General features: G+C 47.3%; 7 protein-coding genes, 1 long non-coding RNA gene and 1 pseudogene across 13 annotated transcripts; 4 read left to right on the top strand and 5 right to left on the bottom strand.

Annotated features, from left to right (window-relative positions):
• Positions 1-376: 376 nt before the first annotated feature.
• Pigt (phosphatidylinositol glycan anchor biosynthesis class T) lies at positions 377-11,083 on the bottom strand. Its single transcript, XM_069989850.1, has 12 exons — positions 10,877-11,083; positions 10,571-10,748; positions 7,321-7,448; positions 6,914-7,014; positions 6,671-6,757; positions 6,091-6,178; positions 5,888-5,985; positions 5,630-5,795; positions 4,808-5,008; positions 1,837-2,002; positions 1,648-1,731; positions 377-1,020 (listed from the first exon to the last, which is right to left on the bottom strand). Exons 1-12 carry the CDS (start codon positions 11,061-11,063, stop codon positions 768-770), a joined length of 1,737 nt encoding a protein of 578 aa, XP_069845951.1. The 5' UTR covers positions 11,064-11,083; the 3' UTR covers positions 377-767.
• A 7,186-nt stretch (positions 11,084-18,269) lies between these two features.
• Positions 18,270-22,806, bottom strand: Dbndd2 (dysbindin domain containing 2). Its single transcript, XM_069989845.1, is given in 5 exon segments — positions 18,270-18,935; positions 20,524-20,661; positions 20,854-21,000; positions 22,522-22,693; positions 22,696-22,806. Coding segments are annotated over 5 exon segments (777 nt in total). The 3' UTR covers positions 18,270-18,726.
• On the bottom strand, positions 20,913-47,881 carry Sys1 (SYS1 golgi trafficking protein). 3 transcript variants are annotated; one of them, XM_069989848.1, is made up of 4 exons: positions 47,723-47,880; positions 47,254-47,492; positions 45,563-45,630; positions 20,913-21,000 (listed from the first exon to the last, which is right to left on the bottom strand). In XM_069989848.1, the coding sequence occupies exons 2-4, from the start codon at positions 47,413-47,415 to the stop codon at positions 20,994-20,996; spliced, it is 237 nt and encodes a 78-aa protein (XP_069845949.1). In that variant the 5' UTR covers positions 47,416-47,492; positions 47,723-47,880; the 3' UTR covers positions 20,913-20,993. The 3 variants fall into 3 exon arrangements, with proteins under 3 accessions (XP_069845949.1, XP_069845950.1, XP_069845948.1); XM_069989849.1 differs by lacking the exon at positions 20,913-21,000 and adding an exon at positions 30,533-34,379 and having other exon boundaries at positions 47,723-47,881; XM_069989847.1 differs by lacking the exon at positions 20,913-21,000 and adding an exon at positions 42,915-44,232 and having other exon boundaries at positions 47,723-47,879.
• On the top strand, positions 34,148-37,482 carry Tp53tg5 (TP53 target 5). The gene is made up of 5 exons (XM_069989846.1): positions 34,148-34,291; positions 34,585-34,659; positions 34,868-34,998; positions 36,212-36,713; positions 37,376-37,482. The coding sequence occupies exons 1-5, from the start codon at positions 34,244-34,246 to the stop codon at positions 37,382-37,384; spliced, it is 765 nt and encodes a 254-aa protein (XP_069845947.1). The 5' UTR covers positions 34,148-34,243; the 3' UTR covers positions 37,385-37,482.
• A 6,069-nt stretch (positions 47,882-53,950) lies between the features above and the next one.
• On the top strand, positions 53,951-61,170 carry LOC138805213 (uncharacterized). Its single transcript, XR_011365469.1, has 3 exons — positions 53,951-54,165; positions 58,310-58,535; positions 61,058-61,170. It is a non-coding gene; the product is annotated as an uncharacterized lncRNA (long non-coding RNA).
• Positions 61,171-65,853: 4,683 nt separating this feature from the next.
• On the top strand, positions 65,854-87,266 carry Sdc4 (syndecan 4). Its single transcript, XM_069989844.1, has 5 exons — positions 65,854-65,960; positions 79,322-79,460; positions 81,161-81,207; positions 82,183-82,381; positions 85,130-87,266. The coding sequence occupies exons 1-5, from the start codon at positions 65,880-65,882 to the stop codon at positions 85,279-85,281; spliced, it is 618 nt and encodes a 205-aa protein (XP_069845945.1). The 5' UTR covers positions 65,854-65,879; the 3' UTR covers positions 85,282-87,266.
• Positions 87,267-96,141: 8,875 nt separating this feature from the next.
• Positions 96,142-106,535, bottom strand: Rbpjl (recombination signal binding protein for immunoglobulin kappa J region like). The gene is made up of 12 exons (XM_069989843.1): positions 106,514-106,535; positions 105,039-105,147; positions 103,795-103,920; positions 102,259-102,329; positions 101,961-102,076; positions 101,573-101,747; positions 99,907-100,044; positions 99,417-99,526; positions 98,971-99,123; positions 97,168-97,323; positions 96,957-97,060; positions 96,142-96,807 (listed from the first exon to the last, which is right to left on the bottom strand). The coding sequence occupies exons 1-12, from the start codon at positions 106,533-106,535 to the stop codon at positions 96,534-96,536; spliced, it is 1,554 nt and encodes a 517-aa protein (XP_069845944.1). The 3' UTR covers positions 96,142-96,533.
• On the top strand, positions 104,863-118,608 carry Matn4 (matrilin 4). Of its 4 annotated transcripts, none has more exons than XM_069989842.1 (11): positions 104,863-105,115; positions 108,031-108,144; positions 108,341-108,910; positions 110,877-110,999; positions 112,228-112,350; positions 112,432-112,554; positions 112,658-112,780; positions 115,772-116,185; positions 116,266-116,418; positions 118,049-118,156; positions 118,248-118,608. In XM_069989842.1, the coding sequence occupies exons 2-11, from the start codon at positions 108,066-108,068 to the stop codon at positions 118,304-118,306; spliced, it is 1,875 nt and encodes a 624-aa protein (XP_069845943.1). In that variant the 5' UTR covers positions 104,863-105,115; positions 108,031-108,065; the 3' UTR covers positions 118,307-118,608. The 4 variants fall into 4 exon arrangements, with proteins under 4 accessions (XP_069845943.1, XP_069845940.1, XP_069845942.1 ...); XM_069989839.1 differs by having other exon boundaries at positions 115,757-116,185; XM_069989841.1 differs by having other exon boundaries at positions 108,338-108,910.
• Positions 118,609-135,993: 17,385 nt separating this feature from the next.
• Positions 135,994-137,855, bottom strand: LOC138805159 (small ribosomal subunit protein eS4-like; annotated as a pseudogene).
• Positions 137,856-139,124: the final 1,269 nt, after the last annotated feature.

The raw sequence follows: 139,124 nt of genomic DNA, 5'->3' as shown, positions 1-139,124 counted from the left end.
AACCCAGGGAGTGCTGGGAACTATGATCAGAGCAGGGTGGGGCAAGAAGGCAGCAGGAGATGAGGAGAAGGGATTTCTAACAGGGGTAGGAAGAAATAACAGAGGGGCACCCAGCAAACAGGCCCTCGTCCCTAACTTCCAAGACTTCAATGGAAAGAGGCAAAGAACCAGGAAAACAGCAACTTTTTTTTTTTTTTCTTTTGTTGGTCGTGGGGCCTGAACTCTGGGCCTGGGCGCTGTCCCTCAGCTCTTCAGCTCAAGGCTAGCGCTCTACCACTTGAACCACAGCACCACTTCCGGCTTTTTCTTCTTATGTGGTGCTGAGGAACTGAACCCAGGGCCTCATGCATGTAAGGCAAGCACTCTACCACTGAGCCACCTTCCCAGCCCCAACAGCCACTTTTTATTCCACAAGTAAATCTCACCCACCACAGTGATACAAACTCTTCCACACACCCAGTTACCCAGCTCAGTGCTCCCCAGAGAACTTCGTGCAGCGATGAGAATATCCTTCCGGGCTATCCAAAGCAGCTACTGAGTGCTTCGAGTGTGGCCAGCAGAGGAAATACACTTTTAAGTTAATTTAAATTTAAATACATGTGGCTCATGACTACCAGGCTGGACCACACAACTCTAGGCCTTGTCCGGTCCAGGGGTAGCTGGTTGGAAAGCCAACTCTGGAGAGAACATGGACAGAAGAGCCCTGGGAGTCATCACCGCCCCTCTACAGGGAGGGGTCCAGCTGCAGCTGCTGAAGAGGGAGTGTCTCAGAGAGGGGGGACACCACGGAGACGCCGGATGACGTTGGCTAGCTTCTTGGCCAGGCCACCTGTGCTGGGTTCCTCAATGTGGAAGGTTCGGGTGAGGAGGTTGTAGAAGGAGCCGTAGCACACGGCCACCACAGTGCATGTGAGGCAGATCACGTTGTAGGGCATGCTGAAGTCTGGTGTGGGCAGGTTCACCAGCAGCGGCTCTGTGTAGAGTCGCACAAAGTAGCTGGAACCATCGGAGACTGGGAACCTGGTGAGTGGAGAGGCTGTGGTGAGGCATGGGGGCTGCCTCACCCCATCACCCCAACCTCGCTGTACAGCTGCACTGAACCCACGCTGCACTCAAAGGGCTCCAAAGGGCTCCCAGAGTTCTCCCAGCCTCGAAGCCTTTCAAGGAAGGCATCTCACAGGAAAGCTCAATACACACATACGCCAGACCACAGAATGGGCTGTGGCCAACTGAAGCCTTCACTTGGCTGCCTATTTCTCAGTCCTCAAAGAAGCCTTCCTAAATAATCTACTGGTTCAATCCCCAACTACTCACAACCTTCCCTCCACAAGAGTTTGATATCTGGACAGTTAGCACAGAGAGATCAGGGACACACTATGTCTGGTGTTCTCTGCAGTCCCCACAATGTACTAAGTACTCCGTGATGATTTGTTAAGAGGATCCATGAGTAAATTTAGACCATCAATACTGTGATTCTCACCTACTTATTCTAGAAGCACTTCAGAATCATTTTAGCAAATCACCACAAATTTCATAGGTCACCAGGAGCTCTATTAGGACTGGAAGAGGTAACACCTCCATCAACCTACCCTGCAGAGGCCCAATCATCTGCGTAATGCCCAGCAGGTGGGGTGTGCTCACACTTACAGGGTGTTGAAGAGAGGGCTCTCTTCCCAGTCTACAGGCTTGGCTGCCACCACGCTGGGCACAAGGGCGCTGAGGACCGAAGGGCTGCAGAGAAGCAAACAAAGCTCTTCACTGGCTTCCTAGCCAAAGGGCAAGAAGCACAGATTTGAGTGGGTCACGAGGGTGAGGGCATCTGGGGGTGGATCCCACCTGACATAGAAGCCGTGGTTGGGGTCTGGAGTGTACTCGGTCCACTTGAGCAGAGCTCGCTCAAACTGGATAGAGACCTTGGTAACTGAGTTGGCTGGCAGCTGAATCAGCATCTCCAGGAGGTGGGGCTGTTGCCGATCCTGAGCGGGCTGGTAGTGGATGTAACCTGGAAGCAGGTAAGGGCCACCCAGACTTTGTTGCTGTGGCTAGACAACCAATATTTCCTACCACTTTCCTTGGAGGCCACAACCTGGGTGTCTACCAGGGGAGACTTTGGACAATAGGAGGCAGGGCTGGCTAGGGAAAGAAGCAGGGTCTCAGAAAAGGGAGAATGTTTCCAGGGCAGCAATCCCAGGACCAGCAATCCCAGGTAAAGAAAGACTTGTGAAGAATACAACAGACGCTGGGGATTTGTGGCTCACACTGGTAATCCTAGCTACTCGGCAGGATGTGATCATTGGGATCAGAATTCAAGAGCAGCCTGGGTAGAAAAACATTTGTAAGACCCCTTCTCAATGATGAGCTTGACATGACAGTGCATACCTGTCATCCTAGCTATAAGGAAGCCTAACACAGGTGGATCAAACTCATGTGCAGGCCCTGGCAAGAAGTGAGACTCTATTTAGAAAATGAACAAAAATCAGGACTGGAGGCATGGTTTGGCAGAAAGAGTGCCTGCTTGGCATTACAAAGCCCTGAGTTCAAAACCCCAGAACAGAAAACAAAACAAAACAAAACACCACTGCAGGCTACTTAATCGATCTTCACATTGCTGAAACTGGGGCACCAGTCACCAAGTGTTTGATGTGACACAAGATGAAGTTCACAGAATCACTTGGGAATTCTTGCCAAAAATAAAGAACATAAATCTAATCAAGTTTCTAAATCTAGCCACTAATACACAAGAAATACAAGGGAATGAGGGACATATTAAACACTAGCACAAAGACAAATCTAGAAAGTAGAACATTCTGTGCAATAAATGACCCATTTTCTTCAACAAATAAAATAGCACATTAAAAAAAAAAAGCATGTGAACTGAACTGTTATAGATTAAAAGAGACTTCTGACTGAGGATATAGTTCTGGAATAGCAAACGTACCTAGCAAAGGCCTTGGGTTCAATCCCCTGTATAAGAACAGGGGAGAAAAGAGAAAAGAAGGGATGGGGAGGAAGGGACAGGAGAAGACAGATGGAAGGGGAAGATACAGGAAAGAGAAAGAGGAGGGATAGAGAAAGAGAAGGGAAATACGGAGAGCAGAAAGGAGGAGGGTAGAGAGAGAAAAATGAAAGAGGCCATGAATAAAAGTGACAGGAGTCGCCCGGCACCAGTGGCAGGGGTTGAACTGAAACCCCTTTGCGCAACTACTTAAAGATAATGTAAAAAATAAATTTAAAAGTTGCTGAGTGCCAGTGGCTCAGGCTTGTAATCCTAACTACTCGAGGCTGAGATTTCAGGATCATCCCAGTCAGAAAAGTCTCTAGACTCTTATTTTCCAATGAACTACCAAAAACTTGGAATAGAGCTGTGGCTCAAGTAATAGAGTTCTAGCCTTGAGCAAACGAAGTTCAGAGACAGTGCCCAGGTCCTAAGTTCAAGCTCCAGAACTGGTAAAAACAATTTTTTAACTAAATAAAAAGTTAAAAAAAAATAGCCAGGCACTGAGCTGGGTGCCGGTAGCTCACACCTGTAATCCTAGCTACTGAGGAGGCTGAGATCTGAGGATCATGGTTCAAAGCCAGCCTCGGCAGAAAAGTCCATGAGACTCTTATCTCCAATTAACCACCAGAAAACCAGAAGTGGCACCGTGGCTCAAGTGGTAGAGCATTCATCTTAAGCTGAAGAGATCAGGGATAGTGCCCAGACCAAGTTCAAGCCATATGACCGACAAAAATAAATAAACAAATAAACAAACCAAAGTTAAAAAATAAAGGTGACAAGAGACTAGAGACTACCGAAGGTATCTTCACTTACTCTGTTTGTATAGATGTTCAAAATTCTCCAAAATAAAAGGTAAAACACTGAACAAACATAAAAATATAAAGTACCTAAGTAGGATGTTTGAAATACAGATTTTGAAGATGGTACAAATAATAGGACTGAAAATATGTAAAACCATTAACTAGAGGTTTGAAAGTATGGGAAAACAATAGATGTAAGGAATTTTCAGTTTAGCCCCTGGGATATGGTGGTACAGCCTTTTTAAGAAGTCCTTCCTTATCAGCATCCACACACCAAAGAAAAACAAGTTTAGTGTTATGCTGGGCACCTAATAGGAAGCTCTCAGCAAATCTTCATATGAAGAAAAATCACAGAAAATAAAAATCTCCCAAAAGGGGCTGGGAAGGTGGCTCAGTGGTAGAGCGCTTGCCTTGCATACATGAGGGCCTGGGTTCGATTCTTCAGCACCACATAAGCAAAAAGAAAAAAGCCGGAAGTGGCACTGTGGCTTAAGTGGTAGAGGGCTAGCCTTGAGCTGAAGAGCTGAGGGACAGCGCCCAGGCCCAGAGTTCAGGCCCCACGACTGGACCCAAAACAAACAAACAAACAAACAAAATCTCCCAAATGGCACCTCTTTACCCACCCAAGAAAATGAAAAAGCACCATCTCATCCCTGCCACCTTTTTAGTTCCCATGACCTGTTTCTCTTGGCGAAGTTTTTCTCTATCTTAGCATCATAAAACACAGGATACGCCCACGGGTCCAGGGAGAAGGAGACAGTGAACATAATACCGAGCTGCTCTCCTGACACTGTCCTCCTGAGAAGCGTCAGTAGCATGTGTCCTAACTGTTCTTACTTCAGTCAATTACTTCTCAATCTGGCCCCTGTCCCACTTTTCAAATGACTCATGCCTGTGGAAGCTTTTAGACATAGTTCAGGAATGACTCTTAAGAAGTGAAAGCCTATGGACACTGGAGAGAAGGAACGGGAGAGGGCTAAGGAGTCTGGGGTGGGACTCAGCTCCTTACTTGGTTTGTTCTCCTTGCCCTTGGAGGTGATGGTGAGGGTGTGCACGTACAGCCGCAGGTACCAGGGCACTGCATCCAGGAGCAGCACGGGAAAGGCCCGGTAAGGGTGAGTGTTGTACAGCAGTGTGCTCAGCTCTCCCTTCTGCAGCCCATAGCCACTCACGTATCGCTGAGCATGCAGGAAGGGAACTGGCGGGACCTCTGCATAGAGAGAAGTCAACCCTTAGTTGTTCTTAAAGAAGCCCCTGAACCATGTTCGGGGTGCCAAGCCAGAGAGTAGCTGGGAGAAAGCTTTCACATTAGACCTGAGCAAACTGGGCGACAAACCATCCCTGTTTTCCATAGCCACAAGCAATGATAAGGGGATTACTTCTATTAAGAGCTTATGGGCCCAGCACTGACCCGCCTCCCAAGCCAAATGAGGTGCTCCACCACTTCCCCTGGCAATACTAAATACAAGCAACTAACTGATGCTTCCCCTTGTCACGCCGTTTCTTGTCACACTGTGTCTTCTGGCTTTTTCACCACCCTATGACTGGTGCATAGTAGGAATTCAAACATATCTCATTAATTCAATGAATACATAAATAAACTTCATATCTTACATGAAATACCTCCTTCAGTCCACTGTGCTGCAGTTCTGGACACTTAAGGCTCAATGGGCTTAGGACTTTAGTCACAGAGCTTGGAAAAGGCAGGGTTAGAACCTAGATCCCATGACTACAGAGATCTGGGTGTTAAGTACACCCTGGGACCTTATAACAAAGACATAGGTAAGTCTATGTCTGAAGCCAGCTGCCTAGGGCCCACCCCTTCACTTACCAGTCTCGGAAGGTCGCTTCCACTTGAACTGGAGGTTGAGGTTTCGGGAATTATTGACCATGGTTGGGTCAAACAGGTCATAGACAGCATAGGTCTTGCGGGTTCCTAGGATGACGTCCTGGTATGTGGTAGTGGGGGGTGGGTTCACCTCCAAAGTCTCATTGTTCTGAGAATACAAGGGCAGGCTTAAGCAGCAAGCAGGGGAGCAAGGTGGCTTTGGGAAAGAGGGTGTGTGCATGGGGCTGGACACATTGGTACCTGGTTGAAGCCAGTGATATCCACATAAACTCGGCTCTCCGAAGCCAGGGGACAGGGCTCTGTGAGAGTTCGGGAGAACATTCGGAAAAGGGACCAGTCTGAGAAGCAAAGAACAGGGTTGAGCAAGGGCTGGGGATGGACCTGGACATGGGTCGGGCAGGCCTGGGACAGGTAGATAGAGATGAGCTGTCAAAGGAGTTTACCTTTCATCCCCTGCCCCGTGATAAAAGTGTCAAATACAACTGAAAGGGTCTGCCTCAGCTCCCAGGAGATGCTGGTACAGCGTGCATCCTACAAGAGTCAGAAGGCATCCATGAAGGGCATCAAGGACTCAGCCTGGATACAGTCCCTCATCTTCACATCTTTGGATGCATTTGCTCTGGACATTACTGAGGATTTGACTCTGGACCAGACCCTGGGCTGGCAGCTTTATGTGCATCAGTTTGATGAACTATGCCAACAACCTCAGGAGCTGATTCTCCAATTATTCTCCTGGGACAGATGAGGGGAGGAGGCCCATGGAAATGAAATGATTCACTCAAGGTCATGCCAGCTGGCCAGTGATTGAGCCAGCAGTTTCATTTCCATAGCTGCCATTCCAATTTGTGGTGCTCTGGGACACAGATTTATAGAGTGCTCTCCAGGCAATGGCTCAATTTTCTTGATACACAGGCAACATCCCACAAAATCAGCATCAAAACTGCCACTTACTACTCCACCTGAGCTAATCTTTACCTCCTGCACCTTCTCTCCTACCCCAGATCTCCATTCCCCATGACTTACTCTACAGATAGGGCGGATATGTATGGCCTGGGAGTGGTAGCTGGTGTGGAACAGGCGATCTGCCTTCAGTAACACAGAGAGGCCTGCCTGGAAGAGGCAGGAAGAGATGAAGGGTCAGCACCCTGTGTGGAGCATCTGGCGTGGGATGCAGTCTCTTAAATACATCCTGGTTGCTAGGTTGAAGAGGCTTCTGTTAATTCCATCTCCTCTTTAGGACTCCCACCCTATACTGAGCCCACTCACCTTGGAACTACAAGGTAAGAGCTTCTTCCATGGAGTGAGGTTCTCGGTGCAGACAACTTCCCGTGGCAGCACAGCATAGCGCAGGAAATAGTGATCAGTGTCTGTGGAAAACAGAGGTAAATCTAGGGTGGCCTCAGGGCTCTCCCCCCCAGTAGCTACACTCCAGAAATACTCCTCTGGCTCCCCATACTTTAGCACCACCACCCAAACAGACCCAGTTTGGGGTGGGACTCCCTCCCCTTGGGGAGAAGGCGATGCAGAGTCAGCAGTCTTGGGGAACCTTCCTGAGCCCTGTGGATGTACAGGGCTTAGGACCTAGCCAAGGCATAAGAAGGAACTGTGGAAATAGGAGGCAAAGGTTTGGGCAGGTACCAGGCAGAAGAAAAGGCTGCAGGGGCTTATCTCACCATTGGCCAGCCCCAAGGGTTTGAAGGAGGCAGTGGGAGTGACTGTGTTGGTCGAGTCAATGAAGTTGAGAGAGGCACAGAAGATCCCTGAGAGGACATTACTGAGCTCCTTCCAAGATGTGTCCACACTGGATAGAGACACAAACCCGCTCACTGTTCTGGGGCTACCTCTGTTTCCTCATACAAAGCCCACAGTTAGATATCATGAAGGGGCAGGGGTACTGAAGCCTCCAACTTGCTAGGCAGGTGCTCTAATGCTACATTTGCTCACCCTCCCTCCAGGTGCTTCCCCTTCTACCTCCTCACCAAAGCATGTTTCCACTTTGGTATTTATTTTGAAAAAAGTAATTAGTTGTTTAGAGGAGTTACACCTTTGGATTCCCCCTTAAAGATACCATCCTTAAAAAAAAAAAAAAAAGATACCATCCTTTAGTCAGTTGGTGTGTAAATGCACAGAGCCCTGTATATGTTATCATACATGTTTGTATTTTAACTTTAGCTTCCACATATGAGAGAAAACGTGCATCATTTGTCTCAGAGTTACTTCGCTTTTTCTTCTTCTTCCTCCTTCTCCTCCTCTTTTTGCTGGTCCAGGGCTTGAACTCAGGGCCTAGACACTGTTCCTGAGCCTCTTTGTGCTCAAGGCTAGCACTCTATCACTTGAACCACAGCACCACTTCTGGCTTTTTCTGTTTATGTAGTACTGAGGAATCGAAACCAGGGCTTCATGCATGTTAGGCAAGCAATCTATCACTAAGCCACATTCCTAGCCCCCACTTTTTTTTTTTTTTTTTTTTTTTGCCAGTCATGGGGACTGAGCTCTGGGCCTGGGCGCTGTCCCTCAGCTCTTCAGCTCAAGGCTAGCACTCTACCACTTGAGCCACAGCGCCACTTCTGGCTTTTTCTGCTTATGTGATGCTGAGGAATCGAACCCAGGGCCTCATGCATGCAAGGCAAGTGCTCCACCACTGAGCCACCTTCCCAGCCCAAACAGTTTTGATTTTGTTTTTGATTTTTGGTCAGTTGTGGGGCTTGAACTCTGGGCCTGGGCAATGTCCCTCAGCTCTTCACTTCAAGGCGAGCACTCTACCACTTAAGCCATAGCGCCACTTCCAGCCCCCACTTTTTTAAGCCCATCCATTTCCCTGCAAATGACATAACATTATTCTTTCTAATGGATGAGTAAAATTCCATTGTGTATATGTACCATATTTTATTGATCCACTCATCCACTGGATGAGCAAGTATCTTTACTGTATCCTGACTTATAAGGCTCTGGGTGGATGCCCAAGAGTCGTATTGCTGGATCGTAAGGTAGTTCTACAGTTTTTTGAGGAATCGCCAAACTGCCTTCCAGAATGGTTATCCTAGTTTATATTCCTACCAAAAGTATAATAGGGTTCTTTTTCCCAGCATCCCTGCCAGCAACTATTATTGTTCGAATTCTTGATGCTAGCCAATCTTACTAGAATGTGATGGAATCTGGATATTGTTTTGATTTGCGTTTCACTTGTGGCCAGGGATTTAGATGAGGAGATGCATTCTTAACAATTAGGCTGGATGATGGAGTTAGAACACCATTGCCCTTGCTCAGTCCACTTTCTGGTTTCATGCTGCTCAGCCCCTTCTTCCTTGATTGCCTGCTAAAGTTCCTGTGTCCTCATGGATCATTGTTCTGATGGTTCTTCTTGTTCACTCTTCTTGGCCCACCTTAAACCTTCAGCTCTAGTCTTAGGCTCCTCCTCCAGGAAACCTTTCCTCCTCTCCTCGAACATACCCTCTCCTGCACTGCCACGGTTCTGAATATCCAAGCCTCTCACCAGGTCCCTGAAGGAAGATCGCTAGGTAGCAGCAGCATCTTGTCCTAGGTACCTTTTCTCTTCAACTAGGTTGTGAGTAATGTGAGTAATTTGACAAAGACTAGTCAGGGCTACCTATGTACTTCCCATACCAGGAAAAATGTCCCACATTTTGGAGCTGATATCAGCTCACTGATTTTTCCCTGAGTGTACTGGCAAAAAACCAGATTGGGCCCTCTGAATATGCTGGGCACGAGGGTTACTCCTGGTTCTACCTTCAGAAACCCTCTACCTAAAAATCTCACTGAACAAAGGAAAAACAGCCATTCTATGACCCTATGCAAATGTCAAATTAAAATGAGGTGTTTCTGGGATGGAGATGTAGCTCATTGGCAGAGCTCCTGCCTGATACGTTGTGAGGCCCTACATTCAACCCTCAGCACTGCAAGTAAATAAATTAGGTGTTGTTTTCTCAAATATCAAGAGACTTTTTCTCTATAATAATAAAACCCATAAAACTTAAAAAGCACTAGAACTTAAAATAACAGCTCTATAGCATGGGCAACTGTGAGCTAAGGGAGACAATACTAGCAAAACAGATAACAACAACAACAACAAAAAAAGGCAGGAGGTTAAGTGGGAGAATTCCAACAAGTTTAAGGCCAGCAGCCTGAGCTACATAATGCAACCCTGCCTGGAAAAGAAAACAACCGGACACAGTGGCACTCAGGAGATTGAGGAAGAGGGTCACTGAGTTTGAGACCAGCCTGGGTAATATAGTGAAATTCTGTCTCAAGCCCCTCTTACTGCAGGCCAATTCTAGTCCACACATCATATTGGTAATGGATTTTTTTTTTTTTTTTTTTTTTTTTTTTGCAGTCGTGGGCCTGAACTCTGGGCCTGGGCCCCGTCCCTGAGCTCTTCAGCTCAAGGCAAGAGTTCTACCGCTTGCGCTACAGCACCACTCCTAGTTTTCTGTTGGTTAATTGGAGATAAGAGTCTCATGGACTTTCCTGTCCAGGCTGACTTTGAAGAGTGATCCTCAGATCTCAGCCTCCTTAGTAGCTAGGATTACAGGCGTGAACCACTGGCACTTAGCTGATACTTACTTTTTAATGAAGGACTTATCTGTTTAAAAGTTACCCATTTTGCCTATTATGTCTTTACATCCAAAACAAGAACTAATCATTGCTTATCTGTCACTGATGGGAAATACACGTGTATTTCAGACTCAGATCTGAAAGTACTAGGGGAGGGAAGTCCCCTTTACAAAGTAAAGAAAGCTACTCTGTGGTAATAGCATGTCTTACTTCCAAAGCCAGCAGTAGACCCATAGCATCCCTGCCCACCGGAAGCACTACCCCTCAAGGGCAGTGGCAGAATGGCAACCCCTGCCCCGCCACACATCCCCACCCCTATGACCCCCAACAGGACCGACGGTGGGCACTCACTCAGTGACAGTGTCTTGGAACCAGACCCAGAGCTCTGCACCAGAAGGGGCCTGCAGAAAGGGTGGCCCCCAGTACCGGGTCCTCCAAAAGCCTTGCGTGAATGACAGGTGCAGCTCCCTCAGAGAGTATTTGGAGATCAGCTGCCCCAGGGCCTTGGGGAAGAGCCTGTAATGAGACACTGGAGAGAGCGAGCAGCTGAGTGGCGACGCCCACTGGACGGGACCCCACTGGGCGACCGCGCCCCGCCTCTCGGACCGGCCCTCCCCCACGCCCCAGCAGGTGCCATGGAAGTTTTTCGGGTCAGACCTCCTTCCCGCTGCAGCTCCGAATCCCAGCGTGTACGGAACTGGAACGTAGCGGCGACGTCCCCGGAGGGCAGCGGGGTGATGACAAGCTCCTCCCGCAGGCTGTCGCGAGGGAGCTGCGCGCGACCCCAGGTGCCCGGTCCCAGGAGCAGTACTACCAGTAGCCGGAGCGGCATGGCGGCCGCCATGGCCGCAGCTGCTTCCGCCTCCCGGCACTGCCCACTGCCACTGAAAGCCCTCATCCAATAGGAAGAGTGGGTGTGGGAGGGACTTCCGATATTGTGCCGGAAGTAGGGCTTGCGTTACCACAGTTACCGCCGGGCGGGACCGCGGGGGTCTTTCCAGGGCAGCTCTGGGAACCTGAAGGACAGTGGGTGCGCGGCGGTGGTGGGCGCACCAGAAGGCGCTTAGTAAACGGAACACGGCCAATGTCATTTGCTAGTTGAGGAGACAGTGAAAAGGTCAGTTACTTTCATCAGGTCACACTGCCGGGCTAGCGCCGCCCTCAGCCTCTCGAGACTGGGAGTGGGGGTGGGGTGCCCGGGCTTTCCTATCAGCCCCAAATCGTCCTTGTGTCAGGAAAACTTACAGCACCTGGACAGTGAACGTGCTTTCCCATCACTTAGATTTCACCATTAGCATTTTACCGTACCTGCTGTTTATCACATCCATCTTTAAACCCTTTGATTCCTTTAGTCTGCCTTATTATTAGTAGTATTTGGTGGTACTGAGATTTGAACTCAGAACCTGGAGGTTGTTAGGCGGGAGCTGAACCACCTGAGCCACACCTGTTTTGATGCATCTAAATCACACATGTTAGTACACTTCTTCCTAAATAGCTCGAAATGCGTATTAACTCACATATTCATGACTTTCTCTTTTTCTTTCTCTCTCTCTTTTTTTTTGTTGCAAATCCTGGGGCTGAATTTGGCATGGATGCTGGCTCCTGAGCTCTTGTGCTCCAGGTTAGTGCTCTACACTTGAGCCATAGCTCCACTTCCAGCTTTAAGTGGTTAATTGGAAATAAGTCTTAAGGATTTTCCTGCCCCAGCAAGCTTTGAACCATGATGCTCAGATCTCAGCCTCCTGACTCATCTAGGATTACAAGTGTGAGCCACCAGTACTTGGTTTTAATGTTTTTCTTTGGTGTAAAATTAATATACAGTAAAATGCACAAATTTGAAATGTACTTTCACAGTTGGTCAAACAATTAATTTTAAAAAACCACATACATTAATGTACCTCAAGCAAGTGGATTACTCCAAAACCTGGAGCTGGGGATGTAACACAGTGATAGTTTGTCTACCTTTATGCCTAAGACTTTGGGTTCGTACAAACACACACACCAGAAACTTAAAACTCCAGGAAGATGGATAGTGTTTCTTCTCAGTCAAACCCTACCCCCGTACCACCTTCAGAGGCACCCAATATGTTCTGATATTTTCCCATAATAGACTTGATCTAGAGCTAAATAAAAATGAAATCACCATATCGTTTGCAACTTTATGTAAGACTTCTAATGGGGGGAGTAGAGTCTTTGAGAATCATTCATGTCCTTGGATATATCAGCAGTTTTTTTCTTTTTATTGCTGTGCAGTATTAACAATGTGGATGTCATAGTTTGTCCATTTTTCTATTAATGGACATCTGAGTTTTTGTTTTGCTTATTGTGAACAAGGCTGTTAGTAATCTGTACAAATGTCTTTGTAGACCTATATTTATTATATATCCTTCAGGCAGATATTTAGAATTGCTGTACCAAAGAGGTGTGTTGGGTTTTATAGTAACTATCAGATCTTTCTCAAAATGTGACATTTATTCTTGTACCGATAATATGTGAGAGTTCAGGTGGCTCCACATCATTGACCATGCTTGGTGTTTGTTTGGTGGTGTTTTTTTGTTTTTGTTTTTTTGGCCAGTCCTGGGGCTTGAACTCGGGGCCCAGGCCCTGTCTCTGAGCTTCTTTTGCTCAAGGCTAGCATTCTACCACTTGAACCACAGTGCTACTTCTGGCTTTTACTGTTTATGTGGTACTGAGGAATTGGACCCAGGGCTTCATGCTTGCTAGGCAAGCACTCTACCACTAAGCCACCTTCCCAACCTGTTTGGGATTTTTTTTTTTTTTTTCCAGTCATGGTGCCTGAACTCTGGGTCTGGTCACTGCCCCTCAGATCTTCAGCTTAAGGCTAGTGCTCTACCACTTGAGCCACAGCACCACTTCCAGCTTTTTTTGCTTATGTGGTGCTGAGGAATCGAACCCAGGGCCTCATGCATGCAAGGCAAGCACTCTACCACTGAGCTACCTTCCCAGCCCCTGGGTTTTGTTTTTTTTTTAACAGATTTTTTTTTTTTTAATTTGGTCTCAGCTACTCGGATGTATATGTAGTAGTATCTCATTATGGTTTTAATTTGGAATTTTCTAGTAACTAATGATGTTGAGTTTTTTGTTGTTGTTTTTTGTTTTGGTCAGTCATGGGGCTTGAACTCTGGCCCTGGGTGCTGTCCCTGAGTTCTTCAACTCAAGGCTAGTGCTCTACCACCTGAGCCACAGCGCCACTTCGGTTTTCTGAGTAATTTATTGGAGACAAGAGTCTTATGAACTTTCCTTCCCTGGCTGGCTTTGAACCAAAATCCTTAGATCTCAGCCTCCTGAGAAGCTAGGATTACAGGTGTGAGTCACCAGCACCCTATTAAGTATCTTTTTTTTTTTTTTTTTTGGTTGGTCATGGGGCTTGAACTTAGGGCCTGGGCACTATTCCTGAGCCATTTTGTGCTCTAGAGCTCTACCACTTTGAGCCATAGTGCCACTTCCAGTGTTTTGGTGGTTAATTGGAGATAATTTCACAGACTTTCCTGCCCCAGCTGGCTTTGAACTTCCATCTTCAGATCTCCGCCTCCTGAGATTATAGGCATGAGCCATTGGCACTCTGCTTGGTTATGTTCTTATCCATTGTGTATCTTCTCTTGTGAAAAGGCCTGTTAAAATCTTTTGTGTCTCCTTGTTTCTTACTTTGTTGCTTCTACTTTTCTTACTTTGTCTTACTTGCTCTTTATTTGCCTTATTATTGAGTTATAGAAATTTCAGTATTAAATTCTTTTCAGTTTTTCCACCTATCCTATGGAAAACACATTAATGAAAGATTTTGTAAACAGTGTCTTGATAAATCTCAAATCTATGAACCAAATAAGGTATCTCTTGATAGACTTCCAACCAGAAGTGTCCGAAAGATGTCTTTTACTTCATGCCCTCATTCTCCCTACATCCAATGTTCCATCCTCCATTAGACATAAAGAGGAATGCCATAAAGTTAGACTGATGTGGGTTCAAATCCCATCAGCTATGCTGATCATTTTGTACTTGTAGGCTTTTCTTTTGAAATTGCCTGCCCTCATCATTCAAGACCCAGCCACTCCCAGTGAAGACTTGCCTTCCTCCTCATTCTCTAGTGAACTACAGCCCTCATCCTCATCATCTTTCTAATATTTATGGCCAGGTCTGTTCCTGGAAGAGATCATTGTCTTTCTGATGTCTATGCTGTGCAAGTAGTCATACTCAATGTTTAATGAGCAGAATAATAAAACATCATAGCAGAGATGTTTGTGTTCCTACGTGTCATGCTGCTTAAATTCTGTGTAGTCCTGGGAATTTCTGTAACATGAGCTTTTTAGGGAATCATCTGAGCTGTGACCCCTCCTATTTCCCCGCAAAGCATAGGGTTCTACAAGGATGAGTTTGTTTGCCCTTCTCTCTAGAGCCTGTCATAATGTCTACTGGTAACAAGTCTATACAACAGAAAGAAACCACATTGTGGCTTGGAGATTAAAAGCTAGTCTCTATAACTCAAGAGTTGGCAACATACCATCCTCCCATCTCCAAGGGTACTATGTGCCCTTAGAAAATAGTCAGCTGGAGATGGTGACTCTGAAGGCCAGCCAACCCCCTGTGGTTTGGCAAGCAGAGAGGTCATTGTCTCCACCAGGAAGTGGTCCTGTGGTCTCAGCTGACCCTAGGCTTTTTCATACAGGGCTGGGGCTCAAAGCAAGTGAATTGAAGGTTTCCCAGAGACACACAAACAATTCTTCTCAAGAGGACTATAGATCTCTCTCTCCACACAGGCTCCCTCTCCCAAATCCCACAATCTTAGCATTGTGTGCCTGGGGTACTAAAAGACTTGTTGGCATGTTGATGGCAACCAAACTCATACAGCTTCCCATCATTTACTCTAGAGGAAAGCGGGGAGGGGGGGGGGATGACCTGAGAACTGAGAAGCCCTGCATAGCAGAACAGTTGTGTCACAGGCCATAGCAGGCTGAGCCAGTCAAGACAGGAACTAAAGTCCTGCTACTCTGAAGGAAGAAAGGGGGAAGGCACAAGAGGACGGGGACTATGCCATCTACATACAGCAAAGTCATAAACAACAGAAAAACCCTAGAGGCTAATGTAAGACCAGGCCCTGGCTCAGCTTAATAAATGATCTCAACTTGGACCCAAAGGCTTTTGGACAAAAGGTATAAAGCCCACAAGCTTCCTGGAGACTGGGAAAGGCTGAAGGACCCTCCAGCTTCCTTGGAGATCCCACATTGCTGTTTTTAAGAAGGGCATTTAAGAATGGTTTCTTACAATGGCCTCCTATAGGGTGACAATAGGCTCATACTGTAGGAAGACAGAAGTCCTGTCACTCAGCCTGTGTGACAGAGAGCTGTAAAATTTAGGCTGAAGCTCACTTATCCCATTGGTAGTATTCAGACATAGAAGGATGAGCAAAATGGAATGACTTTTTAATGCGAAAAACTGGTTATGTCACTTAAGTCTATAACCTCTCTTTTATACAACAATGGATGAGTTAATTCACATGCATGGCTCTACTTACCACTCAAATTGATAACTCATCTTTATTTTTCCAGCTCAATCCTCTTGACCGAATTCCACATTCATAGGTTAAGATGCACCTAGTCAACATGCCCTTCCCTTGGATGTCTCCAAAGCACTGCAAACTCAATATATCTCAAAACCAAATTTACACCTTTCCCAAACCTGGTTCATTTCTAAACTCCCCATCTGGGTGAGATGCCTCCAAACCATCCTGTTGCAGGAGAGAGAAACAATGGCAGCACACTTAACCCCTTCCTCTCACTCACCCATCAAAAATCTTTTGGAGGGCTGGGAAGGTGGCTCCGTGGTAGAGCGCTTGCCTTGCATGCCTGAGGCCCTGGGTTCGATTCCTCAGCACCACGTAAGCAAAAAAAAAAAAAAAAAAAAGCCGTAAGTGGCGCTGTGACTCAAGTGATAGAGTGCTAGCCTTGAGCTGAAGAGCTGAGGGAGAGCGCCCAGGCCCAGAGTTCAGGCCCCATGACTGGACCCAAAAAAAAGGAGCTGGTGGCTCCTATAATACTAGCTACTCAAGAGGCTGAGATCTGAGGATTGCAGTTCAGAGTCACCCCAGACAGAAAAGACTGTGAGACTATTCAGTAAACCAGCAAAAGGCCGGAAGTGGACATATGACTCAAGTGGTAGCTGAACAGCTTTGAGTGAAAAAAGGCCAAGAAGCAGTGCAAGGCCATGAGTTCATGCTCCCCCCACCAAAAAATAAATGAATCTTTTGGAATTGGTCTCCTAAGACTCTTTATTATGTCCACTTTTTACCCTTCCCTTTAGCCTATTTTTTTGCTGTTTTGAAATCTAACTGGCTAGTTTCTAAGCATCCATTCTGGTCTTATCCAATCAACAGGCTTCAGGGATCTTCTAGACATTCTTCTAGTTTATTCCTACTCATTGTCCAGGTTTTAGCTGAAATGGCACTTCCTCAAGGGCACCACCCTGGTGTCCACTCTGAATAGGTGAGCTGTTCCCTAGCACTAGTCAAAGATGCAATTTTACATTTGGGCCCCCCACAACACTATAAACTCCATGACAGTAGGGACTGAACCTTTCTTTTTTTTCCACAAGTATGCTTTACATATAATAGGTCTCAACATTTAATATTTACTGAATGACATTATTTATACCCTGCTTCAATCTAAGCAAGCTAACACCTGTCCTCTGGGCCACCATTATCTCTTGCACAAATTACTGTTATTTATCTGTCTTAAGCCTGCTTCCCTCCAGCATATTCTCTACATTTCAGCCAGAATTAGCCTTTAAACAAGCAAGTCCAACTACTTGTAATCCTTCATTACTCCCAATAAAGTTCAAACTCTTTTAACATGGCCTCTAACATGACAACTGCTAATTACCCAATGAATACTGTCCTCTTCGTCCTTAGTAACAAAACTCTGGTTTTGTCAAGACATCAGAGTGCCCTACCAAAAGGGCCATCCTAGCCTTCCCAGTAGCCAGGGTGCTTCTTGGAGATCTGTTGGGTAGTACAGATATCACATAGATGCACTGGCACTTCTTCAGTGACTTGAAAGGGTTGTCTTTCCAAAAGTGAGAATTTCCTTCTATCTAAAAAAAAAAAAAAAGAAGCCATGTCCCTGTCTATAAATAATGTCTGCAAATGAAACATTTCCCATGTTACCAAGTTCTGGCCAATGAGATAAAAGTGAGTGCTCTTGCTTAGAACTTCCAAAAATGCTTCATAAGGTAGAAATACATCTCAGGCTGTGCCTACTTTGCCCATCCCCCATTTTTTCTCCTGCTTCCTGCCTGTTTCAAAGTCGTGATGGTGACTGAGGTTTAGGCAGCCATGTTAAGACATGAGTAATCAATAAGCATGCAAGTTATGTGCTTGGTATGCCTGAGCAGAACAAGCCAAAAAGAAGCCTGGAGCTCAAGTAACTACAGAGCCTTATATTTTGGATAAGGAAATGTATTTTTATCTTTTAAGTCATGATCTCTTACTAGTAGTCAAATGGAAAGCTAATACAGGCTTCAAAATATTTTACACTGTGATCTTTATCAATCTTACCTCTTTAGGTTCTCAAATTCAACAACTTAACCAAATAGAATGCTCTTCAGTTCTTATTCTTTCCATCCAGTCTTCACAAACTGCTCCTGCCTGGATGGTGCCCCTTTCCCTGCTGCTTGGCCTGGAAACCCATAATCATCCTTTAGATCTCTGCTTAGAAATCAGCTCTTCAATTACCATGTAAGTTAGCAAAAGATGCCCCTAGTTCCTGGTGCCAAAGTAATACCTCATTATAGTACTTATTATACTGGGAACTGTGGTATTTACTTGCTTTTCTCTCATAGATAGTAAAATCCATGAGCTCAGGGACACTGCTTGCCCTTGCTCAGAACTATATTCCAACCTAGTGCCCAGCACTAGTATTCAATAAATATTCCTTACCAATAAATATTTCTTACCAAAACAAATGAGCAATTAGGGATACCGTACTGGTTAGAAAGCTAAGGACATATACAGGGTTTGATAACTATTGAAATGTGAAGGAGATGGAATGGTTGGTATATTATTATTTATTATTTATACCGTGCCCTGTCAAAAAAAACAAGGAGGCAGGAGAGCTGGAGTAGCACACACCTCATTTAGAGTGCTAAGTTCCTGTCCACTGAGAGACACTGGTTGAGGAAACGCTACTGGAAGACTACAAGACAGTTTGGAGGAGGGAGGAGTGCTAAGAAGAGAAGTGCATCTTGTCCTATCTCATCTTCCATCTACTCAGTTGCAAGTCCTACCTCAGGAATAAACCAAAACTGGTGGGAGGGTTGCTGCAAGAAAAGGTTAGCAATAAAGCAGAAGGAGGTTAATTCCCAGAAAGATACAATATCCCCCCATTCTCCTTTCCCAGTGCCAACTGCTAGTGTGTGGTCTTCTCTCAGAGTGCTCTGGCTGGCCTCGGGTCTCACATGGAGAACAGCCAGCTGTGTCCGTCTGCAGGAGGGACCCACTGCTAGCTGCGGGTTCTGGTCTCTGCCCCTCCATCACTTCTGTCCTCTTCCTCCTCATCGGACTGTGCCAAGGGTGTATCTGCTCCACCGTCACTAGGATTTGGACTGCGCAGGTTGGTGGAGGAGTCAGAGGACAAGGAGGAGGTCCGGGATGCGGTCCTGTCTGGCGTGGGCACTGGTAGGCTCAGCTCCTCTGCATGGTCACCCGCTCCTGCACAGAGAGAAAAGTGAGTCAAGGGTACAATATAAGGCTTTGTAGGACTCTTTAAAGAGATTATCTGGCAGAGAAACTGAAAGGAAGAGGAAGGCAGGTACTTGTCCAGAATTGCTTTGTTGACTCCCAGCTCCTCCTGAACACGTGCTTCAGCTTTGGAGTCAGGTCATCCAGGTAAGAGTTTGAGTTCTATCTACATCACCTGCTCAGAAGCTCTAGGCAAGTCATTTTCCCTCTCAAGAACTCTGCTCTTCCTGTTAAGGAAGGGATAAAATATAAGAATGTGTATGTAATGGCCAGCATAGTAGGCCATCAATAAACAGTAATTTTGCCAGTAATCTTAGCTTCTGAGGAGCCTGAGACCTGGAAGATCACGGTTCAATGTCAGCTCAGGCAGAAAAATCATGTGAGTCCCATCTCAAAGTAGCCAGCAAAATGCTGAACTACAGGTATGGCTCAAGTGGCAGAGATGTGGCTCAAGTGGTGCCAGCTGTTAAGCAATAAGCTGACTAAGAGTACAAGGCCTGAGTTTAAACCCCAATGTAGTTTCAGCTGGACTTTGCCCAGTATTGTTTTTCTGAAACAGGGTCTTTCTTCTTGCTCTGTAGTTCAGGATGGCTTCAAATTCAAGGTTCTCCAGAGTCCCCAGTCTAGGCATCATGGTTACGTGCCACCACACCTGGTTCAGTAGCACTTGTAAATAAAAGATTAGCTGCCTTAGAAGTTAAGCATATGGACTTTGTAGTCAGATAACTTTTCCAGTTTCTGGCTCTGTAGTTGAACTCTGAGATGAATTTCCTTCGTGTGTGTGTGTGTGTGTGTTTTACAGTACTGTGACCAAACTCAGCCTTATGTGTGCTAAGCAAGCATGCACACTGAGCTACATCCCCTAACTTCCTTCTTTATAAAATTAAAGGAAAGGAGCCTTGCACTGGTGGCTCATGCCTGAAATACTAGCTACTCAGTAGACTGAAATCTGAGGATCATGGTTTGAAGACAGCTCAGGCAAGAAAGTCCATGAGATTATCTCCAATTAGCTACCAAAAAAGCTGGAAGTGGAGGTATAGCTCAAGTGGTAAACACTAGCCTTGAGCACAAGAGCTCAGGGACAGCACCCATGCCCTTAGTTCAAGCTCCAGAATGTGTGTGCATACATACACATTGTGTGTGTGTGTATAAATAAATGGAAAAGACATTGTTAAGTCCACTAAAAAAAATAGATGTAAATTACCTTAGTACAGTACTAGGAACATAATAAATATTGATCAGTAAATATTATGGTAACTAAAAGTACTCAAGTTGTCTAATGGAAACACTGTATTTTACATTACTTTCACAAATATAAAATTTAAAATGATAAGGAGTTTAGTCATTCCTAGAGTTTTGGATTGGGGATTTGTAATCCAGTTCCCCTTAGAATTAACTTCCCTAAAACCAGAACAGGCAGCTCTTTTGCTGACAGAAATACCCACTTCCAGTTCCTCTGTGTATTTATTCTTCCCCAGCCCAGCCTGTTGGCCTCATTTCAGAACTCCAGTGAGCTCTGGCTCACTGGTGCCCCTGTCCCCAAAGCAGAGGGACATACCTGATGTCTGGGGGGTTGGTGGAGGATCTTCACAGGGCAAGAACACATCTGCTCCATCCTGATCCCCAAGATCAATAAGTTCTACTTGCTCCAATGTGTCCACGTTCACTTCCATGGATGAGATACTACCTATGGGGGCTGTGGATGAAGAAGGAGGTAAGTCAGGAGCACCCAGGCTGGGCTGATGGGATAATCAGTTACTTGTCAGATCCCAAGTTAGAAGCCGACTAGGCCAAGAAAACAAGGGGAGGGGCGGTCTGCGAGATTCAAGACCCACAAAGCATCCTCTCTATCCTAACCTGATTTCACTCTTAAGGACTTGAAACTTACGTCTTTGTGACTCAAGATGCAGGTGGGACAGTGGGAAGACAAATTCTGTCTCTGGCTGTAAAATGTCCTCGAAGAATTTCTGCCGTTCTCGAAGGCGGAGCTGCTGGCGCTCCAGGGCTGCCCGAGGATTTGGATCCATATCAGCCCCTGGAGGGTAAAGGAGCAAGGCAAGTACAATTGTGAAGAGGAGAGAGACCAGGGAGGCCTGGGCTTCGGGAGCCCCACTGCAGCCAGCATCCCAATGTTGAAACCTCTGCTTCCAGCCTGGACACCTCTGGCCTTAGCTGTTTTTTTTCTCTTCTCTAAAACAAAGCCCTAAAACAATGCTCTAAAACAAATTTCAAGTGTCATGCAGAGGCAGGGCCTGCCCTAGCTCCACAAAGGGGATGCTGGTTCCAGGCACAGGGAAAAAATCCTCTGTGTTCAGCGATGGCAGCCAATGGCTGTCAGTACCATGCCCTTCCGAGAGGGTCAGAGGAGCTGGTCCTGTTTTACTTAATGGACTCAGCTTCTCTCAGGAGGCCAGGGAAGAATACAGAGATGGTGGGGTAGAGTCTCCTGTTCCTCTCCGTGCTGCAACTGTTTCCTTCACATCCTTTGCCCTCTTTTTCTGTATACATGTACCCCATCACCACTATTCCCATCACCCCCAAACCCTTGCTCTGAAGTCACAGACCTGACTTCCAGACTTGGCTAGCACTAAGGAAATCATGTTTCTGGCCTCAGTCTCCCATTTGAAATGGCATAATTTTCCTATCTGCCTGAAATGCAAGATAGAACTCATCAAGGTGAGCTGTTCAGGGAAGGATCGTTCATCCCTTCTCAACACCTATTTGTCCTTTCCTCTGACACATCTGTCTTAGTTCCCTGCTCGTCAGTGAGGAGCACTTGGAGGGATGGGCCCTGGTTCTAATCCAGTCCAAGCCTCTTGAGCCCCTAGAAAGCTGAGAGCTTTCTAGAACACCAGAATTCTGGGCCAGCCTAGGCCCTGTGCATATACTGCCATCCACTGGTTCGCTCCTGGCACTCGGCTCGGAGCCCATCACTGGGGGTAAGGACCAGATTATCATCCTCAGCCACCTGATACACAGCAACCCTGACCTGCTTCACAGGCGCTGGGTCAGCTTCTGGGGGACCCAACTCGAGGGCCCAGCAGGGCCGAGGAAGTGTGGGGAGTCTGGCAGGGCTGGCCCCGGAGATGGGAGGCGCTGACGCTGACTCCAGGGAAAGGTTTAGAGCTGCCGCCCAGGTCACGCTAAAAATACCCAGGGCCCTGGGGCCGTCTGCGTCTAGGAGCAGGGAGGGGGGGAGCTCCAGAGCTTGGGGGGAGGGGGGAAGGGCTCCGGGACCCCCCTCGCTTCTCCCCTCCCCGGCAGCCCACCGGTCGCACGAGATGGAAGGGGCTGCGCCGGGGGTGGGGGTGGGGGCGCGGGGCCAAAGGCAGGAGCCCAGGATTGTTTACGCGACCATAGGTGCTGGGGCGACACAGAGATTTAGGGGCCGGAGCTGGAGAAATGGGGAACTCCCTCGCCCAGCCCCACCCGCCCCGAGTAGCGAGAGGCACGAATTCCCAAAAAAGGGACGCGCCGCGCCGGCGAGAGTGAGGGGGACCCCCCACCCCGTTCCACCGGCCCCTCCGCGGCACCTGCGCCCGCCGCCGGGCCCTACCTGCAGCTCGGCCCCGCTGACTCAGTCTGTCCGCTCCGGCGGGGCGGCGGGGGCGTGGGAGCGGGCGCGCCGGCCGGGGTGGGGCTGCGCCTCCGGGTCCCCCGGGGACCCGCGGCCCTGGGAGCCGGGAGCGCGGAGGAGGCGGGCGGCGGAAGTGGGGGAGGGGCCCTCGCCCGGCGGCGGGCACCGGCGCCCGGCCCTCGCTCAGCGGCGGCGGCGGCAGGCGGCCCCCGGGAGCGCGACTACTTGGACTTGCAGGGCAGGCAAAAAGTTGCCCGCCCGCATCCTTCCGCGCTGCGCCCCGCCGCCCCCTGCCTCGGCGCCCGCGGCGGTGCCTTGGCGGCGCCCCCGCCCCGCTCGGCCCCCGCACACTTGCTGCGCCCCGACGCCGGAGCGCCGCGCCCCGCCCGCCACCTCGCCGCACTTGCCCCGCTCTCGCGCGCTCGGCTCCACCAGGCGAAGGCGCCGGGGAACCTGCCGGAGCCGGGGCCGACCCGCTGCCACCCGGCCAGGCAGGGCGCTGACCCTGGAACTCACCCGCCAGACCCCGACTCCCGGCTCCGGGACTCGACACAGCCGCCGCCCAACCGAGCGAGCAATGGGTGGGGGGCCGGGCGGGCCCGGGCTGGCGGGGGCGAGCCGCCGCGCCGCGCCCCCGGACGCCGGCGAGGAGCCAGCGCCTCCCTCCCGCTAAGAGGGATGCTGGACGTCCAGCCCGGCGGGGTGCAGGGGCGCGGCGGAAACTGCCCCCTTCGCACCACCGCCCAGCCCAGTGCCAGAAGTGCTCAGTGTGCCAGTCTCTTCTCCCCCCCGGCCCCTCCCGTGTCTCCTGAGCTCCGTGGGCCTTGGGACCGGCCAGCGGGAGTGGGGGGAGGGAGGACAGGGATGTCCGTGCAGAATGCAGAAGCGCTCGATCACTGAATGATTTGTTCAACAAACATCCTCTGAACCAGACGGGAACTCGCTAGCGAGGAGTCATCCCTGGTACCTCCCTCTCCCTTGCCGCCCACATTAAAATACACCTCTTCCTGTGGATTCTTTCCTAAGCGTCTTTCCGACCCCACTATTCCTCTCCCTTTCACCATCCTCTCTGGCTTAGGGTCCCATTGTCTGGTTTTCCTGTACTCGCTCAGGCCCACCTACAAGCTTGGCCCGTTTAGAGCACCAGTCTGTTGTAATCCCCTCCACTGTCAAGAACAAAATCCAGGTGCTCGTGTTTGAACAGCTGGAATCTTGAAGAAATTAGTTCAACGGGGGAGGGAGGGGCGCACATGTGCAAAAAGATGGCTAGAAGAGTGAAAAGTCCTGTCACGCCCAGGTTTTCTTCTCAGAACAGCACAAATAAGTAAGTCATTAACTCTTGTATTACTGGGATTCAAAGCAAGCCTATGAGATAAAAAGAACAAGTAGCTTTCCCACTGGTTTACAACTGTGGAAACTGGTTTGTGTGAACCAGTGCATGAAGGGTTAAGAACAGGCATTGTCCAGACCTCTTAGGGCTGTAAATTTGACTGCAGCCTCTAGCCAGGAGCTCAAACATTCTCTGACCTTTTATTTCCTTACATATAAACTAGGAATGATTAATCCCTATAGTTTATGAGATAATATAAAATGCTTAAGTTTAGAACTTGGGCACTTGGAATATGTTCTGTAAACCTTCACTGTTTTGACTGTGATGAGTCTTGAGAAAGGGAAGGAACTGCTCTCTACCCCACATTTCTGAAATTATAGGAAGGGATCCCTCATGGTTAATGCTTTTAGGGAGATTATAATGTGTTAGTCACTATTATAAGTGTTTTACATATATTAATTCTTACACTTCACTCAAAAATCTGGTGAGGTAAGTGCTATTATTATGTCCAGTTTTCAGACAAAGAGAGATAGAGGACTGGGTGCTGGTGGCTCACACCTGTAATCCTAGCTACTCAGGAGGCTGAGATCTGAGAACTGTGGTTCAAAGCCATCAAGGGCAGGAAATTCCATGAGACTATTATCTCCAATTAACCACCAGAAAACTGGAAGTTACGCTGAGGTTCAAAGTGGTAGAGCACTAGCCTTGAGCAGAAGAGCTAGGGACAGTACCCAGGCTCTGAATTCAAGCCCCACTGCCAACAAAAGAAAATAAAAAAGAAAGTCATATTTTTCTCATTTTTAATCATTCTAAAAAAATATGGGGACTTCTATAAGGTTAGTAGAGGAGCTGGTATTTGAACCCAGGGGTAGGCTGCTTCAGAGACTGCTTGTAACCACTACTCACAGGCTTTTGCCTTGGTTAAGTTTCATCTTCCAAGTAATATTTTAGTAAGTTTGATTCCTCTTTCTCATTAATGGATGGGATAAATCTGTGTTCCCATTTTTTGGCACAGAAGACTGAAGCCCAGTCAGGAGTACAGTGGATGAAGATCTGCTCCCAAATTCATCTCCCTTGTCTATTTGACCTACATTCTCAGTCCCATTTTTCTCATGTTTAATCACTCTAAAGGATAATTGCTTGGTTGAAGAAGTGGTCCAAGTTGTAGAGTGCTAGTCTAGCAAGCACAAGGCCCAGAGTTCAAATCCTAGAACTGAAAATAAATAACACTATTGTTTACGTAATAAAAATTAGCAGCAAAGTATTGTGGGTTTATAGCATATTATATATTGTAAAAGAAAATGTGCAACAACAAATATAAAGGTGATAGGATGGAAGAACTAGACATGTGCTATTGTATGCTATACAAGAAGGAATACAGTATTACCTGGAGATAAACTGAGGTTAATAAAGATACATATTGTAAATGCAAGAGCAATCACTAAAACTTTTTTTTTTTTTGGTCGGTCGTGGGGCTTGAACTCTGGGCTTGGGCGCTGTCCCTGCACTCTTCAGCTCAAGGCTGAAGTGCTCTACCACTTCAGCCATAGTGCCTCTTCTGGTTTTCCAGTGGTTTATTGGAGATAAGAGTCTCATGGAGGTCTGGGAAGGTGGCTCAGTGGTAGAGTGCTTGCCTTGCATGCATGATGCCCTGGGTTCGATTCCTTAGCACCACATAAGCAAAAAAAAAAAAAAAACTCAGAAGTGGCAAGTGTGGCTCAAGTGGTAGAGCGCTAGCCTTGAGCTGAAGAGCTGAGGGACAGTGCCCAGGCCCAGAGTTCAGGCCCTACCACCGGACCCCCCCCCAAAAAAAAGAGTCTCACGGACTTTCCTGCCAAGGTTGGCTTTGAACCGTGATCCTCAGATCTCAGCCTCCTGAGTAGCTAGGATTACAGGTGTGAGCCACCAGTGCCCGGCTCACTAAAACTTTTTTATAAGAAATATAAGCTAGCACTTGCCTAGCATGCATTAAAGCACTCAGTTCAATCCCCAGCAATGAAAATAAAAGATACAATCAACAAGCTAATACAGGAGGTAATATAGAAGCCTAAGAGTATTGGAGTAGAGGCCAAGCCTAGTGGTACGCATCCGTATTCCCAGGAGGCCATTGGAAAGACTATGGTTTGAGGCTGGGGCCTCTAGCAGAAACATAAGACCCTATCTGAAAAAAAATAAGAAAGTATTGGCTACCTGCTTTCACTGTATTTGATGTCGGTATAATTTGTGGAGGGGAAGGGGAAAAACAAGTCGTTTAAATAAGGATACAGGTAGACCTGTTGCAACAATGAGAAGTACAAGTTGTCATGTGGAAAACGAACTTTACAACTTGGGGGGGGGGATTGGGTGGGGGATGAGGGAGGATGGGAAGGGTAAACAAAGGAGGAGGCTACAATGCTTGATAAGAAATGTACTTACTATCTTGCCCATGTAATTGTAACCCCTCTGTACAGTATCTTCACAAAAAAAAAAAAAAAAGAAAGTATTGGCTAGCAAGAAAAAGACCCTGAATTCAAACCGTAGTATTACCTAAATAAATAAATAAATGAATAAAAGTTCCTTTAACTATGAAGAAAGATATGGACTAAAAGTGAGTGGTGAGCTGGGTGCCAATGGCTCATGCCTGTAATCCTAGCTATACAAGAGGCTGAGATGTGAGAATCACAATTCGAAGCCAGCCCAGGCAGCAAAATCTGTCAAACTGTTATCTCCAATTAACTACCAAAAAAGTTGGAAGTAGAGCTGTGGCTCAAGTGGTAGAGTATGAGCCTTGGACAAAAAAAAGCTCAAGTGAAGAGCCTCTGAGGGACAGTGCACAGGTCCAGAGTTCAAGTCCCATGACCGACAAAAAAAAAAGAAAAAGCTCAAGGACAGCACCCCCTACCCTGAGATTAAGCCCAGGATGGGCACAAAAAATGTGAATGTGGAATAATATGTAATAAACTGCAGAGGCAATGTTAACATGAGTAAGGCACATATCAACAAGACAATTACCTGGGATACAGAGGGACAGCACAAAACGATAAAAGGTACAATTCACCAAGAAGACGTTAAGTGCTCTATAACTAGTACCAAAGTTTCAGAAACAGTGAAAACCAACAGACTTGAAAGAAGAAATAAAATCTGTACTATATTACACTTCTCTCTTGGTGATCAATAAAACCAAGCAGACCAAAAAAATGAGTAAAGAAAATCTTCCTATTAGGCTTACCATCTGAATGAACATTTTTATAACATTTTACCCAGCAGCAGAACAATCTTTTGAACTACATATACAATATTCAATGAAGTAGCATATTGTGTACATAGGAAATGGGCAGTGTGGGCTTAGAGAAGCATATAGTAAAAACCTAGATTGTATTAACAGAAGCCCTAGGCCTTTGATAATGCTGTGGTGGGGATAGGCAGAAAAAGTGAGGAAAATGCTATTGGAAAATAGGTTATGCCACAAAGCTTAGCCATCTGTTTCCTGCAGTGAAATGGGAAACAGAAAAAAGTATCAACAAGTTGGGTGATGTAGCTAAGAATGTTTCCTAACAGTACTGAAGGTGGCACCTGTTGTCTTTTTGCTGCTTATAGTAAAATACAGTAACAGTCCTGGATTGAGAGGGATAGTGCCTCCCAGAGGATGCTCAGCAATGTCTGGAGCCATTTCAGTTGTCAGAGCTGGGGAGGTTGCTACTGTCACCTAGCTAGTAGAGGCCATGTGCCAGGAGAGCCCCTCGAAAGCTGCCCCCCCACCCTGCACCAACATCAAAGAATTATCCTGCCCCCAAATGTTAACGTGTAAGAAAGAGCCAAGGCTTCATGGTTTGGGAAGTGCTCAGCCTTCTCCAAATGGCAAATGATGGTAACACTAAGAAATGGCTTCCTGGCAAAGCTCAAATCCAGAGTACTGCCAAGAAATCCTATTCCAAATATGCAACTGAGACTCTTGACTGTGAAATCTTATGTTAACATCTCAGGGAGTGTTTCAGAGTACTATTCAGAAAGATAAGAGAGATCCACACAAATTATAATCGTGTCCTGCAGACCCTCTGATTCAAACAACAGGGATTCTGGAAGCTTGTCTGTTGGCCATCCTGGCAGAAGGCTATAGGAGAGAGAGGACACATGTAGGCATGTCTTGTGTTTAACAGACTGGATATAAGTAATACTCAAAGCAATCTACAAGTTTTTATAAAGGATTATATCCAGAAACATCTCTACCTTGAACTTAGAGAGATAGAGTTAAAAAAAAAATTTAAGGGTTTCAGGTTCTGATCTGGAAATTTTATTTAAAAAAAAAAAAAAAAAGCGTGAGCAGGTGGCTCACGCTTGTAATCCTAGCTACTCAGGAGGCATGGTTCAAAGCCAGCCTGGGCAGGAAAGTCCATGAAACAACTTATCTCCAACTAACCATCAGAAAACCAGAAGTGGCACTGTGGCTCAAGTGGTAGAATGCTGGCCTTGAGCTGAAGAGCTAAGGGACAGAGCCCAGGACCAGAGTTCAAGCCCCACAAGCGACCAAAAAAAAAAAAAAAAGATTGACAAAGAATATGTAGAAAAGACACAAACTATCAATCAGGAATGCAACAAAAAATGAAAGATGGCAAAGGGCTACCAGGGACAAGTGCTACACAGATGAAGTTGACAATTTTGTGGAGGACCAACTAATTCTTTGAAAAGTACAACTGGCCAAAATGCACCCAAAATGAAACAGATAAGTACAAATGAAATCTATAGTTTATTTATTTGTTTTGGTCAGTCATGGGGCTTGAATTCAGGGCCTAGATGCTGTCTGAGACTTTTTTGCTCAAGGCTAGTGTTTTACCACTTTGAGCCACAGAGCTATTTCAGTTTTCTGGTGGTTATTTGGAGATAGGAGTCTCACAGACTTTTCTGCCTGGGCCTGGCTTTGAACCACAATCTTCAGATCTCAACCTCCTGAGTAGTTAGAATTATAGGTGTGAGCCACCAGTGCCTAGCTTAGAATCTGTAGTTTAAACTATGCGAAACAATCTTTTTTGTTTGTTCTTTCTTTCTTTGCAACAGGCTTTTGCTAAGTAGCCAGGTTATCTTCCAACTTACTTTCCTTCTGCCTCAGCCTTCCCAAATCTGGGATTATAAGAACAAATCACCATATCTGACATAAGGAACTCCTGAAAGAGAAATCATTAGGCTGAGATGATTTTAATAGAGGATTCTACCCAACTTAGTGTGTACCCCAGGCTGGTCTCAAACTCATGATTCTCCTGCCCGCACTGCCCAAGTGCTGGTATTACAAGTATGTACCACCAGGTCCAGCTACCTCAATGTATTTTATGAGACCAGTATTACATTGGTATCAGTGGAGCTGCATGAAGTAAGACATAACAAAACACATACAATTTCACTAAAGTTATCAAATTTGAGGGTATAATTGGCAATAGCATTTATTATTTTTTTGATTGTTCATAGGATAAGTAGTGTTGAACTTTCTTATTTTGTCATTGTTGTCTGAGACAGAATCTAACTATGCAGCCCAGTCTGTCCTGGAACTTTCTATATAGCCTAGGTAGGCTTTGAACTCATGATCCTCCTGCCTCAGCCTTCTCATCACTGGGTTTATCCACACTGGCCCCACTTTCACTTCTAATACTGGTAATTTGTGTCTTTCATTCTTTTCTTTCCTAAATTTGTCTTTTTTCTGTGCTTCCTTTTTCTTCTTTCTCTGCCTTCCTTTCTCTTTTTAATCTTTTCTGCCTGCCCTTTCCTTCCTTCCTTTCCTTCTTTCCTTCCTTCCTTTCTTTCTTTCTTCTTTCTTTCTTTCTTTCTTTCTTTCTTTCTTTCTTTCTTTCTTTCTTTCTTTCTTTCTTTCTTTCTTTCTTTCTTTCTTTCCTTTCTTTCTTTCTTTTAAGGTCTGATAGTTTCTTTCAAAGAATCAGCTTTGGGTTGCACTAATTTTTTTCTGTTTTCCTATTTTTAATTTCACTTATTTCTGTTCTCACATTTTATCCTTTCCTGATTGTTTTAGACTTAAATTGCTTTCTTTTCTCATTTCACAAGGTGAAAGCCAAGATTGATTTTAGATCTTCCTCTTTTCTAATACAATATATGCATTTAATGCCATACAATTTCCTGTGAGCACAATTTTGCTGCATCCTACAAATTTGGTAAGCTGCATTTTCATTTAATTCAAAAATAATTTAACATTTCTGTTGTGAATTCTTCTGTGATTCATGTGTTAATGAAATAGTGTTTAATTTTCCAATATTTTGAGATTCTTTCACACGTCTGTCATTGGTTTCTAGTTTAATTCTACTGTGACCAGAGTTTTTGTTTATGGCTCTGTTTTACATTTGTTCAGGTATATTTTATGGCACAGAGTGTGTTTTATCTTTACTGTTGCTAGGTGAAGTGTTTTATAAATGCCTATTAGATCAAGTTGGTCGATGACAGACTTGGGCCAACTATAACTTTTACTGATTTTCTGCCTGCTTGATTTGTCAGTTACAAAAAAAAAATGGTTGTAAATCTAACTATAGTAGGATTTATCTATTGCTTCTAGGAGAAAGATAATGTCTTCTTGGAGCATGGACTCCTTTATTATTTAATGCCTGCCTTTATCCCTAATAACACTATACTACGTCAACAGTACCATATAACAGGGAACAATATCTCTCATAAAATTAGACATGACAATTTTCAACAGATCATAGTAATCCCTTTATATGTGGGGATATTTTCAGAGACACCTCCAGTGAATGCCATACAGAATCCTGTGTGTATGGCTCCTTCCTGTACATACATATCTTCATAAAGTTTAACTTACAAAGTTGGCACAGAAAGAGATTGGTAAAAACTAATACAAATGTAACAATCTGTAACAACATACTGCAGTACAGGTTATATGGATGTGATGGTATTTTACTGCACTTTCACTTCTCACTTAGCACTTGACAGCCTCCCTTTGGCATATCCAAATCGCCAGCCTCATTCCTCTTGGGCACTGGCACAAGTATTAAGTGAAATATGGGTTACCTGAACACAAGTGCTACAGTGACAGATGTTCTGATAACTGACATGGCTACCGAGTGATTAAAGTAGGGGCAGTGATACAGCCACCCAACTTGGCAGGATGATTCACCTCCTGGGCAGGATGAAGCCAGATATCACCAGATTTCCATGCAACCCAGAATGGTGGGCACTGTTTATATTAGAGAGATTTCATTTAATACTTTTGGATCACAGTTGACTGCAACTAACTGAAGTCATGGAAGATGAAACCAAGGGTGGTGGGGGCCTACTATGTCAGCAAGCCCAGAAATATAAACCAACAAAAATGAAGTTGCTCAGGGATACAAGTCATTTAGTATTCAAAAAATCAAATTTACAATCCTCTTGCCTCAGGTCTAGGATTACAGGTGTACACCACCATGCCCAGCTCACTGTTTACATAATCCTTTTGAAATGGTAAAAGGTTCTATTGTTCCTTAGGCATACACTTTAGTTCCTTGTCATAAAGATTTTTTTTTAAAATCCTGGTCATGAAGTTTGAACTCAGGGCCTGGATGCTGTACCTGAGGTCTTTTGCTCAAAGCTAGCACTCTACCACTTGGATCTACAGCTCTACTTCCTGTTTTCCGGGTGGTAAACTGGAAATAAGAGTCTCAGAGACTTTCTTGGGCTGGCTTTGAACTGATCTTCAGATCTCAGGCTCCTGAGTAGGTAGGATTACAGGAGTTAGTCCCAGCACCCTGCTATAAAGGTGTTCTTGAGCCAGGCGCCGGTGGCTCATGCCTGTAATCCTAGCTACTCAGGAGGCTGAGATCTGAGGATCGCAGTTCAAAGCCAGCCTGGGCAGGAAAGTCCGTGAGACTCTTGTCTCCAATAAACCACTAGGAAACTGGAAGTGGCACTGTAGCTCAACTAGTAGAGTGCTTGCCTTGAGCGCCCAAGCCTAGAGTTCAAGCCCCACGACTGACAAAAAAAAAGATGTTCTTGATTAGTCCAGTTCTTCCCAGAACCCAAGTTGATTGTAAAGTGACTAACAGAGAATGGCTTAGAGCAGAGACACAGACAACAAGGAGACAGGGACACCACGCTTTTCTACTGCCTTTAATCTGTAGGGCCAGCAGAAATAGCTTTTCAGCACCTCTTAAAATTGTGAGGGCACATGTGCGCGCACATACACAATGAGTACATGCAAATACTGGCTGCCTGTGAGTAAAATCTTTCCATGATTGTACTTATGTCAGTTTCCTATCTTGACACCATAGCTTTGAATGGTGTCACCACTAATAAACCAGTATAGGAGACCTTTCTGTACTATTTTTGTAATTTCCTCTGACTATAATCATTTCAAAATCTTAAGAATAATAGTTTTTAACTGTGAGAAAAGACCTCTGAACTCCAAAATTCTTCTGGTAGGCTGCAGGTGCACAAAAACTGAACCATTTAACTGCAAATGTAGATGCCAAAATAAAATAAAATAAAAAGGTGACTCAGAATAAAGTCAAAGGCAGAGTCAAAACTCCTTAGCTGGAAAAAAAGGGGAACAGTGGGGATGAAAATGTGAATAATGAAATCCATTGTTTTGCACTATATATATGAATATGAATATACGTATATATGTGTTTATATTGTGTGCATTTATGTATGTATTTGTATGTGCTAGTCTAAGGGTTTAAACTCAGGGCCAGGGCGCTGTCCTGAGTTTTTTTGCTCAAGGCTAGCACTCTACCATGTGAGCCATAGCTTCACTTCTGGCCTTTTGGATGCTTAATTGGAGATAAGAGTCTTATGAACTTTTCTGCCCAAGCTGACTTTGAGCTGCAATCTTCAGATCTCCCAAGTAGCTATGATTACAGGCATGAGTCATCAGTACCTGCAATATATAAGTTTTTAAAGAGAAAGAAAAAAAACTAAGATGATTTTGTATACAAATCCACAAGTTGATTTTAAAATGTACAAGAGGGGCTGGGAAGGTGGGTCAGTGGTGGAGTGCTTGCCTTGCATGCATGAGGCCCTGGTTTGATTCATCAGCACCTCATAAGCAGAAAAAGCCAGATTTGGCTCAAGCAGTAGAGCACTAGCCTTGAGCTGAAGATCTGAGGGACAGCACCCAGGCCCAAAGTTCAGGCCCCACAACCAACAAAAAAATAAATTAAAAACAAATCAAATGTACAAGAAAGGTAAATGAAATACAATACCCAAAATATGATTGCGTGTGTGTGTGTGTGTGTGTGTGTGTGTGTGTGTGTGTCTTAGGACTTGAACTAAGCGCCTGGACACTATTCCTGAGCTTTCTTGATCAAGACAAGTACACTATAATTTGACCCACAGCACCACTTATGGCTTTTTTGGGTGGATCATTGAAGATAAGTATCTCAGAGACTTTCCTGACTAGGCTGGGTTTGAACCACGATCCTTAGATCTCAGCCTCCTGGATAGCTAGGGTTACTGGAGTAAGTCACCAACACCTGGCCCAAAAGATTCTTTTAAAGGAACAGAAAAGTTGCAGAACTTACTAATTTCAAGTATTACCATAAAGTTACAGTAACCAAGGTAGATTATAAGATTTACTTTAAAAGAATCAAAAGGAAAAGTCATGCTGTATAGACTAAAAGATCAGAGCAGAATCAATTGACTTTTTTTTTTTCAGTTGTGGGACTTGAACTTTGGATTTTCTAGTGGTTAATTGGAGATAAGAATCTCATAGACTTTCCTGAGCAAGCTGGCTTTGAACCATGATCCTCAGATCTCAGCCTCCTGAGTAGCTAGTATTACAGTGTGAGCCACCAGCATGGGGCCTTCAATTGACTTTTTTTTAAGACGTGATCTCCCTGAGTAGCCCAAATTAGCTCTGAACTCAAAATCCTCCTGCCTCTGCCACCCAAGCATTAGAATCATAGGTATGTGCTACCACACTCTTATTGTATGTTAGTTTTTTTGTCAAGTTGAATATATAATTACTATATGATCCAGTAATTATATTCCTAGATAGGCATTCCAATGAAATAATCTGTATCCCAGCCAACCTCTAGTGCTCACTCCTTTAATCCTCATTATACTCAGAAGGCTGAGATCTGAGTTTCATGATTTGGAGCTAGCCAGGCAGGAAAGTCGGCGAGACAACAACAACAACAACAAAAAGAGGGATAAATGCCTTACTGCAGGGTTAGGTTGTAACACTGTTGCCTGTGTGCTTCTCCCCTGCCCCACCATACTTCCTGGAGACCCAACCCTGCTGCTGTCACACATTTCAGTGATGTCACAGCTCCCCTGCCCGGCAGCCTCAGCAGCACCCATGAGATGCCCAGGCCGAGTGCTGGCTGAACTGAGAGAGGCAGGGCGCAGGCAGTGCCCAGGCCAGTCTTGCTTTTTCAGGAGTTGAGGCCTCACAGCCACAGCATGAGTCCATCCGAAAAGAAGAGGTCCAAGAATATAGTGATTTTCAAGGTCAGACTTTTGACTGGAGTCTGGGTGATTTCCTTAGAAAGGGCCTTAACAGAGAATCCAGCCTTAACCAGGATGGGGGCTTTCCAGTCTAGGGAAGAGAGAAAGATAAAGGGTGAAAAGAGATCTGGAACGCTCAAATGAGTTCTGCCTCCAAACTAAGATGATTAAAACTCCCATCTGGGGTCGGTCAGGTTATCTCAACCAAATGGGGTGGCTTAATAGAGGTGTTGGGGAAATGAGGATTCCTCCTGACTCACTCCGTCTCTGTCTCTGTCTGTCTGTCTCTCTCTCAGATCCAAGAAAACAAACTGCAGGACAAGACAAAGCAACCTGCCAGCAAACTAATTGAACGCGACCGACTTAAAATGGTGAGAGGCCCCATTCTGGCCCCAGGTTGGGGGAAGCTGGGTCCCCTACTCCATGCTGCCCCTGGTTACCTAGCAGGTTGCCAAGTGGAATAACCCAGAGGAGTCAGCAAACCCAGCCCTGCACCAATCTGAATCAGGGGGGCAGGGGAGTGGGAGGCTATCCCAGGACAAGTAGAGCTTCTATTTTCTCATTTCTCACCCCTCCTAGGTGTTAAGAAATTTGTCGTTCTTGAAGCTACTCAAGAGCTCGAACCATCGGATCCAAGAGCTGCATAGCTTGGCTAGAAGGTGCTGGAATTCAATAATCAGAGTTCCCAAGATGCTCCAAATCTCCTCTGGGTGAGCTTAGCCTACCTGTGACCTACACAATGGTCCCACTAGCTGTCTTTACTGGGATGAGGCACTGTGCTAGGGAATTTAGAGTATAATGTTCACTAAGGTTCCACATCACAGGCATTTTTATACCTATTTTACTGATAGAGGGACTGAGGCTCAAGAGGTAAGTGATTGTGCTTAGTTAAACTGAACTGGTAAGTGGCAGAGCAAGGATCTGAAGTCACTCCTGTCTGAAATCAGAGCTGTCACCATAACAGGGGTCATCCTCCTCCTCCTCCTCCAATTATGGGAATAACCACAATCTCGGTGCTGTGTATGGGGGAGAGGTCACTCTCATCAACCGAACTCTAGCCTTCAGACTGGCCACTGAAGTCTGAGGATCGGTACATCTTGCTGAGGCTCAGTTTCCTCTTAAGTCACATCAGAATGTTAGGAAATTTTGAGCTAGTATCTGCTAAGGACAGCTGTAGTGCCAAATGCTTTATAAGTATGTGCTCATTTATTCTTTGCAACAGTACTAGGTAGAATTTCCCAGTTTCCCTAGAAGCCTGTGCCCCACAAGCCACTGCCTCCTCCTTAGCAGAACCATCATGAGGACACGGTGGTCCTCATCATCTTCACACAGCTGGGGGGAAGTCTTCCAGCACGTATTACCTGTTATCTCCTTCCTCCTGGGCTCTTCCCTTTGATTTGGCTCCCTCCCTAGGTATAGGCATTCAGGAAACAGAACTGGAAAGAGTAGGACCACAGCTCCATACTTTTGCAAGCTTATTGTTTTTGTCAAAGCAGTGGAACTTTTCAAACATCTGTCCCTAAGTTCCAACTATGTTGTTGCTGGGGGGTTACCTTGCCCTCATCCTGCACTCACCCTAGGGCAGATGGAGGCAGTGGAAACCCCTCCACAGAGTCCTACGGTTTCTTGGAAACCAAGTAGAGGGAAACACTGGACCTTTCCCCTCTAGACTGAAGTGCAGAGGCAGAAAAGCCTAACCTAATGGCATAGATAGGCTATATATTCCTAGTGTCCAAACTACTGGTCATTAGCCTCTGCCATCCCTTCCCTGCAAATGAATCATACCTTCTACCACCAGGCCCCTCTGGGCAGTAGAGAAGCTTCTTTTCAGGCCCATTCCCCTGAGTGGGCCAAATACAACTCTGTCAGGATTAGACTAGAGGACCAGGGCCTCTTTGCTGACAGCCTTTCCTCTCCCTGCAGGGACAGCGTCTGCAAGAAAGTGAAAGAAAAGAAGGAAGAGCTCCAGGAGGCTGGGTCCCTGAAAAAGCAACGGGAGTCCCAGAAAGTGGAGTCCATAGGGGAACCTAAGGAGCTAAGGGCCAAGGATTGGAAGCCCAAGGTGGAGTCAAAGCTGGAGAACAAGGCAAAAGAGTCACCTGTAGCAGTGCCAAGAAAACAGGATCCTGAGGGTGCAAGGACATCAAGGGGTGTTGGGCTGAGAACTGGAGTCCAGAGGAGGCAGATCCGCCCTAAGGGTCCCAGAGTCCTCTTCTTGAAGGCCTATCATCACCGAACTCCCATGGAAGACAAGAAGCAGCTGGGTGTGGGTGACCAGTGGGTCTGGTTTGATGGACTGCCCACTCGAATCCATGTCCCAGGGCCTCGGGTCATGTGCAGACCCTCTAGCTTACGCTGGGCTAAGCGCTGCTGCACCCGTTTGTGCTCTACATCACTTCAGATGCCTATGCGCCGAAGATACAAGGTGGGTGTGGTGACACCACTGCAGGGCTGGGGTGAGATGCAGAGCAAGAGCAGGGCTTGGGATGTGGAGTCTTAAGGACTGTGGTGGGGAGTGCAGAGACTCTGCCTTCAGGCCCAGAGAGGGCAAGCCATCCACCAAGGCTACACAGCAGGGTTAGGAGCTGGGCTGAGGTCTCTCAGGATACAACTAGGGGTTCTGAAGGAGGAGGAAGACCGAAAGTGTGATTCGGAGACGTGGATCATCTGCAGCGTGAGAAGCTCCTGTGGCTCTGAATTTCACAGTCAGAGGTTTAATAAGCAGATTTAGGGAGTTCTAAATGTGGGAAGAAATGTCCAACTTGGGTTTTGCTGTATCCCATCTCCTCTTAGATCAAATCAAGTCTCCTTTAGCAAGGAGAAAACGTTTGGGAGGGCCTGCCCCTTACTTCCTCATGCACCCTAATTATCAGAGGAGCAGGGGGAAAGACTTCAGCCCCCCCTTTGGAATAACTGAGGTCCCAGGGAAGGAAGGGGGTTATTGTCTCGAGTTTAAATGGCGGGTTCCCCTTCAGCAAAACCAGCACGGCCCCGTCCGGTCCCCAGAGGGTCTGTAGGCCCTCTCACCAAAAGGCAGCGCCCGCTGGGGGCGGTCCCAGGACCTAACACGGAGGTCTCCGCACGCAGGTGGTGTGAGCAGGGATGGATAAACATCTACCATCGGCTGAACGCCAGGAATGCGCGGGAAAATTCAACAAATAAAGTCACCCATCCCACACAAAGGGATGCTACCGCTGGCCCTGCCTGCTTGTTTGGGGCTGAAGCAGCGAGAAAAGATGCCCTCTGCAAAGACGGGGCGGGAGCGTGCGCCCTCCGCAGCGCCCAGCGCCCCGCTCACGGCCCCCGACGGGGGCACTCTGTGAAGTCAGAGGGCAGCGCGCGTGCCAGCTGCCTCACAATGGCCCTGCGCCTTGCCTTGCCCAGGCCACGCAGGCAGGAAGTGCCAGGAGCGAAAAGCAAGCTCGGCCTCCCGGCCGCTCCCACCCCGTTCTGCCAAGCCTGGAAGAAGGCGCGCGAGCGGGCGGGAGAGGAGGGGGACGCTGTGGCCAGCCTGGAGCATCCATGCGTCTGGGATCAATAAACGGACCTCCGGTGGCACCCCCTTGGACCGCGGGGAAACACCAGCTCAGGTGGGAGAGGGCACTGCGTCCCCAATGCCTGCCCTCAACCCCAAACCCTGGGCAGCCCCCATCGGTTGGGGTCACCCTCTGCCTTGGAAGCCAGGGCGCCCTGATCACAAGGCTGGGGAGAGCAGAGCTGAGGGAGCCCATGTTTTCTCTGCAGGAAGACTTCCCCAGCAGGCGGCGCAGAGCGCCCCCCCCCCCCATAGCAGCTGCGCCTTGCCCACTCGAACCACTCCCCCCTACTAGTGCTCCCCGTAGTGTCCATCTTGGTTCTCTTGCTAGGCAACCTTGAAAAATACCCTGTACTCCATCCTCCTCCCCAAGTTCCTTTTTAAAAATTTTTGTGCTAGGCCTAGGTTGGAACTATGTGCACCATAACTTCAACCAAACATGCTGGCATGGGCAGCTTGATCTCAATCAAAAACTACAAAAACCAAAAAAATAAAACCTGTTTCCTGCCAAGCCTCCTCTCCCCGCAGGGGACCTGCCAGGGAAGGCTCCTGAGTGGGCACTGAGAGGTATGAGCCTGAGCAAGAGTAGCAGCTTGCATTTCGCCCAGAGGACAGAACTGAACTCCAACTGCCCATGGGTATAGCCACCTACTAAGGCTCGTGGGCTTGAGGTCCAGCTCGTCACTGGAGATACTCCCAAGAGTACCCTCCTTCCAGCCCTCTCCCGGCCTGCCTGGCATTTATGCCTCTGGCAACCTACCTCACACACCATCCCACAATCCTTAGGGTTCTGTTAATTTTGCTTTGAGTCTGTGATGGTACTAGGGTTTGAACTCAGGACTTCTGGTGTGTTTGCTAGACACTCTCCAGTTTAGCCATGTCTCCAGCCCCACAATCCCCAGTTTCACCTTCATTTACCTACTTCAGTTTCTGGACTCAGTAAGGCACTCAGGTACTGATTTAGAGAAGGCCACTCCAGAAATGGCTAACAATTAAGTGGAAGACAACCTGTTTGAAGCTGAGCATAAAATCACAGGACCTACCTCTTTGAGTCTATTTCATCTGGTTTTTAAAAGAGGGTTACTAAAGGACAGCCACCCACTTTGTCATATCATTGCTAAATGACTCCATGACATTGCTAAATGTTCTTAACTATATATATGGTAGATATATGCATGCAATGGAGGGAAGCCAGGAGGAAGAACAGAATAAGTGGGAAGCAGAACAACATACAACAAAGGGGCCCATCAGCTGTACTGGACATAGAAGAAAAGGAACTAAGCAACCTAAAGACAGCAATGGGAAGGGAGGAATGAGAGGGAGAGAACAGCATACACTAAGCAAAAGGAAAGGAATGTAATCACCTGATGTGGAAGAAATAATTGTACTGTCAAAGCTCACAGAATTCACAAACTTTACATACCATGATAATGACAATTTGCCTTGTGAAGGTTAAAATGTTTGTGACTTTAACTAAGTATCACTATTCCACAATACATAGATGACAATGTTGTCAGACACCTTGCACTCATACTGTTTTGTAGAACGGGAACTTCTTTGTACAACTACTTAAAGATATAATTAAAAATAAAAATAGAGGGTTACTAACACCTCTCAAAAGGCTTGAACCAAATTTAGGCTTATGAAGCCAGTTGTGGTGAACTGAATAATGTGTGGCCTCTTCTCAAGCATCCTTCCTGGCCCTACACAGAAAACCCCAAGGCAGGTCCTTACTTAGAAGCAGCACCCTAACTGCTCCGTTTTAGGAACCAACTGCTGGATCCCCAGCAAACCCAACTTTTTAGGGTGAGGATGTAGCTCAATGGTAGAATGTTTGTCTAGCATTTGCAAAGCTCTGGGTTCCAACCCCAACTCTAAGGAGAGCGGGGGTGGGAAGGAGGGGCTGTATTCACATTTAGTCTTTTGATAAAATACTATTTATATTCCTGAGACTGTCCCTATTTCCTGGATCAGGAAATTAAACAATTGGAATGTGAGCAGCTCTTGCTGTAATCCTGGCTGTTCAGGAGGCTGAGAACTGAAGGTCATGGATCAAAGCCAGCCCAGGCAGAAAACTCTGAGACTCTTTTTTTTTTTTTTTTTTTTTTTTGGGGGGGGGTCCGGTAATAGAGCCTAAACTCTGGGCCTGGATGCTGTCCCTCAGCTCTTCAGCTCAAGGCTAGCGCTCTACCACTTGAGCCACAGTGCCACTTCTGGCTTTTTTCTTTTTGCTTATGTGGTGCTGAGGAATCGAACCAGGGCCTCAGGCATGCAAGGCAAGTGCTCTACCACTGAGCCACCTTCCCAGCCCAACTCTGAGACTCTTTATCTCCAATCACCTACCAAAAAGCAGAAAGTAGAGCTATGCCTCAAGTGGTAAAGTACTACCTTGAGCAGAAAAAGCTGAGAGAGAGCACTCACACCCTAGGTTTAAGCGTCAGTACCAGCACAAAAAATAAAATTAGGATGTAAAAACGAGGTTTTTGAGGCAGACAAGCCTAGCCTTTTCTTATTCGATGTTGGGAAAAGGTGTTTCCTTTGCAAAAGGGAGACAGAGGTAGCAGTTCTTACCACACAGAATATTAATGAACCACTCAGTAAGGCCTGGCTACATCACAGCCAAACCTATGTCCTACCTAACATTAGGAAACACAGGGTCAGAAGAAAGCTGTCTCCTGTAAGTGGGAGGAAGCCTAATAACGATAAAAGAATTATGGAGTACTTCCAGAAAGGAAAGCTAAATGCTTTACCCATGACTCATAAAACCCTCATAATAACCCACGGAAGTTAAGTGTAATCTGCCTTTACATACCCTAGACTTCTGCATCCTTGCAATCAACCAAGGACAGATAGAAAATTTGAAATAAAATTTTTGTCCATTCTGAACATGTAGACTTTTCTTCTTGTTAATTCCTAAACATGTGACAGTGAAACAACTACTTACAGAGCATTTATATTGTATTGTCTATTTTCCTACAATCATTTGAAATTTCTAGCAATTTATTATACACTCACTTTGTTAAATAGCTAGTAATGTTTATAAAACACTATTCACCTTCAGTGAATTTTTTAAAAAGTGCTTTGTTTTTAAAATAATACAGTAGGGGAATGGGAAGGTGGCTCAGTGGTAGAGCCCTTGCCTTGCATGCATGAGGCCCTGGGTTCGATTCCTCAGCACCACATAAGAAAAAAGAAAAAAGCTGGAAGTGGTGCTGTGGCTCAAATGGTAGAGCGCTAGCCTTGAGCTGAAAAGCTGAGGGACAGCGCCCAGGCCCAGAGTTCAGGCCCCACGACCAGACCCAAAAAATAAGTAAAAATAAAAATAAATAAAATAAAACAATACAGTAGGGTGGTAGCAGCTCATGCTTGTAATCCTAGCTACTCTCAGGAGGCTGAGATCTAAGGATCATGGCTCAAAGCCAACCCAAGCAAGAGAGTCCATGAGAAAATTAACCACCAAGAATCTGGAAATGGAGTTATGGCTCAAGTCATAGTGTCAACCTTGAGCACAAAAGCCTAGGCCCCAAGTTCAAACCCCAGTACTGGCACCAAAAAATAAAATACAGTAGGGTGAAAACTATGATTATAAAGTGATAGACTATTTAAGCAGTTACAACATACACATCTCTAACTACTGACCTCTGCAGAGTGTACTGATTAATGTCACCACCAAAGTGCCAAAAAAGCCCACCTGGATCTTTAAAAATTAACCATGGGCCAAATGCCGGTGGCTCACGCCTATAGGCCTAGCTACTCAGGAGGCTGAGATCTGAGGATCACAGTTCAAAGGCAGCCCAGGTAGCAAAGTCTGTTGAGACTCTTATCTCCAACAAAACTACTTAGAAAAAGCCAGGAGAGGCACTGTGGTTCAAGTGATAGAGCACTAGCCTTAAGTAAAAGCAGCTCAGGGACAGTGCACAGGCTTAGTTAAGCCCCAGGATGGGGGTGGGGGGGATTTTTTTTTAAGTAACCATGAGTAAATTCTTTGCAGTGTCCTCCTTATCTGTAAGATATAGACAATGGAATTTCCCACTTAGGAAGGAAACAAAGCCTTTACCTTTTAAAAGGTGGATATTAAAATGGCAAGTACTGCTAACAATGCATAGTCCTTTCAACTGCTACTACTTCAGGAATTTTAAGAATCTTGGTTGTGACTGTCACTCAGTTCAGCCACAGAATCATGAAAAACTAAAAACCTCAGTTCCTCTTTGTTGGCAATTTCCTAATATTCAAGGTACACCGACTTGCCATCACAGAAAACTAGCAGAAAAGACATGACACAAGGAAATCCCAGAGTTGTTTCTACCACAGCCCACCAAAGGAGACAGCAGCCACAGGAGCCTTTTAGCACAGGCCCAGGACTGCAGACTGGCTGGGAGAGGGGCACTCACCCAGCTGCTCTTACCACCTGGCCCAACAGCCAGGAGTACTGCATCCCCTTAACTGCTGCTTCCATCTTGGCCACAGCAGAGTTCTGGCACTTTCCCAGCCTCAGCCTAGGTTTTCTCCCACACCTTCATCACACCAGCCTCAACATTCTGCGCCTCAGGGCTGACAGCCAGGTGGTGAGAATGGCTCCTTAGAGAGAGAGCAGAACCCACCACTATCATCCTAACACTGAAAGCTGAAAACCGAGTGCTAACTTGGGCAAGTCCCAGAGAAACAAGAGGAACATGATGACCTCAAAGCACAAATGAGACTAACGCAGTGTGCTCCATTGCACCTGTTTAGAAATAATCATGGGGGTGAGGGGGAGGGTAGCTTACTAAGGGCATAGCAGAGATGGCTGCAGATGTAGGAGGTACGATAGAAGAGTTCTAGGTATTTGTGAGTTTTTTGAGTAAGGGTTTATGTAGCCCAGGATGGCCTGGAACTCACTATGGTCTTGAATCCTCTTGCCTCAGCCTCCTGGGTACTGGGACTATAGGTAAATACCACTATGCCCAGCCTAGTACTTAGTATTTGAACCAAAAAAAGGAGTAACACCAGGACCCAAGAAAGGAAAAGGCAGCCTCATAATTCTTTATAGTTCTCATCTAGCTGTGCTCATCTCTCAGTCCCAACAATAGCATTACAAAGTAAGTACAGGCAGACCTTGGAAAATATTGTATTTATGTACATAGGAAGAACAGCGGTAAGCCTCGCAGAAAAGCTCCATACCACACGAAAATCATAGCTGCAAATTCCTGTCTCTATCAACACCATCGCAGCGGAGCCTGGGCTGGAAAGTTGGGGCTGTTTGATGTCTGAGTATCCATCATACTGTTCCCATAGAAGAATATTTATTTATTTATTTTGTTGGTCATAGGGCTTGAACTCTGGGCCTGAGTGCTGTCCCTCAGCTCTTTAGCTCAAGGCGAGTGTTCTAACACTTGAGCCACAGTGCCACTTCCTAGAAAAAACTTTTAATATGAAAAAGAATATGCAGTGGGATACGGGTGCCCAGTTGTTCCCAGAGACAGGCAGTGGCTTTATTCTGGGGGTGAAATCAGAAGGGATGCTGGAATTCTTCTCTGGGTCCGACGGCCTGCTGCACTGAAGGCTGCTGGCAGCAGGACGGGGACTGGGCAGAGAGAAGTGGAAGTCAGTCATGGGTGCTGGGGTGCGCGCGCGCGCACACACACACACACACACACACACACACACACACACATCTACGCGTTTTCCTTATGCTTGATGCCTCTGTCTGCCATCCTCTGACAGCAGTCTAGCACTTTGCACCTATGTCTCTGTGTCTACGGATCCATAAATCAAGTTTTTCTCAAACACAATCACTGTGGTTCAGCAACACAGCAAAAGTTACAGCTGTCCCGAGGTGGGTGGGGAGAGTGGTTTGCGCCAATCAGATATCCTTGATTTTTTTTTTTTTTGTTAAAACAACAGCTGGTGATAGATATGATGGCTCGGGTGACACAGCTCCAAATCTGTTATGCCTTCAGAGAGGTCTCCTTTCTGACCTCTGAGGCTTCAGCAGACAGAGGCCATTCTTGCAGCTGTGATCCTGGCTGCTACCTGCCTGCTTGGTGGGGCCTCACTAGCTCTCCACCAACAGAAACTTCACATTTCCAGGGCTCCTCTCAGACCTGGGCTGGCCCTCATCTGGAGGCTCTGAGCAGCCCAACGTGGTTGGGGGCTAAGTACCAGAGTGGTTGTCCAAAAGGCCCCATTCTAGACATTGGATTTAGGGGCTGAGTTGAGAGGGATCTCCTTGAGTTCCGTCCGCATGCACAGGTACTCCCCGATGACAGCCATGAGTGCAATGCACACGGCTTGGACCAGCCACCAGGTCAACGCCGAAGGGAAACGGGAGCTGTAGAACCAGCAGCCCAGGAGGTGAAAGAAATGAACAGTGACAGTGAAATCCAGACACTGTTTCCCTCGCCGGATGAAGTACAGCAAGCCCAGGGCACTGTGGGGAAAGGACAGCAGCGTGTTGTCACTGGGTTGTCCTGGCCTTACTTGGGGGTGGGGAGTTAGGACAGCATAGCAGTCAGAAGCGATCTATAAGTGGGCAGGCAAGGGATGTGGTGTTAGATGCCTGGCATCAAGAGCGGACCAGTCAAGTGCTGGTGGCTCATACCTGTAATCCTAGCCACTCAGGAGGCAGAGATCTGAGGAATATGGTTCAAAGCCAGGACAGGCAAGAAACACTATGAGACTCATATCTCCACTTAACTACCAAAAATGCTGGAAATAGAGCTGTGGCTCAAGTAGTAGAGTGCTAGCCTTGAACAAAAGCAGCTCAGGGACAGTGCTCAGGCCAAGCTCAAACTCCAGGACTGGCACCAAAAAAAGTGGATCAGACTGAGAAGAAACAAAGGATGACCCTGAAGATAAATGGCAGCTATCCCTGGGGAGTGCTGGGGATTGGCAGGGTACCTGAAAGCACACTAAGGGACAACACACGCTTGCATCTAGGCAAATCCTTACCATACCAGGGTAGCCTGGAATCACATGATCTTCCCATTATTCAAAAGAAAAACCACAAATCTAAACTCTTCCAAAACATACTTCCAACCCAGTGAAAAAATTGTTTTAAACACCATGTGTGTGCTGACATATATATAAGCCAAACAAAATACACTTGGGAGACAAATTTAGGTCAAAGCCCACCAGTTTTCAAATATTTTTCTGTTCTAAGTACTTCCTATGGATTCACTAATTTAACCTTCACAGCTATGGGATAAGTAATACGGTTAGGGCCATTTTCCTGATGAGGAAACTAGGGCTTAGAAACTAGATGACCTAATCCAAAATCATTAGACTAGAGGTACAGCTAAGACTCAAAGCCAAGTGAGTCTGCATTCCAGCCTCAGATCTCAATGCTAAACTGTTCTTAAGGAGCAATGCTTGTGAGTAACCTTACCTAGCCCAGTCCCTGAGGACACATAAGAAGCCTGAGGCTAAGTAAGGAGAGAAAGGAGTTGGCCTATGTCACGGGACCAGGAATAGAAGCTAGTTGTCCTAACTCCAGTAGGATTCTTCACCTAACACCACATCAGAGAAGTGATTAGAGACAGACGCCCTCAGGCAGGCAACACACAGCAGAAGAGCTTTGCACCTAAGTCAAAACAGCAGGGGAAGGAGTCCCATAGCAGAGCTGTTCCCAGAACTGGCCTCATACACCACTTTATCAGTCTCCAGCCACAAGTGCTAGCGTGTCTCCTGTCCAAATTTAGGAAGTTATTAGTCTCAGTACTAAGACCCAAAAGCTGGATAGCAAAACTAGCGATACTCACCAGGTGAGGGCGTTGAGGATAAAGGACATCATGGAGAGCCGGCCTGGAGGTGTAGAAAAGCCCAGGATCTGAGGAGAGAATCAAAAATGGAAATATGCTGAGCAGTGGCTCCCAGATCCCCAGGCTCCAGAATCCCAGCAGAACCTTGGAGGTGTTCATCTGTATAGCAGTCTATCTCCTATAAGGGCTTTTCACACACATCTTATTACTGCATCTCATTTGATCCTCACAGTATGTAAGAAGGCATCATTCTCATTTTACAATGAATGATATAAAAGCTCAGAGAAGTAGAGTTGCTCAGAATGATGCAGTAAGTAAAACAAACAGTATACAGAAACAAACAGTAAGATATAGAAGGAAGAGTTCAGTAAACGAAGGCCAAGCACCTGCTTTTGTAAATAAAATTTTATTGAAACACTGCCCCACAATTATTTATTTACATACTGTCTATGGCTACCTTATTTATTTTTTGGCCAGTTTTGAATTCAGAGCCTTGCACCTTAGTTTGCCTGCTTAGTTGACATTCTACCACTTGATCCATGCCTCTAGACATGTGGTCTCAGGGACTTTTCTGCCTGGGATGGCTTTGAACTGTCAGCCTCCAGCTCCCATGCTCCTAAGTAGCTAAGATCACAAGCATGAACCACCACACTTGCTATGGCTGCTCAATGGCAGAAATGAGTAAGTATAACCTTTCCTAAGTTTGCTGACCTGTGGCCTAGAACTCAGATCACTCTTTAACAAACCCAGGATTTCTACATGCACTTCCTAAGAGGACCAAGGCTCCTAAGAAGCTACTACCCTTGCCCAAGATGCAGATGAAATCTCCACTAGCCCTGACACAATACTGCTGAATACCAAACATCTGTCTCCCATGTTAAGCTTACAAAGGCCTCTGACACCCCAAATCTCTGATTATCCTTACAAAATCTTTGAGAAGCGTTTCATTACTACTAGTGCTATTATTACCACCTCTTTTGGGGTAATAACTTGCTCAATGGCTATGAAAGAATAAGCAGCAAGTGTGAGGACTAGTCTCAGGTCCGATAGTTAGAAAACCGATATTCATAACCTGTATTACAGCTGCCTCTTGGTCCCATTACACTCTGGAAACGGCTGATTCCCAAGCCCCTTGGGGACTCCTCACTTTTAACTAAGGATGACATGCCCACTTTCCAGGAAAGTTGGAGCTACCTGCCCAAGTTTGCACAGCTGGTATGTCTGGGGCTACATTGAACTGTAATCCTGAGATCTTTGTATTGTAGTTCACCACCTCTAAAATGCCAGTCTCGTCATTTTGCTGACAAGGAAAGGTAACATCAACTACAAATCGCACAGCAAATAAAGAGGCCTGTGTCCAGGCAGCTACCATTGTTACCCCGTGAAAACGTGGCTCAGGAAGTGAAGCTGCTTTCCCCAGAGTCTCAGACAGGAGCTGGATCAGGTTTGCCTAGGGCAAGGATACCTTTGCACCCGACCCTCGGGTCTCACTGTCACTCCGTTTGAAGAATGGCAGCTGAGGCTTAGCAAGGGGTGTGGGAGGGGGCGCGGGAGAAGGGGGGACACTCCCTTTCTCAGAGGCACAAAGCAAGAAGGCAGAGCTCGGAAATGCCAGACGACAAAAGCGTACTCAACTCCGTGATGCCAAGACCTCCCCCCCCCCCCCCCGCGCCAGCCCGGGGACTCTCTACCTCCGCGTCGAACATCTGGTCCAGCGACGGGCTGCTTCGCACCAGCGCGTCCACGAGCGCCAGCCACAGGCCCAGCGAGCCGTAGTAGACGGTCTGCATGAGCACCATCTGCGCCAGGATCAGCAGCGGGTCCCACACGTAGCTGCGGAACTGGCCCGCCATGCCGGCCCCGGGGCCCGGCCGCCGCCCGCCTCGGTCAGCGCCCCCGCGCCATGGGTCTCCTCCGGTCACCCCGCCACCTGCGGGCACACGAGCCGAGCCTCAGCCCGCACGCCGTCGCCTTGGCAACGCCGCTCTGCCGGGGAGGGAGAGCCTGGGACCCGGGGGGGGGGGGGGGGAAGGCCGGGCCCGGAGGTGGCGAAGGCGGGGCGGGCCGACCCATTCCCGGGGAGAGGGGGGAGGCCGGCCCCTCCGACCCACTCGGCCCCACCCCGGCCTGCACGCGAGCTTCTCCAGGGCTTTCACTCACCCGGCGCCGGGCGCGAGGATCGAAGCGTCCGAACGTGTCCCGGCCTCAACCCGTGGTCTCCCGAAACAGCGCAGACGGACGGGACCACGGAGCAGAGGCCCCAGCGGGCCTAGAGAGGCCAAGCTCCGGCTACCCGAGGAGCCACTGAGGCTGCGCGGAAGGCGCTTCCGGGACGGAAGTGGAGGGGCGGGGCTAAGACTCCGCAAATGCAGTAGGGTACGAAACGGAGGGGCGGGCTTAATATTGCACAGGCACACGGACGGCCGCCTACGCCTGCTTCGGAGCACGGGCCGTCGGGAAACGAGCCGTGCACATGCGCAGATGAGGAGCGAAGTTGACTTAAGGTGACACGAAAGCTGTAGAGCTTGCGCGCCCTCTAGAGGGAAATCGGGGGGAGTGGTGGAGAAAGCTACCAAGGGGAGAGAGAAGGAGGCGTCGGGGTAAAAGAAATGCAGTTAGATTATTTTCAGTTTACATTTCCAATGTTTTTGTTTTTCCTCCAATTTAGAGATTAGGAATAACTTGCACTTACAAGCTCTTCTACATTTTGTTACCACTGTTTTCTTTATCACAAGTGATGGAAGACCAGAGAAAGGAAGCAATGTATTTAGTGGCAAAATCAGAATTAGAATTCAGTTGTTTGAAAACACTACTATGCTGTCCTGGTACTCGCCCGTTGCTAGGAAGGTTAGAACATATGAGACAACACAGATCCTGGCATTCCGGGGCAGAGTGGTGGGTGTTTTATAATGTGTTTATCCAATGGGAAGAAAGTACAGGCTCTGAAGTCATGCCCAGGGTCAAATCCTGGCCTTGCCTGCTGTGATTATTTTATCTCTGCCTTCTCTGAGTCTGAATAGTGGACAGTCAGTAAATATTTGCCCGAATGAGTCAAGAACAGAGAAAGGGCAACAGCAAACTGATGACTCACTTAATTCCTGTCCCTGAAGACCAACTCTCCAACTTCATCAATTCAAGTTTAATCTTCCTGGGAGTGGAAAGAAGGGAAGTAGCTGGTTCTAGGAAAAGGAATTTGGGCTTAGAGCCAGTTCTATCACTTACTAGCTGTGCGACCCAAAAGCCACTTCCGTCTTTAAACCTCAGCTTCCCTGTTTATGAAATGAGGAGTTAGACAAGATTAACATTTTCCAGCATTGAATTACACTCTACCACTTATTTTCCCATTAAAAATTTATCAAAGTCCAGTGTAACTGCCAATCTCAATTTCCGAACAGCATATGATAACTATGTTATCACCTTGATGGATACTATTCCAGACAAAAATAAAGAAACAAGATTTTACTCAAGAGTAGTTCCTCTTTTTTAATTTAAATTTTATTGTAAAGATGTACAGAGGAGTTACAATTATATAAGTAATATAATTAGTACATTTCTTTTTAAACAATGTTCCCCCTCCCTCATTTTGTCCCACTCCCCCCCACAAACTCCCCTGTCCCCCAAGTTGTAAAGTTCATTTCCAACATAGTGTCTGGTAAGTATAGCTTAATTTCTCTTATCTTTGGAAACAAGCTAAACAATCACTTGGACTCTAGCTTGAAAATGATTAAGATCCAAAGATTTCCAAGGTGTTTCTAATTCAACCATTCTTTTAGGGACGTCAATTCAATTCAACACACACATATTCAAATTCCTCCAAGCCACCAATCCGTGCATAGGTCATATGATCCACTGTTTGTGAGAAAACATTTTCTGTTTGTCAAGTGCCAACATGACCTAGTTTAATCCTTATAATCCAAGAAGGTAGATGACTACCCTCTGCCCACCCCGTACAGACGAGGAAACCGCTGTGAGACTTAAACTTAGACATATGACTCCAAGCACCAAATTCCATTTCAGAAGACAAAAAAAAAAGGAAGGAGACAGTGAAATGGTTGTGGTAAGTAGAAAATAATCAGTAGAATCTTTTCACTCAGATAGCCCCAGGTAATAGATCAGGGAGATGTGAGGAGAGAGATTTGGCTTAATTACCCCAGGCAGGTCTATCTTCCCTCCAGTACTGGAGACGGCTCCCCCTCAGGTCACTGGTGGGTCCACTCCACCCCATCTTATGCCTCCCACCCCCAGGTAAGGAGGCTCTCATCCATTTTCCTGAAATGGAAAACATAGGTAGCCTGGAGTTACAATTGTCTGGATAATTCATGTATGATGTCATCCCAAGAACCTGCCTCTGAGAAAAACCCCACTGCCAGTTTGCATTTTTCCATTTCCTTTTCCCTTTGGAAGTTCACCTGTTGAGTTCCCACTTTGTCAAGCCCTGGAAATGGGTGCCATCTGTGTCTTAATCTGAATACAACAAGGAAACCAAAAGCTAGGGTAAACCAGGGCAGCTCCCTTGGCCAGCTTCCTTGGCCTATTTGTGAAATCAAGTAGCCTAGTTGAGAGCACAAAACCTGAGCAAGAACATCACAGAATTGCTGTGTGACTTTGGGCAAGTCCCTGTTGGGTTTTAATACCTCAAACTACAAAATGAAGGAGTGGCATTGGATGCCAACTTCCAAATGCAATCCATGGCCCTGTGCCATCTGAATCACCTAAGGAACATATTACACATCCAGTTTCCTTGTTGCAAAAGTCTAAATCTTCAAAAACAGAATGCAGAAATCTGTACACACACACACACACACACACACACACACACAAATACTGAGGCTCAAACACAGAGTTACCTGTATGCTAGGCAAGCATTCTCTTAACCAGCTACATCCCCAGCTAATATCCATATATTCAAGCTAGATATATAGGTACACACCTATAATCCCAGCACTCTGGAGGCTGAGGCAGGAAGCTCATAAATTCCAGTCTAACTTGAGTGTAATAGACACTATCTCCAAAGACATTAAAAGGGGGGAGGGGCAGCGTGGATCTGGGGGAGGGATTGTTCCTCAAAGTGCTTACCCAGCAATCAGGAGCCAGGTCCCCTGGGTGCAATCTCCACTAGTACAAAACAAACAAAAAGGCCCCTGTCCAAGTGTCTTAGAAGCACAGTCAATTTGGTAACCACAGAACAAGATGACCCAAACCAATTCTCCATTTAACGGAAATTAGTTTTTCTCTGTGACCTTGACATGTCCAAAGCTCTCATTGGCCTCCAGGGTTTGTTTTCTCGATCTGTAACTTGAGGGGTAGACTAGAATAGCTGGTCTCTGAGGGCCCTTCCCACAGTGCCAAGTCTGTGGTTACAAACTTATGAATGAAATTTCAACTTTAGGTCAGGCAGAGTGACGAAGAGCCCCAAGTTGGGACAAACTGTCCTCTGGATGGACAGGAAGGCAAATACCTCAGGTCACTTAGTCACTCATGTCATTCCCACACTGGGGCACCGCTGTGAACATGTAAGGACAACTACCGGGGTCAGTTTCTGACCCATGCACAGAAGTTCCGTAGGAAATGTTCTTATATGGGTCTGTGGGCTTTAGAGCCCTGCTTAGATTCAAATCCTGGTGCTACTACAGTCTTGAGGAAGGTTATTTCATCTCTCTCAGTCTTGTTAGTTTTTATAAAAAATGGCATCAAGCTGGGTGCCGGTGGCTCACGCCTGTAATCCTAGCTACTCAGGAGGCTGAGATCTGAGGATCGAGGTTCAAAACCAGCTTGGGCAGGAAAGTCCGTTAGATTCTTATTTCCAATTAATTACCAGAAAACCAGAAGTGGTTCTGTGGCTTAAGTGGTGGAGCTCTAGCTTTGAGGTGAAGAGCTCAGGGACAGCGGTGACAGGCCCAGAGGTCAAGCCCCACGACCAACCAAAAAAAATATATATATATAGCACCCAAATGCATGCTTAGCTCACTACCTGATAAATCCTCTGTGCTTTGTAAATGTTAGCAATATTAATTATTGTGATTATTCCTTCCCTTGGAATGTGGAAGTAGAAATATTTGAGTTTTATGTCAAGGATCTTACTGGGTGTCAGACTGAGCCTGGCAGCTGGAAGAGAGGAGGTCAGTAATTTTGTTTCTTTCTTCCTCATCTCACTCTTACTCCCAAGATTCAGCAGCTCCCTTCTTCCCTCCCGCTCTCCTTCCCTCCCTCCTGTCCTCCTTTTGATTGCTTCATTGCCTTGCTCACATGTTTCTTTTCGGAGAATAGATTATGAAAGTCTTTTTTCCCCCTCTTCAGAGCCATGTCTTGGAACAGGTTATGCAACTCTCTGTGCTCAAATTTTTTGGAAACTCCATGTGGGAGGCTGGCATTTGGCTGCCTGTCGTCCAGATGTGTGACAGTCCTGGACTCAGGCCAGTAAGTTCCGCTCTTAGAGTGGAAACTTGGGGGGGGGGGGGGGAGAGAGAGAGAGAAAAAAAAAAACACCGAACTCATTGGCTGCCTTTCTCCTTCAGACTGGGAACTTTTTGTTACCTGGACTGCTTTAGGCCTGTATTTGAGGAGGAGCATTTGCTGAGCAACTACTTGTTTCTAAAACAAGCCTATAAGTTGTAGACACTATTAATAGTCATGTTTAACAGATAAGGAAGTTGGGGCTCAGAGAAGGGACACTGTTTACCCAAAGCCATATTGCTAGTGAGTGATAGAGGTGAATTCCAACCCAAGGGCAGATTCTACACATCACCTCTTTCCTTCCAGATAAAATGCACAGGAGATTACAGTTTATACACTGTGTGTAAAGCTGTGTGTGTGTGTGTGTGTGTGTGTGTGTGTGTGTGTGTGTGTGTGTGTGCTGGTAGTGGGACTTGAATCAGTGCTTCACTCTCTTGCTTAGCTTTTCGTGCTCAAGGCTGGTGCACTACCATTTGAACCACACCTCCCCTTCTGTTTTTTTTTGTTATGAATTGGAAATAAGAGGTTATTAGATTTATCTGCCTGGACTGGATTCCAGTTGTGACCCTTAGATCTCAGCCTCCTGAGTAACTAGGATTGATTACAAGCAAGAGCCACAGGTCCCTAGCAAGGAATTATTTTAGAAATGGCATCCAGCCATGACCAGTCTGAATAGGTAAGAGTTCAAGCAGAAACATATTTGAAGTGAAAGATGAAACCATTTGTATATCTGGAACATTCTAGGTAGAAAGAAGTCCGGTGCAAAAGCCTGAGACAGGAATGAGATCGGCAGAGTCACTGGGCCTCGAGGAACAGCTCAATGGGGCAGGAACTTCGTGGGCACTGGGAAGCTTGGCGGCCGAGGCCACCAGCCCATACCCAACAATGTCCAGCATACAATTCCATATCAATGTACAGTGCCCCTGGGAGAGGAACAGAGGGAGGAGGGAGAGAGTCACATAGGAGAAAGCAGATTGATCGACTGACTTGTTCATTCACCATGTGTGTGCAGCTGCAACTCTTGAACTTTAGTGCTTGCTTTATGACTGGTATTGCTAGGTTGTGGGGCACACATTACAATGTGACAGAAATGCTCTAAACTACCCAGGAAACTGGTGGCTCACACTTGTAATCCTAGCTACTCAGGAAGCTGAGTTCTGAGGAAGCCAGACAGGGTGGGATTTTTCATGAGACTCTTTTTTTTTTTTTTTTTGCCAGTCATGGGGCCTGAACTCTGGGCCTGGGCGCTGTCCCTCAGCTCTTCTGCTCAAGGGTAGTGCTCTACCACTTGGGCCACAGCACCACTTCCAGCTTTTTCTGCTTATGTGGTGCTGAGGAATTGAACCCAGGGCCTCGTGCATGCAAGGCAAGCACTCTACCACTGAGTCACCTTCCCAGCCCCCTTCATGAGACTCTTATCTACAATTAACCAGCAAAAAGGTAGAAGTAGAGCTATAGCATGTAGTGGTAGCTAGCCTTGAGCAAAAAAGCACAGGGACAGTGCCCAGGCAATGAGTTCAAGCCCTATGACACACACACACACACACACACACACACACACACACACACACACACACACAGACCTGAACTATATAAAATTCAGATGGGAATTCAATGTGGTCTCAGGGGAAGATGTCTCTGAGGAAGGAGCATTTCAACTGAGTCCTGGGCAGGGATATGCTCAGCATAGGAGATGGCCTGATTCTGCCAGGCTGTCATCAAATGCTGGCTTACAATGATTGAAGGAGAGAACAGAGGCCTCAGGCATGGGAGGTGAGTAACCACAGATGCACAGTCCAATGGCAGAGTCCGTCTTCAGTCTTTTTCTGTTGTTGTTTTTCCTACATTGGAGTTTGACCTCAGAGGCTGATAGGCAAGCTCTCTACCTTTGAACAACACTCTAGTTTCTGTTTTGGCTTCACTACTTGGAACCTTTCTACTGTACTGACAACTCTTGCTGTTTATAAACCGCAGATTTCAGTTTCTGCGCCATCTGGAACACAGGCTCGTGCCTCCTCCTTGATGAGGGGCAGGGAACGCAAGGAGGATAAGGAAAGCTCAAAGAATGACTGGTTCCCAGTGTTCCCTAGTTTTCATTCTGCTCTGGGAGCTGTGACATGTGAATCATACAGCACTATGCCTGCCCCCAAGTAAGTACCTACATGATGTCTCTGTCACGCCTCAGAGCCAGTAAGGTGTTGTGAACAAAGTCCAGGACTTGGAACCAATGGATCAAGATTTTAGGAAATGTGTGTGTGTGTGTGTGTGTGTGTGTGTGTGTGTGTGTGTGTGTGTGTGTGTGTGTGTGTGTGTGTGTGTGTGTGTGTCTAGGTGCTGAGACTTGCATTCAGGGCCATGAGTTTGCTAGGTTGGCATTCTACTACTTGAGCCATGCCTCTAGTTCTACTTTTTTTGCTGGAGATAAAGTCTCACAGGCTTTCCTATTTGAACTGGTTTAGAACTTCAGTCCTCCAGATCTTAGCCTGCTGAGTAGCTAGTATTATAGGCATAAACTATCAGCAGGATTTGCTGTTTTGCTTTGTTTTGAGACACAATCTCAGGCTGGCCTCAAATTTGCTGTCCTCCAGCCTTGGACTCCTGGGTGCTGGGAGAGATTGGGGCTTTCATGAAGCTTTTGTCAGCTGGATGATGAACTCCACCTCTTTGAACTTCAGTTTCCTCAACTGTAAGATGGTGTTGGCAGACCAGTCCTGGCTGTTCCTGGGGCTATTTGTGGTGTGTTTAAATGCAATAACATAGACAAACTCTGTTTTAAAAGTGACATAGCAAGTTTTAAATGGTTAGAATTGTTTGTGTCTGTGTCTTTCTCCTATTGCTGGACTAGAGGAAGTGTGAGATTAGTGTGTAGGAAGCTCACAGTGATACATTTCTCTCACTCTCTCTTTCTTTCTCTTCCTCCCTCCCTCCCTTCCTTCTTATTTTCCCTCCCTCCCTTCTTTTTGTGGCAGCTCAAAGCAGGTCTCTCTCCCTGTTTTAAATGAGAAAGAATATAGGTATTGGACACAGGGAATTTGGCAGGAGAATGAAGTGGGGGCCACACCCTGACTTCACCCCACCTGCTCCTTACACTTGCCCTGTCACTGCCACCATGTCTTCAGGAGGGACATTTTTTTTGGGGGGGGGGTCGGTCATGGGGCTTGAACTCTGGGCCTGGGCACTGTCCCTACGCTCTTCAGCTCAAGGAGAGCACTCTACCGCTTGAGCCACAGCGCCACTTCCAGTTTTCTAGTGGTTTATTGGAGATAAGAGTCTCACCGATTTTCCTGCCCAGATTGGCTTTGAACCGAGATCCTCAGATCTCAGCCTCCTGAGTAGCTAGGATTACAGGCGTAGGCCACCAGCGCCCGGCTAGGAGGGACATTTTTTTAACCTTTGTTTTTCTCTCCTCCCTTATCCTTTGGAGGATACCTCAAAAGTGATTTTGTGGGGGAGAACAAGAATCTGGGCTATAAGCTCAGGAGGACAGAATGGGAATATAGACAAAAACTAAACCTGATTGAATCCTGTGTCAGTTAGCTTTTGCTGCATAACAAATGGCCCCTCAGATCTCAATCGCAAGCAGTAATCAAAGGTGTATAAGTCAGCACTGGGGTAGCTTTGTTACAGATGTGTTGCCATTTCTTCTCTCTCAGCCTGTTCTTTCATCTGTAAAATAAGAAGTAATATCATTGACTTCATAGGGCCAGGATGAGAAAGTGTTCAAGTATTCTTTTTTGCTTAAACATACCCTCTGCTCAAGTATGCTGGAAACTACAATATGAGTGCCCTATTTGCCGATTAGAAATGAAGGAAGTAATCTGGCTTACAGTGTTGTAAGATGAATTATCCCAGAAGCCACAATTTGGAAGATGAAACATTGAGTCTTTATTATACAGTTAGCAGGCTATAGGCATCCTGTTGTTAGAAAGGCCTACAGCCCCCAAATATACATAACACAGCTAGGAAACATGCTAGAGAGGAAAGAATGAACAAAAACAAAACCAACAATACCAACAATCCAATTCAGCTCCAATGGAGAGCTGAATTGGGACACCATGATGACTGGAGACGAGCCAGGAGACAGGACAGGATAGGATCATGGAGACACATGTGGCATGGCATCCTGGTGGCTAGGCTGGTCCAGACCAAAATAGGTCAGCATGGGTGGGGGGAGGGAGCTGAGCCACAGGAAATTCCCAGTCTCAGGCACTGGACTGACAGATTCAGTAACCTATCGGCCAAGTGCCCAGCCCTGCCTCCAGGGATCTGGGCATGCCCATCACCTGGGAGACAGGTGATGGGCAAGGGGGCTTTCTTCCCCCAGCATGAAGACAAGATGCCAGATCCTAACATTCACCATGTGGCACCAATATGGCACCAGCCAGACCTGACCTCCTTACTTCAACAGGTGTTCATTTAAAGCTAAATAAATACCACTGGCCAAGCAGATGAGACTGAGAGAACCAGTAAGTCACTAAAGGGAGAAGAATACATCTAGGATAAAGACTAGACACTACCAATAAAGACCATGTGGCATTAAAGGTCTGGAAATAATAGTATTGCATACCTGCATTCCCAGAATTTGGGAGGCTCAGACAAGAAGATTGTGAGTTCAAGACCAATTTGTGTGACAAGTAAGACCTCTCTCTCTCTCTCTCTCTCTCTCTCTCTCTCTCTCTCTCTCTCTCTCTCTCTCTCTCTCTCTCTCTCTCTCACACACACACACACACACACACCATACCAATTCTGCTAGCCTATATAATCTCTCAATTCTTTCTGTTTTCAGTTGTTTTTTTTTCTAGATCCTGGTAACTCCTAAGTTCTTCTTTCCTTTTTTTTTTCTTTTAATTTTTCCTTTTTAAAAACATTGAAGTCTGGGAATGTGGCTTAGTAGTAGATTGCTTGCTTAGCATGCATGAAGCCATGGATTCAATTCCTTAGTACCACATAAATAGAAAAGGCCAAAGCCAGGCTGGAAGGTGGCTCAGTGGTAGAGTGCTTGCCTTGCATGCCTGAGACCCTGGGTTCGATTCCTCAGCACCACATAAGCAAAAAGAATAAAGCCGGAAGTGGTGCTGTGGCTCAAGTGGTAAAGCGCTAGCCTTGAGCTGAAGAGCTGAGGGACAGTGCCCAGGCCCAGAGTTCAGGCCCCACGACCGGACCCCCCACCCCCAAAAAAAGAAAAGGCCAAAGCCATGCGCCAGTGACTCATGCCTATAATCCTAGCTACTCAGGAGGCTGAGATCTGAGGATCATGGTTGAAAGCCAGCCTGGGAAGGAAAAGCCATGAAACTCTTATCTCCAATAAACCACTCAGAAAACCAGAAGTGGTGCTATGGCTCAAGTGGTAGAGCACTAACCTTGAGCTGAAGAGCTCAGGGATAGCCCAGAGTTAAGCCCCATGACCGACAAAAAAAAAAAAAGAAAGAAAGAAAGAAAGAAAGAAAGAAAGAAAAGAAAAGGGAAAAGAAAGGAAGAAAGAAATAAAAGGCCGGAAGTGGTGCTGTGGCTCAAGTAGTAGAGTGCTAGCCTTGAGCAAAAGAGGCTCAGTGGCAGTACCTAGCCCCTGAGTTTAAGCCCCAGTATGGGAACAAAAACAACAACAAAAGATTGAGCAAAAGTATCACTGTGTAGCCTAGGCCAGCCTCAAATTCTCTATCCTCCAGTCCATCCAATGCTGGGATTATAGGCCTGCATTACCATATCTGGCTTCTTGCTCCCTCCCTCCCACCTTTTCTTCATTTCTTCTTCCTTTCCTGTTTTTGGTTGTATTGGGTTTGTGCCTGCTTCACCTCCAACTCTTTCCTTTTTCTTAAGGGAATTTGACTGAGGCATTACCATTTCACTACCATTTCAAGACCTGGGCTGGGTCAGAAGAAGATACACATAAAGTTGTCAGCCTTAAGCAGCCTCAAATAGTAGATTCTTAGCCTAGATAACTGGTAGCTATTGACTAGGAATTCACCAACTGCTTCAGAGCCAGGACATGGTGGTATATGTTTGTAATTCTAACACTGGGAAGATGGAGGCAGGAGGATGAAGTCCCATGCCATCGAAGCAATATACAAGACAACAAACAATAACCATCACCACAAACACTCTGTCTGTTCACCAGTATTAATCCAAAGGTCTTTCACATACAAAATATTCATCAAATGTTTGTTGGATAGGTAAGTAACCAAATGAATGAATTAGTATATTTGAGGCTCTAAGGAAAAACATCCCAATGACATTCATCCAGTTAGACATAAAACAATCTTTTTTTTCCTTTTTCTTTTATTTCTCCTCTTGCAGGTCCTGGAGATCAAACCTAGGACCTGGTCTACACCAGGCAAGCACCCAACCACTGAGTCACGCCCTCATTCCCAAATACAGACAATTTTTTTGTTGAAAGGCAGTCTATGCTAGCAAGGTGCTATGGATATATCCACGAACCAGACATTGTCTCTGTCTCATGAAGCTTTTATCTTGTGGGAGAAACAGATGATAAGCAAGTAAAAGAATAAACTCATGATGACAGGTAAGGGGGAAAAAATGAAGCAAAGCAGGGGCTGGGAAGGTGGCTCAGTGGTAGAGTGCTTGCCTTGCATGCATGAGGCCCTGGGTTCAATTCCTCAGCACCACATAAGCAGAAAAAGCTGGAAGTGGTGCTGTGGCTCAAGTGGTAGAGCGCTAGCCTTGAGCTGAAGAGCTGAGGGACAGCGTCCAGGCCCAGGGTTCAGGCACCATGACTGGCAAAAAAAAAAAAAAAAAAGAAGCAAAGCATACCGAGTAATTGAAAGGGTTATTTTCAGAACTCTTAGAAATACCTCTAGCGGATCCTGACTCACCGTGGTGTGGACTTTGGTTTGCCTGTCTTACAATGGCCATACTGTTAAATTCCATGGATCTGGGAGGATCCTTTGAGCCAGAGCATTTGCAGTTTCTGTGGTTATGCAAGGCAGTAGCTGGACATTCCACAAGCTCTGGAAAGTCTTGGCTGTCATTAGCTGGAACTGGAGAGAGATTTGCATAAAATTTGGAAGAGTGAAACAGTTCAGCATCTCTCAGGGACATGGAGCCCCATGATCCTATCCCTTATCTATTTTGAAAATTGGGTAGCTATTACCTATTTACTGTGTGTTAAAAGCCATTGGAGAAGAGAATAATGCAGGATGTTTACAAATCAACATCTTTTGTTTTTGTTGGTCCTGGGTCTTGAACTCAGGGCCTCAGCGCTGTCCCTGAGCTCTTTTGCTCAAGGTTAGTGCTCTATCACTTAGAGCCACAGTACCACTTCCAGTTTTCTGGTGATTAATTGGAGAGAAGAGTGTCATGAACTTTCCTGCCTGAGCTGGCTTCGAACTGGGATCTTCAGAGCTCAGCCACCTGAGTAGCTAGGATTACAGGTGTGAGCCACCAGTTCCAGGTAGGTGATATATTTGATGTCAAAACTTATAACATTTATGTGCAAGATATTGTGGGAAGCACCACACCATCAGCATTCTTTTTTTTTTTTTTTTTTTTTGTCGGTCGTGGGGCTTGAACTCTGGGCCTGGGCGCTGTCCCTCAGCTCTTCAGCTCAAGGCGAGCGCTCTACCACTTGAGCTACAGCGCCACTTCCGGTTTTCTGGTGGTTTATTGGAGATAGGAGTCTCACGGTCTCTCCTGCCCGGGCTGGCTTTGAACCGCGATCCTCAGATCTCAGCCTCCTGTGTAGCTAGGATTACAGGCGTGAGCCACCAGCGCCCGGCTACCATCAGCATTCTTACAATGTGAAGAACTATAGTCATTCCCAAAGTGCAAATGAGGTAACTGAGGCACAGAGAGGGTAAAATATCCTCAAGTCAAACAGCGAGGATTGCTCTGTGGATTGCAGCCAGGATTGCAGGATTGCAGCCCAGATTGCTCTGTGAAGTCTGAGCTCTTACCACCTAACATGAGAAAGAAAGGGATGCTGTTAGAAATGGCTCAGGATGTTGGAGTGTCGTGTAGGAATAAGGACACCAACCCAAAAGGGACTTGGCAAGGCAAGGTTTACTTCTGCAGAAGGGTGGGCCATCAGCCAGAAATCTGGCACTCAAGCACACCAGAGCAAGCAGGCTGCTCCCTTTTTAATCCCTGACCCAGCAGGCCCCGCCCCTCTGCTCCCATTGGCTGAGCTCAGGTTCACAGTCAGCGAAAGGATATGGCCTAGCTGGGGTGGATCAGGCCTGTAATCCTAGCTTACCCAGGAGGATGAGATCTGAGGATCATGGTCCAAAGCCAGCCCAGGCAGTAAAGGCTGTGAGACTCTTATTTCCAATTAACCACCAGAAAACTGGAAGTGGTAGAGCACTAGACTTGAGCTGAAGAGCTCAGGGAAAGCGCCCAGACCCAGAGTTCAAGCCCCATGACCGAGGGGGGGGAGGGGGAAAAGATGTGGCATGATCAACAAGATTAACTAGGGTTCAAGGAGCTTCTAACAGGATGTCTTTTAAAAGTACAGCAGGCAAAAGATGTTCCTAAAATATAATTAACAAGGGCCAAGCCACCTGGCCAAAGCAGGAACTTTTCAGAAAAAACAATTCTCATCAGATTAACAGAAAAGAAACAAACTACTTTGATAGAAAAAAGGCTTTTCTCACAATGCTTACCCAACAGGGAGAGAAAACAGAACACTAGAAATTTCAGAAGGGGAGATGAAAGCTAGAAGCAGGTGATGGGTTTACGTTTACAGAAGAGCGTATTTAAAGAGAGGTTGCTAGTATCCCCTTGGGCTTGACCTCACTGTGTGTGCCAGGCACACACCCAGCCTGAGAAGTGAGGTAAAGGAAAATACCTTCACCCCTGTCATAAGCTGGGTTTCAACTCCTGTTTGTTCTCCATGAGAGAAGACTGCCTGTTAGTGTTGTGGCTCATTTCCATTTGCTTGGTGAGGAACTAGATGGATGATGTCAAACGTGTGGCTCACTTGGACTCTCTTCAGGCCTAGAAAATAAAGAAAGGCAGGGACATGTGCCCCTTGCCTGCAACTTTATTTCATTCTCTTAATGGCTGAGAAAACATTATCTCTTTTTGCAGACGTCTAGGTTGACTTTCAAGTTTTCTTCACCTGGCAGTTTCTAGAAGGATTGCAATCAAGAACTTCTGGCTCTAAAAATTATAAAAGTTTTGTTCTGTTTACTGTTTCAGCACCATGCAGGAAATAGATTGAGTACTGAAAAATCTTGACTACTGCTTTTTGTGTTCTAAGAATCAAAGGGAAATTCCTCCTCCCCCCCCCCCCCAAAAAATAACCCTCTCAGGGAACTTCAACTTTTAGTCAAGTTTTTAATCTTTTGCAGGATCAGGACTTCTTTACAAAGCTAAAGAATCTGGGGGCTGAGAAGGTGGCTCAGTGGTAGAGTGCTTGTCTTGCATTCATGAGGCCCTGGGTTCAATTCCTCAGCACCACATAAGAAAAAGAGGGGCTGGGAAGATGGCTCAGTGGTAGAGCGCTTGCCTTGCATGCCTGAGGCCCTGGGTTCAATTCCTCAGCACCACATAAGCAAAATGAAAAAAGCCGGAAGTGGCGCTGTGGCTCAAGTGGTAGAGCGCTAGCCTTGAGCTGAAGAGCTGAGGGACAGCGCCCAGGCCCAGAGTTCAGGGCCCACAACCGGACCCAAAAATAAAAAAATAAAATAAAATAAATAAAAAAAAAGAAAAAGAAAAAAGCCAGAAGTGGTGCTGTGGCTCAAGCGGTAGAGCACTAGCCTTGAGCTGAAGAGCTGAGGGACAACGCCCAGGCCCAGAATTCAGGCCCCACGACTGGACCCCCCCCCCAAAAAAAAAAGGAATCTGGGGGCTGAGAAGGTAGCTCAGTGGTAGAGTGCTTGCCTTGCATGCATGAGGCCCTGGGTTCGATTCCTCAGCACCACATAAGTAGAAAAAGCCAGAAGTGGCGCTATGGCTCAAGTGGTAGACTGCTAGCCTTGAACTGAAGAGCTGGGGGACAGCGCTTAGGCCCAGAGTTAAAAAAAAAAAAAAAGAATCTGAAGCTGGGCACTCATACCTGTAATCCTAGCTACTCAGGAAGCTGTGATCTGAAGATCAAGGTTCAAAGCCAGCCCAGGTAGGAAAGTCTATGAGACTCTTATCTCCAATGAGATACCAAAGAAGACCAGAAGTGGAGCTGTGGTTTGAGTAGTAGAGTGCTAGCACTGAGCACAAAAAGCTCAGGGACAGTGCCCAGGCCCTGAGTTCAGTCCTCAGGACTTGTGTGTACATGTGTGCTCACACACACACACACACACACACACACACACACACACACACACTTTGAAGTCTCTTACCATGGAATACTGTACAGGAATAATGGCTATTATGTGTCCTTTGCAAGGAACCAAAGATAAAACCTCATAAATACATGTATACCTATATTCCAACATCTCTTTAGACAGGTTCTCAGAACTTGGGGAGGGAGAAATTAATTTCTTAATTCCAGAAGGTTGAGATAGTTTTATAGAAATCCTATTAACTGTAAACTGAACGTTTTCATTCTTTGCTGGTTGTATTTTCTCTAAATTATTATTTTAAAACCATGTATTCCTTGGCACAGTCTTTAATTGATAGTTAACACTTTTCACCAGATGGTTAAATAATTATAAAGGTTGTAATTTCAACATATTATAAATCTGTGTACTTTGTATATACTTAAAAATAAAATGATTATGGCTAGGGTTGTTGCTCAGTGGTAGATACAGTGTTTGCTTAGCATCCATATGAGCCTGGGTTCTGAGCCAGGCACCAGTGGCTCATGCCTGTGATTCTAGGGATTGAGGAGGCTGAGATCTGAGGATCATGGCTCAAAGCCAGTTTGGGCAGGAAAGTCCATGAGATTCTTACCTCCAAATAACCACCAGAAAACTGGAAGTGGTGCTGTGGCTCAAAGTGTTAGAGCACTAGTCTTGAGAGTTCAAGTCTTATGGCCAACCAAAAACAAACTAAGAGGGGGCTGGGAAGGTAGCTCAGTGGTAGAGTGCTTGCCCTTGCATGCATGAGGCCCTGGGTTCGATTCCTCAGCACCACATAAGCAGAAAAAGCTGGAAGTGGTGCTGTGGCTCAAGTGGTAGAGCACTAGCCTTGAGCTGAAGAGCTGAGGGACAGTGCCCAGGCCCAGAGTTCAGGTACCATGACTGGCAAAAAAAAAAAAAACTAAGAGCCTGGGTTCTAACCCTAGTGCATGTGCACACACATCCGAACGCACATGCATGCCTACGCATACACAGAGAGAAGTTATAAGAGTTACATCATTTAAATGTATTCAGTTGAATTAACTATTCTTGAAATTTGATCCTCAACCATTCATTAAAAATAAATACATGAACCGATTCTTCTCTAAGAGTCAGAAAGTTCTACTCCACATTTTACTACAAAGTTTATTATATGTGTGTCTGTGTAAGTGCACACACACACACACACACACACACAGAGGCAGTTCTGGGGACTGAACTCAGGGCCTCAGGCTTGTGAGACAAACGCGCCATCATTTTAACCAGATATTTTTCAGATAGGGACTCATATTTTTGCCCAGGCTGGACTTGGACATTAGTCATTTTACCTCCACCTCCCAAGTAGCTGGTGCCATAGGTATGCCCCACCGTGCTTGGCTTGTTTTTGTAATGCTAACTTCTGCCCCCATGCTGGCCTTGAGTTTTATTTCCTAATCTCCACCTCCTGCATAGTGCCTATTTTATGTTAAAAAGCTTATTGAAGGGTGTTGTGGTTACAACTCAGTGGTACAATGCTTACGCACACCCTGGATTCAGGTTCTAGCACCACGTAAGTAAATAATTAAAGGCAAAGAAATTAAGTATTCAGAACTCATTACTTCCTAATTGTCTCACTACACTTTATCATCTACTTGAAGATTGTGTGGTACAAACATTGCTGATTGCCTTCCAACTTCATGACCAGTGACATCTCATTAGTAGCTTGAAATCAACCATGGTGGGAATATTTACACCACAGAAATTGGCAAATGGCACAAATTAGCACCCCCACATCTCCCCATCTGTTGTCAAACATTAACCAGCACACGGATAGACTACCTGTACACACTGAGAAATTTTTACCTAAAGAACTTGGCTGGCCTGTAATCCTAGTACTTGAGAGGCTGGGGCGCGAAGGTTGGGAATTCAAGGCCAGCCTTGAGTTGGTGGAAACTGAAGGGGTTTTGTTATAGTAATGTGATGACAGCTAACTAAAGTCATGTAGTGATCTAGCAGCAAAAATTATTTCTAATGATCTGCCTACTCACAATTAGATTAAATCTTTCAGTTTTGTGCGAAGTGAATATTGTAAACCATGGGACTTGCAAAAAAAATGTCTTATTCTAGGGTGATTCATTCATTTTTTTAGTTTCCAAATTTTAGGGAAGTATATTCAGAATAGTTTTGAGTTGCTCATCATTAAGTCTATGGGAAAATATGGTCAGTGTTTGAAACTTGCTTTACTTTTAAGGCTCTTTTAAATCTCCTTCTTTGAAAAGATTTACATTCTTGGATAAAACTCAAGGAGTAGAAGAAGGGATGTTAAGGAGCTGGACCTAATAATGTCTAGGACCTGGAATCCCAAAGACTACTCAGGCTGAGGAAGGAGGATTGTGAGGTGGAAGCCAGCCTGGGGAATGTTGGACAACCCTGTCTCCAAGTGGGAGAAGGAGGCGGGGCAGCCAGAGGGGCAAGAAAGGAGGTGAAAGAGGCAGAGAAAATTATACAAAACTCAAATTTCAGCATCCACAAATGATGCCTTGTCAGGTAAGCCATTCCCTTTGTGTGTGTGTGTGTGTGTCTGTCTGTCTTCAAGGATCGAAATAAGGGCCTAGGTGCTATCCCTGAGCTTTTTTTTTTTTTTTTTTTTTTTTTGGTCCAGTTGTGGGGCCTGAACTCTGGGCCTGGGCGCTGTCCCTCAGCTCTTCAGCTCAAGGCTAGCACTCTACCACTTGAGCCATAGCGCCACTTCCGGCTTTTTTATTTTTTCTTATGTGGTGCTGAGGAATCGAACCCAGGGCCTCAGGCATGCAAGGCAAGCGCTCTACCACTGAGCCACCTTCCCAGCCCCTCCCTGAGCTTTTTTTGTTCAGAGTTGGCTGGAGCTCTATCACTTGAGCTACAGCTCGGCCCCCAGCTTTTTGGTGATTAAGTGGAGATAAGTCTCACAGACTTTCCTACCTGGGCTGGCTTCCAACTGTGCTCCTCAGATCTCAGCCTCCAGAGAAGCTAGGAACACAGGCCTGAGCCACCAGCCCAGCTTCCCTTAACGTTTGCGTGCCTGCTTTTACCCATGGCACTTGGTCTGAATAGTTCAGAGTAGGTTCAAGGCCCAGAAAGCGTGGAATAGTTAGCTGTACGAAAACTTTGCCGATCGCTGTGTAAGTTTGCCCTGACCCATTTAGAAAGTCTTGGGTGGCCTCAGAGGCGAGCGCACCCACTTTGAAAGCCGGTCTAAACGGACCGCCCCGCCCCACCCCCCCGCAGCCCCCGGGCCACCCTCCCCGTTTCTGAGCCTCAGTTCCCCCAACTGTACGTTAAGTGTGGTTGAGTGGGGTTGGGTGTGGGGGGCTCGTAGTGAATCGGATAAACGAAGTCGAGGGGAGCCCCGGGAGGGTCCCCCTTGGAGCGGGCGGGCGCAGGAGCGCGCGCGTGCGCGCACGCACCGGGCAGGTCCCCCGGGGTTTCCAGCTCCGCGTGCGTGCGGGCGCCCCGCGGCCCAGCGTTCTCGGGGGAATTCCGGGCGGGGTGCGCGCGGGGCGGGGCGGGGCGGGCGGGGGCGGGGGGCGGGGCCGCCGCCTATAAGTGGGGCCGCGCACCCGCTCCGGGCCACTCCGCACGCAGCCCGCGCTCCGGCCCCGCTCTGCGGCTCCATGGCGCCCGCCCGCCCGCTCCTGCCCCTGCTGCTGCTGCTGCTGCTCTGCGTGGGCCTCCCCGCAGCCGTCGCCGAGTCGGTAGGTGTTTGGGGGTGGGGGTGACCGGGGCGAGCGCTCCCTTTGTGCCGGAGGACGTGGGATCGCGGTGGCGTGGGGTGCTCGGAGTCCCCCATTGGACTCCGAGGCCGGGCAAACTTTGTTGGGAACTCCGCTCGGGGGTGGCAGGCAGCGGGCAGCGCGCCGGCCTCGGCCCCCACCGCGGGCTCGGAGGTGACCCAGCCGGTGTCAGCGCAGCCCCACACCCTCACCCTTACGCGGGGATTCTTGGGGGGGGGGGCCCGGCTGCGGGCGCGGAGCACCCCTTCCCACCCCCCGCCAGCTCCCCCTGGACGCCCAGGACCCCAGATGGCTTGGAGATGAGGGGTGCAGGGGAGGTGTCCACGTTCGGAGCGGGGGTTGGAGGCTCGTGGGGGCCGTGTTTCACACACCGGGTAAGGACAGCTGAGTCCTGACCTTAGACCCAGCCACGGCCCGGCCAGTGACATCGGGAGGGGTGGAGGCCCTGCCTCTGGGAGTCCCAGGGAAGGGGGAATGAGGCAAGCAGCGACTGCTAGAAAGTTGAGGGCATCTTCCGAGGGCCGACAGGAGGAATGGCTTAGGCGGTGAGCCTGGAGTTTTCTGCAAGGAAGAAATCGTTTCTGTTGAGGAATTGGAACACGTACCCTGCGTGGAGTGGGTAGGGGTGGGAGGTGGAGAAAAGAAGGCCCCAGAGAGACCAGAGAAATCTCTCCCTTTCACTTGTCCATTGGTGCAATCCTGGGCCACCAGAAGCCCCATCCCAGCAACCAGAAAGGGAGTTAGGAGACCATCTCCTCTGGAAAGTTAGGGGTACAGGAATTGCTGGGAGAGTTGATCTGATCCCCAGGAGCTTAGATTTCGCGTTCGATATACCCTCGTGTGTGTGTGGGGGGGGGGGGAGGCATTCCCTGGAGTTTAAATCATTCATGTTCATTCCTTTGAAAGCGTGGATTCCCTTTCCCATCTGCCCTTAGGGGAAAGTTAGTTTTGCCTGCAGGCCCTTGTTGAGAATGGATGAGCCCCTGAGCAATGCCTCTGGCACAATTTAAAATTTTGGGTGAAGGTGGAAATATGTAGCCTGTTTAGTATGCCCCTCTCAGTTCTAATAGCTTTGTAATGGCTCTACAACTTGCTTAATTCTAACAACCCCACTATTTACTGTTCTAAAGCTGGTCCCGAGGCTAGAGAGGTTAAGTAACTTGCTCAAGGTCACACAGCTAATAACTGGCTGAGTCAGATTCCAAGGAGATAGCCAAGCTTCTGTAGGGCCTACTGTTTTCTTAAGTTCTAGTGGGTCCCCATTTCCAGGCAACTCTAGTCTGATGGTGAGATTTGGGCTGGGAAGCCTCAAGGATTCTGAGTGGAAGAAAACAATTCCCAGCTAACACTCCCCGGCTCTCCCTCCCCACCGCCCACCCAAGGACATCTTTGGGGAAACATTAGTGGCAAAGCCGGACCTGCTTCTCTGCTGCTCTAAATGAGATACTGAAGGGTGTTTAGGAGTTGAGCCCTTGGGGAGGGGGGGGGAGGTAATTGAAGGAATGCTGTCTGAGCAGGTGGAGAAAAAGAGGAAAGGACTAGGGCAACTAAGGTTACCACGTGGACAGTCACATGCTAGGCTCAGCTCTGGGGCTGCTGAGCATACAGGTGCTTCTGGAGGAGGAGTGGGCAGCTGGGTCCAGAGGCCAGCCCGAAGGATGTGGTCGGGGGGGGGGGGGGCTGCCAGTCCCCTGTGCTGGGTGACAGGCCCATCCAGCTGGAGGAGAAGTTAGCCCTAAACAGCTGCTTCCTCAGAGTGTCAATCTTTCACCCTGACCTCAGCTTTCCTCTTTCTGGTAATATCACAGACCTCTTGCCTCTCATTGGGGCATATAACTTCCCCTTTTGACCCCCACCCCACCTCTCAGCTTGTGGCTGCAAAAATCAGACCATATCACAGTTGATCTAGACAGGAAAGATGGCCCCGTGGATTCTTTTTACTTTTTGCAGGTAGACAAAATTTTAGGTGTAGGGAGAAGGACTTTGGCTTAACAGCCATTATGATTACAATTTAGGGAGTACTTTCCCTGTGCCAAACCTGGTATATTTTATCTTCACAGAACTCTAGCACATGGTGAGTGTATTATTTCCACCACCCAGATGGAGGTGTATGGAGAAGGATGACTGGATAACCACCTGCATAGCAGAGAGCATTCAGGCCATCAGAATGTCTGATTAGTAGTCCTCTTCTCCAGTAGTGTTCCTTGGTCCCCTCCCCAAATTTTAGGTTTCATGCAAATCTTCCCTCCCTTCGGATGGTGCACCCTCATACCCTTGGGTGCCACAGGCTTTGAGAAGGGAACCCAAAGCTCAGCACCCAGCTGCCCTCTCCTCTGTTTGGCGGGGGTTTGCCATCCTAAACCAGTTCTTCCTGTCCAGCTGGGAGCATTCCCCATCTGCCTTCCTGCCACTCCCTCCCTAGCCAATTAAAGGCATCCTTGTTTTGGGAGTTAGGGTTGAGGGGTGGGCAAAGGTGTTGCTGCCCAGGGGCCCAGGCCTCTGACTTGGCACGAGGCCCAGGGAGTTCTGAGGCACTCACCCCCCCCCCCCACAGGTGTATGTCAATTAAAAATATATCTGGTCGGCCTGAGAAATCGCTCTTTGAAGCACACAGAAGTAGGGGTGGGGCGGAAACTTTAAGTGGCCAGTGAGAACTCTTGGGAGCCAAATTACAAAACACCCCTGGGAAAATAGTTGGGCCATGCTTTGGAGGGCAGCACGAGGCTGAAAGGAGGTCTCTTGTCTTCGTGGGGTTGGCGCTCCCTACGTCTAAAACCAAAGCTTTGAGCTGGATGGTTTCAAGAGCCCTATCCAGAGCTTATACTTGATTAATAATTAAGTACCAACTATTCAAGAATGTGTGTGGAGACCATCAAGACATCTAAGACATTCCCCCTTGGGAATTCATATACTCCACGCGAGGGGGGCGGTGCTCCACCCATCTACCCTTAACCTACTTCAAGAACTCTGCTTTTGTTATAGCACTTGGGGAATGTTTGTATGAATAAATAGCTTCATAAATGAACTTCATTCTAAAAGCTACATTGAGGTTGATTGTCTCCCAGGATACTTTAGATGCATTTTTTTTTAATCTTCATTTTTTTTACAGGAAACTGATGCTCAGAGGAGTGTAGTGGCTTGCTGAGGTCAGAACCAGGTCCGACTGATAGAGCAAGTTGTCTGGTTTGATTGCTGTAAGGGAACATTCCAGATGAGGAGATAGCTTGCAGATAACCTTGAGTCTTACTTCTGCATTGCTGGCTAACTGATCAAACCATTCTATGTCTGTCTCAATCTCTCCATTTCTTTTCTTTTCTTTTTGGGTGCTGGTATTAGAGCTTCAACTACTCCTGGGCAGCTTTTTCATTTAAGGCTAGCTAGCACTCCACTTTTTTTTTTTTTTTTTTTTTTGGTTGGTTGTGAGGCCTGGGCACTGTCCCTGTGCTCTTCAGCTCAAGGCTAGCACTCTACCACTTGAGCCACAGCGCCACTTCTGGCTTTTTCTGCTTATGTGGTGCTGAGGAATCAAACCCAGGGCCTCATGCATGCAAGGCAAGCACTCTACCACTGAGCTACCTTCCCAGCCTCAGCATTCCACTTTTTAAGAGACTCATGGAGTTTCCTGCCTGGGCTGGTTTTGAACTATGATCCTCAGATCTCAGTGTCCTGCGCAGCTAGGATTATAGATGTGAGCCAACAGCACCCGGTTTCAATATCCCCAGTTGTAAAATGTGGAGGTTGGAACCATTGCCTTTTAAGAGTCCTTCCTGCCCTGAGGGCCCAGTGTGGAGGGGAGGAGAGTGTTCTTGGCCTCTTTGATAGAATCTGAAAAAATCCTTGCCTTAGAAGAGAAGTGGGGTGGGCATTGATCTCCTGCCATCCAAAGCGCCTGGAAACAGGGTTTCTCCAAGGACTTGCAGTGCTGGGGTGACCTGAATGAGGGGCTGAGGGAGCCAGGCTGCGCTTCCAGCGCCAGCTCCTGTTGGGAGGAATTGGCTCCTACTTCCTACTTCAGCCTCCTGTCCTGAATGAGTGGATGTGATTTCTGAATGAACCCTTAAAATCAGGAGAAGGGGACAAGCAGGGCTCTGTGAGTCACCGTGGGTTAGCGTGCCTGCCTGAGTCATGAATTTCCTTTCAACTTCTTGGCTAATAGGATAGCTCTGTGGTGGGCATGTTGTAATAGACATGAAGGTTTTACCTTGTCCTTGGGGAGTCAAGTATCTTAGCATCCAGGACTTTGAGAGGCCTGGACAGGAAGTACTTGTACTAGGCTCCAAACCTTCACAGCTTTTTGCTCAGATGTGACCTGACATTGAACAAGAGTTCAGGCGATCCTCAAAATCTATCTTTAGACTTCTACAAAGAAGTTGGCACCTCCTTTTCCCCCTTAAAGCACAACTGAATTTATAAAGCAAAGCTGGTACAGTTCAGATTTGCCTCAGGGAAAATACTACTTTTTCTTGACATTTCTGAGGCTTCTGACTTAGAGTGTTAAAAAATTGGTTTAATGTTGGGAAAAATCTAAATATAAGAGGTGTTAAAGCCAGCTCTTATAAGCAACATAATTTTGGACATACTATTTAACCTGTTGGGTTTTATTTTTATTTTTTGTTGGTCATGGGCTTGAATTCAGGGCCTGGGTACTGTCTCTGAGCTTTTGCACTCCAGGCTAGTGCTCTACCATTTGAGCCAGAACACCACTTCCAGATTTTTCTGAGTAGTTTATTAGGGATAAGAGTCTCACAGACTTTGCTGCCTAGGCTGGCTTTGAATTTTAGTCCTCAGATCTCAGACTCCTGAGTAGCTAGGTGTGAGCTAGGTGTGCTTCCTGGTCTGAAAAGAAATTGGGATCCTCTATTTCTAAAACTTTTCTCTTTTGTTGGTTGTGGAGCTTGAACTTAGGGCCCTGGACACTGTCTTTGAGCTCCCATTTTTTAGCCACAGAGCCATTACCTGTGGTTAATTGGAGATAAAGAGTTTCATGGACTTTCCTGCCTGGGCTGGCTGGCTTTGAACTGGGATCCTTGGATCTCAGCCTCCTGAGATTCTGATCTGGGGATGTAGCTCAGTGAAAGATCACTAGCTTGTAAGAGGCCCTGGCTTCAATTTCCAGCAATGAAGATGAAGAAGAAGAAGAAGAAAAGGATGATAACTTTGTCGAGAGGCTTAATAAATAATAAGGCTGTGCAAATAAAGGGACCTCAGCATTGTGCCTTGTAGAGACGAGGAATTCCAGGAGGAAGCATTCCTTGGTGAAGGTTCCCCTTGCTCAATACCTTTCTTTCCACTCTCATATCTAACCTTGCAGCTGCTGGCTGGGGTGGGAGAGTAGGGTGGGGCTGATCAAGCCCAACTTTTGTATTTGTTTATCTTAGAAAGTGGTCTGTTTGCTAATTATCAGGTGGGTTTATATTTAAACGAGAACCAGTTCCTGGCAGTTCTACCTCTCCTAGGATCTGCAGGTACTCACTCCAGCAACTTGGACTCAGCAGGGGTTGAAGGGTGGATGTAAAGGGGGGTTTATAAAGTACCAAAACCACTCAAGATTCTCCTCAGGATTCAGGCCATCCTCCTGTCTTGGAGGGCCCAGAGTTTCTAATCTTGAAGAAGGCACCTGTGGCTCATGCCTGTAATCTTAGCTACTCAGGAGCCCGAGATCTGAGGATGGCGGTTTGAAACTAGCCTTGGTAAGAAAGTCTGTGAGAGTTATCTCTATAACCACCAAAAAGCAGGAAAGTGAGGCTGTGGCTAACTAAAGTGCTAAAGGAGTAGAAAAGCTCAGCGACTGTGCCCAGGCCTTGAGTTCAAGCCCTAATACTGACATTAAAACATTTAAAAAGGCCCTCATGAGTGCTTACAGATGGCACCATGGGCTTTGGGTGCAGGGGTGTTGGTAGACTGTGTTCTGAGAAGGCAGTTTTCCTGCATTTTCATTGCATGGCAACCTAGAGACCAGGAGAGAGCATATATGTCAACAGTTCTGAGTTAACCCTAGAACAAGAAACCTGATGTCTTGGGCTGGTTTGTCATTAACCCACTGGTGGCCTTTGGGTCCGTTCCTACCCCTCCTACCCTCACCCCCTTTGTTGAGAGGCTGGAGAATGAAAAAGAAAAAAAAAAAAGTCTGCTTTACAGCCAGAAAACCAAAGTCTCCATGCTCTCTTCCAGCCCTGCCACTCGCCCAGAGACAGAGTTAATAAGTCACTTTGTTAATATGAGAGCTCTGGTGTCCTCTATAAAACACCTGTGTCACTTGAGGGCCATAATCGGTGCTTGGCAAACTTGTAAAGTACTGGCTTAAGTTGAGCTTATTATTAGCAGCTATACAAGAACTCCTAACTTGGCCAGAGGCTGGCTTTTGCTGTGCTGTTTGTACACATTGAAAACCTAAGTGGATCGGGCAGTTCTCAGAGTTCCAGGACACCACCAAAAGATCATTCCTCCTACTTCCTACCCACCTCCTGCACCCCCAATCTTCTCACTTCTATCTTGGACCACACCCTCCTATTCTAGCCCCTCACCCTTTACCCCTCATCTACCCCTTCCTTTGTCCCTTAAGCCCTGGGAGTTGAGTCGGCTGCCCCAGTTTTCTCTGGCAGAGGCCAGGCTGCTAGTCAGGTGACACCCGGGGTAATGGAAAGGGAGGCAGGGAGAGGCGTGTGTGTGTGTGTGTGTGTGTGTGTGTGTGTGTGTGTGTGTGTGTGTGTGTGTGTGTGTGTGTGTGTGTGTGTGTGTAAACTGTGACTGGGTGAAGGCAGGCAATGGTGGCTGGCCTGCAGAAACTGGCTGCACCACACAGCCCTCTGGGCAGCAAATGACTGGGGCTGAGGAGTGGGGGACACCTCTTGCCTTGGGGGAAGCCCAGCGGGAAGAAGATTATGGGACAGACTGACCTGGTCCAGAGCAGTGGCTTCCCTCGTGGCAGGAGAAGTTGGCAAGGGGCAGTAAGCCAGCACCCGGGTAGATCTAATCTGCTGAGACAAGGCTGCAGAGTAGGCCCTGGACTTTGCTCTCAGAACACAAGAGGCTTGTTTGCATCCTGAGAGCCTCCTGGCCAGCCACGAACCAGCAGGGAGTTTGGATCTGCTGCCTAGATTACAAGCTCCAGCTTCAATGCACCTCTGTCTCTGAGGCCCTGAGGGAGCCAGCCCCTCCCAGCTGTCTCCAGTGGTAATCGGAGCAATGCCCAGTTTGGTTACCAGGCCTTAGGACAGAGGGAGGCTTGTCTTTTGGAGACCCATCTTTTATAGGTAGGGAAACTGAGGCCAGAGAAGGAATCACCCAAGACCACCTACAGAGTTAGTGACAAGAGAGTCTAATTGGCTCCGAGGCAGGAGTTTGTTCTGAGGCACATCGGGATCACCTTTCCCCTCATTCTTAGCTGTTACCCCAGGATCCTGGAATCCTTGCTGTGGGAATGGTCTGCCCTGGGCTTGGTAAAAAGCTGGCTGCTGGTAGTGCCAGCTAAGCCTGGCTCTCTGCATGGTGATTGTGTTCAGAGTAACCCGACCTTGAAGTGGGCAGAGCGACATTTGAACCCTCACTCCACCCATCCCCACCCCCAGACCTAGCTTAACCCTTCAGGTACCAGACTATACAGATAAGATGTGTGAGTTGTTTTTTGCTTTCTAGATATTTATTCCCCGAGGCAGGTGTGTACCAGAATAAGCAAGTGACACTTCAATTCTAGTAGAATTTCAGATGTCTTTAATCAGTGCCTTCTATTCCTTCTGGAAAAGTGCAAAATTGCCTCTATTTTTATTTGCTTTGGACAAGGTATTCACCACTGTGACCTCAGACCAGGCTCCATCCAGCCTGAGTCTCAGATTCTATACACAGCTGGAAGGGATCTAATTTGTCGTTGAAAGTCTTTGGCCTCAGAACTAGCAGAATGGGAAATGTCCCTCTGTGGCTTGCGAAACACCTCTCCCATCAGGTGACTAGCCTCTTTCCACTTCTGCAAGTTTCCAAAGGTCTCTGAACCTTGAGTACTAATCTCCCTACCCTGAAGGAAAGCAGGTGGGGGTTAATAATAGCTGCTACTCACTGAGTACCTGCTGTGTACCTAGCCACATGCTAAATCCCTTGTGTGCATTAATTCATCTCCTGGAATCCTTTCAGCACTCTGAACGGTGCTACCTACTGGCCCTGGTTACAAAGAGGAAACTGAGGACTTAAGAGTTGGAATAAAGCTGGGGGGGGGGGGAAGAGGGCAGTACGGTGGCTCATACCTGTAATCCTAGTACTCAGACTGAGATCTGAGGATCACGGTTCGAAGCCAGCCCTGGCAGAAAAATCCATGACACTCTGATCTCGAATTAGCCACAAAAAGCTGCAAGTAGAACTGTAGCTCAAGTGATTAGAGTGCTAGCCTTGAGCACAAAAACTCAGGGAGAGCACTCAGGCCTAGAGTTCAAGCCCCATGACCAGCAAAAAATAAAAGAGTTGGAAAACTCCCAGACTGATCGTTGGAAAGGGGTAGACTATGGTTAGTTTGTGTTCTTGCCTACCCTGTCCAGGCCAGTGGTGCTAGGAGAGGAAGGGACTGTGCCATGTACCTTGCTGTCAGAATCAGGTTGGAGAGTCCAGCAGATGGAGGCCAAGGGTATTTACTTAACATCTCCCCCCCTCCAACATTTGACTTGTCCAGTTGGAGAATCAGGGGTGGCCTTGACACTTCCTGGGAAAGAGGTAGGTGTGTGTGTGTGTGTGTGTGGTGTGTGTGTGTGTGTGTGTGTGTGTGTGTGTGTGTGTGTGTATGGGGGGGGGGGCTCTTATTAGTGCTTAGTTAACCAAGCCCTGACCCCGAACTCCTCCCTGGCACTCCAGCCAAGTTTCTGTTCCTTTGTTGAAGCCATATCACTTTCACCTTTGTTTACTCCTGGGCAAAGGAAGGGGCAACCTTGAGCCAGGCTATGAGCTGGGGGGTGGGGTGGGGTGGGGAGAGAGTGAGAAGCAGCAGTCAGAAACGTGGTTGTGGTTAGGGCATGGTCTAGAGGAAGATCTAGGTTTGAATCCCAGCTCTATGGCTTTCTAGCTTTATGACTGGATGGATAACTCAACTATCCTTAGTTTGCTCATCTGTAAAACAGGGAGAGCGCCTTGTAATGCTGTGGAGTCAGTAAACACAGAGAGAGAGGAGCCAGAAAGGTGTTGGGGTACATAGTAGGTATGAGTTACCCCAGGCTCCATGCTTTTCCGGGTGTGACAGAAGCTGTAGAACTTGAGGGATAGGTCTGGCAGCTTTTTCCTAGGTTCACAATAAAGCTTAAGGGCTAGGTGAGGAGTCTCAACTGGAGCCGTAGTCACTGCCTGTGGATTTGCTGAGAATCTCAGAGGTAGTCCAGATCTGAGAGAGGAGAGAGGGTAAATCCTGGGAGCTAAGACACCTACCTAAACCTGGCTCTGTTGTCAGCAGTGTGACCTTGACAAAGCCCCTGAATTCTCATTCTTTTCGAGGGTTATAAAACAAGATGGTTGGACTCTGTGACCTCAGATATTTTCTGTTGGCAGGTGTTAGTCCCTATAAAATGCAAGTGGACCTACTCCTTCTTCATCTCCCTGAATGGCCTGGGAAGGAATCCAACATCCCTAATCCCCCAAGGTAGTTGAAGTGTCCCTCAGCCAGCCGCCAGGCTAACAGAGTCTCAGGCCTCAGTCAGTGATAGCTTCTGTTGTGCATCAGTGTAAAATGAACAAAGGCACATGAAAAGGGTGTCTGAGCATGTACACACATGTGGACACACATGCCTGGACAGGATTGGGGTGAGCTGAGGAGAACAGGCCACATCCCTAGCCGGGAACTGGGCTGGGTCCCTTTTTGGTCAGGGTTGGGTCTGGATGTTGGGTGGCCTGGCTTTTCAAAGCCACCCCAAACTGACTGGCCCTTGTCTGAAAAGAAGGTAGGGGAGGAAAGGCTGTTGGGACCTTCCCAACCTCTAGGTTAAAAAAAAAAAAAAAGAAAAAAAAAAGATGATTACCCATAATTCTATGGAGCTTAATCCTATCTTGCCGGCTTCATCCTAAATGGCTCCTGCTTACTGGGTGTCTCCCTGTTGTGGAGATTGTGGGCAGACAGGATGCTTGAAGAGCTCCTGGAGGCTTCTCAGTGTCCTCCATCAACTACCTCATGGGCCCTTGATTTGCTTTCAGAGTCTGGAAGGGTCTGGGCCTGGCCCTGCCACTGATCCGTGGTATGACCTCAGACTGATTGTGTATCTCCTCTTGGAATCTGTCATGGAAAGGGCTGGGGATGATCAGGTGCCCCAAAGTGGGCTGAACTGGGAATAACTCAGTTTTGCCACTGTCTTAACTGTAAACTTTTCTCTCTCCTCCTCCTCCATAGTCTTGACTTCTCTACTATAGAAGGGAAGTAATTACTGATAGCCAATCTTTATGCTAATCCCTGGGGTTATTTTGAAATACTAGGACACTTTCACATACTAAATGAAGGACGGCTAGCCACAAGCTGGTGGCTCACACCTGTAATCCTAGCTACTTGGAAGGCGGAGATCTGAAGATTCTGGTTCCAAACCAGCCTGGACAGGAATATCCCTGAGTTCTTACCTTCAGCTAGCCAATAAAAAGCTGGAAGTGGGGCTGTGGTAGAGCACCAGCCTTGAGTGATAAAGCTAAGAGACTGTGCCCAGGCACTGTTCAAGCCCCAGGACTCTTCTTCCCCCCACCCCATTAAATAAAATTAAAAAATTAAATGATAGAAGGGCTAGATGTATGAGCAACACTATGGGTCCCAGAAGACAAGGCAGGGTGGAAAAAGACTCTAGGTCTAAAACCTGTATTGGAATCCTAGTACCTGTCTAGCCCCAGCTCCAGCCCCAACCCCATGCTGGAAGTTTGAACTCTGACACTCCACAGCCAGTCTTGGTTTCAGGCTAGGTCAATAAGTGTCCAAGTAGACAAAGTACCCCTTCCTTCCCTCCCTCTCCCCCCACCCCCTGCTTTTTGCTCTCACTGAATCTCTCTCTGCTGGATTTGATGACCCCATGTACACATGTCTTCATGCATGTTCATGTGTATGTGTTTAACATCCCCGCTGACTGACCTGTACCTGGGTTTTGGTCACTTTCTGCTTGTGTAGTTTTAGAAAAGTGACTGACATTGCCTTTTTGAACTCTGGATTCTACCATTGCCAGAGGGTCCATTATTAAGAGAACTGGATAGAGAATGGCATGGTGCACACCTGTAGTCTCAGTACTTGGGAGGTTGAAAGAAGCAAGAGGATCACCAGTTTGGGATCAGCCTGAGCTATACAGTGAAACATAAGAAACGGAAGAAGGAAGGAAGGGATAGATTGATAGAGATGGGCTTACAACTGTTTAAGATCTCACACTGAGCAAGCCACCAAGGTCCTGCTGTTTTAGATTCTGAGCCCCAGGGGAATCTGCAGCTGGAGATGCCAGTAGAAGCCCCTGGTCCTTGCCTAGGTATATATATACTTACCCAACCTTGCAGGATCCTTCCCCCTGCCCTGCCGAGCCAAAGACACAGGCTGTGTGTATGTGGAGGGGGTGGGGGGAGGGGAATTCCAGCACCAGTAGTCCACAGCTCCTGATTCCGGAGTCATGAAGTCATCCCTAACCAGAGCTTAACCCCTGCTGGATCCCACTCCCACGTGTGTGCCAAGTGCTCTGCATTTGTTTCCTCTGCCCTGGGTTAGAGGGATGCCTCCCCGCTGCCCTCTAGCCTGACCCTGCTTCCTTCCGGGTATCCAGAATCCTGCCTCTGAGGGGGTGGAAGAGAATACAGATATGGCTGCCTCTCCCCGGAAGCTGCAGGGAGGGAGGGTGTGGGAGGAGCCAGTTCTGAGTGTCTTTCCTGAACCTCTCTCTTGCCACTCGATACTCTTCCTGTCTTTGGGGCATCTTTATACAGATCTTCCTTCTCAGGGGCAGCCTCCTGTGGTTGAAGGACAGTTTGGAGCAGTGAGAAATACACTTGTCTGCTTTCTGTCCCAAGCTGTGTTGCTAAAACTGTGGGTCACTGGCTCAGATTCTCTTATCCATGACAGGAGGACAGGGCCTTTTTTGGGGTCTCTAGTTTTGTTCTGTGGTTTCTAGAAGAGTTATGGGATCTGGTCAGAGTGAAATGCTAGACCTTGCTCAGGGTTGTTCTGTGGGCAGACTGAGACCCAGGTCTAGAGGCTAAGGAGAAATGGTGGGCCTCGGAATGCCATCAAGCTACTGAGGGATCTTTGTTTTCCACTCAGTGGAGCTAGGGGCAGGGGGTGGAGTAATGTGCCCTGCCCTGCTCTGGGAAAGTTCATTAACTTTCTGGACCTTGAATGTTTTCTGAAAGCTGCTCAGTGTGGGGTTGGGTATCAGACTCCGGAGTGACCAGCCGGGTCTCCATGGGACAAGGGCCGAGTGACACTTATAGGGCAGGACTGTGCCTGTGTCTAACCTCCATGGTACTGGCCGTGTAGGACAGATGTATAGACATGTGGAAGACAGAAGAATCCAGGAGTCTGCTCTTGAGACACTAGGTTTGAGCAGTACGTAGATCTGAAGCTGTCTTGAAATGTGAGTAAGTCAGTCCTGTCGGTCCCAACCCAGTCTGACTCAGCTGGGAACGGTGCCCCAGACTGGGCAAGGCCAGAGTCAGTAAGGGCACCTCCTGTCATGTGTGAATCAGCTGCCACTGCGTCATTGGACCCTGGGGGGTTGTAACCCACCCCGGGGCTATCACTGTGCCTGGGAGGTGCTGGGCCGCCTTCAGTTAGTTGTGTTACCCAAAGAAATTAAGTTGTAGTTCCCGCCCCCCCTCTCCCCGGGGTAGGGTGAGGGGAGGGCTTAAACTCAAAGCCTGGGCATTGTCCCTGAGCTTTTTTTTTGCTCAAGTGCTAGTGCTACACTTCCAGTTTTTCTAGTAGTTAATTGGAAATGAGTCTCACAGGTTTTCTTGCCCAGACTGGATTCGAACCATGATCATCATATCATAGCCTCTTGAATGGCTAGGATTACAGACAGGACCCGCTGGGGGCCAGAGCTGAGTTGTAGTCAATACCCAGTGTCCTTCATTGTAAAATAAATTAACAATACCTCCTCACACTTATTTTAAAAACCTCCTGCCATGCAACAAGTGCTTAGCAAGTAATAGGAATAATCGATTATTATTTTTATTAACCCAGAGCAGGAAAGAGACTTGTGTAAAGTTACATAGCAGGATGGGGGCAGAGCAGGATTCAAGATCTAGGTTTCCAGACCTGGCTGGATCCCCTGCTAGTTAATACTTGAGAGTCCACTTTGCTGGCTGTTTTTAGGGGTTCAGCTGGCTGATGCTTTTCTTTTCTTGCATTCTAGATCCGAGAGACTGAAGTCATCGATCCTCAGGATCTCCTGGAAGGCGGATACTTCTCTGGAGACCTCCCTGATGACGAGGATATCGGAGGGCCCGGGCAGGACAGTGATGACTTTGAGCTGTCAGGCTCTGGAGATCTGGGTATGGAGGGTGGGCAGGGCAGGCCTGGGGAGGGGAGGTGTGTGGAATGGAATGGAGGGAAATGGTGATCTTAGGAGGGAAGGGGGGGTGGCTTGGCTGGGATTTGTGTGTGGGGATTTTCCAACAGTGCTCCTCCCCCACCTCCAAAGGGAAAACAGAAGTAGCTGGTTTAACTTTTCCCAGAGACCCTCTGGGGGGAGTTGTGTGTTGCTTTGAATTCATTCCTATCTGGGATTTTCAGGCACCAGCCTGAACCTGCCCTCATAGGCTCCTCCCTTTGGCAGAGGGGAAAGTAAGGGTGGAGGAGGAGCACCCATAGACTGTTTTTCTTCCTTTGGAAAGGAAAAGTACTAGCTCAGAAGCAGGGGTGGGGCAGGAGGGGGGATGTGTAGACAGAGAGGGGTGAAGAATCAGGAGTAAGCCCCTAAACCTAGGTTTGTAGGAGACTGAGAACTGAAAGATCAAGGCTTAAGTCCAGCCTAGGTAGGAAAAAAAAAGAAGATTTCACAAGATCCTATCTCAGAAATACCAGGGCTGGAGGTGTGGCTCAAGTGGTACAATGCCAGCCTAGTAAACTGAAGGCCTTAAATTCAAATCCCCATAGCACCAAAAACAAACAGCCTAGTTTCAGATTAGGTTAAAGCGACTGAGGCTTCCTTTGGCTAAACCAACCAAAAGTGCTTTTGTAACATTTGACTTTCTTGGCTGCAAGTCAGACTGCTCACTGGTCTCCGTCCCTTCAGTCTTCAGGAATATGCTCATTACTCCAAGTTTGAGCCTTGGAGTCACACAGTGCTAGGTTCAGACCTCAGTTCTGTTACCTCTATCTAATCCTTAGATTTCCCCATCTCTTAATAATGACGACATCAGCGTTGTGTGACTGAATCAAGTTCACTCAGCTCTTGGCATATCAAGCATTCAGGAAGTGTGTGTGTGTGTGTGTGTGTGTTCAAACAAATTGTATTGTCTATATTTAAGGTATACAACCTGCAGTTAAAGGATATATACATAGACAGAAAGGTTGCTCTTAAGAAGCAAATGAACCGTATCCATTGTCTCATGTAGTCACACAGATGTTTTAGTATTACAATGTGTAGTGCTTAACACTGCAATTAGTCTCCTGAAACCTTAATTCCCTGGAGAATCTTGTTCAAATGCAGAGTGGGGTTTTATTGGCAGCAGGGCCCTGATCTCCAGCTCCTGGGCGCTGTCCCCTGAGCTTTTGTGCTCAAGGCTAATGCTGTATCACTTGGAGCCACAATACCATTTCCAGTTTTTAGGTGGTTAACTGAAGATAAGAGTCTCATGGACTTCTCTGCCCAGGCTGGCTTTGAATCTCCATCTTCAGATCTCTAGCCTCCTAAGTAGGGTTACACGTGTGAGCTTTTGATGCCTGGCACCTTCTGCATTTCTAATCAGCTCTCCCAAGTATTGTTGGAGAGCTGAGAGTTTGGAGCTGCCCAAATACCTGCATAGACACCAGTGCAGCCAACATTGTTGTGAAATGGTCAGGGGAGCAGGTCTTAGGAGCCTGGTTTTTTCAGCCTAGGTGACTGGGGTTGAGGTAATGCTCAGTTGCTGGACTTGGGGGTTGTAGGGGCTGGTTGTAAGGTTGGAATCCTGCCAGCCATGGACAAAAGGATCAGATATGTGGGCATAGTGGACCTGGTATTCATGCACCCATTATTCTAACTTTACAGATGACTCAGAGGACCATAGGACCTTCCCTGAAGCGATCCAACCCTTGGTAAGTGCTGCATGCCTTTGCCTCTCTCCCTTTGCTCTTCTCTAATACGTTTGTAAAGAGAGATGGAAAATTCAGATGCATCCTGGGCAGAATAATTGTGGCCTAGGTAGATTATCCTCCATGAAAGGATGACCCATCCCTTTTTTGTGCCTTTAAACTGTTTACAGCACAGATATCACAATTGTGCCTGCCATTCTGTGCCCTGTGTTGTCTACCTACAATGGTCCTGAGTATCTCCCTGCAGAATGAAATGTCCTTGTATTGTTATAGGTTGTATATTAGTTACCTGATTCTTATTGGTGAGGATGCTTAACTGGAGGTAAGATTCTCATAGGCTTTCAGACTTTGTGCCAGGACTGGCTTTGAACTGTGGTCTTCAGATCTCTGCCTCCTGAGTAACTGGGATTATCAGCAGCCCAGCTGTTGAGAACTTTTTCATATCCTGAAGTGGAAACTCTTTGAGGCATCTTTGACACTTTGGTTAGCTCCTTGGGTACAATCCCAATATTGTCTCTAAGGGCAAGCAGTTTCTAAGGTTTTACCACTTCTCCCTCTCTCTTTCCCTCTCTCCTTTCTCTTCCTCAATCCTCTCTCCTCAATCCTCTCTCCTTTCTCCTCTCCCTCTCTTGCTCTCTCTCTCTCCCTCTCCCTCCCTCCTCCCCCTTTCCCTGTCTCTCCCTCTCTCTCCTCTAGAATACTCATAGACAGGAGTGGAAAAGAACAACCCCTTCCCTGTGCCCTCCATCAGATTCATTTCCCATTAGGAACAGATACTATAGGAAAGAAGGACAGTGGCGTTATTTTGAGAGGTTGATGGCTCCTATCCAGGATGGCGTCTTTCAGTCTAGATTTTACAGCTGGCTGAATGTCTGTCTCTTCCTCTGTTCTAGGTCCTCCTCCCTGCCCCCCCCCCCGCCCCACTAAATTTCTTGAAAATATACTCAGTATTTCTCTTTCTTCCCCTGTCCTATACAGGTGCCTCTAAATAACCACATCCCAGAGAGGGAAGGGCCTGGGAGGCGGGTTCCCACCGAAACTGGGGAACTGGAGGCAAACGAGGTCATCCCCAAGCGGATCGCACCCTTTGATGGGGATGAGGATGTGTCCAACAGAGTGTCCATGTCCAGCACCGCCCAGGGCAGCAACATCTTTGAGAGAACAGAAGTCCTGGCAGGTAAGGCCCCCTGCCCCTCCGGACAGGTCTAGACCAGGGAAGAGTGCTCTCAAGCAGAGGTGCCGCTCAACCCTGAAGTCAGCTCAACCCTGAAGTCAGTCGCCTTGGGGCAGGAAAGACTTTACTTCCCTTAAGGGGCTCTAACTGCTTGCAGCCCAGTGCTGGAGTCAGAAAATTACATATCAAAGGTTTCTAAAGAATGGTCTACAGGTTTCTAATGAATCATGTTGTGGCCTTAAGCCCCTTAGGTATTTATTCAAATCACTTTCTCTGGCCCGTGGTTGGGCTCTAGGAGTTAATCATTGGATAGTTAATTTCCGCAAAAGAGCCAGGAGTTCTCTAGAATTAGATTGGTTTCCCTTCTGCCTGCTCTATCGCTTAGCAGCCTTGTGACCTTAGCTCTGAAGAGTTTGAATAGGTTGGACCACAGTTTGCCTATTGGGAAGATGGGTTTGAGGATATGAAATGAGAAATGTGAGAAATGAAAAAGGGGTAAATTAAGTAAAGGGCTGTCACTGAGTCTTCATTTTCCCTTCAGGATGTGTGTGGGGCATATGTGACTCTGTGCCTTGCGTAAGGGCCTCGAGAGGTTAAATGTTTGGTGTTAGGTGAGAAGTCTGTGACTGTAATGTTGCTGGTGTAGGTTAAGCTCTGTCCAGATGAGGCTTAAGGAGTTGCTCTGTCAAGCCCAGCAAGAGGTTCCCTCACCTAGTATCCAGTCCTGTCCTCTTCCCTCACTCTCCCAGCTTGCCACAGTTTGGGGAGAGAGGTAGGTGTCCCCACAGCCGATTGTCAAAGGAAGGAGGGAACTTTTCCATCATGGTACAGGCTGTGGTTGAAGACCTGCCTGGATGAACCGGCCTGGTGAGTGGGTTCCCCTAGGCCCAGGCTGGGTAACTGTTGTTTCCTGGGAACCAACTGGGCCAACAAACTCTGAGGAGGTAAGGTATAGGGAAAGAGCTCTGTGCCAAATGCCAGTAGTTGAGACAGGTGAAGGATCTCTCTTAGATCTTACAGATGTAACAGAGTGCAACTTGGGATGGTCTTGGGCTAGGCCCTGCTCCCTGACCTCTTGGTACCTGTGGCAATGTTTTGTTTTTTCTGTTTATTGTGGGGCTTGAACTCTGGGCCTGGGCACTGTCCCTCAGCTCTTCAGCTCAAGGCAAGTGCTCTACCACTTAAGCCACAGCCCCACTTCCAGTTTTCTGTGGGGTTTATTGGAGATAAGAGTCTCATGGACTTCCCTGCCCAGGCTGACTTTGAACTGTGATCCTTAGATCTCAACCCCCTGAGTAGCTAGGATTATAGGTGTGAGCCACTGGTGCCCGGCTCAGCTGGTATATTTTAGATGATAGATTTTTATTTCTGTTTAACTTTTGCTTTAAGCAGTGAGAGGTTCTACTGCTTCTGTAGAAACATGTAAAATCATTCCTCTTATCTGAGGAAAAACTGAGGCCCAGGCTTTGGGTCACAGAGCAAACGAAGCCAGGCCATCTCCTTATGCTTCCATTTAAGAATTACATGTTTTCAGCTAATGGAGGCAGGAGTCTCCCTTCCAGTAGCTTTTCAACAGCACTTGTAGCTTGTCAGCAGATTCCTCTGGCCTTCGTTGTGTCCCCAGAACAACCTGACATGGGAGTCTGATGAACTCTAAAGTCACAAAGCCAAGAAGTGGTGAATCTGGCATTAGGCCCATAGGACCCTGGTTGACTTATGAGCCTGTGCTTGGACCTTAACCCCAGTGGCTGTCCCAGCACAGATCAAGGGCCTGATTGATGGAAGAGTGGGCTGTTAGAAAGTGCTGGAAACAGGAATAAGACTGATGCCTAGAGTTCCATGTGATTTTTCTGGCAGCACCCTGGAAGCCCTTTGTTGCTGCCTTTTATAGGGTTTTAGCCAAGAAAGAACCTTATTTGGCTCCTTTGTGCCACCTCACCCCCTTCTGTGAATAGATTTGTAGTGTGTGCAGGGATGGGAAATTAATCTTCTTAGACTAAGACCGAATTAGGGTACTCAATCTGCTACAGAAAGGATTCTGTGAGCCATCCCTGCCCCCTAACAAACAGGAATGAGTCATTCAAGCCACCTGGCATGGTGGACAAAACAGATGCTGACTCAATGCTAGAAGTCCACTTCAGCTCCGCACCAGCCGGAGGTTCCTCACACAGCTGAACTGGGAGAGCCATGTACGAAGTTCTCCCTGTTGTGCAGGCAAAGTTCAGGTGCTGGGGGCTAGATAGAAACCACAAGGGTTCACAGGTGCACGAGTCTGTAAGAGCAAATGATGGGTATGATCCTAATGGCTATAGCCAGTGGTTGGGAGAGGTAGGAACAGAAACAAGCCAGCGCCACTGAGGAATATGTAGGGCCATAATAATCTAACATGGTAATAGTGTGTTCTACGCGTCTGTGGAATACATACAGTGCCTGCCAGTAGTTGTATAGGCTCAGATATTTATGCACACACAGGGTAAGCTACAAAGCACCCTATGCTGAGGATAGCAGTGTCTATGGGGTTTCCATAGATGGCTATCGTCTTTGGTCCTAACTCAGTACTAAGCTACTGCTGGGGAGTCCTTAACCCTGTGGTCTCCAGGGACTTACTTATAATCCCTATTTGAGGTTGTAAGAGTCCCAGGTGTGGTGGTAACGGTGAAGGTGTCTGACTATAAGGGTGTGGGGAGGGTGTCTAGTCTAAGGTGCTGAAGAAGATCTCTCACTCTGGTCCCCTGCCCTCTTCCTCTCCAGCTCTGATCGTGGGTGGCATTGTGGGCATCCTCTTTGCTGTGTTCCTGATCCTGCTGCTGGTATATCGCATGAAGAAGAAGGATGAGGGCAGCTACGACCTGGGGAAGAAACCCATCTACAAGAAAGCCCCGACGAATGAGTTCTATGCATGAAGCTCCCGCAGATACAGCTTGGACTTTGGCGGGGGGGAGGGAATCCAGAGGATTGTGAGTAATGGGCATTAGAGTTAGGGGGTGGGCACCTTAATACTGACCCATTGGTGTCTCCAGCTCTGACTGCCTCTCCAGCATCAGAAGAGACATCATCTTCCACTATGCTGCCTTGCTCTTCTCGATTCTTTGGGCCTTAGTCATTCTGGCAGAAAAGAAAAAAATGGGGTTAAACTTGACCTTTCTGAAGGCAAGCCTGGGGCTGGGGCTGGGGTCATTCAAAAGATTTTCAGATTCAAATCTAGGACCAGTTTAGAGCTTGCACTGAACCTGTCTCAGCAGGGTCTTCTTTCGCGCCTCCCTTCCTCCCTCATCCCCCCATAAAAGCTAGAGGTGACTTGTGTGTAGAAGTCTGTCGGGGCTGCCTTCCTTCCCCCTTTCCCAGCCTGTCCCTCTGCCAGGAATCGGGGGAAGACACTAGAAAGCCCTGTACCTTGGCGCCTCGAGGCCTGTCCTCCATAGGTGTTTGTACACACACTACAGGAGTGTCTGTGGTAAATTTTGGGCCATTCTAGGCTCTTTCAAGTGACTTTTAGAAATCAGTCTTTTTTTTTTTTTAATGTGGGGGAGGGAGGAAAGGCGGGGGGCGGGGGAAAAGTGTGGAAAGCTCGCTTTGAAGTGGATTTGTAGAGTTATTTGTATATCTATTTTGTCAAAATGATGGTTCATTCCTTTGTGTGCAGGAATATCTGTACCTGGGTCAGGGTGTAGAGATGGGGAAATGTTTTTATCACCTGTTTTTTTTCCACCGCCTATGCTATTTGTATTTAATGGTTTTGTTTTTGTTCTTGTATGTTTCTTGAAAACGAGAAGAGAGCAGGAGGTGATTTTTTTATTAATTTTTTTTTTTTTTTACTATTTATAGCTTCAGACAGGGCCCCTTCCTTCCCCCCCATTTTTCTTTAAACCCCTCCCCATTTTCTTTTTTTAAATAATTCACACTCCCTGATTATGACCTTCGCCCCTTTTCTGAAGCTGCTGCTTCTAAGTTAGTGTTTTGCTGAAAGTTTTCTAGCAAATCCAGATTCCAAAATATAATATAGGGGACGGTGAGGAGTTTGTGTCTGTGTGCTTTCTTGTATTATTTGCCTTTCTTGGTTCTAGAAAAAATAGATTAAATATATTTTTTCAGGATATAGTAGGATGTTTCCAATTTCATGTTGGCTGGGTGGTCTGAGTGAGTGAGTTTTTATGTGACTAGTTTGTTTGTTTGTTTGTTTTCTATCCTTTTCTGGCCCCATTCTTGGTGCCTTCTCCTGTCTGAGCTGGAATGGTTGTGAGGGTTGAATATTCCAACACTTTTTCTGCCTTCTTCCTGGGTCCCAGCAGAAGGGATTCTTGGATTTGCTTTCTCTGAGCTCTAGGAATATGTTGTCCAATTAGGGTAGCCACACACATGTGGCTGTTTCAATCAGTTTGGTTTAAATCATGTAAAGGGAGCAAAGTCATTCCACATTTGCACTGACCACATCGGAGTGTTTGGTGGCCCTCCTGACCCTACAGAGGAGAGGATTTCCATCGATCGGGCACTTTGTGTTGGAGAACTGAACTGATGTAGTGAATCACAACTTAGCTTTGCTGGGAAAACCCTTGTCTCCCTGGGCAAGGCAAAGCAAGGGGGCGGGGAGGAAGGCAATGAAGGGTCTGTTATCCTGGCCTCTTCCTTTTACAGAAGAGAGTCCCGGTGCATTGGCTTATGTCTTCTGACCCCACTGACTGGAATGGTGGGAATCATGCTCCTTAAAGCATCCACTGGCTCCTGTCATTACCCCAGCCCAGGGTCCCAGCTGGCTGGGTCCTTTTCTGGTCCCAGTCCCCTTTTCCTCAGACTGTATTGTAATGAGCACCTTTTCTGTAGTCCCTCTCACACTGTTGTCTGTTACTGATTTTTTTTGATAAAAAGATAATAAAACCTGATACTTTCTAGACTGCCTATCTCTGTCATTTCATGTTTATAATAAATCATTATTTCTGGGTTCAGTAGCCGTAGAACTTAGTGAAGCATGAGAAAATTCCTTTGACCGAATTTCCCCCAGGTGCCAAATACAGGAGCAGAGGCAGAAGAACACAGGGAGGGGCCTCCAGGGATGGGAGATGTCAGAACTCGTTCACTGGTGGCCTGGACAGTGTATCACCTCTGCTTCCTGTGTTGGTTCGGTGGCACTGTGTTTAAAAACAAGCACAAGCTGAGCACTGGTGGTTCACCTGTAATCCTAGCTACTTGAGGCTGATATCGGAGGATCACAATTCAAAGTCAGCCCAGGCCACGAGAGTGTATGCAACTCTTACCTCCAGTTAATCACCAAAAAGCCAGAAGTGGAGCTGTGGCTCAAGTGGTAGAGTGCTAGCCTTGAGTACAAAAGCTCAGGGGCAGCACTATGCCCTGAGTTCAAGCTCCAGGACTGGCACCCTCCCCCCCAGAAAAACAATATTGAATGAGTTGACATTGATACAGAAATAGTTTCTTAAAAGAGTCCGGACTCTTTTCTATTGGGGGGAGGGGAGGTAGGGTGACACATCATTTGGGCAAATGATAGTCTGGCAAAAAGTAGATGTGTCTGAAGGCAGCACCCTCCTTAACATGGCTCTGCTGTCCCCCATCCTCCTTCAGCTTGGCTTCTGCAGACACTCTGATTGGACAATCTCTCATGGTCCTTATAACAGCCCTAGAAAGCGTGGATCATTTTTACCAAGTGTGTAACCTGCCCTTGGCTTATGTGTGCAGAGTTGGGCCAGATCCTTGGCTGTTGGTTTTCCCTTGCTTACCACCATGTGGGTGCTCCCTGTGTAGTAGGGGAGAGGGGAGAAGGCCCACAGGGGTTGATAGTACAGTCATAACAAAACCTTACATTGCCCATTCCACCATCCAGAACCCATTCTCAAATGCTTTATCTGAATCCATCACTACTGCAACTCTACAGCATTGGTGCTGTTAGATGGGAAACCTGTATCTAAAAGGTTGAACAATTTGCCCAAAGCAACCAGCTTACTAGTGGTGGAGGTAGAACTTGAACCAACTAGGTAGCCAGACTGCTCAGAACCATAGTACCCATCAGGTTTACGTAATCTCCATGAAGCAGAGCGGGCCTCAGATCCCTTGTGAGCTCAAATCCCTCCTGAAGTTCTGCAATATGTTAGTCGGGTTTTTTTTTGGGGGGGAGGGGGAGAGGGTCCTGTGAGGCTCTGTTCTTGTCATTTGTTTCTTGGAGCAGGCCTTCATATCTGTTAGCTCTTCACCGTTCATTGCCTACTAGCAGCTCTGGGTGTTTGAGTTTAAAAAACATTAGAAATAAAATTCACTTCCTCAGTTACATTAGCCTCATCCCAAGCGCTTGGTGGCTAGTGGTTATAATCCTGGACAGGCAAACAGAACGTTACACCTTCCTAGAAACTGTAGATCAAGACACAATCTGTGTTTGGATTTCGGCTTCCACCAGCTGTTTGCCTGTCCACTGCCTGGTGGGAGGAAGATCAGATTCTTGCACACATTGTTTCATAAATGGCCATCTCATTGCCACCTTTTGTGTAGCCCCTTAGCTCCAGAAGTCTCCATTATTTTTTAAATTGTCCCCAAATTTGGGGACTTAACATAAATCCACTCTCACCCAGTTCTCTTGAATCAGGAGTAGCTTAGCTGGTGGTTCTGGCTTAGAATCAATCTCCTAAGGTTGTGGTCCAGAATTGCAGTCATCTGAAAGCTGGGCTGGAAGATCCACCTCCAAGATGGCACACTCACTTGTCTGGAAACTTGATGCTATTGTCAGGATGTCTCAGTTCTATAAAATGGATTCTTGAACAGTCAGTGATTCAAGAGGCTCAGGTAGAAGGGAGCTGTATTAGTCAAATTTCATCACTGTGACAAAATACAAGGGGAGGAAGATTTATTTTGTCTCCTGGTGTCATCCCATGCACACTGGGCTCCCTATTTCCGAGTCTGGGTTGAGACAGAATATCATAATGGAACAGAACTACCAGCTTCATGGTGGCCAGGAAACAAGGACAGGAAAGGGTAGGGACAGGGATAAGTTTCTAGATCATTCCCCTAGTGATATAACTTCCTTCAACTGGATTTTACCTACTTTTCCACCTTACAAGCTTCTCTACCTCTTAATAATACTATCATAAGATGAATCTATGAAGGGATTAATCCACTGATTAAGTCAGAGCCCTTCAATTATTCCCCAAAATCTCCTCAGCTGGCAACCAAGTCTTTAAAGCGTGAGTCTTTTGGGGTGACACTTCATCCAAATTGCCCCCCTCCCCCAATCCATCTTAGTGAAGCTTTAAAGCCAGCCCAGGTAGAAAAATTCATGAGACTCTCGTCTCCAATTAACCAGCAAAAGAGCCAGAAGTGGAGGTGTGGCTCATGTGGTATAGAGTCAGTCTTGAGCAAGAAAAAGCCAAGTGAGTCCAAGGTCCTGAGTTCAGGCACACACACACCCAAACCCATACACAATAGTGACCATGGCTCTGTGATTAGACAACACTGGGGGGTGGGCGCGGGCAGAAGCTTTTTCTGGAGAGCTAACACTGCATGACACAATATTTCAGAGAATCAAGCAAGGAATGCAGAGCAGATACTGGATCACATCAGGACATGTTTATTCAGGATCTGCCAATCTTCTGAAGCATTGAAAGCACTGACCCATGCATGGGACATTTCTTGCATGGGCATGGTAAAGTTTACAAGCAAACAAACAGATCTGACTCTGCCAATTGGCTATGTGGCTTTGAGGAATAATCAGAATTCCAAGATGGTCCTCAAAAGTTCTCTCCTTTGAGTGTGAACAGGATCTGTAGAATGATAAAATGTCAGTAGGTTTATGATAGGTGTGAGGAAAGCATTTTTCTAGCAAAGTAGTTTCCTTCCTTCCTGTCAATCTTTTTTTTTTTTTTTGGGTCCAGTCATGGGCCTGAACTCTGGGCTTGGGCGCTGTCCCTCAGCTCTTCAGCTCAAGGCTGGCGCTCTACCACTTGAACCACAGCACCACTTCTGGCTTTTTTTTCTGCTTATGTGGTACTGAGGAATCGAACCCAGGGCCTCATGCATGCAAGGCAGGCACTCTACCACTGAGCCACCTTCCCAGCCCCCTTCCTGTCAATCTTGTGAGGATTGTTTTTCTGAAAAGTTCCTGCTTTGGCCAGGGGACTTGGCACTTGTTAATTACATTTTAGTTACACCCTTTTCCTGATGCGCTTTAATGGGGACAACTTGTGAGAAGCCCCTTGGATTTTAGTTACTTGCTGTTAAGTCATATCTTTTTGCAGATTGTGAACCTGAGCTTTAGCCAATCCAAGCAGAGGGGCAGGGCCTTCTGGGTTAGTGGAAAAAAGGGAGCAGCCTGCCTGCTCTGTGTGCTTGCTTGACAGATTTTGGTAAGCCTTACTTTGTCAAATTCATTTCAAGTTGGTGCCCTTATTCACACGGCACCCCAATATCCAGAGGCATTTCTAACATAGGTTACATTAGATAACAAAGGTGAGGAGATTTTGCAGAGGTATTTAATGATTCCAGTTAGTCGAGTTTTGAATGTGTGAAAAGGTATTTATTCTGGTTAGGCCTGATTCAATCAGTTGAACTTGAAGAAGGAACATGTCATGTGCTGTACAGCTTTAAGGGAGTAGAAAGAAATCACGTGGGTGGAAGGGGAATTGCGGGTCAAAGAAACTGCAACCCCCAACTGACAACATGAACATGGCTTTGGGAAACCCTAAGCAGACTAGCTTAGGATGTGTTGGGCTGAGGGACAGTGAATGTGTGTGGTAACCTGTTGCTTTTGCAGCGGTGGTGATTCATTATGCAACCAGAAAACAAATACAGGAAGGTCACTTACCATTAATTTCCTCATCTGTTTATTTTTAGGGGGAGTTCATCAGACCCTGAGTTAATCAGAATTTTATGCTTGGTAGGCAGTGTTCTACCACTTGGCCACATACCTAGCCCTTCCCCATCTGTTTGTGGTGAGAGAGAGCGAGAGGGAGAGGGAGAGGGAGAGTGGGCGAGCGAGCAAGGGAGAGAGAGAGAAAGAAAGAGAGAAAGAGATTGACAGCGCATGTGCACAATATATGGTTCATTTCAAAAAGTGCTTCTGTAGTAACAACAATGGCATAATTAGCCTACATAAAGTGGTTACCATGGCCAGGCCCTGTTGGAAGTGCTTGGCTTGTTGGATTAGCTTACTCCTTATGACAGTTTATGAAATAAATAATATTTCCATTCACAGAAGTGGAAACTGAAGCAGAGAGGTTTAGTAGTTTGAGCTTACCAAGTTCACCCATCTGGCACACACACACGAAGCTTAAAAAGTCACCATTAAAGAATTACATTCCTTCATTCTAATATGGGTCCTGTCAAAATATATGTCTTAAGAATGCATTAATACAGATGCATATTAAATATACCCAGTGTATGTATACCAGGACAAAACCAGGTTCAGGATACCTCTACTCCAGGCTGATGGTAAATGTTCAGCTACCAGCCAGGGTCAGAGAGAAAGATGCTGTGGACCAGACTGGGGCTCAGGATTGAACCCCAATCAGTTGAAGGCTCCACCCTGATCACACACACACACACACACACACACACACACACACACACACACACACACACATTTTGTTGGTGGTGGTGGTGGTCACAGGGTTTGAACTCAGGGCCTGGATGCTGTCCTTGAGTTTTTTTTGCTCAAGGCTAGCACTTTACCACTTTGATCCACAGCTCCACTTCCGATTTTTACATGGTTAATTGGAGATAAGAGTCTCACATCATTTCTTGCCCAGGCTGGCTTTGAACCATGATCCTCAGATCTCAGCCTCCTGAGGAACCAGGATTACATGTGTGAGCCATCAGCACCCGGCTGCACCTTGATATTCTTTACCCAAAGTAAATCCATAAACAAATTAGTCACAAGCCTCTGTCTATTCTCCCACGACAAGCGGCCAGGTGTGACAGGTGTTTACCTCTTTGCCTACTAAAAGCACTGTTGTACCACCACTATCCTTCTTTTGTCCCTCGGAACCTGGAACAGAGGCCCCACTGAGGGGGCCTGTGTGTGTGTGTGTGTGTGTGTGTGTGTGTGTGTGTGTGTGTGTGTGTGTGTGTGTGTGCACGCACATGCGCACAGGCACACACACACATGCAAAACCTGTACATATCATACTGGTTTCATTTCCCTTAAAGATATTTCTTCTCTTTTGTCATCTTTATGGTCCATTTCTTCAGCCACCACATCCTCCCCAGGGAGGAGGATGTCTGAGAATCTTACCTACAAGTTCTAACTATTTGCTGAAAATCTAAGCTAGCAAGAAAAAAAAGATCAGCACTTAGAAACTAGAAGACTAGTTTATTAATGGTGGGAACTCAGGCAGCATGTGTGATGGTAAACCGGAATGATCTGGTCTTATCCTTACTTTTGTGCCTCATCCCCCCCTCACTCCCTGTTCCAGGCACATTCCACCTATACCCTGAAGGGAAGCAGAATGACAATTGGGAGAATCTTACAGCCTTAGACTTTGTGTTGGGAGTATAGGATTCAAATCAATGACCAGCTCTACTGTGACCTTAGTCTCCAAGCTTAGAGTCTCAGTTTCCCCATCTGAGGAAACAGGTTTTGGGGGGAACTTTTTCCACTTTGGTAGGGAAAATCTCCAGTAATACAGATGCCCAGGGTTCCTCTTCCAAGGTTTCCATCTGTGGTGTGACCTGGGTAACTAAGTATATAGATAGGGTGGCAGCTGAGTCTAATGTAAAGGAACCAAATGAATCCATGGGGTTTAGAGAGTTGGAAAAGTTCTGGGAGGTCTGCAGAATTGTGCATATAAACACAAAGAGGTCACCAACAGTTTTTGATTATTATTATTATTATTTTTTGTCAGTCGTGGGGCTTGAACTCTGGGTCTGGGCGCTGTCCCTCAGCTCTTCAGCTCAAGGCCAGTGCTCTACCACTTGAGCCACAGTGCCACTTCCAGTTTTCTAGTGGTTTATTGGAGATAGGAGTGTCACGGTCTTTCCTGCCTGGGCTAGCTTTGAACTGCAATCCTCAGATCTCAGCCTCCTGAGTAGCTAGGATTACAGGTGTGAGCCCAGCAGTTTTTGATTATTCTTAAAAAAAAAAAAAAAAATCACAAAAACTCCATGCTTGAGAAGGGAAGAGTGCCACCTGGTGGCTTTTCTGTGTACTTGAAATATATAAATTTACCAAAATGATGTCTCATTTATTAAGCACCAACTCAATGTGCTAAAAGCATTGTGATACCTTTTCTAGGACACACAGAAACAAAACACTCCCTTCTGCAAGGAGCCCACTGTCTATATGGGCCAATGGACAGGTACATAAAATCCTTAGATCCAAGGTAGGAGGCAAGATAGAGAAACACAGGATGGAAGCCAGTGGCCAGTGCTGGTATCATGGCTATGGGTCCTGCTTAGAATAATTATGCACTTTGTTTTTGTTTTTCTGGTCCTGGGGCTTAAATTCAGGGCCTGGGTGCTGTCCCTGAGTCCTTCTTTTTGTTCAACGCAAAACACTCTACCACTTCAGCCATAGCTCCACTTCTTGGCTTTTTTGGTAGTTAATAGGAGATAAGAGACTCATGGATGTTCCTGCTTGGGCTGGCTTTGAAGTGTAATCCTCAAATCTCAGCTTCCTGAGTAGTCAGGATTACAGATGTGAGCCACCTGCAACTGGCTGAGGTCTGTACTTTATTTCTGTCTCTTGTCTTGAAATTAGTGATAAGATTTGAATGTAAGAGGCCATACATTCTCATTCTGTACTAGGCCCCAGTTAGCTGGTTCGACCTGGTAAAGTTGGGAAAGTGTCATTTTGGAGGAGATGCCATTTGACCTGGGTTTGGAAGGCAAGGAATTGAAGGGAGAAGAAAGGGTGAGGCATATTTTAGTGTGGAAAGCAGAACCCTTAGGATGTTGAGCAGGGAAGGAGATAGAAAAGCCTGTGAATGGGGCTGGAGAGGGAAGGGAGTTCAATGTTGATGATTCAGGTTCAGGATCTCCATGGAAAAACCCAGGGTTGGACTTCCAGGTAGAGACTTAAGTGAGGCCAATGGTTATTGGTCTCTGAGAGCAATAAAGAAGATAGAGTTGCTGGGCTGGGCCTGGGCTATTGAGTTTATGTAGGTTCATAGTTTCCAAGACTCCAGCCTTGAGGAGAAGCAAAGGAAGACCTGGAGGAGAAGATAGCCATTGAGTCCAGCTCAACGCTCTTTGGGGTGTGCTCTGAACCCCCCTTCCTGCTTCATTATCATGATCAGGTAGCGACACAAACCCTTCTGAGGCAGGAACTCACCTCAGCGATGTTTCCTATTCAATAAGTTCACTGCACTACTTGGTCAGAATCTACCTTAAGGTAAATTGCTCCAAGCTTGGAGCAAGCTTGGCCTTAACCCTGGCAGTGGGTTTCAGCCTGCTGATGGCTGGTGATGGAACTGAGACAAGACTCCAGGGAGTCTGAGGCGCAAACCCCAATGGGAACTCTCACTGGCTTCTTTCAGAGGTGACCTTCCACATTCTAGGGGTGGCATTTTATTCCGAACAAGCTCTTCTTCAGAAGATAGAGACAGGACCTAAGGTGTTAGCACCCTGAGCCTGCATTTCAGACCTGCTGTCCTCCCCGGGCACCAGAGGGATGAGTACAGATCCCTGGTTCTCACTGCCCAAACCATGCTCCTGTTTGATTTTGTTGGTTGGTTGGTTGGTTGGTCATGGGGCTTGAACTTTGGGCCTGGGCACTGTCCATCAGCAATTCAGTTCAAGGCTAATGCTCTACCACTTGAGCCACAGAACCACTTCCGGTTTTTCTGGTGTTTTACTGGAGATAAGAGTCTCACAGCCTTACCTGCCTGGGCTGGCTTTGAATCGCAATCCTCAGCTCTCAGACTCCTGAGGAGCTAGGATTACAGGCATGAGCCACCAGCACCAGACCCTGCTTGGCATTTACCTTTCCTTCCCCATAAAACATAGACTAGGTAGGTTGTGGGCAAACTGATCAGGGATGGGCTGGGGTTGGTCCATCCAGAGGGCTCAGTAAAAAGAAGGCTCTCTTTCAGCTACTGGTTATCCAGTTATCCCGAGTTCTGTCTGGATCTTCTGGGATAGTTTTGTTCTGAAGAGGCCTTATGTTTGCCTCAGGGCTGAGGGAGCATTCTTGCTTGGGATGGGTTGGGGGTGGGGAGGTCGACACAGTGAATCTAGTAAGGTAAATGGCTAGGTAAAAGCTTATTCCCCAGGGCAGAGATTGGGCTTCTAGGATTTAGCTGTCTCTGAACTCTATTTTTTTTTTTTTAAGAAAGTGCCAGAATGTAGGCTTTCCGTTCCATCGGACACCACCTTGGACAGGAGTTGATTCTAACATAGCAGAAGAACCCCTGATCCTCAGGATTCCATTGAACTAGGCCAGTAGGAGAAGTGGCTAGGGGACAATTAAGATGGGAAAGCCTGGCCACTGTCACAGTCACCTGTCCAGCCGCCACTGCTGTGTGTCAGACAGCAAACACAGGCAAGTTAGCCGGGTGCCGGGTGTTGGTGCCTTATAGTTGTAATCCTGACTACTCAGAAGGCCAAGATCTTGAGATCACAGTTTGAAGCTAGCAGGGATAGGAAAGTCTGTAAGATGCTTATCTCCAATTAACCACCAAAAAACCAGAAGTGGTGTTGTAGCTCTAGTGATAGAACATCAGCCTTGATTGGATAAAGGGACAATACCCAGGCCCCAAGTTCCAGTCCTAGTGCGGGGACAAAGAAGAAAACAACAACAAAAATGAAAACCGAAATGAACAGAACAAACAAAAAAAACCAGGCAAGTGATGTATCTTGGCTCCAGCCTTTGTCAGTACAGCCAGGGCAGATCCTGGCATTTCAGGACAGGACACTGTGCCATAAGTTGGTTCCACTATTTCAGGTGACACTTAGTGCCCCAGAACTTGGCATTCCCGGTCAGATCTGATCTTCTAGGAAGGCCTCGGGCTCCATGCCTCATGGCTGGCCTTGTGAAGCTGGCTGTTTTCTCTTTAGTGCACTGAAAGTCAAGCGCATACACAGCAGCCACACAGAGACCTTAGCAGGTCGCATCTTCCTGTACATGTGAAGGGAGCCACATAAGATCTGGTCTAGGGCCAACCTTTTCCAGCTAAAGGGGCAAGGAAGCAGACCTAGGTGGTGGGTAGACCGAGCACCGGGGCAGTACCTAAGTCTGGATGAACAGGTGGAAGTTGGTGCGTGTGAACTCATGGTGGATGCTCTCCAGGAGGGTGTCGGCATCGGTGGCTGGCTCTGGGGCGCCTGGCAGCGCTGGCCGCGTGCTGTATTCAGGGGTGTAGGTGAAGGAGAAGGCACTGGGGTAGAAGAGCCCATCGGTGCGCACCAGACTCACTGGCACTGTGATGGGAGTGCGAAGCCAGCGCCAGTCGCTGCCAAATGCAGACACATCTGGCACAACACACACCAGGGACCGAGGGCTCCTGGTGTGTGTGTAGGGAGGGAGGGGAGTGGCGGGAACAGAGGTTTAGTCTCATGGGGATTCTGAGGATGTGTACCCCACCCCAGCTCCTTGGGTCCCAAAGGAAGCTGTCCCTCACCACGCTTCCCCGCCCCCCAGCCTGTCCCATACCTGTACATCGTTTCTGCCTCCACATCTCCAAACCACACCTTGAGTCCTGCATGGAAATTCTCTCCAATCAGCTCCAGCGTGGCCACATCACCCCCGCCGCTCAGCTTGGGGAGTGGGGCGTGTAAGATGGCAGCCTGCAGCCTTCCCTGGTCAACAGCCGTCCCCCTCACTGGCAGGCTGCGCCCGCCCCCATCCCACACCCCAATTCAACCTCGAGGGTGCTGATGAGGGGCACAGGCGTGACCGGCTCACACGCACAGGCCAGGCTGGAGCTGAAGGAGAACTCCACGGACTCGGTGCCGATGATGGTCCAGCAGGAGCTGTCATTGAGCAGGGCCTTGTTTGCCTCCTTGGGGCACAGGGTGGCCTAGGAAGAGGTTTCAGGGGTGGGGCAGAAGCTTCAATGGTGGCCGCCAGTGTCCTGGAGCCAACAGTTCCTGGGCTTCCCCACTTGGTCCCAGTTGAGCTCCATTCTCGGGCTGTGTGTGTGTGTGTGTGTGTGTGTGTGTGTGTGTGTGTGTGTGTGTGTGTGTGTGTGTGTGTGTGTGTGTGTGTGTGTGTGTGTGTGTGTGTGTTTCTGTTATGTTGGTACTAAGGCATGAGTTCAGGGTCTGGTCTCTTAGCTTTTCACTCAAGGCTGGCACTCTACCACTTAAGCCAAGCTCCACTTTTGGCTTTTTGGTGGTTAACTGGAGCTAAGAATCTGTGGACTTTCCTGCCCAAGCTGGCTTTGAGCTGTGATCCTCAGATTTTAGCCTTCTAAATAGAAATAAATAAGCTTGTTGAACCAGCTGGTTCCTAATAGCCTTGTTTTCTTAGAATTCTGTAAGTCTATCTTTTAACATTGTGCAATTTTATGTCTAAATATTCTACAATTTTAATATTCTTTGGGAAAGAATATGGCTCAATAATGATTGTTTTGTACATATTATGATTCTGTCTCTTAATATTCTGTGATAGCCGGGCGCTGGTGGCTCATGCCTGTAATCCTAGCTACTCAGGAGGCTGAGATCTGAGGATCGCAGTTCAAAGCCAGCCCGGGCAGGAGAGACCGTGAGACTCTGATCTCCAATAAGCCACCAGAAAAACTGGAAGTGGCGCTGTAGCTCAAGTGATAGAGCGCTCGCCTTGAGCTGAAGAGCTGAGGGACAGCGCCCAGGCCCAGAGTTCAAGCCCCACGGCCGACAAAAAAAAAAAAAAAAAAATTCTGTGATAATATTTTGGGAGTAATATTGCTTAATAATAGCAACGTTTTCTACACCCCATAATTCTTTTAACATTTTATGAGTCTAATAATCTTAGCTTAATGATATTCAATACTGGGGCTGGAAATGCAACTTAATGGTAGAGTGCTTGTCTAGCATGAATGATGTCCTGGGTTCAATTCTTCAGTACCACATCAACAGAAAAAGCCAGAAGTGGCACTGTGGCTCAAGTGGTAGAGCATTAGCCTTGAGTAAAAGAAGCTCAGGGAGAGTGCCCAGGCTCTGAGTTCAAGCCCCAGGACTGGAAAAAAATTCAATACTACCACCTATGATTTTGTTGTTGTTGGTGGTGGTCATAGGGCCTGAACTCTGGTCCTGGGCACTGTCCCTCAGCTCTTTAGCTCAAGGCTAGCACTCTATCACTTCAGCCACAGCTCTATTTCCAGCTTTTGCTGGTTCATTAGAGATGAGAGTCTCATGAAGTTTCCTGCCTGGGCTGGCTTCCAACTGTAATCCTTAGATCTCAGCCTCCTGAGTAGTTAAGATTACAAACATGAGGCACAGGTGCCTGGCTCATTCTACAATTTTAGGTCTCCACATTCCATGATTCTAACAGTCTGTGGGAATGAGTATTGCTGGATAATTAGTAATTACCACTTTCTTCTCTCCACTCTATGATTCTGTCCTGACTGTCCCAACCTTCCAGAAGAGGCTGCGTTGATCAGTAAGCAGTAGTCAGTGTGACATGCCCTTACACCCAGTGCTTCTCATTTTCCGGCACAAGGGTGCTGGCGATTTCTGCATCTCACCTGGAACTGCACTACCTTCTCTGTGGAGAGGCACAAGTAGTTGCCAGCTGCACCTGGAGAGGCTCCCGGGAACTGGAACGCGCACTTGTGCAGCTGGGAGATGGGCTCGTCCACATCCAGGAGGGCACACTGCTTGGCTACTTTGCGGATGATCTGCAGCAGAAGGGTGAGGGCAAGAGTGGTTAGCAAGGCACCAGGTAACCAGAGGCTGCCCTCCCAGTGGTCGTGGGCAAGGGCAGTGTCCCACAGAGCCCGGAGTATGCCCAGGTTGTGTGTGTGTGTGTGTGTGTGTGTGTGTGTGTGTGTGTGTGTGTGTGTGTGTGTGTGTGTGTGTGTGTGTGTGTTGCCTACCCTCCAGCCACGCTCATGTGGGCTGAACTTCTCTGATCCCTACGGATCTGGGGGTGGGGGTGGGGCAGAGGCTGGTCCCTCCCTTCTTCTCGTACCATAGGTGGCAGTGTGATCCCTGTGTCTGTGCACACGAGCTGTACCAGGGAGCCGTAGCGGACGTAGCCCTCTCGAGGGGGGAAGTCCCCTTGGGAGCTGTGCTCATCAGCTGGAGGGGGGGGTGAAAGAAAGGAAGAAATAAAGAGGTTTGGGGAACTGGACATTTCTGCCCCCAACCCCCATCCTGCCGCCTTGTCTGATAGGCTTTGTGGGAAGGGCTGGCCCTCAGGGGAAGCAGCTAAGACTGGAGGTTCTAATCCTGGGGAGATCATTTGTGGCCACCCTCATCCTCCTTTGGGCCCTGGTCCTCTGGAGGCAAGAACTTAACTGAGAGGAGGGGAAGGTTGTGTGTGTGTGAGGGGGGGGGGGTTGTCCAGACATTACAATGGCTCCATACCGCCTCACCAAGGGCGTCTTTTTGTGTCTGAGGCTCAGTTAGCCATTCCTAGAGAAGCTGGGGTGAAGACTGAGCAGAAGATGAAAGCATACCCAGGTGGAGGGTGAAGGCGGCCCACTGTCTTGCACTGGCCACAAAGGCCCCATCCTCCACAGAGAGGTAGCGCGTGGACACGGTCTGCGAGCGCAGGCGGTTGAAGAGGGAGACCTTGGAGCCGGAGGAGATGCACACTGTAAGGGGAGGGCGAGTCAGTGCTCTGGCCTGGGGGAGTCTCTGGGTGGGCCTTACCAGATCATCGCCAATCCTCTGGGTCAGCCTGGAGAATATCCCCACTGGCCTGGATCTGGGTGATTGTATTTCACAGCTATTTCTCAAGTGCCTGTTGCAGTCCTGCATCTGAGCCTTTGCCAGTTCCTCTGCGTATCTATCCCTCAGTTCATTTGAATCTCATTGAGTTACTCAGCATGGGCTGTGCTGGGTATTGGGTACCAAGTTGTGAATCAGGCCCAGTTTTGCTTCGGAAGAGTTCATAAGTACAGAATGGCAAAATGGTGTGGGGAGGGGTGAGGGAGGAGGCCTGTTTGGTGGGGGAGCATGAGGTAGGTAGGAGCCGTAGAGGGGGCTGTTCAAGCAAAGGCCCTGCAGTATGAAACAGCAGACTTGGTATCTGCCTGTCTTAGGCCACAGCACATGCTCAGAGCCACCACTTTACTTTCTATATGAAAGTGATAGTTTGGGGAGAAGACACTAGGTGAGCACAATCCTCTCCTCTCATCCTAGACATACTGTAACTGCACCACTTACACTTAGTCCAAGACCCCCTCTGAATCACTGCTAGCACTTGCTGTGCGCCAAGCACCTTTCTAGGCATCTTACTGGCATTAGCTCGTCTGATTCTTTCAGCAACTTGGAAGTAGACAATATTATCTCTACTGAAAGAGGGCAACCCGCATAAGATTGCACAGCTAGCAAGACAGAGCAGGATTCAAACAGACTGTCAGATCTTCACTTGTAACCATCCCACTACGCCACTACCCCTTCAGGACCCTGCCCTATTACCAAGGGCCAGCAGAACACTGCTGGATCTGTGAAAGTTTACAGGGTTAAAGACAGACAGAAAGTCAATGTGATGCAGACAGTGGACTCCAGAGTCAGTGATTTCAGGTCGTTTTTCTCACCAGGATACTTTCTAGATGAGCAATCTCAGGTAAGTCGCCATGAATTTGCTAGGCCCAAGTCCCTCCCTCCTTCTTTTCTTTTCTTTTCTTTTCCTGTTCTTTTCTTATCTCTTCTTTTCTTTTCCCTCCCTTCCTCCTTCCCTCCTTCCTTCTTTGTCCTGTCTACCACTAAGCTGCATTTACCAAAGCTTCTTTTTTGGTCATGGGGCTTGAACTCAGGGCCTGGGTGCTGTCCCTGAGCTCTTTCACTCAAGTTAGTGCTCTACCACATTGAGCCACACAGCTCCACTTCCGCTTTTTTGAGGGGTTAATTGGAGATAAGAATCTCATGGGGATTTTTCTGCCCAGGTTGGCTTCGAACTGCGGTCCTCAGAGCTCAGCCTCTGGAACCCGACTTACTAACCCCATCCCCTTTTATCTTAATCTTGTTTCTAGTTTGGTCCTTGCCGGCCATTTGTGTGTAGGACCCCCTCCCTGCCCCCTTGCCCCCCCCACCCCGTCCGTCTCCCTCCCCACCAGCCTAGCTAGCCCTGCCTGCCTCGGTGGCCCGCCCACCACCCTCCCACTCGCCCCTGCTCACGATCGGTGTTTTTCAGAGACTGCTTCTTCTGCGAGGGCTTGGAGATGACCTTGATGAGGCGGCTGTGGAAGGTGCCCAGCTCCCGGCCGCCTCGCAGCACCAGCCGCAGCACCAGCCGGAAGTGCTTCCGCTTGTCCGCGTCGGAGATGTACAGGGTCTTGGCACAACTGAATTCCTGCGCGGCTCCGCGGGGGGCGGGGGGGGTCTCATGCCGGTCCTCTGCCACCGAGCCACCCCCTCCCGCCGACGCCCCGTCCAGGGGACGAGACGCCTCTCCGCCCAGCCTCAGCAAGCCTCTCCCGATCTGTCTGTCAGCCTCTGGCCTCTGGGATTAAAGCGGGAGGCTGGGATGGGGGCAGGACTCGAACCCTCTCCCATGCACTCTTACATTGGAGTCGGGCTGCTCCTCGAAATTCAGCTTCTGCGTCTCGGCAGCGCTGCCGGACGCGCCGTCCAGTCCCATGTAGCCGCAGACCGTGGGCCCCGAGTCCCCTGCCAGGTGGGCTGGAAAGGGACGGGAGCTGCCGGGCGCCCGGGTGCCCCGCAGGCCTCGTTCTCGCCGCCAGAGGGCGCAGCGGGGCTGCACCTGTGCCGTGCGCGGGCGGGCGCGCGGGGGCCGGGGCCCCTGGGCTTGGTTCCCGGCGTGGAGGAGGAGGGACAGCCGCGCGGCCCGAGGTTGCTCTCACCTTGACCCTGTGCTGACTTCACCCTCCAGCCGGGACCGGCCAGGTAGACACAGGGCGGGGGACAGAAGAAGCTGCGGAGACAAGCCAGTGCCATCCAACTCCACTGGATTGTCTTGGGAGCACACAGCCCCTGAACGTCTCCGTGCCCTACGCTCTCCCCTCTCCCCTACGCTCCTCCATGGCCCCCATCATTAAGTCCTCCCTACTCCATCTTCAAAACCTAGCCGGAATCCATTGGACACTACCACCTACGCCTTAGTCCCAGCCATGACTACATTCCTCCGCCTTGCAGACACTCTCCCTTTCCCTACGCCTCTCTCCTTCAAAGTATTTTTCACAGAGGCCAGAGTGCTTGTTTTTCTTAAGACATGAGTCAAATCATGTCCATCTTCCTCCAGTGGTTTAAAATTCCAAGACCTCATAATCTGGCCTACTTCTCCAATTCATTTCCTACAACTCCTCCTCCTATAATTCTAGCAACTGTGACTTCTTCAGTACCTCAACAGGCCTAGTCTCTACAGCCTAATGTTTTTCACAGATTCTGTTTCCTTGGGTCGCAACATGCATCCACTAGATCTCCTCATTGTCTCTTGCTCCACTTTGTGTGTGGGGAGAGGGGGGGGTCCTTGGCTTGGACTCAGCCTGGGCACTGTCCCTGAGCTTTTAAGCTCAAGGCTAGCACTCTACTACTTGAGCCACAGCTCCATTGGTAGTTAATAGATGGTAAGAGTCTAATGGACTTTCCTGCCTGGGCTGGCTTTGAACCACAATCCTCAGATCTCAGCCTTTTGAGAATTATAGGTGTGAGGCACTGGCATCTGCCTCTTGCCCAATTTTTTTAACATTTACATCTTTGTTCCAGTGTCACCTTCTAAAGGGCTCTTACACCCCCTTGATTTTTCCCAGTCAAGTGACGTTTCCAGTTTCCTTTCTACTCTTTTTATAATGTAAAGTTTCTTGTTTGCTGGTTTGTGGATTTTGCTGCTCTTCCACATTTCAGTGAAATACCACAGGAGCAGTATTTGTTGTTTTGCTATATGCTCAGCTCTCAGCAATGCCCATAAGTAGCTAAATGAATTGGAGAGTCACTAGGAGGTTCTGCTAGAAACCAAAGTGACTAGCACTGGCTAAGGGACAGTCCACTACTGGGACAAGAACTGAGGTCTCAGTCCTGAGCCTTACCCAAGTGTAAAAGAGCCAGGCACTAGTGGCTCATTACTGTAATCCTAGCCAATCAGGAGGCTGAGATCTGAGCATCTTGGTTTGAAGTCAGTCCTGACAGGAAAAGTCCATGAGACTCTTATCTCCTGTTAGCCACCAAAAACTCAGAAGTGGCGCGGTGACTCAAGTGGAAGGGTACCAGCCTTGAGTTAAAAAGCTAAGAAACAGCACGTAGGCCCTGAGTCCTGATCTTGGTGCGCATGTATGTGCATGCACGCACAAGCATACACACACACACACACACACACACACACACACACACACACGAGGCTGGACATTGGGAGGAGGTCAGAGGTGGGCTTCTGAGGCACCTACCGCTTCTCATTTCCATAGGATTTCTGGGCCACCTTGGCATGCAAGATTCGCACTGTCTGCTCACAGTGTTGCTGCAGGCACCTGCGCACACCTTCTCTCAGCATGGTGGCATGCTCTGGGGGTGACCTAGGAGTGGGAGCAAGTGGCGTCAAGGACAGTCAAGGGCCCAGTGGGTGGCACAGGGCCCACTAATCAGGTGGCGTGAGATGCAGCGTGGGCCTGCCCTCCGCTCTGCCTCCCACGGCGTCGCAGGACAGAGTGCGGTTAGGCCAAGGGCAAGACTTGGACTAAATACCTGGGCTTTGGGACTGTCCAGTGAGGCCTGTGTGGAGCCCCCTTCCCCCCCCCCAGGACCACCCAGATGCTGCGCTGTGGGTCTGGCTCCCTGGCTGTTGCAACCTATGGCTATTAGGAGACACGGCTGTACTACAAAGGCCGCGCTTGTGCTGGCTCTGGGATGGAGATGGGGTATGTGGAATTGGCAGTTAGGCTATCCCACCCAGGAGAACGCCATAAAGAAAATCACCTTTGCTGCCCCTGCCTCCCCATCTCTTGCTCTCAGACCTCTGCAAGCATGGAAGGGCCCCCCCAAACTTTTGGGGGTCAAAGCAATACCTCTCCTTTCTTTCTATCAGAAGGGTCAAAGCCCATTACGTTGGCCCTGCAGGATGGGCCGGGTTAGAGCCTGGGGTCTGTGCCTTCTTAGTTTTATGGGTGAGGTTGGTGTACCCCAAACCTGCACAATTGCTGGGATTATGTGGGGGAACTGGCAGGACGAAGCCCAGGGAGAACTGTGGACATAAAACTCTTTTTTTTGGGGGGGGGGGCAGACCATTGACCCTCTGATTCCGGCCTCTGCTCACTCCTGGAAGGGACTGCCCCGGGCAAGTGTGGGGCGCGCCCTCGAAGCCCCGCCAGGCAGCAGTCAGTCGGCAGCCAGAGCCGGGGGCCGCTCCGCCTCTTGGGGCTCTGCTCAGGGGAAAAAGTCTTCCAGCACATTCCGGCTCGGGCTGCTCCGGAGTGGAGTGTCGCCTCCCGCCTGCGCCGCAGCCAAAGGTGTCCCGGAGAAGGGGGCGCCGCGCTCGCCCCGCCCCGGTCCCCGCGGGAAGCGGGGGCCAGGGGGAGGGGTCGCGGCGCTCGCTCCCCTCCCCACCCGCCAGCCCCGGGTTAAATGCAGCCGCCCGCCTCGGCTCGCCCCAGCTGCCTGGCAGACCCCGCCCAGGGCACGCTGCCCACGCCGGTACCTGGTCCAGCTGCCCGGGAGGCTCCGCCCGTCGGCTCCGCTCCGCAGCCGCGCCTCTGAGCGGTCTGGCAGGCTCAGGTGAGTCAAAGGCCCTGGGGGCGCTGAGGGGTCTGCGGGGATCCCCGCCCGGGGACCGCATGTAGCCACCGGAGAAAACAGGGCCATTCTGTCCCCGATCTCCCTCCTCCCTCCAGACCCCGGATGTGGCCCCAAAGGGTCACAAGGTGACTGCCAGTCTGAAGAATTACCCACCCTGCGACCCAAGGCAGGGCCATATGCCTGTCTTCCTTTGGAAGAGAAACTTCCTCACCGGAGTTCTGGGTTTTGGGGGCCACCCAGTCACCATCTCACTGTGGTGACCCCCCATTACCCTCCAGCCATAGCTCCCCATTGCCAAATAGGAGGCTAGAAGTGATGAGCTTTGAGACCCCCCCCCCCCCCGTGTGTGTGTGTGTGTGTGTGTGTGTGTGTGTGTGTGTGTGTGTGTTGGTACTGGGGCTTGAACTCAGGGCCTGAGCACTGTCTCTTAGCTTTTTCACTCAAGGCTGGCACTCAATGGAGCCACAGCACCCCTTCCAGCTTTCTGGTGCTTCATTGGAGATGAGAGTCTCACAGACTTTTCTGCCCAGGCTGGCTTTGAACTGTGAGCTTCAGATCTCCGCCATCTGGGTAGCTAGGAGTACAGGCATGAACCACTAGCACCTGGCTACCCTTGTTGTTTTGACTTTCCAGGATTCCTGGGGTTGGCAGCAGGGGTCACCAACTGGATGCTGGTTTAAGCAAGACTAGGATAAGGCAGACCTTAATCAAGAATTGGGGGGGGGGGGACAGAGGCTTCTGAGGGAAAGGTGGCCAATGGCAAACATCCCTTGTGCTTTCCTCACATGCTACTGGTGGTGCTGGCCTCCATGCAGCTGGTACTGGCCAAGTTAGAGAGGGCATTCTCCACCCCCACCCCCACCTCCTCCAGCAGCTGGTTCTGGCCAGCTTAGTCACCCTCCCATGATAGACCCTGCCAGAGGGATTTTCGTTCCTCTACCAGGTCTAGAAGGAGGGAGAGAGGGGGGAGAAGAATCTTGGACCGGAAGGCTGCGTGGAGTGAGCCGCAGGCCCCGGCTCTGCTGAGAATGAGCCCATTCACGAATTGAGGGGCGGGACTGCTGTGGGTTAGGGGCCTCAAGGCTTTCTGTGCCAAGACACATCGACTGACAGAGGGCTAGCTCCCAGGGCAGCCTGTAACCCCTGAGTGAGGAGTGAGGGGGTGGGGGTGGGGAATGGCAGGAAAAGACATTTAGGGATTGCTCATCTCCAAGGGGCCAGGCAGCTCCCGAGGAAGAAGGGGAGCCCTGGGCTGATCAGCCCCTCTGTGGGGCTGATGCCTTCTTGGGCTTCAGTTTTCTCGTCTGTACAACGAAGGGCTCTGTGGGGTTTTTTTCAAGGCGTGTTGCCAGGGGTGGTAGGAAGGCGAGGGCTCACCTGCTGACCTCATAGGGTCCATGGCTGCTTTAAGAGGCCCTGGCCACTCTCCCGCTGCCCTCTGGGTGCGTCCAGTGCTGCCGTCCCTGGAGCCCTGGGCACTTCTGCTCCCGACCTTCCTTTCTTTGCCTTCGGGCAGTATATATCTTGGCCAGGTCTTATCTACAAGGCCCCTGGGGCTCCAGGGCCCCTGTTTGCTCAGGCAGGGACACCTGCTGGGCAGATGTGGGCTTCCCACAGGACACCTAGCAGTAGCATCTAGACCCGGCAGGCGCCCCCTGGCGGCCTCTCCTGAGCACAGGCTGCAAGGAACCAGCCTTGCAGTTCTTGGGCATGGTGGGGATTATGGCCCACTCACTGTCCCACCACTCCCCAAACCCCACCCAGTGAGAGGGCATGGCCATTCCTACCACCTGCGGTTGGGCTGCCTGTGGGGTCCCAGTGGGGACTCCAGAAACAACCCATACAGAGGCTCCTGTGTGCAGGGAAGGAGTGGGGAGAGGGACAGAGGTGGGGAATGTGGAGGCTCACCTCTCCAGAAAAGAGGGCTCAGAGCATCCCAGCTGGCTCACAGAAGCAGAGAGGCACAGAGCCTTTTCTTGGAGTACTCACTTGATTGCCACATGGTTTTGGTGCCAGAGCTTAAACTTCTCTAAGCCTGGGTTTTCTCATCTGTACAATGGGGACAATAGGCTTAGTGTAAGAATGGGGGAAAGGGCTCAATCAATGGTCACAAGGCTCTGGGCGCCAGTGGCTCATGCATGTAATCCTAGCTACTCAAGAGGCTGAGGTCTGAGGATCCAGGGTAGGAAAGTCTGTGAGACTGTTATCTCCAGTTTAACCACAAAACAAAGAAACAAAAAACCCCACCAGCAACAAAAAACTGGGCATGGATGTGTGGCTGAAGTAGTAGACCTCCAGCTTTGAGCAAAGATGCCAACTGAGAGCGTGAGGCTCTGGGTCCAAGCCCAGTTCCAACAATATAAACAAACAAACAAATGTCACAATGCATTTAACTTGGGCATTTAGGAAAGACCAATCTTCTGTCTTAAATACTGTATAGTTTCAGTCTGCTTTTTATTTACCTTTTTATTTTTATTTTTTGGTCAGTGGAGGGGCTTGAACTCTGGCCCTGGGCTCTGTCCCTCACCTCTTCAGTTCAAGGCCAGTGCTCTACCACTTGAGCCACAGCACCACTTCTGGTTTTCTGAGTGGTTTATTGGAGATAAGAGTCTCACTGTCTTTTCTGCCCAGGCTGGCTTTGAACCATGATCCTCAAATCTCAGCCTCCTGAGTTGCTAGGATGACAGGTGTGAGCCACAGGCTCCCAGCTTTAATGACCATATTACTGTTCTGCAAAGTGTGACTTTCTGGAGTTCTACAAAGAATCTCTTGTGTCGCCCATCCATGTCCAAGGGGAGACATTTTCCAGGATGCAACCTGTCAAATATACATATTCATTCTATCAGTAGAATAAACCCACCTCTCCGCCCTCTTTCCATGCGTCCTCCCTCCAGGCACGGACTCCTCCGTTCTCCTTTGCCCAGGCACCATGAGGGGCCTCCTTTGCTGGCCACTGCCCATACTGCTGCTCCTTCTCCAGGCCTGGGAAACCCAGCTCCAGTCTGCAGGTGAGGAGGGGGGGTCACAGTGGGAGGAGGGGAGCAGGGAACGGTCCTTCCTTCACTGTGCCAGCAAACGTGCATTTGCTAGATGAACGAACGCTCTGCTGGACATTGCTCCTCTTGTGGCTTTCCCCGGCGAGGAGGGGGTGTCTCCTAGGAGCCTCTGCTGACCTTCAAAAGTCCTCCTTGATCTACTCAGCAGGTCCTAGGTGCCGCGCTGGACCCCTAGATTTGGTGTTTGTGATTGACAGCTCCCGCAGTGTGCGCCCCTTCGAGTTCGAGACCGTGCGGAAGTTTCTCGTGGGCCTCCTCCGCAGCTTGGACGTGGGGTTCAACGCCACCCGCGTCGGGGTGATCCAGTATTCCAGCCAAGTGCAGAGCGTCTTCTCGCTGGGCTCCTTCTCTCGCCGGGAGGACATGGAACACGCCATCCGCGCCCTGGTGCCGCTGGCGCAGGGCACCATGACCGGGCTGGCCATCCAGTACGCCATGAACGTGGCCTTCAGCGAGGCCGAGGGCGCGCGCCCGCTGGAGGAGCGCGTGCCCCGCGTGGCGGTCATCGTGACCGACGGGCGGCCCCAGGACCGCGTGGCCGAGGTGGCGGCGCAGGCGCGCGCCCGAGGCATCGAGATTTACGCCGTCGGCGTGCAGCGCGCCGACGTGGGCTCCCTGCGCGCCATGGCGTCCCCGCCGCTGGACAAGCACGTCTTTCTGGTTGAGTCCTTCGACCTCATCCAGGAGTTCGGCCTGCAGTTCCAGGGCCGGCTGTGCGGTGAGTCGGAGCTGCGCGCGAGTGGGGCGAGACACGCTCCCTCGCTGCCTGCGGGTCCCTTCCCAGCTTCCCTGGAGAGCTGCCCAGCAAGCCCGGCGCCCGCCGGTGGCTCGCGCCGGTCATCCTAGCTACTCAGGAGGCTGAGATCTGAGGATCGCGGTTCAAAGCCAGCCCCGGCAGGAAAGTCCGTGAGACTCTGATCTCCAGTGAATCACCAGAAAACTGAAAGTGGCGCTGTGGCTCAAGTGGTAGAGCGCTCGCCTTGAGCTGAAGAGCTCAGGGACAACACCCAGGCCCAGGACCCACCAAAAAACAAAGAGTGGTCCAGCATTCCAGCCGTGCTCCATCCGCAAGGTGGAGTTGAGGCACTGAAGAGCCTCCTGAGAGGTGAATCGGATTCCAGCTGTGGCCGCCTTTGCTTAGCTTCTTGTCCCTGCCCCCCCACCCCCACCCCAAGAAACTACTTCAGCCTGTCCTGCTCACCAGGACACCAGTGGTGTGATCTTTCTACCGCCTATTTTCAAACTCTCACACCAACGATCCTAAGATCTTTGAACCAAGATCCTCAGATCTCAGCCTCCTGAATGGCTAGGATTACAGGTGTGAGCCGCCACCGGAGCCCAGCTTGCTTTTTTGTCTTTTTTTGTCTTTTTTTTTTTTGTTGGTCATCGGGCTTGAAATCTGGGCCTGGGCAATGTCCCTCAGCTCTTCAGCTCAAGGTGAGCGCTCTACCACTTGAGCCACAGCACCACTTCTGGTTTTCTGGTAGTTTATTGGAGATAAGAGTCTCACGGTCTTTTTTGCCCAAGCTGGCTTTGAACCACGATCCTCAGATCTCAGCCTACTGAGTAGCTAGGATTATAGGTGTGAGCCAACAGCACCAGGCTTGCTTTTTTTTTTTTTTTTTTTTTTCTTGAGTTGGCTTTTTGTTTTTCTTTTTTCTTGAATTGCCTAGGCCAGCCTGGATTGAGATCCTCCACTTGCTTTTCTCAGTAGCTGGGATGATAAGTAGGGATAAATGAATCACACTCCCAGCTTTCTCTTGGTTGAAGTGAGGTCTCCAGAGCTGTGTGCTGGGGCTGGTTTTGAACTGTGGTCCTTCTACTCTCAACCTCCGAGTAGCTAGGATCACAAGTGTGAGCCACCATTCCTGGCTTCAGCTCTTTTTAAATTTACTTTTAAGTAAATGCTACATGATCTGTTTTAGCTACATGATCGGTGGCTCATGTCTGTCACCCTAGCTACTCAGGCTGAGATCTGAGGATCACGGTTCAAAGCCAGCCCAGGTAGGAAAGGCCTTGAGACTCTTATCTCCAATAAACCACCAGAAAAAAAACAAACAAACAAACCCAGAAGTGGCGCTGTGACTCAAGTGGTAGAGTGCTAGCCTTGAGCTAAAGAGCTGAGGGACAGCACCCAAGTCCAGAGTTCAAGCGCCACAGCCGACAAAAAAAGAAAAGAAAAGAAAAGAAGATCTGTTCTAATCACATTTTGAGTTATTGAACCCACCTTGGTTTAATACTTCTCTACCTCATTGGACATTCAATTTCTGTATGTTCCTATTCCACTGACCAGTTCAGTCCACTGCCTTCTACAGGGACTGCTGAAACCCTACCCTTTGCTAAGCATCCCACCTGGACTGGCCCTTCTCAAACGAGTCCTATTTAAGCCAGGCATCGGAGGCTCATACCTAAAATCCTAGATTCTCAGGAGGCTGAGAAAGTCAGCGAAACTCTTATCTCCAATAAACTATCCCCCGCCCCCGGAAGTAGAGCTGTGGCTCAAATGGTAGAATGCTAGTGTTGAGCAAAAGAAGTTCAGGGACAGTGTCCAGGCCCTGAGTTCAAGCCCAGGACCAGCACACACACAAATAATGACTCATATCGTGACTCCATCTCCAGCTAACCCGCCCATGGGGGCTTCTGCCAATCTGTCCCCTGCTGATTCTAGTTCTGTGTGCATTCAGGGGAGGATCTATGTGCAGAGTGGGGACATGGCTGTCAGCACCAATGTGTCAATGCACCTGGAACATTCTACTGTGCCTGCAACTCTGGCTACAAGCTAGCAGCAGATAACAAGAGCTGTTTCGGTGAGAACGACCCCTGTCCTACAATCTCGGTCTCATTGCTGTTGTACCTTCTTCGGCTCCTCACTGCCCAGTGAGTTTGGCAGGGATTTTGGAAGTAAACACCCACCTCCTTCCTTCATTTACAAACCATAGAGACAGGAGTTATTGCTTGAGGTCATACAAGTCCTTAGTTTGACCAGGGTTGGTAATCGTTTATTTTTTTAGTATTGGAGTTTGAACCCAGAGTTACATGCTTGCTAGGATAGCTTTCTACTGCTTGAGCCATGCCTGTAGCCTTGCTTTTTGCTGTTTGTTTTGTTTTGTTTTTGGAGCTGGAGTCTAGTGAACTCTTCCACATGGGCTGACCTCCAACCATAATCCTCCAGATCCTAGCCTCCTGAGAATCCATGCCACCCCCCCCCAGCCCTTTTTGAGTAAGTTATTGTTTCTCAGATAGGTTTTTGCCCAAGCCAATCTGAGTTGTGATCCTCCCACTTAAAACCTCTGAAGTAGCTGGGACTACAGGTGAGACCCACCACACCTAACTTCTTTGTTGTTGAGATGGCCTTGCTTACTTTTTGTCCAGATTGGCCAGGAACCATCTTCCTCTTAATTTCCACGTACTGAGTTAGCTGGGACTACAGGTGTGAGCCACTGTACCTGGCTCTAGGCCAGCTTTGCATATCAAGCCATCTAGGTACTCCATAGGAGCTGGGTGCTAGTGACTCCTGTCTGTAATCCTCGCTATTCAGGAAGATGTGATCTGAGGTTCTTGGTTTGTAGCCAGCTTGTGAGACTCTCATTTCCAATTAATAAAAGTCCATGAGACTCTTAGCTCTAAAGCAATAGCTAAGGGACAATGCTGAGGCCCTGAGTTCAAGCCCCAGGACCATATAACAAAAAGGGGGAATGGTTTTGGGGGCAATAGGGCAATAGGTTTTTCTCTTTCCTTCTCAGTAGGAAGTTGTAAATAGTAATTGTTTTCTTGATTTCCATTTTTGCAAATGGGATAATGGAGGCCAGATAGACAAAGTGACCTCCCTCCCCTCTTCCTCCCCGCTAAGCCAGTGGGCATCTGGAAGAGAGGGGTAAGGTTGCCTGACGCTGTAGGAAGGAGGCTTATGTCTGTAGGATGCTTGGTACCACCCCACGGGGACTTGGAACACATACCTGGGTCCTCAGGTGGCCACGTGGAGGGGCTGAGAAGTGTGTCAAAGTGTGACAAAGGCTAACCCCTTCTCCTCCCCAGCCATTGACTTGTGTGCTGAAGGGACCCATGGCTGTGAGCACCACTGCGTCAATTCTCCAGGCTCCCACTACTGCCATTGCCGTGCTGGCTTTGCCCTCCAGCCGGACCAGAGAAGCTGCAGGGGTGAGTAAACCCCCCAGCCAGCACGCAAGCCTTTGAGGGCTCCATTCAGATCAAAACCTGACTGTTTCTTCTTCCCATCAGTCATTGACCACTGCAGCTTCGGCAACCACAGCTGCCAGCACGAGTGTGTTAGCACCCTCGGGGGACCGCGGTGCCGCTGCAGAGAGGGCCATGACTTGCTGCCCGACGGCAGGAGCTGCCAGGGTGTGTGCTGGGCCTTGCACACTTGGGAGATGCGGTAGAGGATCTGGCTGGGGGTGAGGGTGGGGGTCCACCCTGACTCATTCTAGTCTCTTTCTCCTTTAAGTCAGGGACCTTTGCAATAGGGTGGATCATGGCTGTGAGTTCCAGTGTGTGAGCGAGGGCCTCTCCTACCACTGTCTGTGCCCTGAGGGGCGGCGGCTTCAGGCAGATGGCAAGAGCTGTGACCGTAAGTTATGCATGGAGGGTGTCACGTCTGCAGCTGCCCCTGAGGTCCCCATCCCGAGCATCCTCACTTTGCCCTGGTGGCTCAAGGATGTGGAACGAATGAGTGTGTGCATGTGTGTGTGTGTGTGTGTGTGTGTGTGTGTGTGTGTGTGTGTATGTGTGTGTGTTGAGGGCATATTGTGCCTGGCCTGCTTTTTTGGCCAATCCCTGCCCTGCTGCCAAGGTTAATTTAAAACTCCATATTGGATCACATTCCTCTTCTGCTCAAAACCAATCAGTGGCTCACCAATGCCCATTAAGTAAAGATCAAGTATCTTACCTCTGAGCTTTCCAAGTGGTGAACACAGTGACTTTAGTGGTTGATGTAATCAAATTAGAGGGTTACAACTAGCATTTAAAAAAAAAAGTTGGAAGAGAGAGTAGAGTTTCCTCTACATAGAAAGAGTAAACATTGCTTCCTCAGGCTGAAGTTTAGTTGTGTAGGAACGTATGGAGTGAATCATGATGTATTACTATTATCATGATTTTTCACTATGGTTTGTTGTGATCAACAGGTTGGCACCAGAATTATAGCTCAGCACAATTTAGCTTCAGCCACCCCTTTAGCCTGTCTCCTGGCACACTTGAATATTTTAGTCATACTGCCTGCTCCTTCTGGAGCGTTTTGAGCTCTTCGTAGCTCCCATTCCCTCCACTTGCTGTTCCCCCATCTTCTTTCCATCTTGGCAAATTTCTACTTGTCCTACAAGACTGTCTATCTGTGCAGGCTGCTATAACAAAATAACATAGACTGGATGGCTGTCTTAGTCTGTTGTATATTGCTGTAACAAAATACCTATGGTGGAGTAATTAGTAGAGAGGCTTATTTGACTCACCATTTTGGAAGTCCAAGAGCACAATGTTAGCATCTGCTGGTGATGGCAGTCCCAATGGTAACCATTTGCAGTCTCAGTCACTTGGGACAGGTGTAATTGCTCCCTAGGGTGGTAGGTTTAATTGCTTTCCACTAGGCTTCAAGGCCCTTAAGGGTTACACCACTGCTCAGAACTGTTAAATTGGTCTGTGCGCTAGTGGTTCATGCCTGTAATCCTAGCTACTCAGGTTGCTAAGATCTGAGGATTGTGCTTGGAAGCCAGCCTGGGCAGGAAAGTACGTAAGATTATTATTATTTTTTTTGGGTCCGGTCATGGGGCCTGAACTCTGGGCCTGGGCACTGTCCCTCAGCTCTTCAGCTCAAGGCTAGCGCTCTACTAGTTGAGCCACAGCGCCACTTCCAGCTTTTTCTGTTTATGGTGCTGAGGAATTGAACCCAGGGCCTCATACATGCAAGGCAAGCACTCTACCACTGAGCCACCTTCCCAGCCCAGTCCGTGAGATTCTTATCTCCAATTAACTACCAGAAAATGGGAACTGGCTCAAAGTAGTACAGCACTAGCCTTAAGTGAAAGAGCTCAGGAAAGCACCCAGGTCCTGAGTTCAAGCCCAATGACTGACAAAACAAAACAAAAACAAAAAACAAGACAACCCCCCCAAACCCTGTTACATTTGGGACCAAGCTTCTAAAAAGTTGGCACTTGAACTTTGGGACACAACTCATAGTCACACCATGGAAGTGGCTTGGACAACACTTATTTCTCATAGTTCTGGAGGCTGGGAAGGCCAAGACCAAACCACTGGTAGAAACAGTGTTTGGTGAGCGGTCATAGACACCATTCTTCATGCTGTCTTCCCATGGTGGATGAAGGGTGGAAGCAAGCTCCCTTGAGATTCCTATAAGGTCACTGATTCCATTCATGAGTTCTCTACCCTCATCACCTCATCCATTTTAATTTACCCACCAAAGTCCATCACATGAGGGATAGGGAGTCTAACAGTTGAATTTGGGGAGACACAATCATTCCAATCAGACCAAAGACCACAGGCCTGTCACGCCTCCACACAGCTTTCCTCAACAACTCCAGAAAGAGTTGCATGGGGCTCCCTTGCATGCTCTTCTCATCTAGCACTTCCCTTAACTGTAGTAGGTGGCATATCTGACTTGTTCTGCTCTCCTGCTGGACCATCAGGAGTATGTTTTCTTCACTGGACACCTTCTTTCAGGAGGCCACCAGTATCTCTGCCTCAGTATAAGGGAGAGAACACTGTAGAGTGGTTAGGAGCATGGAGTTGGGGTAGGGGGAGTCAGACAGACCTGGCTTCAAATCCTGCTCAGTCTCTACTCACTGTGCAATCTGAGGCAAGTCACTTATCCTTCAGAACTTCAGGTTATAGAAATCAAGGATAATACTTTGATGTCAGAGGTTATTGGATGGATGGAGCGTGCGCGCGCGCGTGTGCGTGCGCGCGCACACACACACACCCCAGTATGGGACAACACAGTAATTTGTCAGTAAAAGGTGTCTTTCTTATTGATATTGGATTTTTTTTCCCTTTTTTTTTCCAGAGCTGAGGAACAAACTCAGGGTCTTGCACTTGCCAGGCAAGTGCTCTTCCACTGAGCTAAAAATCCTCAACCCCATGTTATTAATACTGGCACAATGCTTAGAAATATGGCTGATATGTAGTGGTCAACACATTTTTTTTTAGCTATAATGGTTATGATTATTGTTGTTGGTTATGGAAATGGAGGTAGATGTGCACGCTTAACTGGCAGGGAGATATTGTGCTCAGGTGGTGTCCCATGTGTTTTTCAAACTCCAGATGTGCTTATTGCTGTGATTTCTCCAAACATAACAGCTGACTGCATAATTTGTGGTAGCTGGGAACTGGTTTCAAACTTTCCACAAAAGGTTAAAAAAATAGTGATTAGTGTCAACCAAGCCCTCAGGAGGTGTCCAGGGCTCTCATGGAGAGATGATGATGATTTAGCACGTTGCTAGGCACAGCAAACACACCTGGTGTGCATTATGTAGTAGATGTTTGCAAGCGTAGGATTCGATGGTGATTGCTAGTCAAGGATCTGACCTCTCCATCCAAGCCTTCTTGCTGTCAGGGTGCCGGGAAGGCCATGTGGATCTCGTCCTGCTGGTGGATGGCTCCAAGAGCGTGCGCCCCCAGAACTTCGAGCTGGTGAAGCGCTTTGTCAACCAGATCGTAGACTTCCTAGACGTGTCCCCCGAGGGCACCCGCATCGGGCTGGTGCAGTTCTCCAGCCGCGTGCGCACGGAGTTCCCACTGGGTCGCTATGGCACCGCAGCGGAGGTGAAGCAGGCCGTCCTGGCTGTGGAGTACATGGAGCGGGGTACCATGACAGGGCTGGCGCTGCGACATATGGTGGAGCACAGCTTCTCCGAGGCGCAGGGCGCGCGCCCTCGAGCCCTCAACGTGCCTCGCGTAGGCTTAGTTTTCACTGATGGCCGTTCCCAGGATGACATCTCCATGTGGGCAGCACGTGCAAAGGAGGAAGGTGGGTTCTGGACCTGGGTTGAGATGGGGGGGGGGCAGGGAGGCAGCTCTGGAGAGGCCTAGAGCCCCTGGTCCCTGTAGGCATCGTCATGTACGCGGTGGGCGTGGGCAAGGCGGTGGAGGAGGAGCTGCGGGAGATCGCCTCCGAGCCTGCGGAGCTGCACGTTTCCTACTCCCCGGACTTCGACACTATGACACACCTGCTGGAGAACCTCAGAGGCAGCATCTGTCCTGGTGAGCTCAAGTCCCGCAGGGCTCCTTCCTTCCTGTCCCTGCCCCACCCCTTCCCCAACTCCCCTTCCCACCCCCTGCCTAGAAAGACAGCCAAGACACACCTGCTAATTAAAGGGTGTTTCACAAGTCCCCAAAGGCAGGGTTGTCACCTGGCATGTGGTTAGAAATGCCATTTCCTGCTATCTCCTGACCTAATGAATCAGCCCCTGAAGTGGTTCCTAAGCATATTAAAATTAAAAAAAAAAAAAGGAAACTACGCACTCTTCTCATGGGTAATGTTTAGGGTCTTTTAAGGGAAAAAATTAAACAGCCAAATTGAGCATTTGTAAGTGGACTCACCGCATAGATCCCTTAAACTGGTTGGAATTCAACTTTATAGACATGTGCTTTGGGGAGGACATTGCCCCTAAAGGGCTGTTCCCTACTTCACCTGGCCTCAGGGGGGGTGGGGAGGGGGGAGTGTTACCTGGGAGAAGGGAGGGGCAGTCTTGTGCACTGTAGCTTATAGGTGATTACAAAATTTCTTGAGGACAATTTTTAAAATATATTTTTACTGTGAAAATACTGTACAGAGGGGTTACAATTACATGGGTAAAATAATGAGTACATTTCTTTTTTTTGTTTGTTTGTTTGTTTTTGGTGTCCGGTTGTGGGGCCTGAACTCTGGGCCTGGGCGCTGTCCCTCAGCTCTTCAGCTCAAGGCTAGCGCTCTACCACTTGAGTGAAAGTGCCACTTCCGGCTTTTTTCTTTTTGTTTATGTGGTGCTGAGGAATCGAACCCAGGGCCTCAGGCATGCAAGGCAAACACCCTACCACTGAGCCACCTTCCCAGCCCAATGAGTACATTTCTTATCAAGCATTGTAGCCTCCTGCTTTGTTTCCCCTTCCCATCCCTTCATATCCTCCCCCCCTCCCCGTTCCCCCCACCAAAGTTGTAAAGTTCGTTTTTTGACATAACGACTCGTACATCTCATTGTTGCAATGGGTTCTCCTGTATCCCTGTTTTAACAATTTGTTTTTTTCCCTTCCCCTCTACATATACCAACATTTGAGGATGATTTTTTTAAAATCATATAGTCTTTAGACTCTAATCCAGGTGTAAAATGTTACTCTTCTTTCAGATGATCAGGTCCTGCACATAGAGAGGGCACTACGGCTGGGGAAGACTCCTCATCTTCCTCCCTTTCCTCCACTTCCTCCTGCTCTCTCCCTCTCCTTTTCTTTCTTTCCTTCCTTCTCTCTTTCTTTCCTTCCTTCCCTCTTTCTTTCTTTCTCTTTCTTTCTTTCTTTCTTTCTTTCTTTCTTTCTTTCTTTCTTTCTTTCTTTCTTTCTTTCTCTCCCTCCCTTCCTTCCCTCCTCCTTCCTTCTCTTCTTCCCTCCCCCTTTTCCTTTCCTCTTCCCTCCTTTCTTTCCCCCTCCTCCTCTTCCCTCCCTCTCTTCCTTCCCTCCCTCCTTTTCTCCTTCCCTTCCTCCCTTTTCTGAAATGAGGATGCTACTTGTCCAAGATCGCCTCCAGCCCTAGAATTCTAAGGGGAGTCTGGGCTCCGGGATGGGGCCCTTGGCCAATTGGTAGATGGCTCCCGGTAGGCCCTTCGCATTCTCTGACCCCCCACTCTCCCCGGGTCCGCAGAGGAGGGCATCGGCGCGGGCACGGAGCTCCGGAGCCCGTGCGAATGCGCAAGCCTCGTGGAGTTCCAGGGCCGCACGCTGGGGGCGCTCGAGAGCCTGACGCAGAGCCATATCCTTGGGGCTGGAGGCCAGGGCTGGAGGGGGCGGGGGAGGGGGGTGCCGGGGCCCCCAAACCCAGACAGGCTTCCTTAACCGCTCACTGGCCCAGCTGACAGCGCGTCTGGAGGACCTGGAGAACCAACTGGCCAACCAGAAGTGAGGGTCCCGGGGGCCCGGACCCGGCCAGGCCTGGGGGGGCCGCGCCCTGAAGGATCGATCGCGCCCCTTGCGCCCCTTCCGAGCGCCCGTGAGGGGCAGAGCCCGAGCCCCGCGGTGCTGGTGCTGGACTCGGGCCGTCGGGGAGGAGGCGCGGGCCGGTTCCCAGCGCTGTGCTCGAGCTGGCCTCGCCTGGATCTGGGGGTGCAGGGAGTGGGGGGAGGGCTGTGCCAGGGCCACGCGCTGCGCTCAGCTCTTTGTTGGATTCTTTTTTTGTTTTGTTTTGTTTTTCTTTTTCTTAAAAAAAAAAAAGGATGAAAACCGGTTTCCACGGGGTCGGTTTATGGGTGTCGCCGGGGTGGGTGGGGTGGGGGGCGGCCAGACGGAGAGCGCAGCTGAGGCGCCCCGGCGTCTCCTCGGAGAAAGGCGCATTGTGCAGGGGTTCGGCCGGGGTGGGCAGGGGAGGGGGCCCCGCGCTGCTTCCCCCTCCTTGTTTATTCAGCGGAGAACAGATGGGTCCTTATGCAGGGTGCGGGGCCGGAGGGGGCTCGGGTGCCCCCCAGAGGTGGCTTTGAGGCTGCTAAGACCGGATTCTGGAGCCTACGAGGAAGTGAGAGGCAAGCGATTGAACTCAAAGGCTTGGGGCCGCGCAGATGATGTCTATCCAGAGGTCCTGTCTCCTGGGACCCTGGGCCCGGCCTCTGACCCTCTCTCTACTACTCCCCAAAGCCAGGCAATCCAGCTCCTGCCTTTAATCCTGGCGATTCCGGAGGCTGAGATCTGAGGATTGCAGTTCGAAGCCAGCCAAGGCAGGAAAGTCTGTGAGACTCTTCTCTCCCATGAAGCACCACAGAAGTGGAGCTGTGGCTCAGTGCTAGAGCCCTAGCCTTGAAGGAAAAAAGTCCAAGCACTCTGGAGTTCAAGCCCCAGGACTGGCAGAAAAGAAAAGGAACAAAATGAAAGGAAACAAAATCCTCTACTAGCAAGGAACACATGCAAACCACCGCAAAGTTTAAAAGGTTTCCAGGACCAGATTTGAAGCAAATTAAATTTGTTTTGCCATCTGTAAGACTGAAATTGAAATAGTTTCCCTCAAGGGAGTGACGAGACTCCAGAAAGTTCTTCTAAGTCATCTGACATTGCCTGGTACCTATTAAGTCTCCAATTAATGGCAATTACTAACTATTTTAGTAAGATCCAAACATAAGTGTTGGGCTATTTTAAGCTAATTGCAAGTGTTTTCCACTTACCCTTACAATGATCTTGTCAGACAAGGATTATTGTCTTTTATCATTCCCGTTTTACAGATGAGGAAATGGAGACATCGAAAAGCTAGGTCTCCAAAGTCATATAACTAATAAGATGTATCAGGATGTATCAGTTTCTCAACGAACACAGATTCATTGCCTTCTAGTTCAGGAGGCCAGATGTCTAAAATGGGTTGGCAGGGTTGTTTTTCTTCTGAGGGTGTCCATTTCCCTATTTCTGCCCCCAGAGGCTGCCTGAATCCCTTGGCTCATGGCCTCATATCTCTTTGACCTCCTCCGCATCCAGCATCACATTCCTTCCTCTGATGCTCATCTTCCTGCCCTCTGCTGTGTAAGGACCCTGGAGATTACATTGTCCCCATTTCAAGCACATTCATCTAATCACAGCTTCAAAGTCCTCTTTGTTATGTGACAGCACATATTTATTCACAGGTTCCAAACAACTTAGGACATATGTATCATTTGGAGCCATGAGACTGAAGCCAGTCTATGATAGGCAAGTGTCCTTTTCAGCCTGACCCCGTGCTAGGCTGATAAAGAGGGGGAGAGGCAGTGCTGAGGAAACTATCTGCGCTGGAGGGGATAAAGTCCATACTAGAAAGGGGGGGGTTCAAGTAAAAGGATGGCACAAAGGGGAGGTTAGCAGAGAAAAATCCCAGAAGAAATCTTTGAGCCAAGTCTTTAATGTTGGCTGAAATTTCCACAGGTGGCTATGGAGGATTTTACATGCGAGTTAAGCTTGACTGTGTGCAATCCGGACTGGAGAATGGGGGATGGGCTGATCCTGGACACATGATGAACTGATGGGCTGTGCATATCATTTTTATTTTATTTTATTTTTTACAGTCGGGGCAGCGTGTAGAGAGAATTTTCTGCTCAAAATCACACAGTGAGAAAACATTCGCTGGATCAGGCAGAAGACTGGTGTGTGTGTGTGTGTGTGTGTGTGTGTGTGTGTGTGTGTGTGTGTGTGTGTAACTGAAATAGGACACTCAACTGCACGACCACCAAGAGAGGGCACAGGCTAGGCTCCTTCCTCTCCTTTGTGTTACAGGCCAGCAGTGCTGCTCACCTGTGCTTTTCTCCTGCAATCTCTCTGGTGGCCACTGGATGGCACTCGGAGCTCTGATTTGGCACTGGGTTCAAGATTATCTTGCAGGTACTTGACTGACATCTGTCACTTGGACTGTCTCCATATGACCAACCTCTCCCAAAGGTTTTAGAATGGCAAAGAGCTCAGTGAGTCAGGTCACTCTGTGGTGGAAAGTAGAAGAAAGCTCAAGTCTTTTTCCACCAAACCAAGCCTGCCCTTACTGTGTTGGTCTTTGTCATTTCACTTCAGAATGGGAAGTGACATGGGCTCAGGTCTGAGAACTCATGGGACTACAAACCTCTCAGTGAGCTCTTTGATGTTTAGGGCTCTTCTCTTTTCATAAGAGTGGTCAGAAATGGAAGGAGCAAGAAGAGTTGGGGGAGGACTAATATGAGTGCTGAGATGCCTAACTCTCAATTCATCAGCATTCCAGAAGGGCAGGTGGAGAGGCGGAGTGGGGACAGTTGGTGTGTGAATCAAGGAACAATGATGATTACAACGACATGAATAATCACAGAAGCCAGTGTTTAGAGATGATTCACAAAGCAATTTCCCATTATTCATAATTCACATACCATCTTGGGAGGAAGACATAGCAATATGGATATTGATTTTTTTTTTTTTTTTGGTAGTGGTACTGGGGTTTAAACTTAGGGCCTTGAGCTTGATTGGCCAGCTTGCTCAGCTGATTCTTTACTTGAGCCATACTTCTAGTTCTACTTTTGGCTGGTTATTTTGGAGATGGAATCTAGAGGACTTTTATATTCTGGTTTGGCTTTTAACTCTTAGTTCTCCATATCTCAACCTCTAGAGAATGTAGGATTACAGGTGTGAGCCACTACTCCTGGTGGGGATTGCTATTTTATAGAAGGGAAAACTCAGCTACAGAGGAAGTGTAACTTGCCCAGGTTTACATGCGAAGTACTGGCAGTGCTGGACAGGACCCAGGCCTGCTGGCTCACAGCCCGGGATCTTGCTGCTTCATGTGGGCCCCAGCTGTGGCCATCAAGAGAGAATGGGACCTTTGTCAGGGCTGAGGCTCCAGGTTACCTCTTCATCAGCCTCAGGTTGGGAGGTGGGCAGAGGGTTTGCAGTGGAGGCTGTGTGTCACTAGAATGTCAGAGGACAGAGGGGGCTGGTTGGGCATTCAGTGCTCCCAAATCAGTCATGTACTTTCTAGGTTTCCCTGATTCCTAATATTTGGTTAATGTTATTGCAGAAAATGATTCTATAACTGACTGGACTTCACTCATTCTCGCTCTCTGTGTGTGTGTGTGTGTGTGTGTGTGTGTGTGTGTGTGTGTGTGTGTGTGTGTGTGTGTGTGACCACTTCTCTTGACAAAGACCCTCACTCATGCTGGCTTCTCTCCATACCCTCCTTCTTAGCCTGGACTTCAGCTTATCAGCCCCTTTGCTTAAAAAAAAAAAATCCCAAGATTCCATTATGAGAAATGCCTCTCTGAGTATCTGCTATGTGCCAGGTTCTGTGCCGGGTTCTGTTACCTCTGTTGTTTCCATTTTGTGCTATACCTAAACCCTTCCACAAAGGTTTCATTTCCCCCATTACTTTCCCATCTTGTGCTTAAAAATAAATGTGGATCAGGATGGAAACTGCTTTCTGATCTCAGCAAGAAGTGCTTTGGCTTTCAGAGAGGAAAGTGGAGCTATGTCATCTTAACTTGCCATCTTTTTTTTGCCATCTTTTTCAAAAGCAACTTTTATTTGCATGTGTTTGCTGCATTCAGGGTTTATGATGATATTTCCAATACTGTTCAATACTTATATACTCCAATAGAAACCATTCTTGTTTTCTCTTAGAAGATGCCTCATCTGTCCCAAATGATCATGTTGCCTCCTGGAGAACAGAGAAGTTGTGGTCTCTTTCTTGACTATTGAGATTTCTTATGTTATGCAATCTAGAAAAAAGTTGTCTTTTTTTTCTTTTTCTTTTTTTCCAGTGGTTGGGCTTGAACTCTGGGCCCAGGCACTGTCCCTCAGCTCTTCAGCTCAAGGTTAGTGCTCTACCACTTGAGCCACAGCACCACTTCTGGTTTTCTGAGTGGTTTATTGGAGATAAGAGTCTCACAGCCTTTCCTACCTGTGCTGGCTTTGAATTATGATCCTTAGATCTCAGCCTCCTGAATAGCTAGGATTACAGGCATGAGCCACTGGCACCCTGCTAGAAGTGGTCTTAAAATAACAAAAATCAAATCAGTAATCACCATGAAACACCACCTGCATTTCTCCAAGCCTGAAGGAAATGAATAATATTTTGTTGTGTGTAACTCCAATCACTTTACTAAAGCATTTTATAAGAGGTATAAGCATCTTGAAGACTTTTGATACATTTGTGTGTGTGTGTGTGTGTGTTTGTGCATGTATGTGAATGAGCATGCACACCTGAGTTGGTTCTAGGGCTCAAATGCAGCCTGGGTGCTGTCTCTTAGCTTTTTTGCTCAAGATTAGCTCTCTATCATTTGAGCCACAGCTCCACTTTTGGCTTATTGCTGGTTAATTGAAGATAAGAGTCCCAGGGACTTTTCTTGCCTAGCTGGCTTTGAATTGCAGTCCTCAGATCTCAGCCTCCTGATTAGCTAGAATTACAGTTGTGAGCCACTGGTGCTTGGCTAGATACATATTTCCATATTACTTTCTTGAAGGAGTTATATGTTTTATAGACTTGGGCTTCACAGTAAAAACAAAAGGTTTAGGGCTAGGCATGTGCAAATTTGGATCTCTTTTTGGTCACTTTTTAGATTCATATTGTTGAGAAAAGCCAGTAATCCCTGTTGGCCTCTGTGTATTTAACTTTAAAGCAATGCTAGAACATGTTTGTAGATCTCAACATCAAATGCATGGATTCAGTTTGAACATGCAGGAGACACTCCATTCACAGGGCAGTAGTGACAGCAGGGGTAACAACAACAAACACTTGTTGCCTGGTTGCTGTGTGCCAGGCTCTTGATGTTCGTCATCTTATTTAATCCTCACAATTGGCTCATGAAGTAGATGTTGCCATTTTCCTCATTGAACCACCAGGAAAGGAAGAAAGCGAGCATGGAGCCCATGTCTTGGTGATGCTTTAATGAACGACAGTCAAATAGAAAAGGAACTAGGATACTTCTTCTTTTTTTTTTTTTTTTTGTCGGTCATGGGGCTTGAACTCCGGGTCTGGGCGCTGTCCCTCAGCTCTTCAGCTCAAGGCGAGCGCTCTACCATTTGAGCTACAGTGCCACTTCCGGTTTTCTGGTGGTTTATTGGAGATAGGAGTCTCACGGTCTTTCCTGCCCGGGCTGGCTTTGAACCTCGATCCTCAGATCTCAGCCTCCTGAGTAGCTAGGATTACAGGCGTGAGCCACCAGCGCCCAGCCTTCTTTTTTATTTGTGTATTTATTTAATCTAGATAGGATTTTCTTCTATAGCCCAAGCTGGCTTAAAAATATTGTAACCTTTCTGTCTCAGCCTCTTGAGTGCTGGACTGACAGATGTGTGCTACCATGCCTGGCTTTTTTGGTGGTGTCTTAGAGATTTCCTTGTAATGTGGTAATGAAGTAATCAAGGAGACTTATGTGCTCTAAGATGAGCAGATATCTAGGAGTACCATCTACGTGAGAGATGAAGTGTATTAGAAGAGGTGTATTCTGAGGCCTAAGTAAAGGAGAGGGGAAGAGATGGCAGGAAGGGAGGAGATGACAGGAGAGGAGGAAGATTGAGCTGGAGCAGGAGAGGGAGGATAAGAGTAGAAGTTAAGTGGGATAAAGTGGGAACTTCAGCAGGTTGGAGGAAAATGCTGAGCAGACACATGTCTAGAGAAGGGATTGTCCTACCTAGGAAGGACTCCAGGGTGCATGTGTGTTTTATCCCAATAGTGAGGCAATAGAGGGCAAGGCAGAACTCACACCCTGCCATTCATCATGGTATGGATTAAAATATTTCAGTTCAGCAAATTACAGGTGCTTGATGCCCAATTTAATAATCATATTTCAAAGGTGGGACAATTTATATCTCTGTGTGGACTAGACATGGTATGTGAATATAAATGACAAGCCAGGGGCTGGGAAGGTGGCTTAGTGGTAGAGTGCTTGCCTTGCATGCATGAGGCCCTGGGTTCGATTCCTCAGCACCACATAAGCAAAAAGAAAAAAGCCGGAAGTGACACTGTGGCTCAAGTGGTAGAACACTAGCCTTGAGCTGAAGAGCTGAGGGACAATGCCCAGGCCCAGAGTTCAGGCCCCATAACCGGACCCCCCCCCACAAAAAAAAATGACAAGCCAGGCACTGGTGGCTCATATTTGTAATACTTGCTACTCAGGAGGCTGAGATCTGAGAATCATGGTTTGTTTTGTTTTGTTTTTTTTTGGTCGGTTGTGGGGCCTGAGCTCTGGGCCTGGGCACTATTCCTCAGCTCTTCAGCTCAAGACTAGCACTCTACCACTTGAGCTACAGCGCCACTTCCAGCTTTTTTTCTGCTTATTTGGGCCTCATGCATGCAAGGCAAGCACTCTACCACTGAGCCACCTTCCCAGCCCAAGAATCATGGTTTGAAGCCAGCCTAGGCAGGAAAGTCTGTGAGACTCTTATCTCCAATAAACCACCAAAAAGCCAGAAGTGGAGCTGTGGCTCAAGTGGTAGAGCATTAACTTTGAACACAGAAGAGCTCAGGGACAGGGCCCAGGTCTTGAGTTCAAGCCCTAGGACAGACAGACAGACAGACACACACACACACACACACACACACACACACACACACACACACACACACACAAACACACACAGAATAAATGATGAATCAGAGTTGATGTCAGGATTTTTGTCTGAATGACTAAAAGGAAAATACCATCAACCAAGATGGCATAGGTAAAGCAAATTTGGCAGGTAGAATTGAGAATTCAGTTTTATATCTATTCAGTTGAGATATGTATGGAGCATCCAGGTTGAGACCTCAGGAAATCAGAGTCATGAGTTTGAAGTTAGTAGAGACTACAGATAGAAACTAAGGAGTTATCAGCCATTAGCAGACATTTCAAACTGCAAGACTGGATGAATGCAGAAGAGAAAGAAATGAGCAAGGATGAAGACCAAGAGCCCAGGCCTGGCTGCCCAGCATTCAGAGGTTGGGAGAAGAGGAATCAGCAGTGGAGACTGAGGAACAATAAGAATGCTTGGCCAGTCTTTTACTATCAATTGAATAGTTATGTTGTTTCCAGTATATAAAATACTCTTTCAGCTGGATGTTGTGGTTCATGCCTGTAATCCTAGCTACTCAGGAGGCTGAGATCTAAAGATCACAGTTCAAAGTCAGTCCCGACAGAAAAGTTCCCATGAGACTCTTATATCCAATAAACTAATCAGAAAAAGCTGGAAGTGGTGGTAAAGTGCTAACCTTGAGCACAAAGAGGTTCAGGGATAGCGTCCAGGCCCTGAGTTCAAGCCCCAGGACCCACACCAAAAGAAAAAATAAAAGAAAAGAGAAAAGAAAAGAATAGTTTCAACAAGAAAAAGAGACAGGAGGTGAGGCATGGGAGGCCCAAAAAGGGGGCGAGGATCAGGGAAGGAGAATATGAGTATAGTAGGTAATATGCATACATGAAAAGCTCACAATGAGACCCATATTTTGTTTAACATATAGAATACCAAAATAAACAACAATCAAGAATAATCTTAACTTTACAGAGAACTTCTGAAGCTTGTAAAGACTTTCTTTATGCTCCTCATTCTACTGTTAACTATTTTATCTTAACATATCATGCATCACAGTAAGCAAGTGCTGATACATTATTATAAATCAGAGCCGTAGTTGATTCCAGTTCCAGGTCCTGCATCTACAATACCACATATTTTTGAGGCTTTTCCTCACAGTTTCCCAACCTTTTTTTTTTTCTTTGTCTAATGACCTGTTGATTTTTTGAGAAGTATTAAGTTATTTTCTAGGCTACTCCTCCCCTGTGCTTACCTTACCTGATGTTTTCTCATGGTTAGATTGGAGCTATAGGATTTGGGGAAGAGGACTATAAAGGCAAAAGTGCCACTAGGAGAGATCTAAGTCAAGCCCAGTGTTTTGCCATTGCTGGAGAGATCTCGAAGGGCATCATGTAATCTAGTAATTTATTGTGGGGAGTATGTACTAGGGCCGAATTCTTAGCACTCAGGTATGAGGTTGGGAGCCCATCCTCCACCCTTCCTGCTACCGATGCACATGGAAAACCCAGTTAGTCACTGGGAATGTTGCTCAGTCTCTTTCAGACATTCAGACGGGAGTAAGAATTCGGTTTCCCTTCCTGGAAAACAGCGTTGCAACAAAGCACCTAAGAAATTTACATCTGTTGGTATGTAGTGACATCACTTTGCTCCCTTTTGCTTGGGAAATATGGGCTGATGGAAATGTATAAAACAGGAAAGAGTGTTTTGAGTAACCAGAAACAACACAACCATTCATTAAATAGTAGGATACTGGGAAGTGACTTTGGGTCTCAAGTGGTAGAGTGCTAGCTTTGAGCTGAAGAACTGAGGGACAGCACCCAGGTCCAGAGTTCAAACCTCATGACTGACTGACAAAAAAAAAAAAGTAAGAGACTGGCTAAGCACACATAAATTCTCACTGGATGGAACATCACTTGGGTTGTGAAAGTGATGTTTCTGAGGAGATTGTAGTGACACTGGAAAGCCCTCTTAATAAATAGGTATGGTTGGGTGCCAGTGGCTCATACGTGTAATCCTAGCTATTCAGGAGGACCTTTGTTTTAGATTCCAGGTTTCTGAGACTCCAAACCCCTCTTTTCAGAATTTGCTTTTTGAGGAAAGGCATTTCCTTATTAACCTACATAGAATTATATCCTGGAACGTTGAACCAGTAGAACAAAAATCAAAAGTGCACTCAGGAATGACCTAGATGGGGAAACCCCAGTGGGGCTGGGCTGGGCCTCGCTCTGTGTGGGAGACAATGCCCAGCCTTCTCCTGTTCCTATAATTCATGGGCCCAAGTCAGGAGCATTGAAATTCGGAAGAAAATCAAAAGTAGATTTAAAGTTGCCTCTTACATCCTGACTTGGGCTAGAGTAACACAGGGAGCACTTATTTCCTGGAACCTAGGAATGTCTGGTTCAGGAGAGATACTCAGTTTTTTTTTTTTTGAGACAGGGTCTGAATATCTCAGGCTGGACTTCAATTTAACTCCTACTGCTTCAGCCTGGTGAGTGCTGGGATTATAGATATGTACTACCATGCCTGGCCAGACATTCTGTACAGATGGACACATTAGGGCTCCAGGAGGGGTCATACATGTCAAGATTAGGGAGAAGTGTCCAAAAATTGAGGTCTTTGAGTGATGATTTCAGAGAAGGTAGAGAGCAGAGGGTGCCTGGCAAGGTTAGCCTGTGCTCAGCCAGTGAAGAGAGAATTACAGGCTCAGACAGAAGAGGAGGATGGGACCAGATTGGGCTGGTGGTCAACTTGCTTGGGCAAGGTCTTTCAAAGATGAGCATCTCCAGTTACAGAAGAGTCCACCATACCTTCCAGCAAAGCTCCACACAGGCAGGAAGGAAGTGGTAATGACAATGATGGTAAATTCTGTTTCAGACTCAACTGAATGCCTGACATCATAGTGACTACCCTTGTCATTTACTCACCACAGAAGCCCGAAATAAGGGTACATGATTGCGTGCACTTTATACAAGTTACCAAAACAACAGAAGTCTTCTGATTGCCCCAAGATCACACAGGAAATGAATTTCAGAGTTGGGTTTTTCTAAGTCTATAGTCTATTTCTTTATACAAATTCAGATGTGTTTACATCTATTTGTTCCTTCTTCCTTCCCTTCCCTCCCTCCCTCCCCTTCCTTCCTTCCTTCCTTCCTACCTTCCTTTCTTTTTATTGATACCAATCCTGGAGCTTAAATCTAGAGCTTGGTCTCTTATACCCTCATCCTTTGTTCTCAAAGCTAGTGCTGTATCACTTGAGCCATATCTCTACTTCCTGCTTTTGGGTGGTTAATTGGAATAACAGTCTCACAGACTTTTCTGACCAGACTGGCTTTAAACTGAGGTTCTCAGATCTCAGACTTCTGAGTAGCTTGGGTTACAGGCATGAGGCACTGGTGCCCTGCTCTATGTGTGTTTCATATTCATAGTGGTATGCCCAGTGTTGAGCACCAGGCCATAGACATTCTCGGAGGATTGAATGAGTTAACAAGACTTTGAAGGAAATATTAGAGGGTGAATGGAGAAAGCTCAGTTGGATTCTAGGAGCCAGATCAGGTCAAGATGTTACTGGAGAAAGGAAAAAGCCAAAGGGGATTTTCCCCAGTAAGAGAGGATGGGAAAATGTCCTCAATTAAGCTTCCCAATTCTGCACAATTCCCAGGAACTTGATATCTACAACAAAAATTATTTTGAAAGGTTTCACAAAAAGGCAAGTCTGCCCTGGGCACTCTCTTAGGCTTTGTTCTTTTACTGAAGGTTTAACAGAGATTTATTTGAATAAAACAGGGTCAAGTAGGGAAAAGTAGTAAAGAGGAGAGTAAAGTACCTCTTGCTTAAAATTCAGGAATTGGCAGAAAATGGTAGTTTTCTCTTGGGTTTTATATTTTCTAGCTAGTTGAATATACTTGATCATGTTCTATCATAACCCATAATTATTAGAGGCAATGGGTGCTAAGTGGGCCTAGTACCCAAAATAAGCCCAAGATGGATCCTGATATTTTAAAAATGTAGTTTTATTGTTATTATTAAGGTGCTGTACAGAGGAGTTACCATTTCATAAATCTGATAATGACTATTTCTTTGTTGGACAATGTCACCCCTTCCTTTACTTCTCCCAATTTCCCCTTGGGTCTTGTTATTATTCTAAAATATAAAGATGTGATCTAGGCCTATCCCCAGCCCAAGGGGGCTGTAAGTTACAAGACCTCCATTTAGTAGATATACCCTCTAATTTTCTGTCTCACTACCCATTCATTGAGTTTGTAATTTCTCAACATCTCAAAAGAGATTCCAGAGGAAAATAGCCCCTGCAGTTCCCCTTTTCTTGTAACTCAATGCCTGAGTGGCGAAGAGCTTGTGGATCTGATTTTTCCGCTCTTTCACTTCCTTGCTTCTAGCTTTAATTTTTGAGTATTATTTTTTAATTTTTATTTGTTTATTTTTGCCAATCCTGGGGCTTGAACTCAGGGCCTTGTGTGTTGTCCCTGAGCCTCTTTGTGTTCAAGACTAGTGAACTATCACTTGAGCCACAGCACTCCTTCTGACTTCTTCTGAGTAGTTTATTGGAGGTAGACTTTCCTGTCTGGGCTGGCTTTGAATCATGATCCTCAGATTTCAGCTTCCTGAGTAGCTAGGATTACGATTATGAGCCATCAGCGCCCATAGAGTCTTGTCCTTTTAATAATTACTATTTTAAACTTCTCTTTCCCCCACATTTATATCCTACCTCAAAGATGGGTGTGGAAGAAAAGAACAGGGCCCATGACCTGGTAGGTGACTCAGGCTAAGCCCTTTCTTTCAGCGTCTCAGTGTCCTTCCTCTGAGCAATGGTTGACTTGACCTAACCAAATCTTGAAAAACCCTTCTGCTGTGACCATACTATTGTTTTAGAAGCAATTGTAACCTAGGAGTCAGAATAGCTCTGAGCTGCTAATATGCAATCTGGTTCTGTCCTGGAGCGTACTGGGGAACTACAGGGAGGGGATTACAAACCAGCCATGCACCAGGAGAATGGGCACAGAAAAGGAATACAAAAACCTTTCAATCTAAGGAAGTCTGCAAGCAAAAAGAGAAAAGCATACATGTAAAAATAATACAACACAGAACTAGAAATGGGACTGTTTTACTCAGCTGACAAAATCAAGGGAGTCTATTTTCTTGAGCTAGAGCTAATTTCGGTTATTTTAACACTAGCCATGACAATTATCCAAAAAATTACAAGTCAAGATACTAAAGCCATTTGCACAAGCATGTTTATGGTTGCACTATTCATCATAACAAAGTTATAGAAACAGCCCAGATTCCCTTCAATGAATGAATGGATTAAGAAAAAGAATTATGTAGAAAATGGAATCTTACTCATCCATCAGAAAGAATGATAGCATGTATTTGCAGAGAAATGTATAGACTTGGAAAAAATCACGTTAAGTGAAGTAAGTCAGGCTTGGGGAGACAAAGGCCGCATGTTTTCTCTTGTATGTGTAAGTTAGGTCTAATTTATCACATATATATGAATATATACAGGGTCATATGCACAGTATACAAATGTATTAACTAATAAGATATAAGCAGGGGAGAATTGCAGTGGTGTAACTCTTTTGAGCCACTGACTTACAGGTGAACCAAATGTATACCAGGAAGCTGGAACTGAAGGTGTATATAGGGGGGAGGTTAAGAGTTGGAAGTAGATGAATAAAGAGAGGAAGGGTGGGAGATTGTAGTCATCATACCCAATGTGTATATATGAAAATGGAACTAGGAAAGCTGAGGGCAATGGGTGTGGTGAGGAGAGATGGGGGTGGGAATCAGGAGAAGGGTGACATTGGTCAAGGTGTTTTCTACTCATACACTGACATGTTGAATTGACACCCTTTCTACAACTATTTAAAGATAATAAAATACATTAAAAAACTACAGCCATGAGGCTGAGGTGTTAGAAAATCAAGATATCTACAGACTGATCAAAAGAGTTTTTCTGCTGTCCTAAATTTTAGTCCCCAAACACAATTCATCAACACCACATCAGATCTAGTTCTGGGAAATTTATTTTTATTTTCCTAGATTCAAAGAGATACCAACTCTTATGGGGAAAAGAAGTAATAGCTGGAAGGAACGTACAGTATTTTCCTTATAACTGTATTTTTAAGAGGGATGGCGTTCTGTGCCCTTTCCTAATCTCTCTCTTTTTTATTAACATATATTAATTGTACAAAGTGAGCAGTTTCATTATGACATTTCCACACATGCATATAATGTACCTTGCTCTTAGCCTCTCTTGATACACAAATGTTTGGCTGTGGGAAACCTATTTTAATGCCACAACTCTCCCCCCAGGCAGGTTCCATTGGCACATCTTTCCCTGCTCTGCACGCTAAATAAAACATCCAGCTGGCATTGAGGTCTGCCCAGGGAGAAAATTCTCATGGGTAGTTTGCCATCAGTTCATGGTCTACGTATTGCAACGTGTAAGATTTATGTTTCTGAAAAAAATACACTACTCTGATCCCGGTATAACTTGCTCAGGTGCTATACTCTACTAATTTAATTTCATGGGTAACTCAACAGAGAGAAAAATAATTGTATTGTGGTAGGAGGCTCCAGTCTTTTAAAAAACATTTTGATGAAGAGCCCTTTGAAGCAATAGTCAACAAATGTAACAATTAGGAGATGAATTCACTCAAGACAAGATGCAAATAGCTCAATTCCCAACTCCCCCATACCCCCCTGCAAAATCACTTTGAAATACAAATTTTAAGGCTCTTATGGGGATAGAAGGAATAACATCCATAAAAAGAGAACATTGAGGTTATAAAATAAAACCAAGTGGGTATGAATTAGGAGCAGATGGACATGGAAAATAAGAGAATGCAAATCCATCCATCTGGAGTTCCAAAAAGAGAGAAAAGAGCAAGAGAGGATATTTAAAGAAGGAATGGGGAAATTTTTCCCCTCTCAGAATTAAAGAAAGATGTGAATGATTCGATCAAAAGCATACATCAAGAGTTTACCAGAATAAATAATTTTACATCTGTATTTCAAGATACTTGGCTTTGGTTACAAGCTCATGCCATTGCTTGGATGTATGCTCAGGGAAATTCAACAATAGCCAAAAGGTGATTGTTTTTTCCCTGAAAGTAATCCTTAGGCTATCCTGCACCATTGGGAAGTGGTAGAACAAAGGTGTAGCAACAAGGATGGCTTATGGCATGTGTGAAGGCCTGGAAGTACTGGAGATGGGTTTATAATGCTAAGCCCAAACAACTGGGAAAAGAAAAGTCAAAATGCTAAAGGCAACTTCTAGTATGGCAAGCAAGGACTTTTAAGGAAAGACATGTGTTTCCGCTGTGAATGACCCAAAAGAGGTTGGCCTTGTGTAACTTGCTTAGGACCGCTACCTCAGGTGCCTGGTTATCAATAAAAAATAATCTGCTGGGGCTGGAAAGGTGACTCAGTGGTAGAGTGCTTGCATGAGGCCCTGGGTTCCATTCCTCAGCACCACATAATCAGAAAAAGCCGAAAGTAGCACTGTGGCTCAAGTGGTAGAGCACTAGCCTTGAGCTGAAGAGCTGAGGGACAGTGACCCGGCCCAGAGTTCAGGCCCCATGACCAACAAAAAAAAAAAAAAGAAAAAAGAAAAAAGAAATAATCTATTTACCCTTGTGTATGTTGCGGGGGGTGTGGGGGGGAAATCTTCCCAATATTTCTTCCTTCAACACTTTCTTCCATTACCTTAACCATTTTTGCCCAATGTGCTATGGTGCAAGACCTAAGATTAAGATTCAATATCACGCAATATCTTGTCACTTGATATAATCAATTCAGGAGGATGTGAATTATTCTAATCTCAGTTGTCTCTCTCTATTTTGTTCCCACAGATAAAATCCCTATCAAAGCAACCTCCCTAACCAAGGTACCAGACCCACATTCTGCTTATCCCTGAGTAGTGAGGTTTAGTTCTCTGTCGCCTGATGGAACTATTCAGCTAAGACAATCCTATGGGAACCAGAGGATACTCTTTCTTGATAATGTGACTTCAGTGGGTTTACTCTGCTCCTGAGTGTAACTCCTACGTGGCTGTGTTTGGCACTGGTGTCCTCCTGTAGGCTCTGAGCACATGCAGCTGATAAATGGTTATTGGTCTGTGCCATGCTGGGTGTCAAAAGCCAGGCTACTAACTTTACAGTAGAAATCCTTCCTTCACCTACGATACAAAGAGGAGGCAACTAAAACAGGGCTCTGTAGGGGTGTACCAAGAATTTCTCTTTACCCTGTCCTCTGTGATCAGGGTCCCTAAGAGTGAGGGGTGAAGAGTGGGTAGGAGCAAGAGATCACATGTGTGGATTTGAACTTCAGCTCTGCCATCAACTGGCAGACTGACTTTAGGCAAGTCTCTACACCTTTCCTATCTTCTATATTGGCTAAGGGCTAGTTGCAAAACCAACTATGGTTGGTTTAAGTAAAAGATGATTTCTTATTTGGATTATACAGCCTATAAAATTACTCAAAGGGCTGGGGAGAAACTATAAATGAAATGTTGGAAATATACCACCTATTCTCACCCCATGGTCACATTGCCTTGGTGGTAATTCAAGAAATTACTAGCTAGAGATTCACCTACAGATCACTATGCAAATTAGGTGATTGAGCTCTGTTTCCCTTCTAACTCTGTCTTGGTTCAACACTGTGAGAATGCATCTGAACAGTAAAATCTAAGTCACAGCCCTTCCCCCTCCACAGCTTCAGAGAGGACTTAAAACATGTAGCTTCTAATGTTCCAGTGATACGAGAGGTACCCCCACCCCAAAGGTAATTGGTAGATGTTGGTTGAACGGACTTGTGGATTCTACCATGTTGCCTGTATTTTGTTTCTATATTAGTTTATTATTATTTTTATTTTGTTGGTGGTGGGGCTTGAACTCTGGGCTTGGGTGTTGTCCCTCAGCTCTTCAGCTCAAGGCTAGCACTCTAGCACTTGAGCCACAGTGCCACTTCCAATTTTCTGTGTAGTTTATTGGAGGTAGTCTCACAGACTTTCCTGCCCTGGCTGGCTTTGAACCATGATCCTCAGATCTCAGCCTCCTGAGTGGCTAGGATTACAGGTGTGAGCCACTGGTGCCTGGCTCAACGTTAGTTTTGTAACAGCAATAAGGACCATTCCATGTGTCTTACACAACCTCTTTTAGATTGGCTCTACTTTGCAAACTGCCCCTTGGAAAGTTATTCTTTGTTCTTTTTTCCTTTTCCCAGTGCTATAAATTCTAAAGAAAATGGCTTTGGAAGACATTAACCGCTGATGTCAACCATTTGAGGAAAAAGAACTAAATAAACACTGGTCCTAAGAAGCTCTCCCATCAGCAATCTTTCTATAGTTTTTCATAACCCTGGACATCTGTTGATCCTTAGATAACATCAAAGTATGGGCCAAGGATTTGCTGTTACTGTTCTTTAAATGTAGAGTAATGTTTAACTTGTAGGGAAATAGTATGTCTAAAGAACTATAGAAACTGGCCTAGGAGACCTTCCCCCCTAAAAATCATAGTTATCTAAGAGATACTCTAGCAGAATTAAAAAGAATACACTCACCCTATATGATGGAAGATCTTACTTCTTGCCTATTGGAGATGAAGAAAACTCAAACGTAGTAGTTCTTGTCTGGGGTATTTCTTGAATTCCTATCTAGACACCTGGTCATATTACCTAGCAACTCCTAATCATTTTGCTAAATTTTCAAGCATTGAGAGAATAGATTTAGGATGAGTTTATACCCAAAACATGGCCAAAATAGGTTTTGTGTATTATTCAATAATATGGACTTAAGGGATCTAAGTTTACCCCAAACTAAGGACAATAAGTATGAGTTTTAGGACTTCCATTGAAAGTATTTCTGCATTTAATATATAGAAAGTATTATTCCAAGGCAGTTATCAATTTTGTGACTTTGTATAAGAATTCCCTTCTCTTTTAACTTGTTTGCTTCCATCATATAAGCATGATGGAACTTATTTCTGTGATTGACCCTTGTGATTGAAAACTATATTTTTTGTCATTAATTTTAAATTGATTTTTTTCACTATAGGAGGAGAGGCAAGATGCTGGAATCCAGGCCCTAACTCAGGTTAGGAGAGATAAGGTCAAACAGAGCATGCTTCTCAGGTCACTTGGGAATGACCAAATGTCCAGACATGCCTTCTCACTCAGGATAATTAATTTATTATGTGACTTTGGATGGATTCCCCTTTCTTGTGGGACTCTTTTCTCACCAGTGTAAAAGGTTGGTCTAAATCACTTCTGGACATTTCAGTGTCAACACTGTATGATTTTACAATAAGAAACAATTATAATTAGGTCAAAGATGAAAGATATCAGGTCCCATTCCATTTCCTTTATTTCTTTTTAAAAATCATACCACATCTTATTATTATTTCTTTTTTGTCGGTCATGGGGCCTGAACTCTGGGCCTTGGTGCTGTTCCTCAGCTCTTCAGCTCAAGGTTAGCACTCTACTACTTGAGCCACAGCGCCACTTCTGGATTTTTCTGCTTATGTGGTGCTGAGGAATCAAACCCAGGGCCTCATACATGCAAGACAAGCACTCTACCACTGAGCCACCTTCCCAGCCCATACCATATCATTTTTAACTAAATAAAATTCCTTGATTCATATGTCCAGAGTCACATAGAGACCATTTCTTCTTGGCTGCCAGCCTCTTGTCTCTTTCTGTTCAGCAGTGGTAAGGCAGATTCCCTTTTTTCTCAGGGAATAGAAATTTAAGATTTATTGGAAAGCAGGGTGGCAAATCTATTGCTGTTGGCCGCTTTCCTGTGAATCGCCTCAAAAGAGCCAAGACGTTTCTCTCTGTGGGTGATCAGACCAGGTCTTCCCAAGCTAGCGCCTCCAGCCACCATACCCAAGTTTCCAGTGTCAACCGTGGTAGCACTGGTTTTCAAGACTGATTGCCAGTCACTGGATCCATCTGGATGGTGTCACTCCCTTGACGAGGGGTCAGGGTAGTAAATGGTATGAGCATCATGGGTCCCCAGATGAAGGATTCCTTTTGTGCTCACAAAGACATTTCTCACTTTGCAAAACTTGTACGTGGCCTTCTCAGATGTAGTACAAGGAATAGCAGAGTAAGCCTTGGTGTCATAGATCAGATGGAACCTGTACTCAGTCCTAGTGCTGATGACATCCTGAAACCAGGTTGACCTGGTATAACCAGGGCAGCTTCTATCTGTCTTGGCTTTGCCAACAATCTCACTGAAGCACTGTATGCAAATTTTCTTTACTTCATGTCATGTCATGGTGTACTCAAGTCTGCTTCTTATGAAAATGATGTGAGGTAAGCATTCTCCCAGCCCGAGGCATTCTCTCAGCCTATAGGAACCAATGGATGGACGAGGAGCAAACATATCACTCAGTTTGTCCAGCATCCCATGCTTGGGAGCTGCTTTCTGCTTCAGATACTTTTTTTTTAATTGTGAAAATACCGTACAGAGGGGTTACAATTACATGGGCAGGATAATGAGTACATTTCTTATCAAGCATTGTTGCTTCCTTCTTTATTTTCCCTTCCCATCCCTTCCCATCTCCCTCCACCCCCCCCCCCCCCAGATACTTCTTGAAATCATTAGCCATGGCTGTGCTAGGAATAGAAAGAGCCCAATCCATTTTTCTATCCACACTAAACCAAATGCAATGATCGCTCATGAGTGTTCAAGTTCAGCTGCCATTACTAGCTGCTCAGAGACAGAGAGTTCAGAGTCTCTAGGACTGTATACACCAGCATATCAGAAGCATGGGCAACTCTAAACTGAGGAACACAGGAGTTTCTTGAAAAACGTAGGTGGTAAGTAGCTCATTGAATGGTGTTAAAGTGCTTCTAGCCCCTCTCTCCTGGGTGGTGATATGAGGACCAGGAATTAAAGCTAAGCTCAGCCTTCCCCAGTAACCAATGAAGAAATGATAAACAAACAAACAAAGAAAAAACAAGAACAGAGGTGCTCCTGTGTCCATGCCTACAATGTCACAGGTCATACATATTTCCTTTCTTCACAAATCTATAACTTGTAAGGTTTTTGTTTTTATATGGAATGATTGATTAGAGAAGACCTTAACAATCAATGAATATGGAAGTATCACTTATTGGGTAACTCATTGATAATTTGAATCTTATTCAAAGGAGAAAGGAAAACAAGAAAACTATTGTCAAGAGCTTATTGTTGATTGGTTCTAGTTTTTTTTCCTTCTTTTAAATTTTATCTTAAATTACAAAGGAGTAGTTGTACAAAGGAGTTGCTGTTCTACAAAGCAGTTTATGAATACAATGTGTCCCCATCAACATTTCCATGTTCTCATCCATCTCCCCAACCTACCCCTTCTCTCTCTTCATTCTTAATTTTGTAGGCTATACATTGAATTTTTTTTTACTACATTCTCCCCCTTTCTTCTCTTCATTCATATACCCCTCCCTTGGCCCCATACTATCCTGGTGTTCATTTTTGTTGAACTATGATTTTGCCTTTCTAAGGAATTATTCTGTTTGAGGTATCCCTTGAATCTACCTTGTTTCAGGACATGAAGATTCCTAACAATTGGTTAAAAGATTATTAGCCTTAATTTATGAAACTACTAGCAGACAAAAATATAGACACTATTCAGATTTATGAGATGGACAAATACAAAAGAATGAAATAAAAATCCTGAAAACAAATAATTATTGAAATAAAATCCCATTATATAAGTGAAGTCTAGATTGGATGGAGTTTAAAGGAAAACTAGTGAGTTAATGAGAAACTAGACATAAGTAACGTATCCTAATCATAGCACAAGGAGATGAAGAAGAGGAAAAAAATAAGAGATGAAACAAAGCAAGGAGAGTAGAAAGTAATTTTAATGAAAATTCCAGAAAGAAAACAGAGAATGGCAGAGAAGCACTATTCAAAAGAGATAAGGGCAGGGGATAGGGTGGCAATATTTTTCAGAAATAAGTGAAGGCAGGTACCTTCAGATTAAGAGAACACTTTTACAGTTGAACAGAACACATAAAAGACAAGCCAGATTAGATGAGATTTCTGAATATAGCTGCTAACTAATGGTTTTCCTTGAGTTACATGGACCAGGAGCTAACAAAACAAGAATCTCAAGTCTTACTAACTCTGAGTGCTGATAGCTTCCATCCCCAAGTCCTATGGCTCCCATGGGAACTGAGTTCCTGAAACCACGTACCCTGCCTCCCTCCCAAGAAAAGAGGATCCTGGACAAGAGTTCTCTGAGATGTGGCTGTGGAGGGTGGTAGGCAAGGATGAGGCTGCTGGAGAGCAGAACTGGCTTGTCCTGATTCCATGTACCAGGAAGCCCTGCCACCACCAGGTAGACAGTGCTCACATGCTGGTCTTAGCAGGACAGAACACATGTCCCAGGACAATAATGCTTATCTTTCCTTCTGCAAAGAGGAGGATTTTTTAAAAAAATTACAGTTCTGTTCATATTCTATCATTTTATATTGGGTACATTTTGAAGTGGTTAAACTTTTTTTTTTGCCAGTCCTGGGGCTTGAACTCGGGCTGGGCATTGTCCCTGAGCTTCTTTTTTGCTCAAGGCTAGCACTCTACCACTTGAGCCACAAGGCCACTTCTGGCTTTTTCTGTTTATGTGGTACTGGAATTGAACCCAGGGCTTCATGCATGCTAGGCAAGCACTCTACCACTATGCTACATCCCCAGCCCTGGTTAAACTTTTTAAAATTAACTTAATCTATAAAGAGCA

The sequence above is a fragment of the Dipodomys merriami genome, unplaced genomic scaffold, assembly GCF_024711535.1.
Source record: "Dipodomys merriami isolate MVZ:Mamm:240054 unplaced genomic scaffold, mDipMer1.0.p SCAF_39, whole genome shotgun sequence".
Taxonomy (NCBI): Eukaryota; Metazoa; Chordata; class Mammalia; order Rodentia; family Heteromyidae; genus Dipodomys; species Dipodomys merriami.
This window is presented reverse-complemented; position numbering and strand designations above follow the sequence as displayed.

What these genes read in the sequence shown, in the direction of transcription:
- Pigt (XM_069989850.1), bottom strand. Translation starts at nt 11,063, where the DNA reads ATGGCGGCCGCCATGCCGCTCCGGCTACTGGTAGTACTGCTCCTGGGA. An exon ending in TCTTACCTTGTAGTTCCAAG is followed by an intron (nt 6,758 to 6,913) that starts GTGAGTGGGCTC and finishes TGCCTCTTCCAG; the next exon opens with GCAGGCCTCTCTGTGTTACT. An exon ending in AACCACGGCTTCTATGTCAG is followed by an intron (nt 1,732 to 1,836) that starts GTGGGATCCACC and finishes GCTTCTCTGCAG; the next exon opens with CCCTTCGGTCCTCAGCGCCC.
- Tp53tg5 (XM_069989846.1), top strand. Translation starts at nt 34,244, where the DNA reads ATGAGTCCATCCGAAAAGAAGAGGTCCAAGAATATAGTGATTTTCAAG. An exon ending in AACGCGACCGACTTAAAATG is followed by an intron (nt 34,660 to 34,867) that starts GTGAGAGGCCCC and finishes CACCCCTCCTAG; the next exon opens with GTGTTAAGAAATTTGTCGTT. An exon ending in ATGCTCCAAATCTCCTCTGG is followed by an intron (nt 34,999 to 36,211) that starts GTGAGCTTAGCC and finishes CTCTCCCTGCAG; the next exon opens with GGACAGCGTCTGCAAGAAAG.
- Sys1 (XM_069989847.1), bottom strand. Translation starts at nt 47,415, where the DNA reads ATGGCGGGCCAGTTCCGCAGCTACGTGTGGGACCCGCTGCTGATCCTG. An exon ending in ACCAGATGTTCGACGCGGAG is followed by an intron (nt 45,631 to 47,253) that starts GTAGAGAGTCCC and finishes TTCTCTCCTCAG; the next exon opens with ATCCTGGGCTTTTCTACACC. An exon ending in ATCCTCAACGCCCTCACCTG is followed by an intron (nt 44,233 to 45,562) that starts GTGAGTATCGCT and finishes CTTTCCCCACAG; the next exon opens with TGCCCTGGGCTTGCTGTACT.
- Sdc4 (XM_069989844.1), top strand. Translation starts at nt 65,880, where the DNA reads ATGGCGCCCGCCCGCCCGCTCCTGCCCCTGCTGCTGCTGCTGCTGCTC. An exon ending in GTCAGGCTCTGGAGATCTGG is followed by an intron (nt 79,461 to 81,160) that starts GTATGGAGGGTG and finishes CTAACTTTACAG; the next exon opens with ATGACTCAGAGGACCATAGG. An exon ending in CTGAAGCGATCCAACCCTTG is followed by an intron (nt 81,208 to 82,182) that starts GTAAGTGCTGCA and finishes TGTCCTATACAG; the next exon opens with GTGCCTCTAAATAACCACAT.
- Rbpjl (XM_069989843.1), bottom strand. Translation starts at nt 106,535, where the DNA reads ATGGACCCTATGAGGTCAGCAG. An exon ending in TCCTATGGAAATGAGAAGCG is followed by an intron (nt 102,330 to 103,794) that starts GTAGGTGCCTCA and finishes TTGTCTCCGCAG; the next exon opens with CTTCTTCTGTCCCCCGCCCT. An exon ending in AGGAGCAGCCCGACTCCAAT is followed by an intron (nt 101,748 to 101,960) that starts GTAAGAGTGCAT and finishes GGAGCCGCGCAG; the next exon opens with GAATTCAGTTGTGCCAAGAC.
- Matn4 (XM_069989838.1), top strand. Translation starts at nt 108,066, where the DNA reads ATGAGGGGCCTCCTTTGCTGGCCACTGCCCATACTGCTGCTCCTTCTC. An exon ending in AACCCAGCTCCAGTCTGCAG is followed by an intron (nt 108,145 to 108,337) that starts GTGAGGAGGGGG and finishes TGATCTACTCAG; the next exon opens with CAGGTCCTAGGTGCCGCGCT. An exon ending in CGACGGCAGGAGCTGCCAGG is followed by an intron (nt 112,555 to 112,657) that starts GTGTGTGCTGGG and finishes TTCTCCTTTAAG; the next exon opens with TCAGGGACCTTTGCAATAGG.